Raw genomic sequence first — 143,814 nt, 5'->3', positions numbered from 1 at the left:
TCAAATTATCCAATATTAGAGAACAGTATGCTAAAACCTCTTTTCATAACGACTGTGATTAAATACCACTTTTTCTGCAACAGTTTCAGTGGCAGTAAGGACAGACCGTAATGTTATGATTGCCAGCCTCACCAAAAATAGCAGTTTTACTTCTATCTACTCATGATGCATAGGCTTGACAGTATCTGCTCAATTTATTGATAAAAGCTTTCACTGCTGTCACCAGTGCAGATGAGCAAACTGAATTATTCTTTTGCAATCAATTAAGTTTTAAATGGATTTTTATTGTGGAATACACGTGGAAAGCAAAGAGATAAGAAGCAGTAATAGTGTAACCACTATTCCCGCCTGTGGCTGGGCAAATTACAGTAACCAGTTGTACTTAGGTAGTGGGTGCAGTTATGTATTGCTATGAAATGGACTACTCAGTGTAAAAGTTACTGAAAAAGGCAGTAGATTCTTCATGGTGTCATTTTAATTACAACTTTTTTACCTTTATTTTAACTCATGCTTATTTTGTGTACCATCAAAACAGAATATTTAGAATAGGGCTTTTTGAGAGCTTCCCCTTCCTGAGAATGTGTTCTGGTGTGGGACATCTTTTAGTTTACAGATGTGATCATTTTAATCTAAAAATATCACCATCATTATACTATCAGACTTCTGACTTGGTAATAGAGAGATAATTTACATGAACATAAATGTAAACAAAGCACACTGGCATATCTGCTATCAATTTGTCAGTATACGTCACACTCAGTATACTCCACTCTACCACATTTAAAAATTAATTTATGAATCAAGGACAAGATACTTTCAAGGCTTAGCCTTTATTTCTACCTAATTTTTGTTAACAAAGTAGGCCTAAAGCATGTTGCCTTCATTCCTTCTTACATGCATCTTGGACAACATGAGGCCATAACTCTTCCAAATTGATATTTGATTTTCTATGTAACAGTGATACTGAAGCCACGCTCTGCTGTTGAAAAATAAATAAGTAAATACTCCAAGGAGCATGCAAACAGCTCTTTCTCATTAACTAGGTTTTAGGAAACCACTCTGCTTGTGGGTTTTAGTTTAGCACACAATCACATGAAGAATGAATATACTCTGAATTCAGAATGCTGCCTTCTCTGGGTGGCAGCAAAGGCATAACATATGATACAAGGCTTTTTAGGTTTTACTTTATAAGAGGAACTAACTATAAAATTAGCATAGACAGTTTTGTCAATACATCCATATACTTTTTTTGTGCTGTCCACAAAGTTTCATATGTAGTTGGTTTTTTTAATGGCTTAAAAGGAAATTGAACAAAAATAGAAAAAAATTACAGACTGAGCCTAACCACACTGTATCGTCCGTGAACTTTTATTGTGGTTGTGACACAAGTAAGAGCAGTCACTTATTTATCTAATGGACAAAAAGTTATTATCAAAATTATGTGATCATGATCCTGGTCATGAAGAACGTAGCAAATTTATGCTGCCTCTAATAATTCAGAATTGATTATTTTTTACTAATAATTTTTTCATTTATTTCAGAGATGACTGCATTCAGACCATATCTACACTTCAAAGCAACTGCTGCTGTTGGCATTGAGAGAAATCAATGAATAAAATAACTGGCTTTTAATTAGCTCTTCTTCAGAGGGTCTGCAGTTAACTGAATTTAACAATTCAGCACAGAATTTCAGTATAATTTGCTGTGCTTTTGTCATAGGGTACTTCAGAGAATCCTGAGTTTTCTTTTTACTTTTTTTTGAGTAGTAGAAACCATTTAACATTATCAGACTGCTATAGGAATCCGTATTTATTGCCTAAATGCCAAGCACAAGACTTTTAATAGAAATCTGTATTTTATGCATTCACACCAAATACAGAGGCTTCTGAAACATAAATGGAGGATTATTCTAAAATGTGACAGTTCTTAAACTATGTGAAGATTTAGTTAAGGTTCCTACTGTTCACAATCAAAGGCCTCAGCTGCAGATCATAAAGGAAGGTTTCATACACTGTATGTTTCTACAGGTGACCATTCATACAAATATTCACAGTTAACATATTCAAATACTTTTTCTTTGTTATTATAGATTCAAGAGAACACTTAAATCAATTCCTGCATTCCTGATACAATGCAGATTTTTATCTGTTGGGAAACAAAAAAGTACCATATTTGTCACTGAAAAAAATGCAGTGAGATACTGACATAACACAGACATAGATTTCCTTTCTTCCTGTCTCCATGTGACTGATAATTTCAACAATTACTGTGGAAAGGAATTTCACCCAAAAGCTACAGATCAGTTGAACACACTAAGTGATAGCCTGATGGAAACCACAACCACAAGTAGTTTTACGGCACCCAGGCAATGAAAAGAGAGGGCACAAACTCTAGGAGTTGATAATGAGTCTTTAGAAGGCTGCATTTGCATAGACATACCTTAAGTTTCTTTATCTTTGTAGACGATAAGACACTAGATACATACACATGTTGCTCCATTACATTTTTACCATTATTTGCCTGAATTTTCCACAACATGCTAATCACTTTACAGTACTCTTTCTTCTCAGTAATTTCACTGGATGGATCACATATGGAGCCAGTCAGCTGTAAAACATTCAAAGTAGTCCATAGCAGAGAAGGATGCCCAGCGCTCTCCAGGCTTCGGTTTCATAGGCCAAGAGCATAAGAACCATTTTTAGTCTTAGCATCCAACTTCTTCTAAGTACTCCATTCATAAAATTACCTCCCCATTTGAGGCACTAGCCTTATTTCTTAAGGTAGCAATACCTTTCTTCACAAGATAGTAATAGATTCCTAGTAGGTTATTTGTTCTAAAAACATACGATAAAAGTTGTAAGCATTTAAGGTTTCCTAGTTTTTTAGCAATCCCCTCCCTCACTGAATAAGACAGGTTGCTTGGCAGAAGTGGGGGGGTGGGGGGTGGGAGGTATTTAGTTTGTCCTAACTTTACCTGACCAAGAAAGCTGCAGGCAATTTTGAAGTGGAATAACAGTATTACTTCAAAATATTTTGCACAGAAAACCTACCAGTTGCTGCTAGTAAAGTCAAAGGCTTTTCAGGCTTCAGCAATAAAGCACTGAAAAGCACAAAAATCAACAGATGCTAGTGGTTAATGATAAAAAAGGATTGTAAAAACAGGCAAACTTTTAGACACTAGTGACCTGGGTTTTTTTTACTGGTATATATTACATATTTTATACATGCATATATACACAGTGACACACAAAGTCAGAACCACAACTGATGTTTTCATCTTGTCTGAACTTTGGAAGTTAGGATTTTATCAGTAAAAACCCCTGTAAATCAGTTTAGCCCAAAGAAGCATTTTGATTGCCTAATTTAGCTTTGTAAAGAAGTAAATCTTATAAGTTGGTCTCTGTAAGCCTCACAGCTGGAACATTCTAACACTACTTTGCAGTTTCCAGTGATCAAAGTAAGTTACTCTATATCTAAAACTAAGAATTTCATAATGGAAATAATGCAACACCAGGGGGTGCAGTTATCATGAAATAATTACACTCCTGGGAGATTACAGACAAGGCTGTACCCCAGGGGTGTGATTATCCCATGATAACCACATCCACTGAAATTGCCTTATTGCAAAAATAATCTCTATTCACTGGTGAGATATTATTCAATAGGCGCTTTTTTAATGGTAAGATTATTTTTTTTTTTTGTATGAATTACCAGCTAGATTAGTAAAATGGTCCCAGAAGCAAAATAACTAAGCCACCATGCCTAAATTAAGGTACCAATTGTAATTATTTTTGTTTGCTGGAGCGCTGTAGTGTATGTCACATCTTGAAAGACAGCAGTCTTTCAGGTCTGTGCCACAAACATGCTTTCGCCCTGCAGCAGTTCCACTAGAGTAAACTGAAGTCCATGACTGGTCTTTGCATACAAGATATTCAACACTGAATCCAAAACAGCAATTCCCAATCAGTTTATGTGCAAAGAGGAAGATTACAATGCAGTCTTCACGTAAGATTCAAAGACAAGCGTCCTTCTGCTGAAATAAGAGAATCACAGTTTATAGTTTTTATGGGAAAGAAAAAGCCTATATTGGTGGTTATTTTATGATGTGAAAGAAAATGTACATAGGTGATCAATAACTCTTCTTTTTCCTCACAGAGAAACAGAGCAGGAACTTTAGATAATGCAACTATCAGACAAAGGAGTTTCATTTTCATTCATTTGAACTCAAACATTTCTTCTGAGGCTGAAAAAATAGTCTGAGTCCAAATAAGACATTTTGTTTTACTCCCTCTCTGAAGCAGGAAGAAATCAGAACAAAACACACACTGAACTTGTATCAAGTGCTCTTGAATTCGGTTCCTGCATTACTTAAATTTTTTTTCATTCAAATAAGGAGTCTACATTCTACTGAAACTTATCAGTTTGGGCATTAAAAAAAAAAAACAAAACACCACAAAACATTACCCCTTGGGCTTTTATTAAATTGAAGTCACCATTCAGCTAAGACCTTTGAAGGCCCATTTTTTTGGAGGAAGAAAGGGAAGGATGGGGAAAGGCTGCTTTTGCTGGTTTTAACTCAATAACTTGGTTATGCTAATAAATCAATTTTTTTACCCGCATTTTCTGTCAAAAGGTTTTGCTTTTGACCAAGGAGAAAGATGAAAATGTCCCTCCAATTAGGTAAGTGCCAATCCTTTATACGTGCATAAAGATTTGTTAGCAATACTGTGGTTATCACTGTTTGTACTGGTTTTGGCTGGGATAGAGTTAATTTTCTTCATAGTAGCTGCTATGGAGCTATGTTTTGGGTTTGTGACCAAAACAGTGTTGATAATGCTGGAAAGTTTTTGTTACTGCTGAGCAGTGCTTACACAGACCCAAGGCCTTTTCTGCTTCTCACCCCACCACACCAGCAAGGAGGCTGGGGGTGCACAAGAAGTTGGGAGGGGACCCAGATGGGACAGCTGACCCCAGCTGACCGAAGGGATATGCCAGACCACATGACATCATGCTCACCAATAAAAGCCAGGGGAAGAAGGAGGAAGCGGGGATGTCCAGAGTTATGGTGTTTGTCTTCCCAAGTAACTGTTAGACATGATGGAGCCCTGCTTTCCTGGAGATGGCTGAACACCTGCCTGCTGCTGGGAAGTCGTTAATGAATTCCTGATTTTGCTTTGCTTGTGCATGGAGCTTTTGCTTTACCTACTAAACTATCTTTATCTCAACCTATGAGTTTTCTCACCTTTACCCTTCCAATTCTCTCCCCCATCCCACCAGGGTGGAGTGAGCGAGCACTGTGTGGGGCTGAGCTGCCTACCTGGACTAAACCACCCTGTCTCCTTTCCAGGTTAATTAACCCTGTTCAGTAGCGTTCCTGAGAGCAGCTACCCTTCCACACTAGATATTTCTAAAGACTTCAAAGTTATTACATGATGGAATTCAGTCATGAGTCTAATTAGTATGTAATAAACTTCTGTGGTTCCTGAACTTGTATGTATGAGATGTTTCAGTCCTTCTTTACAACAGAGCATCTGAAGTTTCTCCCATTATTGTTCTCTGGTTAGAAACACGTTTGGGTAAATGCATGAAGACAGCAGTGAACAAAAAGTCACCTATTTTCCTGTGTGTTAAGTGTGCTTCTCTAAAGCAAAAGAACAACAACGTTCATAAGAACAAGGCCTGTTAAAAGTCTCCTACAGGGAACCCAGAGCATTTCTTAAAAGCTCCTTCTGCAGAAATTAGTAATGCCAATGTCCTTAGAATATCAGATTCAGAACCATGAGGCCAAGGGTTCCCAAGCACCGATTGCTTAGAGATTCATTACCAGCCAGGACACTTTGCAGTATATGGATTAGCATCTTCCAATGCTGTGCCGATGCATGGTATGCTCTAACAAGGGAGAGTATTTTCAAAGTTTGAAGGATCCTAACTAAATTTAGGTAGTGTAACTACCATGCACTGCCTAGAAAAAAAAAAAAAAAAAGATTGAGTTCAGTTTGCAAGAAAAGGATGTGAGATCATCTTTTATTAGGATGAAAAGACTATAAATCAGAGGAAATAAAGTGCTATCAAGTAAATCACTTCAAAGTAATAGACCTCTTTTCAAAGACTTTACAAAAAAACTCCAAAGATTTGCTCTTTAAAAAAAAAGTTTCAATGACTTATAGCCTAAATTTGGTCCTTCTAATGCAATTAATTTCATAAACTAATTGGAGTCCTGCTATATTGACTACTGTACTAAAATTTTATTCTGGTTTCACCTTTATTTATTATATCTGTATTTCCCAGATGTACCCTTTCATTTATGAGACAATTTTTATACTTCAATTTCCTGACACGCAAACTAGGAATAAGCTTTCAAAAGCTGACTTTCTACATATGGAATTACCTCTTGACCTTTAAAAGTATTATTTGCTCTAATAATTTAGCTCAACATTTTTCAACTCTTTCTTGAGAGCTGGTTGCAAACATTTTTTACACATTTAGCTATTAAAAAGCCCAGTCAAATAAATCAAATACACATTCCAGACTTGCTGTGTACTATAAGCAATCACTCCCTATCCTTGAAATCCCTATTTATTGTTCGCTTCAGAGGTGCATGTTTTCTTCTACATTCTAGAAACAAACAGACAGCTTCTGAAAATTGTTCTTTGGAGTTCAGACCTTAGAAGCCAAGTGGTTTTGTACTTTTTTTTTTTTCTTTGCCACTGACAATCACAATAAATTAAAACTCTGGACTATTTACATGTTTTTTTACTAGTTTTCTAAGCATGAGGAGACACTTATTTGTGACACATGCCAGGGGGGTGTAAGGGTGGGTGAAAAGCAATTCAAGTGCTTTTGTTTGTTTTGGTTTTTTGTTTGTTTTTTTTTTTTAAACCTAATCATCAGTTCATGAAACACAGAAAGGTTTCATAAAAAGATGGTATCATAAAAAGTCTCTGTCCCTTACAAAGAAGTATTTTCTGCAGTTCTACGCAATCTAAATAAGAACAGTCTGGCAACAGACATTTTTGCAGTACCATAAAATAATCAGAAAATAATTAGGAATTTAGTCTAGAGACATAAAACCAGCTTAGGAGTGCATGCAATTACTGATAAAGAGAAGCCGGAAGAAGCAGCAACTGAGGAGATTTGTTGTACAGAGGAACAGAAGAAGGTTCTTAGAGGTGGATACCGATTCAGCACTAGGGCTAGGAACAATCCATTAAGTAGAAGTAATGATAGGAAACAAACAGCAAAAAATAGAAATGGTCAAGACAAGATTATATTCTTGGGGGGTGTTGATCAGAACATGATAGAATTTGTCTTTTTAATGTGGCAGTGTCTTCTCAGGAAATGTAAAAACACTGGTTTACCCTCAGTGTAGGTTAATTTTACAGCGCTAACTGCAGATCTACAGCACTGTTAACAACTGGGTAGAACTCTCAGCAATGCAAAGATAATGACTTACTCCCAGCCCAGACAACACAGGACTGGTGTCAGGGTTTATTAAAAGAAAAAAAAAAATTTTTTTTAATGTGTGACATAAGGTTTAACACATGACATGGATGAATTATGAGTCTTAAGAGAATTAGTGAATTCAATAACTTGTGTTCCCACTTAACTGTAGTGCTTCATTTACATATGTGGAATTTCCAGAAGTCAAAGGAGCGTAATTTAGCTTGTTATTAGATCAGGTAAAGTTTTAGAAAAGTTGATTAAAAGATTGTATTCCTGAGGTTAGAAAAAGCAGACAACCTTTTATCTGATGATCTGATTAATTGTATTAACACTTCCTATAAGCCTTGTATCTGCTATTAAATCAAGAACTTAAAATTGTTTTAAACTTTACCTACAGTGTTTTTACACAGTTTCCCTGAAAGAAAGAGAAAGTAGCAGTACCATTACAGCTGACTATTCAAATCCAAGAACAGTGTCTTACAAATTATATATACAAACCCTGATCTGTCGCCCACCCCTACTCCCTGAAATCCTTCCTCAGCCTATTAAAAAGTCTATGCTCAGCATAGCGCACTGTCTTCCAAGTTCCAGAGTCGAAAATGAGAGGGCATTGGTGGAGTCTGAGAATATCCAAGTAGTTTTACAGCACTTTCCTTCATGCAAAATTCATCATATGTGCTAAATTCCACTCTTTAGGCTTAGAAAGACAGTTTGGAAACATCCACAGCAGTCAAATGTTGCCTATACCTAGATAGTTCAGTTAGGTTTGAAGCAAGCAGTTAGTTTTATATTGACACTGCAAAGTGTCTGTATTACACTGTTATGAATAATGAGTCCATTTTCAAGTTTGTGCAAGCACGTACAACTATTTTCCACTTTCCCAGCCAAACACTCCTAAAGTTTACCACATCATTTGAACTGGGCAGTGAGGGGGAAGTAATTTCTGCAGCACAAAAGCATATCTGACATGCAAGAGCTGCTCAGCATAATTCTATTACCCACCAAATCCTCCAAGCACAGTTTCTTCTAAGGTAAGAATGAGGGAAGAAAATAATTTAATGTTATAACCTACCAAATAGAAAGGCTGAGAATGTCAACTACAGGATGGCTAATACAATGGTATAATCACCAGACAGTGCCTAAAAGCAGAGGAGTGTAAGAGGCACTATTTCCTTTAACTTAAGGCTTCCAAGCCTCATCTCAAAGAAATGACATATCTAGGTGATCTAATTCTGAAAAGTAAGATTGTTGGTAGGCTAAATATGTAATAAAACTAAGAGCTGCTACGTAAAATAGATAACCTTAGGAAAGACAGAAGAAAACCAGATGTTATCAAGTGTGCAATTGTAATGGTATCCCTGCAAAACTGAATACACAACACGGCACATGATCTTAAAGCGCAGTACAGCAAGGCTAAAGACTCACCCATGTTACCAGGTGTTTCTTTAACGTGCCACAATTTTAAGAATCTTAGAAGTGTTACAAACTTGGGTCAACTTACAAAGTAATGTAGGCAAAAAAATTATTCAATTTGAATATTTGTATCCACTTCTTTAAACCTCATCTAACACCAAATGCTGACTTCAAGTAACAGGAAAGCTAATAGAGGGAAAAAACAATTGTAGTTCAGAAAACAACAAGAAGCCAGCTGAAAGGAAACCAGGCATTTGGAAATCTAGGTTTCAATTACTTGTCCACTTACAGAAGCACAATTATGTATATAAAAAAACCCCAAACCTCTCCTTTTTTCCAAATGATTAACAAAGATATACTGATATATTCCAGCTTTTCCAAGCAGTTTGCCTGAATCTGAACTGGGACAGTCTTTGACAATCCATTACGTTAATTTTTTTTTTGGTGACACAAATGTCATTCTGATGTAAACAACCTCATTGCAGCTTCGCAATTTTTGCCACAGATAGAATCAAAGCAACAGTCATTGAGTAATCTTTTTAAAATGTGTTACTAATTAGAAAATTAGGTCCCTGTCACTTGAAACAATTAACTTGAAGTTGCGGATCCTACATTTGGAATTGTGTTGGTTTTGGCTGGGGTAGAGTTAATTTTCTTCATAGAAGCTAGTATGGGGCTATGTTTTGGATTTGTGCTGGAAACAGTGTTGATAACACAGGGATGTTTTTGTTACTGCTAAGCAGCATTTACACAGAGTCAAGGCCTTTTCTGCTTCTCACCCCACCCCACCAGCGAGGAGGCTGGGGGGGCACAAGAAGTTGGGAGGGTACGCAGCCAGGACAGCTGACCCCAGCTGACCGAAGGGATATGCCAGACCATATGACATCATGCTCAGCATAGAAAGCTGGGGAAAGAAGAAGGGGTGGGGTGAGGGTGGGCATTTGGAGTTATGGTGTTTGTCTTCCCAAGTAACTGTTAGACATGATGGAGCCCTGCTTTCCTGGAGATGGCTGAACACCTGCCTGCCGATGGGAAGTCGTTAATGAATTCCTTGCTTTGCTTTGCTTGCATGCACAGCTTTTGCTTTGCCTGTTAAACTGTCTTTACCTCAACCCACGATTTTTCTCACTTTTACTCTTCTGATTCTCTCCCCCATCCCACTGTGAGGGGAGTGAGCGAGTGGCTGTGTGGTGCTTAGTTGCTGGCTGGGGTTAAACCACGACAGGAATAAAGAAGCATTTTCCCCATTTCATCAACTCTTTGAAATATGATAAACTTAAACCTTCTAAAGTTAACATGATGAGTTCCCCCAAAATTTCTAACCAGCACCTTTAAAAGACATTCACTGCCTACCTGAACCATCACTGGAGACTGAACTCGCGTTAATTCCAGAAAGGCCAAATAAGGGACATTCTCGATCAGTGTTTACATGACCCCACTTGTGGCATTTAATACATCTCACATTCCGCACCTAAAAGGGAAAAAAAAAAAAAAAGACGTAATTTAGTTAACAATACAGCTTAACATTTACAGAAATATCTATGTTACTAGGCGTAAGAGAAGCTTTTAAACTCACTGAGAAACAGATGATAAAATTAAGAGAGTCCATGTGAATGTTCTGCAGTTATATAGTATTTGAAATATACCCAAGACATCCACAGAGTGAAATTTATGTAACTTGCCTGGATACCAAATGGCTGATCTCTGATATTCATATCATCCTTAGCATACCTGTTACACAAACACAAAAGAAAGCAAATACTCAATTCACTATTTTTTTAAAGCCATCACATATAAAACTACCTTTTATTGTTAAGTGCACATCCGTTTCAGAGATATACTTCTGGTAAATGTTAGTTTTAACATATTTTCAAATATGGATGTAAAATTCAAACAAAAACTAAGTTGATCAAGGAAAATAGTTCCAGGTTTACAGGTTCTACTAATTAACTGCCAGGACATGACAGGATTACACAAGTGACCTGCTCAAATATAAGAGTATAAAAAAAAAAAAAAAAAGATACGAATGGTATAAAAGGTAAATAAAAAGAAAAAAAGTTTTTATTCAGATAGAACACAGACATCTTACTTTTCTCGAGGGGCAACTTTTTGCCATTCGAATTTGTATTCAGTCTCTCCTTCTTGCTATAAAACAGAAAACATGGTAAGTTTGAAAATTTTTTTTAATACATTTTAAGTAAATAGGAAGAAAACATAAAGAAATAATGCAATGAAATACCTCTTTAGCTTCCTCTTTGAATTTTCAGAAATCATGGAAAGAAAAGACACGATACATTAATTACGCATGTAAAATGCAGCTAGTGTTTAAGCTGGAGACAAAACATTTTATGGTTTATACTAATACAATACTGCAAATACTCAAAAAGTAACTTTAATTAAATAGAGTGCACTTATAAATAATTGGCCTCTACTATATGGTTACAAACCCTGTAAAACCAGAATCATCTTTTAAAACTATATTGATTTGTTATACAAGTACAAAAAACTTTAAACTCTTCTCGCAAAAGTAGCAACAATACTTAATTTTAAAATCTTCAAAAAAAGGATTTTTAAGCAAAAAATCACTACTTTAAAATTGCATTTCCTCTATTAAGGGATTACTTTAAGAGCTTTTAAAGGTAAATAACTGCAAAATTTGCTCTACAAGAATGAGCCCACCCAAGCATTTCCAAGGGTTTTCATGCAAATGGGAAAGATGCATTTGAAGGGGAATGTGTTTTCTTTTAAAGGGAATACATTTTCTTAGTTCTGCACTTATATTCAGATTTTGCTAAAATTAAGTGACTGATATGAGTATCCACCAGGTACTTAGTAACTTCTGTTTATGAATCTACTAAATACAGTCACAGTCAGACCCACCAGAGTCAGGTCAGCCAGCAGTTTTGACCACAGAATCTCAGTATTTGTTATTTATTTAACTTCCACTAATTAACTTCTTGCTTTGGTATCTCCTACGTTTGATGTGCATCAAGCTGAATTATGGGCAGAACTTTTAAGCAAAGGTGACCCTGCTATTTCTAAAAAGGAGAGTAGGCCAAAATACAGGTTTGTGTTGTCTGAGTCATTGCCTTGGTAAGGTCTAGTCCCCCCCATCCAATGGCTTTATAATTGGCTAAAGAAACACCTCTGGTCAAGGACAGAATTTCTGCTGTTGCCAGGAAAGATATTATACCTGTTTTTAACCCTTCATGTTGAACTGTTGCTTAAAAAAACCCCCAACCATTCTCAGTCTGAAAGAAATTAAAGTATTGTGAGATCAAAATTATTACATACTATGTATGCCTGCATATTGCTACAGGAAGAACTAAAAATCATACCTTCTAGCATTACCTCACTATAAGCACAATATTTTAAAATAAAAGACATTGTGCTTTTTTCTTCAGAAGGTTTTTAGCATTGCAGTACTGTCTGCTCACGATCAGGAAACCGCAGTACCTTTCTTTGCTCCAGGTGGGGCCTCATACATGAAATTAAGACCATTCTTCACACGCTCATCACCCATAAGCAATCTAAATAAAAAGGACAGAGTTTGGGGTGACAAAACAACCACATTGGTATTACTTAATAATGATACTAAAAAAGAAATGTGCGGCAGGAAATTGTTATAACAACTGGCAATTTTTCATTTGTTAATTTGAGTAACAAAAGCTGAACATCAAAAAACCAGAGAGAGTAGTCAATACTTTTGCATGCTCTGTTGTGTACCAAAAATCACACATTTCAATCACAACTGAAATGTAACTCTGTGTCTACAGAATTATTAAAGCCAGATTTCTGTGTGACCCAAATGTATCGTTATACAAGGTTACCTGCTGTTCTGTGCAATGCAACGTATTTTGAAATTAATTAGAAGACACACACAAGCCACTTTTAAAGAAGTTCTTGTGACCTCTGCTTAATCAAACACTAATTTATGAGTCGACATCCTCTCCTACTACTATGGCCAGTGGGAGACAGCATTTCAAATAATTCACAATGATATGTCATTCACTGCCGTGAAAACAAGAGACAGTAGGAAGAAGTGTGTGATTTTATGCCAGTTCTCACCTATTATCATAGGATTCCTGTTCTTTCAGATACTGTTGCATTAATTCTTCTTGTTTCTTCTTATCATATGATATTTTCTGTTCTGCCATCCATACCTAGTTAAAACAAGTAAGTTTCTGCTTTAAACAAGTACAAAAACTACTGCAAAACGTATTCATGTATCAATACTTAACTGGCTTACTCTAATGAAAATACTTAACAGGAGAAAATTCCCATCCCAATCACATAAAATATATTATTTTCATCCAGCATTTCAACAAACGAACCTCACACAAGCAGTAACTTTGATAAGCTACAACTCCAACAGCATTTAAGAACTGAAGAGATATGAGAAAGTTTAGTAATTCAAAGGGAAAAGTAGGCTCAGAAAACACCCTGGGTGTCCCACTGCCTTCCCCATAGTGACGCCTCCTCACCTAAGTCTCACCAGACCCCAAACCCCAGGTTCTCTTGGGAGCTCCTGGAACGGTACAGTTCTGGGGAAGAGACCTGGAACCAGGTCAAGGCAGGTGTGAAATACTGGGAAAGCACGAGCACATCGTGACAGGTGGGAGTTTTCTTGGACGGTGTACGGTGCCTATTTATCCAGAGAACCAGGTGTTGAAAAGCTGGAGCCAGGAAAAGGCGATAGTTATACGCACCTGTGAGCCAGTAAACCCGAAGCTTCAAGTATTTCCCAACTTTTTTCCCTGCCTCTTCCCTCCCCCAACCCGGTCCCACCACAGGAAGGCCGACATGCCCCACCCGTGCCGTTGCGGTGCCGGGACCCCGTCATCCCCACCTCCCACTCCCCGGGAGGCCGCCCGGCCCCGTCCCAGCCTCCCGGCCTCCCCCGGTGCGCAGCGGACGCGGCCGGCCGGCCGGCTGAGGGGCCGCGGCGCCTCACCTCAGACCAGCCGCCCGGCAGGGGCCACAACGACTCCCGCCGCCGGCCCGGCCCCCCTCACCTTTTTGATGTTGGACTTGGAGGCGGGGTGAAAATCCTTCTTGCACATGAAGTTGGCGAACGACTTCCCCATGGCGGCGGCGGCGGCGGCGAGGGAGCCAGCGGCCCCCGCGCTCACACGGGCCCTCGGCCGGCCGCCTCCGCCGGGCCTTCCGGGTCGGCGGGCGGGCCTTCCTGCGGGCCGCGGCAGCGCCGCCGCTCCGCCCCGCCCCGCCCCGCCGCCGCCACAGCCGCCGCCGGGCCCGGGGAGCGTCCGCCGCCCGCCGGCGCCGCCAGCATGTTCCCCCGGCCGCCGCCACGCTCCTGCGACACCTTCGTGGCCCTGCCGCCCGCCGCGGCGGGGGGTCGCGTCGTCTTCGGGAAGAACTCGGACCGGCCGGCGGACGAGGTGCAGGAGGTCGTCTACTGCCCGGCCGCCGCGCACCCGCCCGGCGCCGCGCTGGAGGTGAGGCCGCGGGGCACGACGAGTCCGGAGGGAGACGGCAAAAAAAACCACCAAAAAACCCAACCTTTCATCCCCCTTTCTGTGTATTTTTAGCCCGTGGCCGATTAATCAGGGGGAGACGCTCGCCGAAGCGATGGCGCGAAAGGTAATTTGTTGTGTGCTCTGACTTCTTGCAGTGCACCTACATCAAGATTGATCAAGTGGAAAAGACCCACGCCGTGGTCCTGAGCCGTCCCTCCTGGCTCTGGGGGGCAGAGATGGGGGCCAACGAACACGGCGTGTGCATCGGGAACGAAGCGGTGTGGGGCAGAGAGGAGATCTGCGACGATGAAGCTCTCCTCGGCATGGACCTCGTAAGGTTTGCACAGGCTGTTTTGGTAAATGGTACTGAATTCGGAACTTGGTTTTGAAACATTTATTTTGAGTTATGTGCGGAAAGAGGTGCTTTCACTTTCAGAAGACACGTCGGTCTCTTCTGCTGTTCTAGCTGTGGTTAAAAATAAGTATTCCTTGGCACAGGCATTAGGTCTCTGCCAGGAGCTGGGAGCCCGTGAAAGGTGTCAGGTGCTAGAACAGAATCTGTCAAGGAAATCATCAAACGTTTTTCTCTCCACAAAGTTTATACTAAACTGAACCAAGACTCTTAACAAGAGCACAGCTGGACTTCAGGAACTAGCAGTCAGGCCTTCTTCTAGGGCCTGTACTGATTTCCTATTTCCCCCATCTTTCACGGACGTATTTTTAAGTTTGAGTCTTAGCCACGCATCTCCATGTAAATAATGACAGCTTCCTGTGCCTGCCTTGCTGGGTGCTAGTGTAGCCCTTGCTAACCTACAGCAGTCAGTCAATTCTTCTTGGTACTGTTTCCCCCAGTCCGATACCCACACGGGACCTGCAGGCGGTTCCTAGAAGCCCCCTCCCTGCCTTTCTGTATTTCCATTGGGTTGTTTTTGCCCATGCCAAGGACGTAGAGGACGCACTTCAAACAAGCCCTTTAAGTGACTTGCTCCTTTCTCTTACCAGATCATACAAGCATCAGGTACATAGAGAAACAGCATTCCAAGTCAGTTTGAATACTTGGGCTGAACAGCTGTATGTAAAGTTTGTAGTTCCAACGATATCATCTTCCTTTTGTTTTAGGCTTGGACTGGAGAGAGCGGACACAGCTGAAAAGGCTCTTGCTGTCATAGTTGATTTGCTAGAAAAATACGGACAGGGAGGAAACTGTATGGAGAGCCACATGGTATTTACATACCATAACAGTTTTCTGATAGCCGACAGAAAGGAAGCATGGGTGCTGGAGACATCAGGAAAATACTGGGCAGCAGAAAAAGTAGAAGGTATGGATGATGCTCTTTGTTTTAAACATTTCAAACGCAGTGACAATTAGCAGTTTTCCACTTTTCATTTACCATTTCATTAAGGCATCAAACTAGCCTCCAGCTATGTACACGTGCTTGTGAACAACAGGAATTGCTTCCTCAGGCATCAGTGTGGAGTGGCTAGCAGTTTCAGAGGAGCTGAGTCACAGGGGGACCTTTTCAGAGTCAGAGATGACCACTTCTGCACTTGGAAAAGAGAGGACAGCAAGAAGGTCAGCATGAGAATGACAGCAGTACATATGGTCTTAAGGATGGTGGCAGTTGATGACAACTTCATTTGGTGACAGGGTAACACTGACGGGATTGGTGCATTGGGGCCTGAAGTGGCTGATCCTTCCAGTGGACTTAGAGGGACAAGCTATGTCTTTGGAGGTCTAAGAGGAAGAATGTAAAGATGGGAATAATCAGGACAAAACCTGAAATATGATGTTGGCAATAGAAGTAAATGAGTCAGAACTGAGTGGCAGTGGAATTTCAATCAGAAGGATACATATAGCCAGGGAGAGAGGGCCAAAAATAAACCACAGAACTCTCAGATCTTGTAGGAAACTCTTCAGTGCATAATTTGCTTTAGTAAGCTAATTGTAAACAAAAGACCAAGAGAAAGCATTTGATGTATTAAAATGGTTCCTTCCTCACCTTATACACAGGAGGTGTACGGAATATTTCCAACCAGCTCTCTATCACAACCAAGATTGACAGAGAACACCCAGAATTGAAGGAATATGCTAAAAGCAAGGGCTGGTGGGACGGGGAAAAGGAATTTGATTTTGCTGCCACATATTCTTATGTAAATACTGCCAGAATGACGACATCCAGAGGCCGATATTGTGAAGGCTATAAACTTCTGAACAAACACAAAGGTATAATTTATTTTTTTTTTTTTAAGATATGCAAAGCATTTAGTGAGCTACGTTAATTTAAATCATATATTATCAGACATCTGATGCGGGCAATCATTCACATGATTTGGTGAACCAGAACTTACTAGAATAACTTTTTGCCTAAAGGAGAAATGCTGAACTTGAAGTCTTCTATTCATTTTTGCCAATTTGTTGATGAGGAAAAATTAAAACGGGGTCACACACAGTAACAACACTGAGAGGTCACATTATGACCATACTGCTAAATACTCTGTAAGACCTCCTCTGAAACATTTTGATAGGCTATATATTATTACTGTACCTCTAAGAAAAAAAAAGAGGCTAAAACAGACTCCTAGTGGTTTGCAGCCACAAACAGAACCTTATGAGCAACTTCAGTCTGGTACCATTCATATAGGCCTGAGACAACAGCACAGCATTCAGATATCTTGCATTTATTTTTTGAGATTGGTTTTTAAATCTTTGTAGTTTCACTACAACTGCTACTCTAACATTGTGTAGTCTAATAAAACACACTGAGAGCAGAACAAAATAATTTTCTGTACTCTAAGCAGGTACTCCTAATCACTAACTTGTTGACTTATTTTTCAGACCTCTACAGAAATAAGCTATTACTTCTCTTCTAACTGCATCCACCTGGCAGGTTTTTGCTGCATCTGTATTCACTTGCTCATTTGAAGTAATTAATCTCAACCAAAATTACTTTGCACCCCTGTGTTTTTTTTATTTATTTGGCTGAGCTCTGCCAGACCAGGTTTAGCATTTAATGTGTCAGAATGAATTACCTTTTGCTATCCTGCTCTAGTGATCATTGTAAACCCTGCATTCATGTTGGGAATTGCAGGTTCTGAATACTGAAAGCATTTTCATAATACCTGTATTTACTTGTATTATAATAATGCTGAGATTCTATCAGTTTTCATCCTAAATCCTCATTTTCAGGCATTTACCTGAGCCATTTTAAAAATCACACTAGGTGTTCAGGTTATCAGCCTCATATGGTTTCAGTTTGTTTAGATTTATTTTAAATAATGCCCTAACTAAAAGCTGTTTGGTTTACAGCATCAGTAAAATCACTGGTTTCTTAATCTACCCTTCCCAGCTTTTTCACTCAGTGACATTACAGTTTTTTTCCAGGCTGCCTACCATGTGAAGACCATTTTTAGATATACATTATTTGTATTCCAGAAATTAGGGAATGTATTTCAGGAATACAAAATAATAAAAAAGTCTAGTGGAAAATACGCAATACCTTCTTTCTAGCTAGACAAGTTGCCAACTTGCAGTTGACAAACTGACCGTTGCTTCTTTAATTTTTTTGATACGCGTAGCTTGCTGATTTCTTGAATTCTCTGACATTCCCAGGCAACTGTGGGAATACTTAAGAGTGTTTCCTTGCTGAAATGTAGTGCTGTGTGCCTGTCTACAGGCAATTATTTGAATCGTGTATAAAAAAAAAATAACATTGGAGACATCTGACTTAGCAGCAGAGTAATTATTTTAAGAGAAAACAGCAAGGCAGTTTACAAAAAGGATCTTTATGCAGCTAGAACTTCATTGAGAGAAACACTAGAAGATTAAATGGTAGATGATACCTTCAAGTAAAAAAAAAAAAAAGTGAATGAACTCATGTTTTTCTTCCATAAGCATACGCTCAACTGGTATACTAAATCTGAAAACTACTGCAAGTGCTGCCTGTTAGAATATTGGATTGATTGGTGATACCATGCCAGTATTTAAACTTCAGTGTATGGCTACACATGAACAGCTATATAATTTGAACACTAGATGCAGAGACATATGTGGAAAGGGTTTGTTTCACCTAATTGAGAAGAAAGAATTATTTTCATAGAGACATTTGGCACTATACCTCACACAGGTAGTCGATTAAGACTTCTTTACAAATGGATGTACTGTTGTAGTTTCTGTTGATTCTGAGTATAGAAGATGTTGTTACTCCAGTGCGTCCTTTCAATTGTCAACTTGAAGCCTAAGCGCTTTGGAAGATCAGATGATTAAAAAAACCAAAAGTGACAGTCTTGCTGTTTAATTTTCAAAGTTACACACAAAATCCATGTACAGTTATTATTATTTTTGTATTTCCAAAGCAACATAGTGGTATTAACTGTGTACAAATACCAATACTATTATAGTGATTTATCTTAATTTCCACACAGTACTCAGAAAGTTCAACCTTTAATCCAAGCTACTAATTTTCATCTGAAAAGTTACTGTGCGAATGACCTTGTGCTAGCCATATGTATTCTACCTTTCTGGGAAACATCATGTGTTGTTATCCTCCCCCTCTTCTAAGTCATAAATGTTATAGTTCATTATCACCTACTCTTTGAAATAAATACTTTGGGGAAAACAATAATATTAAGTGTGTTACATATTAAGGTATGCTGTTAGGATGATTTTTTTTTTTCTGCCAACACAGACAAACTAAAATTGGCATTGCCTATTAAAGGGAAAAGCCAGTTGTAGAGAACATGCCATTTAGTTGGTATTATAAGTAGTACTGTGTGTAAATAATTGTATTGTATCTTAAATAGGTTCTATCACTTCTGAAATAATGATGCAAATTCTTCGTGACAAAGAGAGTGGCATTAATATGGAAGGTGGATTTATGACAACTGGAAGCATGGTGTCCGTATTGCCTCAGCAGCCTAATCTGCCATGTATTCACTACTTTACTGGAACTCCAGATCCTGCGAGGTGATGTAGCAGCAAGTAATTAGGATAAAGGGTTGCAAGTATCTAAATGAAAAAGTGTTGCAATTTGTCTAATTATATTCCTTTCTGCTTTTCTTTTTTCCCCTGAAAAAGCACGATCAGAAAGTAGGAGGAACATAATGTATATTATGTACATTTTAATGCTATCTACCAACCTACTTAGTGAAACACTGCTATGACAATGACTTAAACATCAGTTAGGAGATTTTTTTGGTTTTTAAGACTTCTTTCTTAAATGAAGGAATTAGAAGAATGGGAAGAAAATACAGCAATCTGCTGACTCAACAATTTTAACAAAACTGTATCAGTAAAGGATCTCTGTTCTATTTTCTCTTTCTAGGTCTGTATTCAAGCCTTTCATTTTTGTGCCCAATATTACTCAGTTATTAAAAACTAGCTCCCCTACATTTGGTCATGATGATCCAGTTAAGAAGCAACCACGTTTTCAGAATAAGCCAGATCGAAGACATGAGCTCTATAAAAAACATGAAAGTGCTGCTGTAGTTATGGAAACTATCGAGGTACGTTGATTAAATTAGATTTCAATGCAAGCAGGTGGTTTATATAAGCTCCTTGCTCACATTTTGTTAATGCGATACCATTTAATGCCCTTTGATGGATTGCAAAGAACATTGTAGTGCACCAGAAGCTCATTGTCTTGGCATCTGGCAGGCATATGTTTCAAACACTAAAAAATGCAACTAGCACTTTGCTGTACTCCCAGGCCTAGCCCCAGACAAGTATCTGTGCCACTCATATTGCAAAGCAGCAGGCCACACATACTCCTGCACGAGTCAGATCATGGGGAAATGCTTGAGCAGCCACAGGCAAATATACAACTCCTGATAAGAGTACTTAAAACTCTTTAGGACCCTGGTCTCAGATAGTAAGGAGGGCATGCCTTTTATCATGGCTTGGTACAGACAGGAAAGGAAACAAGGTCACAAAGATAGCTGGACACAAAGGTGAAGCAGGGAGGTAATTGCTTACTTTTAACAGTAGTGTCTCTCCTGTTTACAGATACATGTTCTAAAAAATAAGACATATGCCCACTGAAGTTTTGGTAGCATAAATACCTAAAACAGCTTTGTTTATTTTCAGTCCATCAGACAAGGATGCAGGGAGATGAAGTGAGTGCTAGATATTGGGAAAGATACCTAAGAAAACCTGTCACGGTGCTAACTTCTACCAACACAAATTGTACCCTAGAAACTATTAAAAGGTTAAAGTACAGACAGTAGAACAGAACTTTGTTAGGGTGAACACTGCATACTCTGTATACTTTTTAGTGAAATACAGACATTTCTTTTTGCAGGGCCAAGGTAAAGAAATGCTGAAAGAGATACAAGAGTTGGAGAAACAGAAGATAAGTGAAATGGAATCAATCCTGCAAAACGCATGTTTTGACATTAACCAACTGGTTAACCTTTTTTCACAGTGTGTAGAAGAAGAACTTAAAATATATAGCTAAAACTACCATTTGAATGTGGTAAAATTCAGTTTTATGATTAACTTTTCTAATGAAGTGGCTATATAGATTACATCTTATTTTCAATATACTGGTTAGTATGAACGCAGATTCATATTTAGGCCAAACAGCTTTCGGTTGTATGAAGCAATGCTGAAAAGGCTCTTAAAAGCTAGGCAGTGGCTTCGTCCGTATGTGGCATAAAGCTGTTAGCAGAGATAGATTTCGTCAACAAACAGATGCAATTAGAATGTAATTGCTGGACTAAAAACAACCCCATCTCTGGATGAAGAACACTAACTCAGATTTGGAGAACTCAGTTCTAGTGTACACACATGTAGCTTTTATAGTCAAGATAATCATAGCAGAATTTCACATTCCAAGAATTGAAATGGCCGTGCTGAAGGACTTAGGTTCTACATTTCAGAAAGTATTACTTGCACTTGAATAAAAAGGAAAGTGATATGCAAGTCAAGTAGGATTGATATTCAGCTGTTTGAGAAAACCATTCTAAGGTACATTTCATATATGAACCTTCTACTCCTTCAATGTAAAATGAGGCTAAGAGTTCAAGGTATATTAAAACTAAATCAGTTACAATTTTATCATGATTTGTTGTTAAGTCTGATTACGTGGAATTCAACAATGCAAGCATCCTGCAAGTTACCACACAATTTTCACTTCCCTGTCTATTCTCCCCACCCTGATACCAAAAAATAAACTAACTTATTTACATGCAATATGATTACTGTCAAATTAATTCTGCAATACACTTTATAACATCATGTGGGAGTTTTTTAATGTTTCTTGAATTGTTACTTTTTTAAAATCGGGCAACTAGAAAGGAAGAGGTTGGGGTACACAAGTATATACATATACTCAGCTGGACACTTGAAAGGACATTTACGTTTTCTTTTCACTTCATATAAAGCCTTTTAACCACGACTTGTCTTGCCAAAATTACTAGACTATGGAGTTAATTTAATCAAGCTTTTTGCCCTGTCAGGAGCTCTTCCTCCCTGATCCTCTTCAAAAGTAATGATCAATATGTGACGCTACTTTTATTATCTGTGGCAAGGGACAAACTGAGCAAACAGAAGGAAGATTCTGGCTTTACTACATGATCAAGCAGGATAAAAAGTATGACTGGAAGAAAAAAAACCAAACAAACAAAACCAGCACTTCTGTAAACCTTCAGAAGAGAACATCTAACATGAAATGGAGCATTAGAGCTGCAGTAGCAGTATGTGACATGACACAGCATCCCCACAGAAAGACACAGCAGACAACAGAAAGACCATTCTTTGATGATTTTTCTATAGTCTAGAGTCATCTCAAATGCTAAAGATGGGGCTACACACATGCAGTTTTCTCATTTTGTAAACTGTTCTATCAATCACCCCACTGGTAAAAAAAGTAAGTATAGACAAACAAAAGCAGAATGAGTAAGAAAATTGAGAGCTTTGCAGAATTTTTTCTTCCTGATCCTACAATGAAAGCAGAAGTTAACTTGGCATACAGATCCACAGCAATAAACTAATGGGTCAGAAAAGGTTCTTGAGCTTTCTAGTTCTAGTGATCCTGTATGTACCAAGTGGCAGTAGCAAGTAAGATTGAGTAGCAGGTAAGACTGAAAGTAAGCTCAAGTTGACTGTGAACCTTTTGTGCCTGTGTTGCCACAAAATTTCGTAGAAGTTCAATAGTACAGTGGATGTTTGTGAACTGGGAGGTATATTTAATAAATTTTTTCTGTATTTACCCATTTTCCTCATGGATGTCTATATCTGACAACTGTGTGTATCTTTGTCCTATTTTTGATCATGAGCTGTTCCACACTAGCTCTTTGATAACTTCAAAGCATCAATAAATGCCAGGTAAAACTGCTGGAAACCAAAGTATTAGTCAAGTTTACAGGTAGCATAGCAAAACAAGAGAAACAATTTTATGCTACAATGCAATTATAGGGAAGTTCCACAGGAATGAAAGTAGTGAAGGTGGTAGAGCAGGCCTTTAAGTGAACTTCTTGCCCACTTAATCATGGTGTGGCAATTAACCTTGTTAAGCGTCTCGGTCTGGTTGTAATATTGGCAGATACAGTCCAATCATTCCTCTAGCTTCTGTGCTGTTTTTTATTTACTGGTCTACAGGATACAAAGTAAAACAATGTGATGTGTGGAGATAGATCAAGTGATGTCCAAACACACAGGATATTTTCGTACCTTTTTTTTCCTGGGATTTTATCCTCCTAGTATACACGCAGCGTAAAAACAGAAAATGAAGATGAGATCAGGAGGAATAAGTAACCCTCCCTCCCACAACCCTACATTAAAAAAAAAAAAAAATCAGAATGTCCTCTAGAGGGCAATCTTTGCATGTATTTCATCTAGGAATACCTCTTACAGCTTATTTTAAAAGGTCTAGAGATTTATGAAGGATCATTATTAAAAAAAAAACAAAACAACTGTACTAAAATTGCTACCTAGAAAACGTAAAGTTTTATATCCACTCCTGTCCATTATCACAATTATTTTGAGATTAGTGCTAGAAAAAAGATCCAGTGTTCCACTGGAGTCTCAACTTACTTGTTCAGAGGATGTTTTCACAGAAGTATAACTTCCAAGTTAACTGAGACTTATCCCAAAATAATCCACCTTCAAAATAGAAGAACTTATTGCATCACTGACCATGTCTTTAAAGCAAAGCTATTTCTAACCACCAAAAATTCTCACATCAGTAGATCAACTATTGACAGACATCAAATTGTCAACTATTTTAAAACTTGCCGGTACTCCCTGGTAGAAGCAAGTATTTATCAGATAAAAGAATTACTCAGCTTTCTAAAGCTATTAAAAATCTATTCTTAGCTTCCAGAAGTACCCAGTGATTTAGATTATCATATCCCGTATTTCATTCCGGGTTTCTTTAGTCTATTTATTAACCATCATAAACTTTCATCGGACTAATGGGTATGATATCAGCAATCAGAATGTTGTAACAGTTAATCTAACAGAATTTGGTTTCGGTTGTTAATTAAAGGCGTTCTCTTCATTAGATTTGTAACACGGAGCCTTCTCTAAGCATAAATTTTGAGCAATTTCTTACTTAAACCAGATGTGTTGTATTCAAATCTAGGGAATAGCAGAGCCATTATAAAAACGGGAGGCAAGGGCAGGGCTTGATGATGAAAATGAGAAAGACAAGAGTGCAAGAACAATGACCTCGCATAGGACCATAAAACTGACCCTAAGATCAACTTCTTGAACATTTGAAGAAATTTTTTTTTTTAAATTGTATTTGCTAAGTAGATGATAATGTGAAACGTTCCTAAAGATCTGTTTAGGCTGTTAGACGAAAACTGGTATCTTTATGTGAACCCCCATTAACAAGTCCTCTGCCTACTTAAAAAGCATCAAGGGTGGATTTAAGAAATACCCAATTTGAAACCCAAGAGCCACTTTAACAAATCTCTCAGAAAAACACATTTGTCATAAATCTTGACATGCACACATAACCTTCTGACACATCACATCAAAGCTCAGAACTCTGAAATCAAGTACCAGATTTATTGACAAGTTACAGTATTTAGAAGCCAGACATACTCATGGCTTCTGCTCTTAAGTCACATATATCTAATTATTCCAAAACATTTGATGTAGCCGTCTTCAGCAGTTGTAATGGAAATATGCTATTATTTTCCTTTGTGGCCACAGCCTGATACAAATGTCAATTATTTTGTTGCTGGAAAACATTAAAATATGTCAGTTTGTATAGCATACATATGCAGTAGGATGCAGTTACGTTTCTGTGAACACTGCAGAAGTGCAATAAGACTGACAGTAAAAGGAAGTATTTTTCCAATATAAGTCTTGCATGGAGTTATAGCTACCACAAAACAACTGTTTCTTGAACAATAATTTATGCTGCTAAAATCACTTTTCATTCTTCATACAATGTAGATGCATAAGTAGCTATAATAAAAATCTGTGTACTAAAAAAAAAAAAAAGGGAAAGACTTTTTAAAAGAAGGATGAGGAGAGTTATTCATATGCTTGAGCAAATAAATTTTTTTTTTTTAATACCTAGGTTCCTTTCCCCCACTATATAAAATTTTTATATAGACATATAAATGCTGTTCTTGCAGTTTTAAAAGGGCAGCATAATGGCTATCAGATACTACAGTTTGTCTTTAACCTTTTCAAAATACTGCAGAAGACATACAGATTCTCAGATTCTGCCTTCAGTGCACAGGAATCTGAATGACACTAGAGTAACTATTTAAACATTGTAGGAGGATACCTGAGGCTTATTAGAAACCTGTGTTAGGCAACCAATACTAAAATTTTAGTATCTTTAGCTACCCTAAACCCTAACTTGGATGTTCAGTTAGGATTCTTTATACAATAGATTTAAAAGTCATTGTATTTCATTTAAAAGGTTTTATGATTTGATAAAATTTTTCATCTTGACTTGCACAGGTATCCAAGGCTTCCATAACATCTTCATTTGAATCTGGTACTTCTGAATTAAACTGGAAAGGCTAATTTCAGAAGGTAAAAATCTACTCCTGCCAAAGCTGTTACTACCACCATAAGGCAAAACTTCAAAACCAATTGTTTATATGAAATTCCACTATATCATTTCCTAATTTGGGGGAACAGTGGGTATTTTTATGTTTTTAATATTTGGTAAATTTGTACAAAACCATTATTTATTTCACTCTATTTCCTCAGCTTTAATCCTCTGACATTGGAATCATCTTCACAACAATTCTACTTTTACAAATGGAGATTTTTTCTTTAAGGGAGAAACAAACCACTTGATCTGAGGAGTAAACAGCTAGAAAAAGTTCGTGGTGTTAGACAACAGTAGAGGAGTAAAAACTGGGGTATCATAGAAGAAATCCTACTTCTACGAGGTCGGGGAAAGCCTGATCGTAAACAGGAATCGATATTTAATCACACTAAAATATGGAAGACATACAGCAACGTGAAAAATACCTCTCAGTCATGTTTTTTTTCATTGTGGCACCAGTCACTAAAGCTGCAGGTATAATGCCTCTATAATACAACAGTGACACATATCATTTTACTATCTGTTTTGCTCAAAATGGAAAAAATGCTCTAAATCCAGAGCATCTCCTTTTGTTCTAGTTGCATTCTGTTTGGAACGCTCATTAAATATCACTTGCTACTATTTCCTTCAGAATAGACACACGTAGAATCACATCTCTTAAAAAGAGAGAACAACACTATTCTCTGAGAGCCCTGAGAAAGAAATACTTCCAATTTCAGTGGTGAAGGCAGAGGAGGAGGTCACACTCACCCCTAACTGCCTGTCCTCTGCCTACACACTAAAGTCAACGGCTCTCAACTGCAACTGATCTCTTAGGAATAAAGCGGTAATACAAATATTCATCCCGAAATTCAAATTCATTCGTAATATGCTGGACGACGCCTCCTTTCATCAGTCTGTCTCCATACATCACAGCTTCACCACGGTCAGAGGCAAGGCCAACTTGCATGAGCCAGTTCACCAGGTCACAGCCAAAGAAGATGCCAGTGGAGATCTTTGCACCACACCTGTATGTCAAAGGAATGATTCACCCACATGTTCTGTAAATCTGGTATCACCACTGCATGATGGGGAAAGGCAAGGAAAAATAGCAGGAAACAAGGAAAGACATCATGATAGTTAAGAGCATGTTAGAAAAGAATTTGCAAGTTTTTTATATTAGGGACATGCCAATGTTCACTACCTTTTCCTACAGATACTTCAATGAGAAGCAAAATGAAAGCACAAAGTTATTTTAGGCTTGTGTAAATAAACTTCAGTGAACATAAGCAGCACTTTGCCTAAAAACACATACAGTGTAATTCTATTTCTTGGATACTTACTTCCCATGTACTCATTAGCATGACCATTTCTGCAACAAAATATCTGATTTGAGTGCAGCATGAAGCAGCAACAGGGGCTCAATCTGCACTTTCATTCCATTTTATAGTTTCTCTACAGCTTTAAACAGACACTAACTGCTTACATACATTGGAAACAAAAACCATTTAACTTGCATATCTGGTTAAATATTTACCACACAGGCAGTACTATGAATAAACAAAACCTTTACAACAAGACTAAACTAATTTTCTTTTACATATTTACGAGGCAATGCCACTAAAATCTACCTAGTTGCAGTAAAAATACCATTCGGAAATTTACCTGCAGCAATGAATGTTTCTGGTTATCTAAAATCTGCTCTATGGAACCCAAGCGCAGGGTTTCTGAAGATGATTAACAGCTACACAAGACAGCAAACCCCAAACTTCTTTCTCTAGTTTTTTTAAGTTAAAAGCAGCAGTAACACAGAGCAAGTGTTAACATCTATTAGCAGAGAAGCAAAAATTAAAATAAATAAAAAATACATGATTATGAGGTCTCAGTTACAGTATGTTTAAAATAAAGAAGATAGGATCAAGTTAGATGAATATTTAAAATGAGAAGATAAATGCTTTAACTCACAAGGAGAAATAAGACATGAAACCAGTTCCGCATAAACATAATATTAAAACAATGAAGCAACAAATGTCAGATTTTGATGTATTCTCAGGTGGATATATGATTAATAAAACCCACAAAATCCAACCAAATGAACAGCCCAAAGCCCAAGAAACCACATAGCAGTAGAGGCACAGGAAACACAGCTGTAAAGCCTGTCCTATTTCAAAATATTTTCTGATACATCTTTCCTGCCTGGCATGAAAGAAGCAAGTCCTTGAACTGACATAGTTCATTTCTCCTAAATGGATAACTTTATTACTTTATTTCTTATGGAACATTACTGACTTCTGAGGAGACTGAATGAAATGATGACGCTGTCAAAAACAGTTCTGGAACATGGTTTCGGATTACCTGACCACTAAAAGACCACCCCATCCCACCAACCTAGTCCTACTTAAAAGCTCACTTGACAAGAAAAGTAGAAGTGTCCTATTAGAACAATTCTTCATGTCTCCATTTCATACAGTAAACATTTAAATAAAGGCAGAATCTTTTTCTTGTTCCTGCTGCTTCTGTCCACATTTTTCTTCTCATCCACCTGAATCCATAATCCTTGATTTGGGTATGATAATTTGCCTCTGAAAGCTTTGCTGATCTCATAATTTGAGGTTTAGGCTTCATGAGAGGAATGAGCAAAAGAAATTGTATGAACTCAAAAGGTGTAAGGGCCCCCAAAAACGCTATAATCTCACATATTGAGTGGCCTCTGAGTACACACTGACATTAGTTTCAACAGTTTCACCTCCTGTAAAAGCTATTAGTAAACATTCCATCACATAAGTACTGACACCTTCTTAATCTCAAAACAAAACAAATGAAGGGTCTCAAGTTTGACAAAACTCATAGACATATGCACTCTATTACAGGCACTATCATCTCCATTTCTTGAGAAAGATCTTCTTTCCTGAACAGCTAAATAGAAAAACTGGGGCAACGCCTTAACGATATGAAACTTTTTTATAATTTATATAAAACCTAGATGGGATAATGTAATAACCTGCACTTTGATGTTTCAGTGTGAGACTAGAAACATTTCTCTGTTACTGTTAAATTCTTAATCCTCACCTTGAGGTTTGAACAAATATGCCACAACAGGAATCGCCCACAGACAGATAAAACCGCATTTCATTATTTCCAAAAGGTGAGTTATAACCTTTGTAACAGGTTATATGCCCAGGGAGGAACCTTACCTTCTCCCTCTGACAATACTTTTGACACAGTGATCTCTATGATAATGAACAAACTGTTGACAGGTCATCCTGATTTCCTCAGGTACAGAGGGATCTGTATGCCCTGCTGCTTCTCTTCCTCCCCAGAAAAATTCAAGTCTTTTTAAAAAAAAAAAAAAAAAAAAAAGAAAGAAAATAAATTAAAACCAGCAAATCAACCAGAGGCATTTTTAAGGAAACTGCAAATAATAGAACGGAACTCATAGGAAGCTTGTCACAACTCTTTTACTGGTTTTGTGCCCAATACTTTATCTACAATCTTCCTAATATACTTGTATGGCCTTTGAACACTGAGAGGTTTTATTCTAGGCACAGGCAGAAGGAAAGACAGAGAGTAGTTGGGAGCCAGCTTTAGCTGCTGGAATCACACTGCAGCCAGCTAACTCTAAGTTAAAGATGGCTTTGTACAACTTACACGTCCACAGTGAAAGTGTCCATCCACACAACAAACTTGCATGAGGTTATGAATACAGGACTTTAACACAGTAATGATATAATCTGGTTCAGCATTCACATCTAAGTTTTAATTATCAGCTGAAATTATTTCTGAAGATCCCTCACCTCACTGATCCAACCACATACTTCACCATCATTTGCCAAAGATTTTGTCATAAGGGAGCCTGTGGGATTTTTGTCTTTGGGAGTCATTAGGACAGCAGTAAAAACTCATGCACAGTGAACTGCAGTTAGCTTTCCACAACTGGGAGATAAAAGAAATTTGGAAGACCAAACAAATAGAAAATAGAATACAATGGCACTGAACAGCCAATACCTTTTAAAAATTATTATCATTAATAATTAAGTTTGTAGGTGTAAGTGTACAGATTCTATTTACCTTCGCTTGAATGGTAGAATGATTAAATGCTTATCTAAGCCAAAAATACCAAAGCAAATGAAACCCTGGAGGAAAAAATATAGAAAAAGCAACGTTAAGCAAAAACTTTTGTTTCTAAAGAACAGAAATAAAATGTTAAAAACTTATTGTCACAACACATGTGAAAAGTATCCCTCATCTCTAGATACCATTCAAAATACATTTTGTTTCTGCTTTGATTTTTAATTTGGGCCTTAGAAAGACAGATTAATACATAACAGTCCATGAAACAAACTCTTCAAGAAACAGTTCAGTAAACCTAATGCTGTGACATGCCACCTGACACTTAAGGATAAACGGCTAAGCTTACATAGCCAGTTATTTAAATCTGTCTTTGAAGAACTGACTTACTGTAATTTGAATGCTAGACTTCTCTCTAGTTAATTCATTTCTCTGTGTCACTTTTGTATCAAAACTATCATTACTTGATACGGCAGTGCATCTTGTAGGTGCACCCATCCATGGATCTGTAAAACATTAGTACGTGTATTAACACTACCTTGCTTTCACGTTCATAGATAACAAAGCTACCTTGTGCCAGTTTGCACTGAAATAGGCCATGTGCAGCTGGAACAATTAAACATCTAACTGTCAGCTATCAGCCAATGGTGCTGTAACTGAAACTGAAGAGATAATAACTTAAAGCCTTAATAGCAAAAGTATCCACGTAGCCACCTTGCACCTATTTAGTTATACTGGTGTAACTCCACAGAAGCGACACCGATAAAGCTTTCTGGTACAAATAAGGCTAAAATCCTACTTTGTTTCCATAGGCATTTGGCATTCAATTGTCCTTTGTACCTTTGAAAGTGTTCATGCACATAAAAGACGTGCATTATGATAAGAAAGCTATCAAAGCAAAAGAAAAAGCTTGAGGAAAAAAAGGCAAAACAACATAAGGAGCTGGTGATTTCAGCATTGTTTGAGGACTTCAGCTTACAGTGCTTGTAACAGCATCTGCTGCAACACCCACTAACAAAGTAATTTTCAGAACAAACATTGATAAGTACCTGACCAAAATTAAAAACAGCACAGAAGAACTGCAATTCCACATATAGCCTTCCAGGCTCTTGGTTGAACAGCCACCACAAACAACTGGAAAGATTCTGTTAAGAAAAAAACCAACAAAACCCACAAGACTAATTTGATTTTTAAAAATCAAAAACACTTTCTTACTCTTCACATGCTAATAGATTCTTGCACAATTTTCACTGTCTTTGTTTAACAAATGATTCAGATAAAGACAAATCAGAGGGAATAAATACCTTAAACCATCATTGTAGTTAGGCTTAATAGCTGGGAGGAGGGAGGGGGAAGGGCTTGTTCCTTTTTAAACAAAACAATGCAAAACATAGCAGTGCAGAGGTCCTGTTCCTTTACATGTTTACACAAGGAACTTGCCTTAAGCATACTTGGGTATTCAACCTAATACAGACAATATTAGCCCTTACAAGTTTGCACTATTTGTCTTCAGGCCTGTTTAGCTGAGACCAGTGCTTTCTACATATTTTCTGCATAGTTAAGATTGTATTAAGCTGAAGCACATACCACTCCAGCTATTTTAGATGCCTGACAAGGAAAAAACCTCCAAAGTTAACCCCTTTGGGTATAAAGGCTAATTCTTTAATGTAACTGGTCTCATATCTATGTAATCATTCAGATACAATTAAAATAGAGGCTAACGTTTGGGATACCTCTTAAATACAGAAGATGTTCCATGCTAATATGTTTTTTTACATATGATACAGGAAATTTGAGAGAGGGAAAACTTCCATTCTGTAATCTAACAGAACCTGAAAAGCAACAGTAGTACTCATTACACTACATAGTTGTGCCACACTGTCCTTTGCAGTATTACATATTTGTGCCATAGTATTTTCCATTTCAAATAAAAATACTTGCACCCTAATTGTCATCCACAAGAAGTTCAGCTTTGAGAATTACATTCAAACAGAAAAAGTTGTTTCTCATCTTTGTTAAAAATTCAAATTATATCCCTAATACACAAGCAGCCACCTTCACAACTAGGATCTAGTCAGTAATGATGCTTGGCAACACCAGCTTAGCTACATTGCCTCCAAACCCCCACTAAAAGCAACAAAATTGCATTTTCCCATTTCAAGTAAAGTCTTACATCATTCGTCATTACTAAAGCACCTCAGAAATCCAAGTTCCAAATAAAAGCACGATCAGATGGAACAATTTTTGTACAGTCTCCTTCAGAATTTACTTTATATTTTTAATTGATTATTGTCTAGGGAAGAAGACTAGCTCTTGAGAAAAATGGGAAGAGGGGCAGTAGTGATTAATTAATTACCAAATGATATAATACCATTTTTTCCCTCTTTAGGGTTCTCCAGTGTGGCTTGCTCACTAACACCATCAGTCTTAACTTCCCTTTAATTTATGATGTGGCACAGAAAAATTAATTTTATGATATCCCTCTTCCAGTAAGGGACCAAATTAAAGCCTCTAATTTATTTAATGAATTGTTACATGAGTAATTGGAAGATTTTTACTGGACTGTCTACATAGCTTTCCTAAGAATCATTCCACCTCAGTGAGTTAAACAACACGGGGAGAAAAAATATTTACAGCAAACAGGCCAACAATAAGAAGTAAGCACAGCAGCACATGTCTGGCCAGCTGTTTGTCTCCAGTCTGTAGAAGCTGTTCTTCCTGAGCCAATACGCAGGTTCGAGCACTGCAATGACTCACACACTGATCAGCTGAAAAACAAACCAGAATTTTTCATTAGGCTTCTAACTTACGAACTCCATGAGCAAACTTGCTGAGTTAAATTACCTTGTAAGTATCTGTACTGAAGTCACACACACAAAATTTAATATTAGCTTTGACAATAACCTGTTCAGACATCAATTCTCAAATGAAACAGTAGTTTACATGTGCTCCTAAAATGAAGGAACTTTTTGCAACAGAACTCTTCTTTCAAAGGTTTAATGCAAACTTAGAAATAATGAAAAAAAAGCCAGTTCTCAGAATAGTTTTTAAACTTAGAATTAGTTTCTGGAATAAGTATTTCAAATATACCGTCAGCTCTAATGTTCTTACTCTGTATCTCAGCGTTGTTGAGCTCTATTTATTTCAGTTTTGTGATTGTATTTTGAACATAGTATATCAGAACACTGTCATAATTCTATCAATCAAAAGAGCCAAACACACAGAGAATGGATGCTTGTCTTCCAGCTACAGAGTTCTAAGGAATTCCGAGTACCTTCCTCTAGATGGCACTGAAAATCTTCCTGGCAAGGACATACCTAAGAATTTGCACCAGATACCTGTCATAGCAGTTCAGTGGGACAGTAGAAGGATTAGTTTTTATTGCAGCCAAAGTTACACAAGTGTATCCATTACAATTTGCTTTTACCCATTTATAGTTTTGACGTGTTCACTCAGTAGGTCGAAAAAATTTCCACTCAATTGTGAAGTATTTTCTACCTTATCTTTTAGGATAAGAAAATTAAACTGGCCTTCCTCTATCATTGGAAGACATTTTTATGATGCTTGTCTGAATTACTTAATAGATAAAATATTTGGCAGTAAGTGGAAAGCTGCATTTTGTGAGAGGAGACATAACTAAGTATGTTTCAGTGTGAAATATTTAGATTTGTTGAAAGTTATGTTGCATCCAAACAAAGCATAAGGCTATGAACTTCTTTGCTAAGGATGCAAAAAGCCAAGAAAATAAGAAAAAGAGAAAGGCTGCGCTGCAGCTAGCTTTGATTATTGAAAGTGATGTATGATGAGAATGGGCTGAGCATGCAGTTTTCCATCAGGTGCTGAACAGTCACTTTGATCCGATCCATGTTTTCCTATTTCAGTGACTCCTAAGGCCCCCTTAGTCAATTTTTTCTATCTCTCTCCCCTAGACATGAATAGTACAGCAGCATGGACACTTGATCTAATCTGCAGTAAGTCCTTGCTCCTCTAGATCTCATTCAGGTTTCTCATGCAAAACCTGTGCATGATTACAACAAAGCCTTCAAAGGCCTTTTTAGAAGACACAAGATGTGAATATGAGAATGTAAAAAAGCGTGTTTAAGTTGAAAACTTGAGGCAAAGTAGGATTATGTACTTCTCAGCATCCAAAGAAGGCAATGATGGAGAGGTAAAGTCTGAATGCTCAGAAGGGTGTGTTAAAGTAGCTTAGTGGTAAAAAAAACCCAAACCAAAACAACTGTCCATCTTGAGCACTGAAAGATTACTAATAACTATCAGGCAGAAGAAAACAAACACCTAACATATTGCCTAATGCTTGAATTTAATATAAGTTATCCAGGTAGAGTTGAGAGAACAACAGCCCAAACAGTTTCTTTGTGAGAACAACACACATAAATGTTGTGGAAGAGTTTGTAGTATTAAAACAAGGAGACACTACTGCTTTACCTGTCTCAATTGCAGGAACCTTGCTATCAACAACATTTGTCACTGCTTTGCTCTCTCTAGCACAGGACAAGTCACCATTTGTTGTTTGACAAGAACAGCAACCTATTAAGAGTATACAGTAACAGGATAGTTAGCTTCCTTCACTACCATAATTTATTTTCCAAGTATAACAATATATTCTATACAGCTTTAACTACTATGCTCAAAAATAACCCAAAAGGAGAAAGCAGATTTAATTTTTCCAATCTGCTGAGAGGGTGAATGGGTTACACTACTAATATATAGAAATATTTAACACAGCACTACCACCATGGAAGCAACACAAGTACTTTTAGCTAGAGGGAAAACATATGGTAAGTGATCAAAAAGGCTACATACAAACAAGGAGGATTAGAAACACATTGAGTAGCAATGCTCTGGCATATAATTCATTCTTAGAGAGACAATTTAGTGGGTAAACAATCTAAGACACCTAGTGGACTGCATTTATCACATCCTTATCAAGATACCACTACTTACATAAAAAACATACATATGCTTTTTTTCCTGTCTACTTCCCCCACCCTTACAGTGACAATCATCAAACTTTCCTTAGAAACATAAACCTAAATCCTAAGGCAGTTATATCTAGATTTTCTTCTGTCCTAGTGTAACACCTGAAGGTGTAAACAACTGTCCTTCTCAGGTCAGAATTAAATTTGGAACATTATTTTATTGCATCCGAGCCATTTATTCTTTTACAAATCTACTTTCTCTACCTCTTTCTGCAGATGGCTGTGCAGAAGATCCTGGAGAAGGCTGTGCAGAAGATCCTGGAGAAGGCTGAGGCACAGTGGCTGAAACTCGATTCCCCTCACTCCCTTCCACTTCAACCTCCTCCACTTGGCTACGTGGTGAGTATGGGTTCAATACCTCATAGTTCGACTCTTGCCTATTTCTGTTCATGCACATAAGTGAGATACCTGCCATCAGTATACTGATGAACAGGATCACTGCTGTGGTAATTATCTGTTAAAAGAGCAAGGAAAATACACTTAAATACAAAATAAAGGAAAATAGTTGCATATATCTGCCTTTCTAACTTCTGTAGTTTCCTAAATAACTAACATGCATCTGAATAAGACAGTTTTCTATATTTACTGCTCTTGCATCTTGTAGCACTGAAATAGCAATCAGTACATGAGACTTAACTAATTTTCCTTGCCTGAGTAACTCAGGGGGGTTTTGTTTGGGTTTTTTTTGGTTTTTTGGTTTTGGTTTTTTTTGAAGCGGGGACCCCTATTTCCCACACAATCCAAAACCATCCCCTCATCATCATCATCTTTCCCCTCAGGATCATTAGTGCTCCAGTTTAAGTTCTGTTCTGGTACCTTTTAATTCCAAAGAGGAATGCGTTCTTGTCACCCTCTGGCACAGCTCTAATTTCCATGCTTTCACCAATGGGGAGCATGCTATTAATTAACCTTTCCTTCTAATCATCTGCCATTGATACCCAGAGTCCACTCTGAGGCTATTCAATACTTGTGAAAGCACCACATGAATAATCCTGAGAGACTCATAGCCTCTTTATCCATAAGAAAGATGGAGGAAAACATGACAAATACCGATGCCAGTGTATTTTACATCCTCTGATAAGAGGAACTATTTATTGGTAAAAATGGTAGTTCATGCTCAGGGACTTTCAACCCATGATTGTGCAGAGAAGTCTCCCGCAGTGCAAGCAGTTACTGCTACACAGTTAATGTAGATTCTATCTATTACAGACTGAAAGCCATTAATTAGCTATTGGATAGTAATAGTTTTAGATAATTATCAAGTGAGCAGACAAATTAGTCACCAGGAAAAGGGCTCTGCAATTCATTACCACTCCTAATCCTTTTCTTTGGGAAGCCTACTCCCTCTTTTTCTTAGTCATAGTTGCCTAAACGTGAAGGTCCTTGTTCAAGCAAGTTTTCCTAATGGTTCATTACAGAAATACATTTTTGTGTCAATCTATAAGCATTCTATAATGATACTGTTGTTATGGTAACCTGTGCTTTGACTGAAAGCTACTTAAATAAGCAAACAGAAAACACAATTTCTCAGTAATGTATTGGAAGTGGCAGAAGTCTGAACACTTTCATACCTGATATTTTCCATAGAAAAAGGCAGAGTCAATACTAGTGTTGTTACGTTCACCAACAATTAGTAAGATTCCCACCAGAAGTGTTGGGACTCTGAAAGAGCAAAATAGGAAGAAAGTAACCTATTTAGCACGCTCCCACTAATTCTACAGGGAAACATCTGAATTAACTTACCCCCATCCAGCTATGATAATAAACCCAATGGGAATCTTTACTGTTTCTCTCTTCCTCAACAGAAACAAAGAGAAAGACAGAAAACCTACAAAAAAACAAAAACAAAAGAAATGCCTTGTTTATTATTAAAAAGGGAACTGGTAAATACAGACTCTAGAAACCCTATGATGCAACCTGCTCAATAACCAAGACATTCTTCTCCGACTTTCAAATAGTCCAAAATTGGTTTTCTAGATGTATTCTAAGAAAGTAAAATACAAACACCTATTATATTAAAAAAATCATATTAATAATGAAACATTGAAGGAATTCCAGGACATTTTATATTAAACATCCACTTATAAATGTTTAGAAAGGTTCACAAACGTATAAAAGATGTCAAGAGAATATTTAAGACACAAGTAACTACTTTCTTAAGGTATCAACAGTAGTTGTTCTAGACTGACACTCTTAATTAACCAACAAAGAACATTGTATTCTGTTACATCATTTCTTGAAACACTGACTAGCGCTTTATAAAAAGTCAATGATAAATTTAACAAAAAAGTTTTACATATTTTTACATATATAATTATACATGGGACTATCTTCTGGAACTGCCTATTCTATTCACAACTCAGAAGCTCAGCAACATTACCCATGCTGAAGCAAAGCTAGTATTTATGTTAGGCTATACTAATCATGAGCTACCTATTTCAGCTAAACATAAATACAACTTACTCCACCACAACACCACAGGAATTAAACCCTTAGACTTCTGGACTCAAGAACAGTATAAAAAGTCTCCTGAATACCCAAAGTCTCCTTTTTAATCATACAGTAAGGTTCTCCAAGCTTCTTGATGCATCTTTCAATTCTGCCTATTTCAAGTAATGCCTTCATTAATCATCTACACCTGCAGAACCCACACATTGTTTTTAGAAACTACAACTGCCAGGGGAAAAAAAAAAAAAGTTAAAGCTACTTTGGTATTTCCCTTCATTCTCTATTTCCTACTTTTTTGAGGCACAAAGTTTTAAAATCTACTTAATGCTGAATAATCAATTTTTAAACTCTGCAGTAATTAAAAATCGCCAATAAGATTTTGACTAGCTGAAGGGCAACCCACCACATTCACTCTATTTGTAATTGCTTCTGTCTCAAGAGCAGGTTCTTGTCTTTTGCTACAAGCTAGCAAGGCTGCTGTATCTAGACCTGCTCTAGGTATAACCTTCCAATAGCAGAAGCAGTGTCTGACGCTGAGCCCTGTGTTGCTAGTGCTGCAGCCTGGCACAGCTTACAGGTATGCATATTTGTAGAACTACATACAAGTGAAGGAACAATTACTCTGAATAATATAATAAAATTATTTCAGTACATTAATCTTTTATTACACTACCTAGGTTCTGCCTAGAAAAATCATACCTGTCCACAGGTAGGTACCATAAAGTGAGCTGTAGAGGAATATAAATACTAGGATCTGCATGGTGATGTCTTTCTCTTTAACAATGAAATTCCATACCACCATTCCAATGCAAGCAATAAACTGGAAAGAAAGGTAAGATGACATCATTTAAACTGGGAAAGCAGGATGACAAGAAAAACTGAACACAGTGTAATATAGCTACAATAAGCTTCAAAACTCCATCCCCAGATGCACTGGAGTGTGATTTTATGAATTAGATAGTTCCCATAGCAGCAAAGCAGTGCAGCAGTAAATTCGGTATTACAGTTATATCACTGACTATAGTACCCTATTTTCAGGAGGGGGGTTTTTTGACAGCAATTATATGGCTCAGATAAACTGAGAGTAAGGCAAGTCAGAAAAAAATATATAATCTTTATATATATATCTTATAATAAGAAAAATGTAATGCTTTTGTTAAGTATAAACCATTTATCTGAAAGAATTTGGGCATGAAGCTGAGGTCAACAGATGTTTGTTCAGCCAAAAATTATACAATTCTTTACAGTTTTAGTACTGAAGGAATCTGAAAAGATAGGCTGAAATATTATGGAAATAGTAACACAATAGTTGAAAATTTTTTTAAGATGAAAGCTAACTTTGCTGTTACAGACAAGAAGCACCTGCAACTCTCATACATGACTTTTTTCAAACGTGACTCCATGATCAGACCTCAGAGAGTTTACTATAATTTTTTTTTTAAACTACAGAACACTTCAGAAAGCACTACCACACAGATATATTACAAGCACAGACTGCTCTCACTGAATTTAACAGCAGTTGTGCAGTTGACTTTAAGGGAAGAAGGAACATGTACTTTGTATTTTTCTCTCAGTTTAAATAACAATTAAAATTAATCCAGAGCTATTTGGCTTTGCCCTTCCCTAACCACCAGCCATGCATTCCCACACCCCTTCTTTGCATCAGCACTGGCACCCATCTGATCCCTCAGCAAGCCACTTCAGGGAGCTAAACCAGCATGGGGATTAGTTTTCTATTTAGCTTCTTGAATCATGTCACCATAGAGTCGAACACATGCTGCTGCTGATCCTGGCATTGCTCACTTTCAGACTGGCATAAATTGATACAGAATTGCACTCAACAGTATTAGGCAGTAACTAAAAATATATTTCAGAAGCCACTCTCCATTCTGATTGCTTATAGTTCTGTTTGAGAACCATACTACCAGCATCAACTATCATTTTCTTCAAGGGTGTATTTTAAGGCACAGAAATTGTTTAGACGAGTCATAGATTAGATTCCCCTGCCCTCCATAGAGGGCTACAAAGATATCACTATAGAAACCAAACTTGTAAAAATGTTAAAAGTAAGACTTTAAAAAAACCAAAACTCACAAAACAGAATTCTTCTTACTACTGACCTGAGCAACAAGTAGATTTGTTGTAATCATATGAGGAAGTTGTTTGTATTTCTTACTCAGAAGAACAACAATAAGAGACCAGATCTGTAACATACAAGAAAAAATTTAATTTAAGAGTAAAACAAAACCCAGATGAACAAGATGAGTATTCTGGCAGACTATGGTGAAACTAAATATACAGCAAATCTTCTTGAAAAGTTTCTTAGCAACATGACTACTGTAGTCAGCTCCACACCATCTGATGCCAGTCCTTATGCCTCAGCAACTATGGCCAGAAAAAGCAATCCATCTTTGTGTTCTCATGATGGTGAAATATTTCCAGGAAGCACCAAGAGCTTGCCTCTAGTGTACAGAAGCCTGGTTGTTCCTCAGGACATAAATGACCACAGAGTAGCCTGGCAATTTAGAATTTAAAATTCCTCCCCCTACCCTGAATCTCCTAAAATGGTCTGTGACAGCAAGAGGCAGCATTCACTTGTGGCTTCCCTTGAGGCACAGTTTCAAGACAAGAGGACTTCAGTGAGACAACAACTTAAGAAAATTCCAACTCCCCCCAACATGGATATTTTTATTGTAAAAAAGCAAACAAAATAAACACACTATCTGTAGTGCCTATAAAGCCGAAACACAATTTATATTGGACTTCTGGATTATCAACCCACTTTTCAAGAACAGAATTTCTAGGAAAGGAATTTGGTAAAGCTAAATTAAAACTTCCAAGCGAAACATTTTAATTAATAATTATTAATACTTCATTAAATAAATATTCACTGGCACTTCTGGAACTGAAGTTTGTACGCAGCCTCCATTACTGTGATATCCAAGCACCTCACATGGCTTGATGTAATTATTCCCTGTGGTGTAAGCTAGTACTGTTATTCCCCCACACCCTGTTATTTAAAAAAAAAAAACAAAAACAAAAAAAACCACCCCAAACTAAAAGGACAAACTTTTAAGCCCTGCACTAGTGCTCTAATTCACTTACCCACCTTTCTCTACAGTGCAGCTTTCCAGCTGACCCACTGCTAAATCAAGAAGATTTTTAACTCCTTCCTCATCCTTCTGCAACAGGATACGACAAGGAAACATGAGTCTCATCTTACCATGACTCAATTTGCTGCTTATGTACTAAAACTACCCTGACATGACAGTGTGCTTTTGTATTTCAATTCATCAACACCTACCAGAGAAATGAGGCTGACAATACTTATGTCAAAGCTAACATTTTGCAGTGCAGATGCCAGTGGGTTGGGATCCATAGATGGAATGGTCAACAGCCATGCAGAAACATACATAATAGGTGCAGACACAAAAGTGCTTATCACCATGCCTGAGGTAATCTGCAAAGAGTGAAACAGAAACAAAATCAGAGTTAATCAGATCTCAAGCCAAATAATCTGTTTCCAGAAATACAACCACTGGCAGAATTGTACCTTTGAAATAAACATACATAGACCTTTAACAAATCACCGAGTTGTTTCTATAACAAATTATTTAGAATTTGAGCCAGAAAGTATCCATTTTATACATACAGTGAAACTGAAAATTTTAACAAGCTTCTAAAACAGTAGGAATAGAGAGTTCCCTGCTGCAAATTCTTGCAGAGCTTTTTCATGGGTGTCAAATATACTAATGACTACAGTCTAGGGGTGGATTTACAATGTCACAATTTACTTTTGGATGCAAATATTCACACCGTAAATAATTAAGAAAACATGTAGTTATGCAAATACTAATATGCACTAATTCATGAGCAGCCATATATATTTACATTTAAGTGATTCCTATTTTGGCTTCCCATTGTCTTTCTGCTTTCTAGAATTTGCACAGTGATGGCAGTGTGAATTGATACTCATACTACAGATCTCTGTTTTAAAGAAATTTCCTGAGTTTTTTTGGGCTCAAGATTTTATCTTGTAAGGTTTACTTTTAGTGTCCTCTTTTTTTTTTCCCCTTTTCTTAAAAAAAAATAAACTAAACAAACCAAAAATAGGTAACATTAAAAACAATGGAATTCAACAGGAATGTTTTAATGTCACTTCAAGAGGAAGAAAGGAAACAGTTACAAAATTTGTATTTTAAGTTGAAAAGATAATTGATATCCTCTACTATAAAAAAAAAGTAAAACGCATTTCTATCGCAAGATTTAACTGAAAGGCAACACAACAGAATCAGTTAAAGCATACGTTCTTCCATAAATTTTCAGCATTAATCTAACACTGTTCTTACTGAAGTCAGTAACATCACTTAAGTATTTTCCTACAGATAAGGTCTTTTGAAAAACAAACAAACAAACAAACAACAAACCCACAACAAAGATACAAGTTCTTTAAATATAAAGTTATCCAAGTTCTTCCTACTAGAGTCACAAATAAGAAAAGTATGAGGACTTATTTATGAACATGTACAATCAAGACACTTGAGACATCAGGAAATAATACTTTGCTTAATTAATAATCTGAAATATAATCTACCTTTGAGATCTAGGGAGTACAAGTAAATCTAAGGAGTCTACACTACAGAAAAGCCTACTCATTTATTTAAGTATTTCATCAATAAAATTAAGCTCAAAGTTAGTATATGTTTGGGAAAAGCTAAATACATACAATTCCTACTTCCATATTAAATTGACTTGCAAATATTGCGACACCAGGTGCTGCTGGAAAAACTCCGTAAAGAAATGCATAGTTTGATAAACTGGTGTGGTTGACTATGCTGTCACTCTTGTCCAAGAGTTCTACCATTTCTCTACAGAGAAATGGCATCATAAGTCTGAAAAGAGAAGGAAAAAAGTAATTATAAAAATATTACTCAAGCTATAGCAATAGACTCTTCTTTACTCAGAAAATGAACCAAAAGGAAAATTGAGGTTTGTTTGAATCCTGTTTATGAAAAGCAAAATACTGACATCACTCTGAATGACTGCCTTTACTGTTAACGTGACATTTACCAGCTGATTAAAAATTTTGTCACCAATTAAACCAAAAAAGCCCACAGACAGAAAAAATGGTAAACGTGACAACAAACTCTGGGATATAAGCACATTCTCTGATTATACAGACACATTCTTTGTATAAACCTCAGATTCAGAGAGGTAAAATATAAAAAAAAAATCCCTCATTTTTCAACTGTTAAAGTAATAGTAGCTATAAGCAGTCAGCAGCTTTGAAATTTAGACCACCTTTCTGCAAGCTGTCTGAAATACAACAAGGGCTCAAGCTTAAGTATCCCATTCTGAAAGTTTTGGCCAGCAAAAAAAACCCTGCATCAATGCTATTTTGTTCGCCTTTAGCGATAACGCAGATCTCGCATAGACTCACTATGTAAGCCTTACACAGGCTAATTACATAAACTCACCAGCAGAGCAAAGTGGTAACATTAAAAACTGTTTTTTCCTCATGTTCTAACAAAATTTGTCATTGAGCTGGTTTACAAACTAGGTCCTTACGTTTGCTAGTTAGTTGTACTGATACTCAAATGCACTTTCAAATTTTACAGCATAAACTTAACCACCAAACAATCGTGCTATTATGTTAATTGCAGGTCTGTAGCAAATAAAAATATTTTGTTCACCGGTAGCTGAGATATATTCAAGGGAAGATAATGATGGCATAATTTCTAAATACAAATTGTCACTTATTCATGCTTAAAAGTCAGTTTAAGGGTGTAAAGCGATCATTTTTAAGCTCTTCCAATATAGCAGTTTCAAAGATTTATAGACAAAGCAAGGAAAACCAAGTAATTTAGAGATGTATTGTGTAATCCAAAGAAAAGACAAATACTAATAAAATAATAGTTAAACTCACATTTGTCTAACTATTTAACTGGTAAATTTTAAATTAAGCTAGTAATTCCCCAAACACCCAATTTGTGACAGATAACCTGCAGGCAGTCCACAAAGCCACAGCACCCCTAATTTTTTTTCTCTGCAGAGCCTGCTAACAGGTCTGGGGTCTGCTAAATTTCCTTTAGAAGTTAAGAGTTGTGTGCTACCAAAGAGTTTGGTAAGCACTCACCCAGAATACTGGAAGTGAAACATACTATCACTATAGTGATTTTGGGAAAAAAGCCACCTGACCAGTATATTCAGAGCTTAAAACATCTAGAGAACAAAATTATAGAAGTACATAAATCAAACTTACAGTTTAGCTGTGATGAGAAGGATCAGTGCAACAAACATACCCTTTGTCAGTTTTTTTGTTTGTCCCACCATAGTTAGTCCAAGGTAAAAAAGTGCGGAGCCAGAAAATGAACTGCCCAGTCCGTCAAGAAAGTTTTCAAGGTATTCAGGAATTTTCTGGCCAAGAATAAAGTTTGAGGCAATTCCTATGAAGACCATGAATACAATTGGGTTCTGCAAAACTCGAAGGAGTGCTAGGCCCACTATTTTGATTTTGCTGTGTGACACAGTGCGGTTATCCCTCCACTTCTGGATTTCACAGAAGATAAACCCCAAAGGGTTTAGCATCATAAGAGATATTGGAGCCACTAGGTAAATGTACTGGAGATACTCTGGGTAAGTGGTTTGATATAAAGCTTCAACTAGAAGACAGGAAATGAAAAGTGATGAGTGATAACATTTCAGTACAAAAATACATTAATATTGAAATTAAATTTTGCTGTCTGAAAACTAGAGAAAAATTATTTAATAATCCTTCAGAAGTAACTGCATTTACAATCAATATAAGATGATGTAGTAAGAGAAGAGAAGTATGCCAAATCACCATTAGGCCACAGTCATCTAATGAACACATTAAAGACCAAAGACTAACTATCCAAAACTATTTAATGATTCTACAAATATTCAACATTTCCAGAAAAAAAGAAAGAAAACAATATAGCAATCCCATGCACCCTTTGAGTCATCCCAAATGCTGAAAAAAAATTGGGTTTAATCTGAATTGCTTTTCCTCCCCAGAAACATGAGAGCTGTGGAGAATTAAATGCACCTTTGCAGGACATAAGTTTCTTCTCATCTTAGGGGAGTTTCACATCTCTGGAATTTAACCAGTTTTCAGTGGGTAAGTCAGGTGTGATCTTTCTACATTGATTCAATACAACACAGCAAAGCAACAACCAAATAAAAAATACACTATCATATAATTATTAGTTCATTCTGTGGGACTAGTCAGGACAAGAGTTACCGCTGTAGTTCTGGTCCCTCAAGGAACTTTAAATCACAAGCATTTGTTTTCATTGCTACTACATACTTTCGAGTCAAGGTAGAATTGCTTCTTATTTCAAGTTTGTACTAACAGCACTTCAAAAATCATGAAAAGACTCTGGAAAGATATACAAGATTCCATTCTAGGGTGAATTAAAAAAACCCAATGTTTTTAAAGCAGGATGTTATCTTTAACCTGCCTTATAATGTTATTATTTCAAGTAATTTTCAGAAATACGCAAAGTAATGCTTTCCATTTTAGTTTTTCCTACCCTAGTTAGAGAGAAACACATTTTTTTCCCCAGGCAGAAGTATCTTAATATGCAGGTGCCTTCTACTTGTACTACAAAGAATATTAAGAAAAGGAAGCACTATTGCATAAATACACCTACTAGACCTTTCTATGGGATAACTTAGCACTCAAAGTACTAAATAAAGTTTAAGATCACTAAACAGCCAACTGTTGCAAGTATTTCCATTTCTCCGTATACTAAACCTGTTCTGTTTCTGAAAAAGTTTTCCCTTGTGACTACGTTTTTCAAAATCCAAAAGATTTTTACCTTCATATTATTCAAGCATCTGGAATGACAGGATCTACTAAGTGCTAAATCAGCACTTACTGTAAACAATCTCCTCCTTAGACTGAATAAACTGACATTCTCAATTAGTTGATTTCCAATATATAAGAAAAGGCACTAAAGTTGCTTTTCCTCTTACAGGCCATGATTAAAGAACATATACAAGAGCTACCTGTCCTAAAATCCTGAATAAACTGCTGAACAGAACTACCAACCTGTGCTTAGTTACCACATTTAACAAGCCAGTTTTAAGCACTAAATATATTCTGATAAATAAAACCACTTTAAACAGCTGGACACTTTTTAAGTAAACTTTTTTCTAAAACCTCAAACCTTAGAGTGATGTTTTTATCCTCCTTTATACAGAATGCCCATTTCAATCAAATGCAGTTCAACATGAGTCACATGTAAATAATGCCCGAGTGAAAAATGTAATAAATCATTATTTTTTGGCAAAGTGAAACTGTATACTTAATACAATATATTGAGGTCTATAAGTACTTTAACTGATTTATGAAGTCATAATGCATTTTCCTGAGTAGCAAAAAGTGGAACCAATGTAGATTACTGAGTCAGTGGGTGGAAAAAAAAATATAAGAAAACACTCTTAAGGAATCATTAAGATAGTGAAAATAATCCACAACTATCTCTGATGAAAATTTTTCTTTTTATTTAAATCAAGGTGCCTGCTTGCTGATCATAACAAAAAATTGAAATCAAAGATACTTTAATACTTTAAAAAAAAAATTAATTCTCCACATCCCAGCTGCTCAAAATTACATATAAATCACACACTAGTTCATGCTTAATACAATTAGCACCACTAAAGTCATGGTAACTGAGCCATCATCCCCACAACACTTCTGCTATACCTGTGCTTTAACAATACAGCACAGGAGTAGATGAAGCTGTTCTGTCAGAGTTGTATCATCTCACCCAGTAATAAAAACCAAACAGACAAAGCTTTCATCATAGTAATTCTATCTGTGTCGGGGGTGTGCTAGTAAACCTCTGTAACAGTTGTTTTTCACCCCAACACTAGTTTGTAGTGTAGAAGTATCACAACAGTGCTTAGAGAAAAACAGAGTGGTGATCTTTGAAAATTTAACCTGCATTTTAATTTTCCTATGTGCAAATCTTTGTTAAACAGCAAAAAATAGCACAGCGGTTATTAAAAAAATTACATGGGATGAAAGCTCAGGACATTATTTATTTAAGAGTTCAAACTGCCTTTTCAAATAATGTTATTATAATACACAGATTTGTCAATACTGATTTTTTTTCCCTTATAAATTTCAACTGAAGCAGCCTTTAAAAATTTATTTCCTTTAAAAGATCAGGTTTTGCTCAAAACACTACCTATCATCATACATAAAAGGAATAAGCAAGACATTCTTTGTTGCCCAGTCCTGCAAACACTTCAGAGAAGCCACTAACAGTAAAAAGTTTGCACTCGTGACAGTGTGAACCAAACACTGGTGAAAATTTGGGGGTGGGAGAAGGGAAAGGACAGGATAGGAAATAAACAGCTCTAAGAAATAAACAACCCTTAAGCATCTACAGTCTTGCATTAAGTATTCCAGTAAAGTTCTTAATGAACTAAATGTTGTGAATTTGGCCAGATTGTACATAGAAAAAATATGAATCACATCTCATAAATAATGAAATACTTGAAGAAAATACATGTAATCTGACAAGAAAGTAATTCAATGCAGAAAGAATGTTTTAATTAGAAGGATACAATGGAAATATGTTCAGACAACCTCAAAATAGAAAAAAGAGAAACCCTAATTGGCATTTTAATTCAGTACCAAGAAACAGAGACGTAATCCTCACAACCCTATTTGTGATATACTTCTGATTTATCTCAAGAGGAATAAATCTCAGGAGATGCAACTGAGGGAAACAGGGTATTTTCATCCAAGGAAGAATTTTTCTATATTTTATGCATATCCAGCAAATTTGAAGAGACTAAGAAAGATTCAAGATTGTCCTGAGCATACTGCCCTGGAATAGGGAGAAAGAAACTGCCAACTCCTCAAGTAATCTAAAATACAGAGCTACCTGATGTTACGTATAATCTGGAATTGCATGTTTAAGCTTCTCTTTTGTAACTGTATTTTCAATTCTGTAATCAAGTAACTTGCTTTTTCCTTTGCTAGAACAAACTTTCTTTCTTTTTTTGTTCTTAACCTTGTCTAGATGATGAGTGATCTCGAGTGAATTTGAGAGGCACAGAGTACTTTCTCTTCAGGGAGCAGCAAACAAATAAAACAGTCCAGGCATCCTCTCCAAATGCCTTCCACTCAAGGTGTATTTTGAAGATCCCAATACCTGCAGTGTGCTTTCCCACATCAGCCACACAGGTCAGCCTGGGAAGAGGTAGCACTGGAAGCTACACTGACACAAAACAGCCTCCCAAGGCAGGTAAAAAGCACTGCAATTCAGACAGTAGCAGGTGGGAGAAGCCTGCTACAACTCCAGATCGTCCTAAGTATCACAGTATGCATGGCTAAAAGCATATTAACATACCATTAAGAAAACCTATAAAAAGGAAAAAGAAAAAAAAATCTTGCTTATCAAAAGGGAAGCAAATAATAGTCTTGCAGATTGGGATAAAATAATTTAATAACTGATGTTGCTTGGAATTCAGAATATAGGCTTACAAGAACAAGACTACACATCTGTACAAGTTATACTCTTGAATGCCTCTCTGTGTTTTGTTTGTTTGTTTTTTAGCTCCACTGGACTGGTGGTTAGTTATGCACCCCAAGAATGATACCACAGCCACATAAAATTCCAATTTGATACACACAAATGCAAGTTACCACAAATCACACAGCAATCTTGCTTTTAAAAGACTGACTTCTTCCAAGACTATATCCTAAAGCATGTCTACTGGCCACAGTAGAATAAAGATTAAGGGATAAAACATAATTGGCTACATAAATAGTGTTAAGCAGCACAAAAATTAGAGGTTTCTTCTGAACAGATTTAAAGTCTGTCACACACACTCCACAACCAGTAGGCACCAACATTATGGCTGGATGTTTTCTTTCAGCTAAACTAAGAGGTAATGCCAAATCAGTAAAAAACCCACTACAGCTATTTCAGAGGCCAGAGGTACAGGCTCATACTTTGCAAAGCAAGGAATTTTGGTCTTGAGGGAAACTCTGGCAATTTCCCATACAGAAAATTGCCTGCAGTAAGTGTAAGGTAATTTATACCAATTTTGAAATTTTATTTTAAATACTTTTTATTTTTAATCTGATTTACTTTAACATGACAAGATCATATAGACAATGGTAGTTGAATTGTTTTAAATCCTGTCTCATTCACACCAGCTGGCAGTTTTCTTCCCTTACTAAAACGCACATGGTCTGAGGTCAAGAAATGTGACTTGAGAAATGGCTTCGATAACTCATAACTTCAGTTCAGAAGTCAATTTCAAACTATGGAAAAATAAAAGCAAACATGTCTAGAACACTGAAAAATAATTTTAAAGAAGAAAGCATACTTACCTATTGGATATCCCAGTGCAAAGTCATTGCTTTGTGTAGCAAAAATAGGGAACAAACCTGCTTTGCTAAATCGATTCTCTGGACTGGCTACCAACAATGTTAAAACGCAGACTAAGAAAAACACGGCAGCTTTGGCAACTAAAATACTGTACAGGAAGGACCAATTCACATTAGAAAAGTTAAGTACCACCATGTTTTTGAACAGTAGGGCTGGGAGTGCAAAACGGGACACAAAATTTCCCAGTCCTTTGGCCTGAGTTGATGTAATAATGTTGGCTCTTCCAGCTACGTAGCCACAAAGAATTATTCCAAAGCATTCTAACAGGGCTGGGAAAAGCCTGCTTATTGACATAGAAGGAGTACCGCCAGTGGTATTGAATCCAACTTGTCCAGGCAAAGGAACAGACATATTAGCTGAAGATGAGAGGTTCTTTGCATTGAAGTCTGAATAGCTATCCATTTTCTTTGATCACCTCTTCCAAAAAAAGAGCATGAGATGATCTCATCTGTAAAAGAAATAAAAGTATTTGTTTATTAACTTCCAGAGCTGTGTTTGTGAATATTTATGGTATTAGGCTTGCTAGCAGAAGAGTTTACACTTACAAGTGCATTACAAATAAAGAGAGACAAATAATAAGTAACTAAAGAGAAACAACTCTGAGAAAGAAGAATGCTGAAAAATCATTCCATACACACATAATCTTCACACAACTCCACGCAATTCAAAAAGACAATTGACAGAGGCCAAAAATCCCCAAAGAAATTTGAGGGTAACGCTAAAATATTAAAACTAAATGTAGATTGGGCATTCAAAATGCAAAAAATCCATTGGAAGGAAAGGAGATATAACAAGGATGGTTTTGTTATTATTCTAGGATCTAAACATCATTTAGAATAAATTACAAACTTTCAGCACTTTCCAGTCCTTTCAGAAAACAGCAACTGCTAAATTCTCAGTGTATATTCCTCACTTTCCCAGACTACCATTACAAGCCTAGTTAACTCTCCAACAGAAAAGCACAAGACTCTTTACATACTCATTAGCAGCTTGTAACTTTCCTTACCTTCTCAGCTCCCTGTCAATTCCCAACTACAATGATCACATACTCTGCTTTCAACAATCAAATTTTAGTTTTCTTTTCTAACACCTTTTGTTTGCCCCAGGATATCTTATCTCAGGTCCTCCCTAAACCATGTCATACTTGGTTCTTTTTCCTTCACAATAAAAACACACTTCGAACTCCAAATATCAAAATCCCATCCTTGACCTCTCTTTAACTAACTGCTGTTCACCTCTGCTTTATGCATAGTTGGGAGTCATCCTTCACCTCCATCTTTATATCCTATTTAATCCAGGTTCTGCCCCTGAAACAATTCTTACCAAACTCCTGAGAGGCCAAAATCTTCTTAAACTCTCAGAATTGGTGTTCCATCTTCATCCTTTGTGACCATCATACACCTTTATCATAATCATCCTCCTCTTGAAATTTTGCCTTTCCCATATCTTTTGTAATTACAGTGCCTCCTAATTGTCCTCTCATCTCTACTTGTTCCTATAACATTTACATGGGAGGATCCCTCTAAATTTCTGTGGGTGCTGATAGGGCTCCTTCCTTGTTCCTCTTTTGTCTCCCTACGTCCTCTGCCTGTGTATTTTCATAAGCACTTACTTGACTACAAGAAGATGACTCATAGATCTCTCTAACCAGACCTATTTTCTTCTGTTAAAACTATCATTTCAGTCTATCTCCAAGATCTCTTTTGTGAATATCCTGCTGTCAAGTCCAATGAGCCTGAAACTGTCCTCCTACTCTCCCCAAAAGATGCTCCCTCAGTTACTCTGTGCCGTGTTTCTATTTTGCTAGAGGCGAGTGACAAAGGTTACAAAATCCTCTCATTTGGAGGAAATGCAAACCTGCTAAACTTGTATTCATCTATAACTCTGTTGCAAGGAAAATCTTTGCAGTCTATCAGTATCAGTTCTTTTTTTTGTACATCCTTCCACAGACGACCCTGCACATTAAAACCCACTTGGTTTCATTTTCTTTTACAGTATAAGCTTATGCCCTCTTAATCTTTTACAGAATAACAAGAGCCCTTACAAGAACATGAGCGCCAAGCAAGGAAGATAAATTTGAACAAAAATTGTAGCTTCTCCACTCTGGCACAAAAACATTTGGCAAGGCCCTCTCTACCTTCAGGAAAGATTTAGAGATCGAATCATCATATCCCTCTTCAAGTTTGTACCTTGCTTTGTGCAACTTTGACCTCTCCCAACATTTCAGTATCATGTGCTAATGATAGACTTTCCAGTTGCAAGGAATCCACATATGACACAGTGGCCAATAATCTAGTTAATCACACTACTGCTTACCCATATTCCTACATACAATTCTTTAGGACCATAACAGTGAAATTTAAGTATGCGTTAAATTAAGTACTTATGTACAACAGATACGTCTTGTGACTCCTGATATTCACTTGTTACCAGCGATCCCCCTTGAAAGGGCTGACTATAACACAGCAGGTTCTATATGCAAGTAGACATGTAAAGTCTGCAAATCAGATGAAGAGAAAGGACAAATACACAGGTATTCATCAGTCAATAGCAAGGTCTTGCCAGAAACAGACATGGCTTTGGTGATACAGCTCTGAAACATGTGTAGTCCATCAGCTAACTCTATGTATAAAATTTTGACATGACTAAATCCTAAAGTACTCTGGAAAGGAAGTCAATATAACTTACCCCACTCTGTAGAGATAGAAAATAAGGGAAAAGTGAACTGATTTGCTCTAAGCCATTTAACATATCAGTGGCAAACCTGAGATTCCCAATTCCCAAACCAGTCCTTTGGAGAGCATAATGGCTAGATCTGTGCAAATTAACAACTGGTTTAAGAGTCTTCCCAGTCTCTTTGTATCCTACCTGCAGGGAATAGAGAACTCATAACAGCCAGGTAAATAAGCAAATATATCAAGTCAGAGCAAAGGTGAGATCTTGTATGCTCTATTTCAGACCCTGGCATCCAGCATACACGTATTCATTCACATGTAGCACAAACTCTTTGACTGATGACTTTTATTTACACCTGAGCCTTTTAGTAAGCACTCCTACAGTGCTGTTGTAATTTATCTGGGCTGAGCAGCTGCATCATCCAAATCTGCCCAGTAGCCTTGGCTACCTCTTCTCCTAAGGAAAATGAGTCTCACTCCAAATAGGGCTTATTTTAAAGGTTGTATTTTTCTGATGTTATAGATGATACATTCACCTATATGTATTTGGACCAGGAGCTCAAAGCATTACCTACTACAGAAAGATAGAAAAACTTTCAATAAATGAAGCAGACAACAAACCATTTCTTCTACTAGCAAAACTTAAGGAAGCTGTTGGGATTTGCAAAATGTCTAAAAGAGGATCAGAGACAGATTTCCAACACTGAATTCTTGAAAGAAGCCAGCCACAGTCTACATTAGCTGCAAGGTGAAAAGCACGTTTTTGGCACAGCCCCACCTCAAATTCTTCAAGCTTGCAGCACTGCATAGAGGTAAAGCTCCTGGCAATGCAACATGTTCAACCTACTCCCTGCTCTGTTGAGGTATTTTCTTCAGCAGTAAGATAACTGTGATGCTTTTTTTAACCAAATGCAACATTCGGTCTGTAGCAGAAGTATATTCTGGCTGTATCTATCCCTAAATTCTACTATTCCTTCTCATCCCCTGTGCCTTCCTACTCAAGGCTGTATCTTTTAACACTGTGTCAAAACCAGTGACAACATTTATTTTCTGATATTCTTACTCACAAAAGCCACAGTCTACATACAGTTATACAGTGGGGAGTTATATAGTCTTTTACCACTATAACATCTCCTTCCTCTCTTTCTCTCCTGAAAAGTGGTTTGAGCTGTCCAGGCTTTTTGCTTGCACAGACTAAGCCTTCACAGGCGAGACTATCAATATAGCTACACAAGCCCATACTTTTAAACCAAAATTGTGCCTAAATTAATTAAACACCTCTCTTGCCTCTGTATTAAAATTACTATTTCTCCTCATAAAATCACTACAAGTGCCCTTGTCCCCATGTTATAATTCAGGACTTAAGTAAATATGCAGAAGACTGACTCTCTAGTTGTATCAGTCAGCAGCTAAATCCCATATCTTCCTCACTACATCAAAACTGACATGGATATACACCCACACATCCTAAAACCGTCTTTACAAAAGTGCCACAAATATTCCTGCAGCCTTCCTTCAGGCTATCTTGACCTTGAAATTCACTACAAGGGACCCTGTAAAGTCAGTCAGGCCCAATTTTTGGTGAACAACATGAGTTTCAAAGACAGAAACTGCATCACAGTAAAAGCTGCTACTGGCACTCCTCCAAGGGCTTTGAACGTGAATCATCTCTTCAACTCCAGAGATGCGCACATCCCAAAACATTCACATTTAACACAGATTTTTTTATTGCAGAGCAGTGGGCATTTTCCAGAAATGCAAGTTTTTGCACAGCGTGCTGCTTAACGCAGTGAATACATCTCTCATCCCCTTTTGCTCTATAGGATACATGCATCTACATAACTGTTGTGAGATTATGTAATGACTAATCGCAGATTTAACATACAGCCTTATCACACCTGGGCCTTAACTCAAGCTAGCATCTCACATGAGCGAAAATGTCTTCAATTCATAGTTCTTAATGAAATCAAAGATATTGATCTGATGCAAAACCAGAACCTTATATATTCTACCAGAAACTCATCTGTTCTTATAGTAGATGTAACAAATTGACTAGTCAAATGACACTAAAATAAGGAAATATAACACAGTTCCAAAGGAAAGCACTTAGCTTTGACTCCATAGGACATATGATCTGTGGTTATCCCTTCAGGGATTGAGGATTGAGATTTCAATCTTTGAAAACTCAGCTACAGCTGCATTGTTGGGAACTGCAGGCCAGTAAAGACAAAGCTTTTAGGAATAACACTGCCCCATCTGCTGTCAACTGTGTCAAGCATACCTGCTTGCAGCCACATGGTCAGCTTGCATTTGTAAGGAAGGACAGTACAGCCAGCACGAGAGGAAGCCTGGTATGAAGACCAACAATAGACAGAGAGCAAGGAACAAGTGCAATTTACAATTCCCTTGAAACAAACTGGAGCACTGATATTTGCCCACTTCTCTCATAGGTTGTCAATATTTGTAAAGTGTTAAAATTCACCAGACCAGAAACTCAATTCTCCAGCAGCTGTGAGTTAAGCAATGTTAGGTTCCTCTCTGAGTACTGAAATAGAGTAGTAGTCCCCTTTTCCAGCAGGAAAATCCCTTTCATCTTCTTTTTTAATGAAAGTTAAAGATGGTATGAGAGAATAGAAGAGATACCTCAAGGCACATCATCTCTCTGGTCTCTCGCTCTCAAGCTTTCAGCTGGTAATCACTCTCAGGATAATTCTGGTGACACTGGCAAGGCTGTGCATGTTGTTCATAAATAATATCCCACAACGTGACCTCATTTCCTACTTTAATGCAATGTAGAAACATCCCAAGGATGACACATTATTTTATTCAGGAGGCTGAAAGTGGAATCAGGGCAGGAAGGGTTACCATTTGCAGCAGCTCTAGCACCTCATTCTCAGTTCAGGTAAGAATGTACCATATGCATTTTCATGTAAAAGTTTGTACAGTAAGTCAAAGAGGAAGCAACTTTAGAGAGTTACAATGATAAAATTAAGTGGGAAGAAGTGATTACTGTGGTTCCTATTCTTGCAAGTTAACCGCAATTTTTACTTTTCTCTTTACTGGGCTAAGAAAGCAGATAGAGGACAATATTGTAACAGCAATTAACCAAAGAAGTGGGCCACCCCTACCTTGAAATCCAGACAGTGTTGCAAGAAATACCAGACCTTAAGTGTCTCTGAGCAGTTGTCTCTCAAGATCACACTTCCTTTTTCAGTTTTTTTTCTACGCTGTCATTACAAGAAAGCACCTGGACAGCAGACAAGCGGGGGAAGCCGCGTGTACAGCAAGCCCGGCGAAGCCGAGGCCTGCCCTGAGCACGCGACTGGCAGAGCTCACAACGGCAACGCTTACAGCTACATCAAAATTTGCCAGTGTGGGTGTTCAGACAAGACCACATGAAGCAACAGTTGCCAACAGCACAAAATGTAGAGCCAGAAAAACAAATGGAAAACATACTTCCCCTTAATTTTCAATTAGGCTCATCTTAGGGCTTGTAAACAGATAGCTAGCTTCTGATGCAAACAGCAAAACATTCTTCAAAAGAGATTCTATTTTATTGCTAGCACCCCTTAAAAAGCACCTCACTTACCCCACTTGCCAAATAGGGATGAAACATCCTTTGACTTATGGTGAGAAAGCCACAACAAAACAAAAACCTCTCACCTGCCCCTTTCTTGCCCATCACTGCTCTCTCCCTTCCACAGTCACCCCAGCTACCAGCGAGCACACAGCATTTTCACTCAGAAACACCCGAGAGAGAGAAAAAAATAACAGCACTGCCCTGTGTGACAGCTACCTCGCTAGAAAATAAAGCCAGAAGTCGGGGGAAGGAGCGGGCAGCTTACCTACTTAGCTTTTGGTAGGCGCCTCCGCACAAGGGTACGTATAGAGGATTTGTACTCTGCCAAGGTGAGAACCTCTCCAAGGCCGAGGCCGCCGGTACCGAGGCCCGAGAGGGGAGGGGAGGGCCGGCCCGGCCCGGCCCGCCCCAACCAGCCCGGCACTCGCAGCCGGCTCGGCACCCGGCGGGGCCGGCCCCGGGGGCCTCCGCCCCGGGGGGGGCGCCGCTGCCGCGCACCGCCCCTCGCCCAGTGCGCCGGAGGCCAGGCCCGGGCCGGCGCCCAGCCGCGCCGTGCAGGGCCCGCGGGCGGGCTGCGGGCGGCCGGGGGCGCGGGGCTGCGCGGCGGACGCCGGCAGGTGGGAGGGATCAGCCGCAAGATGGCGGCGGCGGCGAGCGGCCGAGCCCCTCAGCCGGCGGGAGAAGCCCTCCGCGGCGGCGGCGGCGGGCGGGAAGGAGGGAGGGCGGCCCGGGCGCGGCGTGTCCCCGCCGCGTCCTTTACCCCGAGGGCTTCTCCCGCTCTCGGGAGCCGCCTTCCCTGGCGGGAGCGGAACAAGCTCCCGCCGCCTCCGGCTTCTCCCCGGGGCAGACCGAGCTCCTTGCCGCCACCTGCCCTCAGCCGGGCCCAGGCCCCGGTCCGGCGGCGAGGCGCTGCCTCCCCGCGGGGGTGAGGAGGCTCGGGGCAGAGCCTCCACTCACACGCGGGGCAACCACGGGCCCCGGCTTCAGCAGAGGCCAGCGCGGGGCTCACCGGCGCTTATCTGCCCGAGCCAGGGCTGCCGCCCTCCGCTCGCCGTGGGCCGATAGTGGGGCTGGCTCCCAGCCTTCCCCCCGCGGCGAGGGCAGCCCCGATCCCGCAAGTTCCTGCACTAATTCCAACTTTTTTAGCAGTTTAGAGCGCTCAGAAGCAAAACCTGAAACGGAATGCCATGTTTTCCGCATGGCATCAGTTCCTCAAGGCTGGTCGGACAGTCAGCGGTTTCCCCAGTAAAAACTAAACACTGGTGATAGGCAAAGGTTTTCTTGCTGAAAAAGAGGATGAAGTTTCCCGTGGCTTCCCATTTTGAATGCAATTGAGGAGACAGCAGTTGGGGCCGCCCATTTTCTAGGAACTAAGCCCAATACTGCTGCCACATATAGAGCAAGTGTGAAATTCTGTCTATTGTATTTCTTCCATAGTTTATTTGACCCGGATCAGCTTCTCTTACTTGTTAAGTGTGGCAGACACATGGCAATAGGTGTCCTAACGGGAGTAAGTGAGCCTTCCTGGCAGACGTGATGCCATCCAGAATCTGTGTGCTCAGTGGTTTCCCCCTCCAAACTGGGAACTTCAAGCAAAAAAAGAACCGCTCCTCTTCCCCTTTCATGTAACCTCCAAAGGAGACCAAAACAGAGGGGAAGGGAGATCTATCTCAACCAAAAAAGTTGTATCCGATGGACAATTTATGAAGTGCTATCTCAGATATCATCTAATAAACACATGGTCAGTTCAGTTTACAAGGTCTACTATGAAAATGCTTACAGGAACCTTACCAGAAACGAATTGGATAGTAAGAGCAGTGATGTCAGTAGTAACAACAAAAGTAGCAGTTAAGGGAATTAAGTGAGAGGCCAGGAAAGGGTTAAGAAAAATCCCATAAAGAACACAGACAAGGATAGAAACCTGTGCGGATGAAAAAAAATCACTGTTGAAAACTTTTAGAAGGTACTGTATTGCTGATATTGTATGTCTGCATTCATTCTAATTTAAAGGTACTGTTGCTTAATGAGTTAATTTTTGTGTTGCTGCATTAAAAATGTACACACTTAATACAGACCCCAACTGACATTTAGCAGCAATGCTGATGCAGAAGTCAGTGCCTGCCTCCCCTCTGCCTCTCATCCCCATCCTGTCCCTACACTGGGCCAACACAGCCCAGCCGAAAGACCACTGAGGGGGTTGTACCAAAGCCGTGCCAGCAAATGTACATTTACTGCTGCTGGAAGGTGGTACAGCCTGTTGGGTAACACTCACCTACTGTAGCATTAGGGTGAGACTTTTTGATGCAAACAGTAATAAAGAAGACTCTTCTGTTAATTTATTCAGTGTTAAAGTTTCTCTGTTTGGCACCTGACAAAGGCCACCTTGAAACTGATTTGCATTAGGTTTCAGAAGTACAGTATAATGGGATCTTTCAGATTTTTGGCTCTCTGCCTTGCACTCTTCCCTATAGAAATGACATGCCTTGGAGTGACATGCTCTGGGGAGTAGCAAGGGAGGCAAACCAGGCCGTACTAAGAAATCTTGGTAAGAATTTATGCCTTCCCTTCTCTTGAACTTCTTTCTTCCTCTTAAAAAGATCACTAGTGATTCAGCATTTAATAAAGTATTTAAAACATGATCATCCTTCAGTGCATTATTTTACAAGAGCATAAATTTGGCTGGATAAGCCACTCATTGATTGCTATTGATATCCACCAACCAACAGCATGATTTTCCAGGGGATGAGCAGTTACAGGAGAGAGGGCTGTATTCCCATCTCAGCTCTAGCATGTACACACTCCTAAATCAGGAAAGCGCACTTGACTTGAGTCTTGTGTTTTCTTTTGGGGAACACCAAGGAATGGAAATACTCAAAACTATGAAATTGTAGTACCAAAGGCACATGGTGAGACAAAAATTAGAAAAATACAGTAAAATTCTATTTAGAATTTAGATAAATTATTTAAAGAAAGTGGTGTGAATTATAGCTGCTGTCTAAGAAAAAATAAGGGCAAATTATATGCACGGAAATAAATAATTAGGACTTAATACAGCACATTTCCTCCTGAAGATTTTAATTCTTTTTAAACATATTATAAGCAGCCTAGCAACTATCTGTTATTCACACGCAGCCATTTGTGAGATGAACAGAGATGAAAATAGAGTTTGACCCCATACCTTGTTAAGAAACATAAAAACTTTATTAACCAGACTGTACCACCAGAACAGCACCATGAGTAACTAAAACACTGGATTACAGGACAGGTTCTCCACTTGGTTGGGAACTGTTAGGAACACAGTTTGTTAGTATCTTTTGACCTGGATAATTAGTAATGATAACTTAATGTTGGAGTCAAGAACTCTTTCTAATGCAGTACTGAATACACAGGATATTCCTGCATCTTCCCAAAGACCGTACCAAGTCCTGCTTCCCAGAACAGCAAAGGACAGTTACCTTCTCACTGTTCGACACCTCCTCCCTGCTCCCCCAGTACTTAATCAAAGCTCTGTAGACTTTTTCTTTGAGCCACATGTTCTTCTCTGGCCTTGAATGTACCTTTGTTTTGGGTGGAGCCTCTCTGTTTTCCAGCACCCTGGGCTTATAACAGAGTTTACTTTCCTTTTCCTTTTAAGATCTTCGTAAACTAAGGGTGACAGTCATGGACACCAGATCTCATGGAGTTTCACCCAACCCATAGAAATATCAAAAAGCTGCCCTGCATTAATTAAAAAAACCCCAACATTCAGACTAGCAATGACCATAGCTATAATAGTGTGACTAATGTACAGGAGAGGCAAGTTTTTCTGTCTATAAACTACTGAGAGGACAGATTTATACAGTCCATCAGCTCTTGGTCACAGCTATCCTCCACCACTGGCAGCTCAACTTTGGCAGTTTAACTGTAGATCACAGAAAACACCATTACTGGTATTGCAAAGCCAAACTTTCCAATAGCTACTAAATAAACATAAAACTGAAAGTTGTCCCCAAAATCGTAATTTGATCCTCTTGAGCATTCCCATACCACCCATTACATAATCATGAACTGCTTTCCCCCTTGATTTTTTGTTCTGTTTTCACTCAGATTGGATGTTTCCATCCATTTATGCACCATCGAAGTAGTCAACTGAGTATATGGGACAGTATATGGGTTCCTGCTTTTTTATCTGGACAACAGCTCAGCCGGTGAAAAGCAGCTGGAGCAACCATTACAGGAGTCATCCTGCTGACCTGTGGCTTTCATCATACTCATTTACGTATGACAATTACACGTACACAGGCTGGCCCCACACAGGAGCTGCAAGACGCTCAACTCTCTCAGGCTTCAGATAATTTAGCTTTTAAGATCTAGCAGTGACCACGTGCAAACATATTTTTCAAAGGCATACAACTGAGCCAATTTGGACAGGTTTTCAGAGGATCACAAATGTATCTTTGTGCTTGATGTGAAGGCTATTATGCTGGTAAGCTGCAAGCACTTATTGCAAAGCCTGAAATGCTGGAGTATTCTGAAGAAAATCCCTCAAGAATTTACTGTAAGCAAGTACATTTCTCCAGTTTGTTTCTGAAAATACTAAAAGTAACAGTGTTTTTTTCTAGAAGAGTCAAAGAGCTAGCATGGAAGTTGTAGCCAAATCGTTAGGGTGTGGTGATAACTGAAAGTCAACACTGCCTTATAATAGGAAGTGTCAAGTGAGCTTCAAAGCAGCACTATTGATTGAAAATGTAGCACCAACATCTAAATAATCTCCCAGTAGGGTATTACAAAAAAGTGACTTTTCTAAGAATAGACAGAAAAAATACAGAGAGGATGAGCAGACAGCAAGAATGTTGGCAAATGCATCAGGATGTAATCTGTCTGGAAATCTACAGGTATAATCTCAGTGCGATTTCCAGACAGCTGTGCACCTAATTTTCAACAGCATGGAAAAATCTAAATATCTTACCAACACAGTAATTACAACAATGGGTGGAGAGACTAGCACTTCTTAGGTAATCTCATTATATTCAATTACGGGAAAAATACTTACTCAATGCTCCTTGGTTATTGACAACGAGCCAAATTTTATGTGAAAATTTGAGTTATGCCTACAGACAACACAGCACTGTAACTCTAGTACTGGAAGAAGTACTGTTCTCATACTGCTCGTTGCTTAACAAGTAAATGGCTGATATAATGCACAAGGCAGGGACCTGTGCTCAACCTCAATTTTCTTAGCTGACTCCATTTGAAAAATGCATGTCTAACTTTGGTTACCTAAAAATGTAGTTCAGAATCTGGCAAGTTTGTTGGTTTCTAATGTCTGCTCTCTTGCAGTTGTGCGTGGGATATTCAGGAAGAACATGAAGTGCTTATCTGTATCTAGATGTGTCTGATCACTTACACTGACTCACGTGGTTACTGGAAAATAAACTATAGCTTACAATATACCTATGTTTGATGAGGCAGTTAAGCAACAAGGGAAGCCTGAGGAAAATGAATCTGTAGACAGGCAATAGGCCCGTGGATTTCTTCTCTGGAGGGGAGTGTCAAGGGGAAAGCACTTAACAGTCCCATGAAATAATTTCCCAAACTTCTGAGGCTTAAATACCATGAAAAATCCAACATCTGTGTCCCAGCGAGCAATCTAACCCAGAGGCTGGGAGAATGCCTAGCCAGATGCTATTCTCCATAAGCTTGAAGCTTGTTAATGCAGAAATGATGAGGGATGCACTGGATGTTTACATTCACTTCGATTACCTTGGAGCACTTCTGTAAAACATCTTCCTTCTCAAGAAAGTTATTTATCTACAATTTCACAGTAGTACCCCTCATTATCTGTGTTGGTTATGAGAACTTAATTGGAATTTTTAGTATAGTATCTTTTGTAAGACAATGTCTATGTTCAAGCTGGTTTGGCAAAGTCCAGGTTTACTGTACTGCACTCACTCACTTCCACTTTGTTCTGTGGCTGAGATGAGGGCATGTGCTACTAGTATGTCACAGAGCTGTAGGTACAATTATAGTCTTCAAAATACTGTATCTGCCAAAAGAAAATACATGAAGCTAATACAGTCAGCTTGCAGAAAGTCAAACTAAAACTTCAGCAATAATGATGTATGTTCAGGTCTGTTGAAATGGACTGTTCTCGTAAGAAAGCACAGTAAACGTTATGCATGGTGACATTCACCTCTAAACCAAAAAGTATAGAAAAAAGTTTCAAACTAGATTGCACTGAAATCATTAAGGTTCAGAATAGCCCCATATGTTTTCAATACTATGAGATTTTTTCTGAAATTGCTTTCAGCAGAGACAAAACAATGTTGCAGAGACCTCCTAAATGCATAAATTCCATTATTGGTACTAGGGTATCGATCTCTTACTTGGCTCAGCAAGAAGGTAAGTTTGCTGAAGTCAAATACAAATACTCAAAGATGAGTTAACAAGGTAACCAGTCTGACTAGGGCGAGGGGGGGAACGTATACAAAAGTCAAACAAAGAAATCACTATTTTAAAATAATGGTTTCAAATGTTTTATCTGGAAAATGATTATCAAGTCTTGTCCATTTGCCTCATATTAAGGTTAGAGCTGTATCTACTATACATAGGCATTTAAAATATTTTTTTACATTTTCACATACCCACATGACTAACAGTATGTGGTAAAATTATTAAGAACAGGGCATGACGGTTACAGCTCTTTCTTGAGCCAAGAACACCCATTCATTCATTTTGACATAAGCAGCTTGTTACTTACATGTTCTTAGTACTGTTAGTGCTCAGTCACTGTAAGACTACTCAAAGTCAGCCCAATTCCTCTAAAAAAAGAAGGAAGAGCTATCCATATTGCATACAAGTTAGTAAATACTGCCTTGCTCAGGAAAACCATCTTAAAGCAAGCTGCACTGATTAAATAAGCAGTTTCTGATGTGTGATCTGCTGCACCTGTTGCTTATTCAGCAAGCAACTGATTAGTAAAGAAACCCAAACAAAAAAACCCAAAACACCAAAAACCAAAAAGAAACAAACAAACCACAAAAACAGTTTTGGCATCACAAATTAAAAGCTTTGGAAATAGTTTCAGAATATGACCCAAATCTCTGTAAACTCTCTCCGCTTATTAAGTTTCCATTTGTGATCACATCATATCCCACCATTTTTCAAGCCACTATTTATCACTTACATGAACAGAGTTTAAACTGTTAACAGTTAAATTTGTTATCCAACAAATGTATTGATTGCAGTGTATTGTCTCCTTTGGCAGAAATCCAGTAGTTGTTTGTTCATTTATTTCTTCTTCATTTCACGACTGCTATAGCATTCAATCCTTTCTGTTACTTTGTCTCAGGAGTGAATTAATATACCCTCTTCTTCCCGAGTTGTTCTGCATAAAGCTACTGTACCTATACTTTTTTCATACTTCTCCCTCTGTAACCTACAGGTTCTTCCTTGACATTTTCTCTTCCTCATATCTTTTCCTGATTATGTTCAGCAATTCGGCATTTCATTTAAATTCATGGCCAATCCTTTAATCTCATATGGATTGCCAGACTGATTGTGTTTTCTATTTCTTTGACTCACAATATAAAGGAATTTCTTTCTTCTGTTATATATTTGAGTAAATATTGGTTTTTAAGACTGCAATATTGTTAGAGTGGCTTTCTTACAGCTATCTGTTACTTCCACTCGACATTTTCAATAAAAAAGGTATTTTGTGTCAATTCTTACCTTCTTCTCCAGCTGTAGTTAAACTTCGTTAAAGACTTTATTTGTTTAGGTCTAATGGCACGCTGCTTTTGGTTGAACTGAAACAGAGTAGAGTCAGACGTGTTATTCTGTTGCATCATTTTTATGCCAATACTGGAACTTTACTTGCCTAAGAGTTGTGTAACCGCACGGAGGATCAGGCCGTATACGTCCGCAGCGCACGCGCTGCTGTACCAACAGCAAAACGGCGTGTGGCGTTCCTAAAACGATGAACTATACGTCGCCGTACGCTCATAACCAAAACCATACAATCAAAATTGTCCATAGTTGAATACTAGGGCCACAGCTTATGAACTGCTTCCCATACAAGCAATGAAACAGGAGGGAAACATTTGTAATTGCCGTAATTCCCGAGTTTTGACGTTGGCGCTAAAGATGCTCTCGCGGCCGGGCAGCGCAGAATTAAGCAAAGCAGCCAAAAGTGCCACCTAGTGCCCTCCTGATGCAACATGCCACCCTCGCTGTCCCGGCTGGGAAGCAGCCGCTAGACAACGAAACCCAGGCAGCTCCCGAAGGAGTCGGGGATTCCGAGTGGGAAGAGGAAGAAGAGGCGATCGATCCGTCGGCGGAGCTTGCCGTCACCCCGCCGAGGCAGGGAGCGAGCGAGCGAGCGAAGGTGGTTTTGAAACGAGCTTCTGCCTCTGAGTCAGCGCTCGCAGCCCTGCGCCCACCCCCGCTGCTCGGCAGGGCAGGGACCCACCGCCCCGGCTGCAGCGAAGCCCTCATTTCGCCCATTCGCTTCAGCGAAGCCCTCATTTCGCCCATTCGCTTCAGCGAAGCCCTCATTTCGCCCATTCGCTTCAGCAGGGCTTGGCGAACTAGGCCATTTGGCCTCATAATTGTCAGCTGCTGTGGAAGCTAGAGCCCTTCATAAAAATAAGGAATTTTCTATATGAAAAGGGGTGGGGGGAGATAACAGCTGGTTTAAAAAAATAATAAAACAAGGCAGCTCTAGAAATAAGTGTTTAAAATAAAATTCCCTGGTAATGATTGCAGGGAAGGTCCTTGCTGTTAATTGACTGTCTAACATGCTCTTCCATAATGTATCAAGCCTCTGCTTGCCTCAAATGCAAAGTTTGGATAACTTAGAGGACACAAAGCTTCTCTTGCATCAGAGGCAGAGTATTTCTTAGCACAAAGAGAAATTCTTAGGCTGGAGGTGCATCATACCCATTCCCACCTGCTTACCTGCTTAGTTAGAAACAAACACAGATGTGCAAGGTTTCTCATTTTTCTGGTGCAAGCTTGTACTTGGACTTACATTAGAAATGTTTGCAGCTAAAAGGTGGATTTACACACACCCCACCCCCCCACCCCCCCCCCCGCTATACAAGTGGCTGGTACCTGTATGAGAAGGAGGAATGAAGGTCCTGGCATAGAGGACATGTGGCAATTCTCTTAAAGCACACAGAAGGATTTTTGTTTTTAAAGCAGCAATAATCTGGAGCAAACACACCAACCCCACAGTTGACAGGCGTTTGGATGAAGGTGCAGTAGCAGTCACAGTTGAGGAGAATAAACTATATATTTAGAGGAAATGAACGGGATATCTGTATGTTTTCAAACAAAGGTTCCTGGGTTTCACAAGTAACCCAAGCTCCCAGCCAAATAGCAGAAGTGAAAGTTTCTGTTTTAAATAGGGAGGGAAAAAAACCTCAACAGAAGGATTTGAGCAGTCTGCAGCAAGGGCTGGCGTTCAGGCAGCACAGAGAGCACTAAGGGGCTCTGCAGCCTCTGACAAGCAGCGCAATGGACATTATTTACGAGGTATGCTAGTTCCAGTATCAATATACATATGACAGAGGCTGGGTTTCAAGCCCAGACTTCCACCCGTAGCCTTCACCTTGTCCCTTCACAAGCGCTCTGAGTACTTCAGCTGCCTTTTAGTTTCATGGCTTGGGAGTGCTCGGCCTCCAGCCGCACAGGCTCTGCTGCTCAGCGGGGCACGCGAGGGCTTGCCGGTAACTCTGAATATACTCAAATTTCTGCTAGAATGGAGGACAGGAAAGACTCATTTTCACATGCTTTCTTTAAGTCAGGTAGGATGTGAGATAAAGAACTACCTCAACACCCATCTTTGCGTGAACACAAAAGCATTTTCAGAACTGAATTGGTAATGTGCCTTGGTAAGGCTTGTGTTCGCACAAGCCTGGAGCCAAACGATTGTGCACACAAGTGAATGTAAAATGTACCCAAGGCGGTCCCCCTTGGGAAGAGAATGGTTTTGAAAAGGGAGTTGCACAGTGATAAAGCCATGTCCCAGCTGCAGGGAGGGATCAGTGGTTCCTGTTTTGGCAAGAGGAAGGATGAACAGCAACCAACAGCCCCTCCGTCCTCAGCCCCTCTGCCTGCCTTTACCTTAGAGGTGCTTAAGCAGAGAGTTCTGCTGTATTCTAGCAAAAAATGCAATAGCAAGAATAGTCCCATATTCAAAATGAGAAAGGTATTTATGCAGGCTAAACCCTCGCGTTCTTGAAGAGATAACTTTTTTATTGAGGAAGGAAAAAAAATATGGTAAAAACAGAGAGGAAAAATTATGAAAATGAAGAAGTGCCCTATTGTAGTGGAGGAGAAAGTTTGACAATATCATATGGACAGCATTCATGATAGATTTCTATTTTATATTTTGAATGTAGCTTCTGCAGAAGCTGTATCTTAAGCCATAAATACGTGCTTTAAGATTGAAGTAGTGATTACCTGAACTGACATTTTTGTTCAGTAGACAGGTTGATGTTGGACACAGGTAGCATTAGCAGCAGCCATCCAAGTTATTCTCTGTGTTTTAATCAAAGTATTTCTGTCTAAGTAATCCTTTCCTCAGGATTATTTCTGTACCTGGACTGCTGTTGAAATTTTTGGATAGGTTAAGATCCTGATTGCCAATGCAGGCTCATAACTGTTTTCAAATGATTGTGTCCTAATTCTATTGAAAGGAACATCCTTGGGTATCAAAACTTTAACATATAAATACCTGTTTCCATTATCTATGAAAGAACAGAATAAACCAGTAGCTTTTTTTTTTTTTTTAAATGTAACGATTGAAAAATCCACTACAGAAGGAATCCGTTATGCAGTCTTTCCCAGAGATTTTTGACCACTGAAAGTTTAACCCAACAGAGATACTGTCTTCTCCATTAAGCTGCCACCTTACAGCCTTTGAGGGCTGTAAGATAGACAACAAGCAGTTTTGCCTCCTTTTGGGAAGTGATAGCAGGGCTACTTACCATGGGTCTGCTATACAAGAGTGCACTTACATTCCTAGGATGCAAATGACTGGTCTAACGAAGCTTGTATTGGGAGATTTCCTCTGCACAAGAAAGGCAATGGCAGGGAGTTGTCAGATGAGTATCTTCCAAGACTTATGGCAGCATTAATTAATTCTTAGAGGAATGCTTTCAGGAGTTACAGAAAAGACAAGTTACTATTGATGAAGCCAAGTACATCATCCTACAATGTGAAACACTCATTCTGCTCAGAGGTGTCTTTATAAGACCTGTACATTAGTCAGTGGATGTAATCCATGTGTTCAGAGGCTTTTACTAGCTCATGTTAGAAACAGAAATTTGTATTGCTTTTTATTCCCAGCGCTGCTGCAATATCTACAGTGTGGAGACGAAGTGCCATTCTGTTTACTTTTACGCTTCACCAAAGTTTTTGATTAGCAGTCTGTATTTGTGTAAACACACGTAGACCAAGCAGCACAGTTACCCCAAAGGCATAACAACCAGCAGGGTACAGAAAAGGTTACTGAGGCCCTCGTGTGCTCTGCACAATTCTTGTTGTGCTATAACTGAAAGGGGGAGTGGAGCTCAGGCGCAGCTCTGTTTGTAGATAGTAGTTAATGTGTATGGGGAGAAACATTTTTGCTTATGAAAAAAAATTATTTGATTTTAAAGTTGGCATGCCCCTGTATGCATCAGACCCTCACCGCTTGGAAGAGTAAGTATGAACTTTTTAGGAGGATTACAGAGTCTCCTATTCAACAAGTGAAAAGGATGAGCTCTTTTGAAAGTGTAAACCACACACTTTCATTATGTATAAAATAAAAAGTATAGGACCTCTAAGAGTGTAACAGAAAATGAAACTTGGAATCAAGCTTACGTCATGTTACATATTTGGGTAATTCTCAGAGAACCATAAGACAGCAGAAACAGCTGTTAAGAATTGCTCCTTATACTTGCTGTCAGCCAGAGAAAAACAAATCCCGAAGGCTCTTGATCTATTTTGTTAGTTACCCTAAATAATACATTAATTGTTGTACAGAGATGTATGGGCCAGTATTTAGCTCCCAAATCGATAATTGGCTAGGACCAATTTACTATTTTCAGTGCGAAATGGAGTCAGACTAGGTGAGAGGGCAGAAGGGAGCAGCCTGTGTGTCCGAGGCAGGAAGGTCATTGGAAATTGTTGAACAATGATCAAAGGAGTTTGGTATTTTTGTGTGTGCTGCGTGCAACACGTGAGCCTTCCTGCAACTGCAGGGAGCACTCAGAACTGTTTTACAGTGTTGTCTGTGGGTTTATTTTAAAGCAACAACATTTTCTGAGTTAAATGGAGGAAGGACTATGTTGTGGTTATGACTAGGTCACAGCATGCTCAGTTCAATTTCCTCTTCCTGAAGTCAAGCAAGTAATTTAATTTCTTGAAAACCAGAAAGAATCATGTTTCCTTTGGCAAAACATGAGATAGACAGTCCTACTAGCTGATCATTAGTTTCATACCTCCACGTTCTCGTTCAAGGCTACTGCCACTAAGATCTGCAAAGGTCTCTCAGCCTGCTGAGCCAGCTCCTTCACAGCGCACAAACTCCCAGCTGCCGCCCTCCGTCATGGCTCTTCTATTTACGTAGCCCGGGCACCTGGACCGCTGGGCTTGTAGGCTACATCTGAGCCATGAGTGTCCTGTGGCCTTTTAAGAAAGCCGAGGTCTCTGTTCCAGTCGGTCTGTAAAATGAAAGTATCAACAAGCAGTCCCCACAGACGTCAAGGGATCCACCATCTGTGTAAGAGGAAACCTGCTGCTTAAGTCTTTGCAAGTTGGATGAGTTACAGCATAGAGCTTTTTAGCTCGGGGTTTTAAATGACCTTTCTAATTTCTGAGGAGAAGGTGGAAGTGCAGCCTGAACTTCAGCCTCCTTTGGACTTCCATCAAAGGTCCTTTCTGTGATGAACCCAGTCCAAATTACCTGAAAAGGTTAACATCTGAGATCAAGAACAGGGCTCCAAAGTCAAAAGGAAGGTTTCATTTGTTTGATATTCTCTGGCAGCCTTCTGCCTAGTGAGTGGAGATAAGAGGAACAAAAATCTGTGCTTACCTAGAGTGATTTTCCATGTCACCTCCCCGTGGCAAGTGCCTAGCTTGCCTTGCCAAGAGCCAATGCTCATAGCTCACACAACAGCCATCTACAAGCACGGCGACGCTGACCGTAGGTTTTCAATCATTCTTTATCCTAAACTAAACTCATTATTTCTCCTTATCTGCAGGTGTCTAATCTTCACTGTACGGAGGCCCAAAGTCCTCTGAGCATTACTGCTGCGCTGCTGCGCAACGGCAGGCAGGAGGGGAGAACAACCTGCCCCAGCTCCCGCCAGACTCACTGTCAATGCTCCTGCCAAGGCCGACATGTGTTTCTGTCAAGGAAGCAACTGTGGTTGCTCTCAACGTAACAGTCTGCACCACCAATTAAATAAAAGTAAAATTTATTTGGCATAGGACAGAAAAATAAAGAGAACAAAACCACATACAAAATAAATGTTGAGCAAAAAAATATTCACAGAACTAGATTAATATTTTATAAAAAGCTCAAACTTTAAGCATCTGATAAAAACATGTTACATTCTGCTCAGCCTATGTTTTAAGTTATGTTTCCCTCTCTTTCATAGTCTTGTGTGGCTTTGGAAGCCCAAATTTAGAGGTCTTCCTTTGCATGCATTACTTTACACTAAAGAACCTTTATCACAGACAAACTGTATTTCCAAATGGCAACATACTGAAGGGTTACTCCCTTTTTTAAGACATGCGGTTTCCATTTTTTTCTTTTAGTCTGCCTACCTACCTGCCACGTACTCACTCACTGAGAACATGATACATGTGCCCTGCTTCTGCTGAGTAACTCCAACACTCCCCTTTTTTGCCAATGCTCCATGTTTACATTTTAACTGAATGGTCCAGACACTTCCACCTTATAGGCTGCAAGATCCCTGTTTTCTCCCAATGTACATGAAGAACCATTCCACAAACTAGCTACACTTAATGTGTTACCAGATATCTTAGGTAAGAGATTCTCCATATTTTCTGGTGAATACCATTTGAAAGATTAAAGTTCATACAATATATATTATACAGAGTCAATGTACCGCCATAACAGGTTATTTGCACCTGACTGTGAGACAACGATGTTCACACTATTGTGATGTGGTATTACATACATGCACATTTTATATTGTAATTTGTACTCTAGTATTGATAGCAACATTCAGCCACTTGGTTTTTATTTCCTTGAGCAATCTTCTCCTTTCCAGCATCCTGTGGCTGAGGGGCCCTATCTAGGTCTCTTGACATTTGACACTCTGCTGGAAATAATCCCAGTTTGATCATTCAACTCTATTCTTTGCTTCCAAGGCAAAAAGTACCCTTTCTGTTTCCATACTTCTGCACAGAAAACTGTTGTGTTACAATATATGTGAAGCACGACAGCAGTTTAGTTCCCTCATCCTCTGCTCCAGCAAAGACCTACTTCTAGAAGTGGCATGTAAACAGTTGTTGTTGCAAGGAGAAACTACTGTCCAGTTTTTTAAGTGACAATTTAAGGAACTTCTTTAATAGTTCAGTCTTGCAGAAAAAAACCAAAGTCGTTCTTATGATTCTTTTAGTGTTGGGAAATGCTGGCTTCTAAACAAGAACTTTGCGACCTTATTGAAGTAGTTCATTTACAGAAATACATGCTTCCTGAATCACAGGCTGAGTTTCCTTTAACAACTCTGAACATTAATCACTGTGACCTCTACTCCCAATGGCTGGTGCAGAAAGTCATAACAGACATAACATGTGCTTTTCTTCCAAAAATATTGAGCAGAAATTATTGTCACATGGTACAAAAGTTATTCCCACTTTATTTACTGACTTGAATTAAACAAAAATGAACATCTGTGGCCATTGTCACACAATGCGAGTCTTAGTGATGACATAAAAAGGTAGTTTGAGGTCTGAAGGTTTACAATACAATGCCATTGAAACAAACCCAGTAAATCTTCTGTGCAAGCAGTGAATCAAACTTAGTCCTCTAATAACCTCTGCAACCACACTGGACTCAGCCGGGCTGTATGGACAGCAGCGTGAGACACTGGTTTTGGGAAAGGGTTAAATTTCAAGAGCGATACCAACAACTGATTGTGAGGCTAACCAGTGCCTGCTTACACCTCACCTAAAGACTGATCCAATAGTCTCTCCATACACTGAGCTCAATCTGAAGTTAGCAGACTGAGCACATTGCAACAGCATGACTTGGCTCGAACGCTGTATAATGCTACTGTCGGCACTATTTACATTCGGACTTGGAAGAGCAACACCTATTCATTTTTCTAGTGAGACAGAAAAGTTGACTAAAAAAGTCATAAGGCACCATTGATTCAATCTGTTTTGTATTCTTCTTTTTAACACTACATAGTGAAATAAATACTTTAATACTGATCTTATTGTAAATAGCTACTGATATATGAAGCAATATATTGAATGATAAAATGCTGCATTGTTCTGGAATATATCTAGGGACTTTTATAGGAAAAGATATAAATAGTAAGTTGTTGTTAGGTGAAAAAAATACCTCTTTCTGCATTGTTAAGCTATTTTACATATATGCCAAACATCCATTCTGGGTTTCTATAGTACAAAGAAGTGCTAAAACCCAAGCAGCTCAGGTTCCTTGGCTTGTTGACTGAGGGCCTTTTACACAGCACATTTTAAAGTGAGACTGAAGCTGGTTTGCCAAGTCTTTGGTAGTGGTCCAGAATTTCTAGTCATAAAACCTTGCTCAAAACATCAAATATAGGGTATTTTGAATGATGCAGGGAGTTGGCAGAACAATGTGCAGCATTTTCATTGACTTACTCAAAGTAAAACAGTCATGCTGGAAGCAGGTAAGTTACAAAAAAGGTATAGTTTCTGGAAGTTTGGGGTTTTTTTTTGGCTGCATAGTTATTTGGATATTAATAAGGATTTGGCAGGTCAAGGTACTGAAAATATTGTATTCTTAAATTCAAAATGTTGTTCCTTAGAAAGTTATTAAGTGCTTCAGTTTAAAAACATGAATACAATAATTTATCCTTTAAGTTACTATCCTAAAAATCTTATTTGGACTCCTATTCACATAATAATATCCCAAAGAGGGGCACTTTAAGTGACATCCATAAAATACATATACAAATTCAGTATTGCGCTAGGTCTGATCCCAAGGTGCACCTGTCACATGGAGGTCCCACTAACATCTGTTTAAGAAACCCTTACAGCCACGATCCTGCAATTAGATGTAGATACATCCCTGCGCCTGCGCATTTAATTGCAGGTTCAAGACCATAAATAGTAACTTAATATAGGTCATTAGATATAAAAATGTAAAAAACAGGTACGTAATCAAATGCTATCACAGCTAACAAGATTTTGTAAACAAACACTGAAAAGGCCAAATTAAATCTGATCTGGCCAAATCCAACTCTGTCTCATCCCCTTCACTGTGGCTGTCCAGGCTGTCGGGCAGAAAGGGGATCTGCCCCTCCCCACTGACTGACAGAGCAAAAAGCCCTACGCACAAACGCTTCAGTGGGGTCCAGACTCTCTTCGGCTAAATTCCATAGATTTTCAAGGACTGACTTCATTCTAGCCGCAGAGCGTACTTAGGATCATGTCTCCCATGCTAGAGAAACATTTTCTTAACTTACATGACTAGTTTTTGTTTTGGTTTGGTTTATGGTGGGGGTTTTTTTTGAGCATGGCTGCTGACACAGGCTTGATACAGGGATCCCAAGGAGTACGTTGAAGAAACAGAAACTGTTGAAGAGACAGGAGAAATTTTTCAGAGCTAACCTTCAGACGCCCAATTAACAAAGAGCTATCATTCAGCAATATTTCAAATCCAGAATTATAATCTTCCTCTAATTTCCAAAGGCATTTTATATCCATTTAGATCCATTTGTAAAATGCACTCATACAATGAACTCCTTTCTCATATACAAAATTCAAAAGCCATTAAACATATTAACCAATCGTCACAATGTTAGAATAGTTTACTCTCTCTTCTATTAATGTAAGCCTTGCAGCTCTCTGCAGAGATTCCTTTCAACAAAGTTTGAAAGGACAGGCTTCATGGCAAACTCAGAAGGGCAAATCTTCCCATTTCTCTTGAACCAGTGCAGACAGCAAATTTTGGAGCTGATGCTCCCACTTGAACGCACAAACCCCAGACCTCCCTCACTACATCAAAGGGCCTTCACTTATGCACATTTTTTACCTCAGCTGCTCTACCGTAACGCAGGTCAAATACGGTCTCTCTGAGACTTGTGACCTAAGCCCCGCGAAGATTTTTAAGTCAAAACCCATGATTTAATTGTACCAAAGAAACAACTGGAAAGCAGTCTGTGGAGCACAGGTGTTAGCGATGCTTTACGGAAGGAGCCTGCAACTACAATAATTGCTGCATTTCACCAAGACTACTTTCTGAGGACTCTTCGCATGTAGTCTCAGGTAGACGGCATTACAATAATCCAGGACACAGATGACTGTGGGTTGGTCCACATCAGAGTAGGAAAGAATTAGGTGACTAAAAGCGTAACACTATTAAAAAACAAGGAAAGAGGGATAAAAAGAAGGTATTTTTATGCTGCTGAATTCTTCACTTGTGCTTTTCTTTGAAAGACTCTCTGCAGATAAAAGGAAGGCCAGACACAATCCATCCTCGGGGTGGGATGTGCTATCTATTGTTTAAAATAGGATTTGCTTGGCTAAGCTGAAGTGAAAAGGTTTAGGATGAACTCTTGGTCACCATGTAGTAGGTCTGTGGCTTGCAGAAGCAGATGGGCCAAGTTAGGCATGCAAAGAAGGATCCAGGGGACTCTTGGCTACACGGTTTTCTCCAGCAACTGTTTTTTAAACAGAAAATAGATTGTACTTTATCATTCAAATAATACAGCCACTGTACCCAAAGTGAATGAAACAGCTTTGTTCCAGCTCTCATTAAATTCAAAGCCACACCTCCCATGGAGCTCTCAAGAGGACAGGGCTGGACACAGTAAGCATGATGCACGTATGTTATGCATGGTCCACAAAATGCCTTTCATGACAGCCTGCAGTATAAGCAAATAAAATTTATAGCTTTGAGCAACTATAGTTCATAAGCTGTATCTATTACTTCTGTAATAGAGACTGAAGTTTGTTCCAGCTGACAAGCCAAAAGTGGAAACAAAGCAAAACAGACAACTTTCCAATGATGTGGACAGGAGAGCTGACTCGAAGGAAACTGGAAAACAGACATCGCCCAAGGATGGGCCAGAACCCATTTCACCTTGGTATAGGCGGAAGCGGTGGGGCACCTCTTTCTTTTCGGCCAGAGCCACCTAAAAGAGAAAGAAAGTTTTTTGTGTCACTTCTCCTGGTTTCTTTGAAAGTGGGAGTTTACATCTAAGCCATTAATTCAGTAACTGGTGTAGACCTACTCATTTTTTTGCCTAGCCATTTTACTAAAAAAAATCTTTGTAGAGTTTCTGGTTAGTTTATTAAACAACATCAGAACTTCAAACAGTGTAAAAAAAAGATTTTAACTAATGCTATTCCCAAATGTCTGGAAAGCATATGCATTTTAGTCCTTTGTCCCCTTTTCAAAACACATTGATGGCTCTTGTTAGCCTTACTATTTTATGTGAACACATACCTTCTCAGCGCTACTTTGTCCTGGTTTCAGCCGGGATGGAGTTAACTGTCTTCCTAGTAGCTGGTACAGTGCTATGTTTTGAGTTCAGTATGTGAAGAATGTTGATAACACTGATGTTTTCAGTTGTTGCTCAGTAGTGTTTAGACTATGGTCGGGGATTTTTCAGCTTCTCATGCCCAGCCAGGGCACCTGACCCAAACTGGCCAACGGTGTATTCCATACCATGTGACATCCCATCTAGTTTAGGAACTGGGAAGGGGGGGGCAGTGATTTTGGCCGCTCGGGGACTGGCTGGGTGTCGGTCGGCGGGTGGTGAGCAATTGCCCTGTGCATCATTTGTACATTTCAATCCTTTTATTACTTACTGTTGTCATTTTATTAGTGTTATCATTATCATTATTAGTTTCTTCTTTTCTGTTCTATTAAACCGTTCTTATCTCAACCCAGGAGTTTTACTTCTTTTCCTGATTTTCTCCCCCATCCCACTGGATGGGGGGGGAGTGAGTGAGCGGCTGCGTGGTGCTTAGTTGCTGGCTGGGGTTAAACCACGACATACTTGCAACACATGCAAATTTCAATGAAAGTGGCAAGCTCTAAATGCAGTAACATTTCAAAGCTCTTCACATTTTTCCCAATATGAGGATTTTCATTGCAAACTCATGAAAGGAAACATAAAAAATGCATATATTACTTTGCCTTTCTTCATGGAGTAATACGAATGGGATGAAAGCTAACAGGGCAAAGTGAAAGATCAGAGACTAACAGGAATTTCTGCTCCAAACCAAAACCTCATCATTTGGAAACAGGAGAGAGAGAGAAACATCTGAGTGTACAGATGATTACAGTATAACTATGAGCCACCGATGTCACTGGTTGTGAAAGAGGTAAATTGATCCTTGGGTGTATCAGGCCGAATACCACTAATGAAGATAGGAAACATTTATACTGCTGTAGAAGACACGGTTGAGGCCTGAACTGGAACAGCATGTAACACTGATTGGAAAAGACAAAATCAAACTGAGGTGTATCCAGAAGCAACCCTGATGATCAGAGAACATAGCTTGGAAGAAGAGCATAGTACATCCAGATTTAATCAGCCCAGCAAAACGAAAGTTGAGAGGAGGGTACAACTGTTGTCTTAAAAAATATTAGGGGTTTAACACACCAAGGAGGAAGGGTAACTGAACTCAAGGATGTTAGCACAAGAATGAGTTGTGCATGAATTTAGATGGGAAATGAGGAGGAAGTCCTAGCAGATTTTGTGGTTCTGGCTGCCTGTAGCAGAAGGGTTGACTATATAATGGCAGAGGTGGTCTCTTACAATACATGTTCTAACTTAAAACCCAAATGATTACTCCCTCAAATACAAGTTTAAGAGGGCTTGTGCCTGCAAACCTGCATTCAGTTTTTCCTGTGTGGTGGAGAAGGGTGACCAGGCTGTTAGTCTGAGAAGTTTTGAAACCTCAGCACCCAGTCTTTTCCCCATCCACATTGTTTCTAGGATGATACGCTGAAATTCCAACAGCAGAGGTGGAACAAACTTACCTCTACTTTCATTTCTTGCTAGTTTACTGGGATAACTCCTGTTCACAGGTACATATGGCTCTGGAGGTGGCAAATCAGATATCGGATGAAAAGAAAATCTGCTTTCCCATTCATCTGAAAAAAATCCCATGCAATTTACTTGTTAGTTTTGTGATACAGCTTCAGGAAAGTAAATTGACATTAACATCATGTTTAATACATGTTTTATATTGCAAAATGCTTACATAGCTGAGTATTGAACCAGCATCCTATTGGGAAGTCAGGGAAGAAGATGCTTTAGGTTAGTTTGAGAATGAAAATCCTTATTAACTTTAGCTGATCACTTAGCCAATTTAACGAAAAATCACAGATCAGGAAAACGGCCATAATTCCACAGAAGTAAGTGCTATGTTCCTTTCCATGTACAATAGAACTGCTTTTTTAACATACACATGCATATACATATATATGTGTTACCGGAAATGCATAGTGTCTCCTACTTCAGAACAGTATTTTGTTCCTGGATATAGAATTTTCTGATATTCATACTTCACTGATACACAGAGCTCAAAAGCATCATTAAAAGCACACTGACCTATAGGCAGTGTTTTTTCTTTCTTAATTTTTATATGGGAAAAAGAAAATTTGGGGCCATTATGATAAAATGTACGATGACAGAGAAACCCATATGTAACTAGTGTCAAAAATGGAAAAATACATCAGTTGAAACTATATCTCTTGAGAGTACAGGGGCCCTGTTGATGTACCTACTGAGTCTATAGGATTGCAAAGAATAAAGCAAGCTGATCCGTTTCTTTATTGAAATAATAAGAAATGTTTACGCAGCTCTGTTCTGCACTGGAATTGGAGGCCCAAGGAAGAAAGTGTGGACTATCTTAAACTTTGTCATTTCTTCACTTGGTTGCTTAAGGACTTTGCAACCATAACTTTCTTGCAATATTCTTATATTTTATTGCATAATGTAATGAACAGCTGAGTAACTTTTGCCCAGCAGTTGTACATGTGGTTATTCACTGGGATCCAGTTTTTCTATGTTTACTCCCAATGGTTGCAATTAGGAACCCGTGTGTAAAGGTGCAGGTTCTGAACCCTGCAAATGACTTGTGTAGGAAAAAATGCGTCTGTGACCCACCTGCCTTATCTGATGTGTAAAGATACTTCAAAAGCATGAATTACAGTTTTATTTTCTGCTTGTTTTTTCTAACCTTATAAATGTCAGAAATACCAATTTTGGCCTCCCATAATTAGCTGAAAGATTTATCTGTCCTTTGCAAATAATTAAAAACAATTAAAAAGAAAAGCACGATGAATCTTTAAAACACAGCAATCTTACACCTCACCTTTTCAATAAAGACTAGCAAAAAGAGAGATACTTGACATTTTCAGCAGTGTCCTGACAATCTCTTCCCTCATCTGTTTTTCAGCTTTAAGCTTTTGAGTGATCATCTAACTTGTTCTGACTTCCAAAGAGTCTTAGTGTAGCTATGGTTTGAATTCGTACTAGAGTCAGAACGATCCCTTCAGGCCTTTTTTCTGTATTGTAGCAAAGCAAAGCATGGTAAATACCTTTCTTTTTTTCAGGCTATTTTTCAAAGGGTTATTCTGCAGACTGTATGGACGACTTTGCAGTTCTGCTCTACGTATGGCATATTTACTCTGTTCTTACTTGGCAGGGTTAGTTGAGACCCAAATGACACCTCTGTTGGTCAGAAATCAAAGGTCTGCACTAGAAATAAAGCCTCTATCCCAAACCTTTTTTGACGTATTAAGGCCAAAAGCCACTACACGGTCTCTGTCAAAGGCAAACAACTAAGAGGATGGCTTACCATCACCTGGATCCTGGAAGCCGTTTCTGACAGCTGATGAAGGTGGTGGTGGTGGCGGCGGTGCTGCCGAGCCCGGCCGGTCAGGGGGAAGCGGTGGCCGTGGTCCACCTCTCTGGTTGTCCAGCCCTGCCCGGGAGGGCAGCTGGGGAGCAGCGGGCAAAGCCCGCGAAGTGCTTCCATTCCTGCTTATGGGAGGAGGTGGAGGGAGCGGACCTGGAGCAAGACGAGAGGCAAGCATACAAACACCGTTTGCACCAGGGGTTATTCTGCTGGTGGTAAGCCGCTGCCTGTGTCCCACAGCCTCCTGCTAACAAACTGGAGAGGGTGGGCTGGCTTGGGACCCTCAGCCCGAGGGGGAATTGCCCTCAGCACCCACTCTTCTGCTCTCCAGGGCTCTCTAGGGAGTTGGTGCTGATTTGAAGAGTAGAGATCGGGGGAGCAGCGTATATCTAAGCATAAATACACCTCAGGGCCCATATTCCTACTTCCCTCAGCTACAGAGGCCTCTGTGGAGTGCTGGTCCCTGAAGCCATTTTTAAACGACTCTAAGTTATGTCGGCCACAACGAGCAGAAGTTACAGCTGGAATTCAGGGTACTGTGGAGGTCCAGACCGTAGCCCACTTCCTTTCCATGTACCATTGCAAGGCAAGAGGACACGTGGCAGAAGAGCTCTGCTACCCTCAGAGGCTCTTTGTCCATCGGAGTGGTCCCCTCTGGGTGTCACAGCCAGGGTCTGTGGTGGTGCACAGGGGAATTCAGCCCAGAACTAGCAGCGTTAAGCTGCATGGCATCAGCTCGCTCATTTATAAACATGCGCTGCATGCCAGGTTTTTCAGTAGCTGCTCCCGCTAAACTGGAAACAGACCTCACACGTAGACTGGCATTCCTAGTGTCCGTGTATCTGAGTAACTGGCGCGGTGACATGACAGGTCAAATATGAAGGCACAGCCCATGTAACACCGGACCAGGGTTGCCCTGAGGGCAGGGGAAGGGCGCTTCTCTGAGAGGAGCCAGTCAATAAAGGCAAGCAAGCTGCTGCTGCCAAGGAGAGAGGTACCCATGGTTAGGACATGAGGAGATGAAGCAGAGGGTGGGGAGGGCTATGCCTGTTCAAAGGTCTCACTACCTCTGTTTGGCACAGTTGGGCAACTGACAATTATGTTCATTTTTATGAAATGCTTCCTTGTCCTGATGAAATCTAGCTACAGACATGCACTTAGAAAAAGGGAGCAGCAGATATTGTGTCTCCAGCAACAAGCACTGAAACATGCTTCAAGAAAAATGCTGTGCTTTGTGGGTGTCCTCCCCCCCCCCCTTTTTTTTTCCTTCTTTTTTTTTATAAATTACTAAAGTTTGCCTTCAGGGAATGGTTTCTAAGAATGAGAAGCATTTAGCAACTTTCAGAATAGTTTTGCTTGCTCTCTCTCTAAACCTACCTAAACCGCATCATCTGTATTGAACCGCTGCAGAACAGGAGTATTTACATTTATAATTTATTGCTACCATTCCTTCTACTTATTAAGCCTGCAGAAAGGTAGTGCAGATTTGCTCAAGCCATCTGCCTCAGAAAAGAGCCAACCAGGAAAGCACTGGTGGAAGCAGAGGCCATCACGGAAGAAGCTCTTGGAAGTGTCTCAATAACTGCAGACGCTCTCTGCAGCTTTGATCCACACTCCCAGTCAAATGTGACAAGATTTCTCTGATTTATTTACTGCAGGCTGCGCTGGCATTGTGCCATCCTTTGGGCTGGCAACCAGCTTCACAAAGCACTGTTCCGGGGCCAGTATTTTCTGTGGCTGCACAGCTGCTGCAGGTGCTGTGCTATGGGGGATCCAGGCTGGTTCAAGGAGCTGGAAAGCAACACGGATGCCTGTCACCTGTGGGAGCTCCCATGACACTCATCTCTATAGTCTAGGACTGGGCGGGTTTGAGATGAATCCAGATTTTTGTTCCAAAGGATGAAATGAAAGGCAACTCTATGGAGCTTCCCAGCGTCGCCTTCTGTGCAACACTTCTCCCTTCCTGATGTTATAGGGCCTGGCTGTTTGCGCCTAAACTCTCTCCCCTCCAAAGGGAAAACCTTCAGGTATTAGGAGAGCTAAGTTATGATGTGCAATTCTTAAAAGTTATGAACAACAGTTGTCACAGAGGACAAAGTATATTATGAAATAACTCAAAGGAGACAATTCTATTTTCAGCCTTATTTGAAATCTGCATATGGTAAGTAACAACAGTTAGTCACGCTGTAACAACTGCCATTATATTTAACAACTGTTGGCTAGGTCTTTTATTAAAATAATTGTATTTGGCTGTAAGCGTTCGTGTCTCCCAACACGTAGAAGGTGGGGCTCTGCAAACCTCCATTCATCAGAACGCCACCATTAACTCACGCCAGTTGACGCAGGAAGGCAAACGCTGTCACCTATCAGAAGCTAGATAAAACAGCTTTTTTGCGCCGAAGAACAGAATGGGGGACACACACCCCCACCCCCCCACCCCGTTTGCAGCCCTTTTTAATTACAGTAATTACGAGGAAAGCCGCCGAGACCTGCGAAGGCAGACGTGAGCAGGCTGGCGACGCGCAGTGACTTTCCTTACGCCACCACCCTCCTCGCCGGCCGCAGAACCCCCCGTGCCCGACAGCACCGTCGGTCGCCCACGCAGAGCGGGGGCCGTGCGTGGCGGCGGCCGGCGGGGAGAGGCGCTGCCCCCGCCCCGGGCTCCTCCGGCGCCCCGCTCCGCTCCAAGCCCGACGCCGCGGCCGGAGCTCCCCGACGCCGCCTCCTTCTGGGTCTGTCAGGGCAAGAGATCGGCGGCTACGGAGCTCCGAGGGGCACGGCCAGCGCCACCCTCGGGCAAACCGCCGATTCCATTCCCCCCCTTCCCTAAAGCGCCGCCGCTTCGCCCCGCGGCGCCCAGCTGTTCAACCACCCCCGCCGAGCTCCGGTCCCTCGCCCGCCCCCCCCCACCCCGGCTCCCTACCTGAACGGCTGGGGGGGTCTCTGACGGGCGGCGGGGGCCTCTCGCTGGGCGGGGGGGGCAGGGGTCCGGAGCGGCCCCCCCCGCCGCCGCCGCCGGGGGCCGAGGAGGACCCCAGCGAGATGTTCCTCTGGGGCAGCCGCGGCATCTCGTCGCTGCCGCCGGGGACGGGCGGGACGGGGGGCGGCCCCGGCCGGCTGGGGGGCGGCGGGGGCGCCGGGGCGCCGAGGCCGGGCCGGGGGGCGGAGGGCACGGGCGGCTTGCTGTTCTGCGGCGGCGGCGGGGGCAGAGCCGCCTCCCGGGCGGCCGGCGGCCGGTGCCCGGCGGGGGGCGGCGGCGGCGGCGGCGGCTTGTCCTCCGCCGGCCGGCCCGGGGTGGGCGGCAGCGGCGGCCGGCCGGAGAAGGGGGCCGCCGCGCTGGGGCCGGGCTGCCGGAGGGGCCCGGCCGGCCCCGCGCTGCGGCCGCCCGGGAACGGCGGGGGCGAGGGCCCCAGGCTGGGCTGCCGGCTCACGCCCGGCACCGGCGGCGACCCCCTGTTGTGCAGGCTGGAGGCGACGGGCCGGGGGGTGCTGGGCACCGGCGGCGGCGCGGCCTCGGGCTTGGAGCCGACGTCGGGCCTCGGCGGCGGCATGCGGCTCCTCTGCGGCTCGGGAGCGGAGGTCCGCGGCCCCGAGGGCGGCCCCGGGAAGCGCGGCGGGCCGGTCGGCGGAGAGAAGGGCTTGGCGGCGGCGGAGCGGCCTCCGGGCGGCAGGGCGGGCGGGCGGCCTCCCCCGGCATCTGCGGACAGGGGAGAGGGCATCAGCACCGGTCGGGCAGCGGCTTCGCCCGACGGCGTCCTGGGGGGCTGCGAACACCGAGGGGCAGGGGCTCGGCCTCGGCCTCGGCAAGGGGCCCGCACGCCTTCGGGGCTGGGCGCCCGGGAACAGTTATACCAGCAGCTTTGGTAGCGTCGGGGAACCGCTCCGGAGCAGCAGGTTACCTCCCGATAACGCTTACGAGGGACGACTCCCGAGGGAGCACCGTGGCCGCAAGGAAACGCAAGGGATGCGGCTGCCACACAGCCAGCACTAAGGTGGGGAGGGAAGAAATGGGGCACCAAGAACAAGTGCTTGATGCCATCAACCCGCAAGCAAAGGAATCTTGGCTTTTAAATGATACTTTACAACAGTCTGGCAAAAGGCTCTTTTCAGCCCTTACTAGTAGCTGTTATCTAAGGATGTACTTGTGCTCGTCAGGAAGAAGGCAGCCAGCCTTGCAGTTGAAGAAGTACTGTTCTGTGATGCCAGGAACTTTTGTATTAATACAAGTTCCCAAAATAAGATTGTGACGCAATAGAAAATAATACCAGCTCCGAGAGACTGTTTTGTACGTGTGCTGAAAAATTACGTTAGTCTATAAAATACATGAGATTCATAACACCCTGCAACCCCCATTGCCCAGTCCCCCTTCAACAAGTGTGAAATCCTATGTCCTTAACCTTACAAAACTCACTGGCCCCAGATCGCCTTTGTTTCAAGGGGCACGAGGCTTTGGGCAGCTGTTTTGAAGAAGAATGCAGTGCATGCCCCCAGACAAGCCTCCAGCTGCAGCCTGCGTACCAGCCAGCTGGGATGCCTCATGTGCTCCCGAAGTGGTAAATCATGCTGTTGTGGAGCTGACGCAGATGTACCTTCCATTTGGAAAGTAGATCTTTTTTCCGGGTGCACAAAGGAGAATTAACCTGGAATCCTCTTAAGCTCCCCTCTGTCCTGCACACCCACAGCTAAGGCAGGACCTAGTCTGCCTGACTGTACTTTGCAGGTAGCAATTCAACTTTGCTGAGATCTTTAGTTTTCATCAATAACTAGTAGGATGGGTGGAAAGAGGAGTCTCACTTCTCCCTTGTAAAACCTAGTATTAAAACAAGATTCAAGCTGAAAATTACATTTCCTAAGAGCCTATTATATTTGAAGACTTCTTCAATCCCAGCAGGTAATTTATTGCAGTGCTATGAAGGTTTTAAGCATTGTCATTTCCTTTTTCACACTGGAACTGCAAGGTGTTTCTTACCGGCATCTCGACTCGCAGCAGATCTGAGCTTTGGCATTCCTGCTTGAAAAAGGCCTCCAAGGCCAGGTGGTCCTCCACCACCGAAGCTGCCACCACCGGCACCACCAAAACCCCCGCCGCCGCTGCCACTGCCGCCTCCTCCAAAGCCACCACCGCCACCTCCACCAGGTCCTTTGGGTTCTGTTGGGAAAAAAATCCCCCACATTAGGCAGAGAACCGAGACTGAGCCTGCGAAGTCATCTCTTTCATTAGAGCAACACTTGTAGCTGGGGAAAAATGGACGAGCTTTCAAAATACACAAGTCCTTGTTCAGGTTGGATCATTACAGCTACCATCACCACCACTATTGCACCATGGAAGAGGTGGTGCAATAAACATAGCCACTGTATTTTATTAAGCCATCACTTTTCTTTAGCCTGCTCTGGACTAGAAAGCTGAGAAACAGTCACTATGGAGAATTTGGAACTGAGCATGGATGGGACCTCTGAAAATATCATGTCTTTGTTAGCATCTTTGTAGCTGCTTCCCATTTCTTCATACCTTTGCTGTCTTATCCTTCCCCTCCACTTCTCCATAAGCAAACCGAGAGGGCAATCTCAGGAAGTGAGGAAGGAAGGAAGGACAAAGACAGAGGTCTCCTTCCTCCTGGAGGTGTCTCTGGTGATCACTTCTGGGAAGGCACAGAACTCTGTCACTATTGATGATGTTGCAACATATCTACTTATTTAAAGCCTAGTGTGGAAAAAGATTTCATTTCTGATTACTTTCCTGTAGGTCCAGAAATGCAGTGACAGGATCATTAGCTGCTAATTTTTCCAATAGACAGGAATAATTTTATCAGCCCTCCCTTCCTCTCCCATTTCTCTCTAACGTAAATATTTCTGCTGTGACAACACTGAGATGCTGGAAGTAAAATGAAAGTGTTTTCACAGCTACAAATACAGGGAAGAGCCCTGTTCATAGCATCACTGCAAAACGAGCAGGCCCACAGGCTGGCATATCTGTGGACATCAGCTCTCAGATGATGGGCTACATGGCTGAGGATCAATTACTTAATTTCTTGGCATCTTGACTTCTACAACTTCGGGTGGGTAAAAATTTTACTGACTTCAAAGTAATTGAAACCTGTGGATGCATCAGATTGCACTTCTAATAATCCCACCCAGAAAAAAGGAGGAAGAATGTGTTCATGGGGGAATGTTTCACATCATCCTTCTCTTTTCTTAAGCATGTTAGCTCAGTTCAGTTCTGACTCACATAGGGTGTGAACCTCTGGAGAAATCCTGCTACTATGGTTTAGTCTTTCATCATGATTTGTTAATTCATGTAAACAATAGGCTGCATCATTTTAATCTTACTTTTACCCCTCCTTTAATCCCCTTAATGCTTTTCTCCAGCTCATTACAATACCTAGAACATGTAACTTTGCTTTCAGAGATAATACTCAAGTGTTTAAAGTATCTGGCTGACTGCAGGACTGTATGTGGTTTTTTAATTATTCTTTATTGGTCACACTCCTTTGGGCATTTCCTTCTTTCCTCATCATCTTCCTATCACAGTCCAGCCTTTAATTGCATGGCCAGACCTCGACTGAGTTGTGTCACATTTGCTAATCAGTCTGTAGAAGTGTCTTCTCTCCCTAGGCCATAAAGGCTGTTCCTCTGACGCAGCAGGCCCTTGCTCCTCGCTCTTCTCCTGTATCTATTCTGTCTTCCCAGTGCTTTTGCTACATGGGCTTTTCCAGCCTCCTCTCAACACTTGCTGAGATGTACAGTGCACAGCTGGATGGAGACCTTGTCTCCATTCAAGTAAGTGGAGCAGCTGCCTTGTGCCAGAGCACCGCCAGGCAGGCTGAGCAACAAGGCTCGGCCAAAAAGCTCACACCCCTGAGTCACTCCAGAAGTGGCAAAACTGCGTGCAGCCATGACACACAAGTGGGGCTGTGGCTCCTGGTTCTGGTTTTGCTTTAAGTGGTACTGGGGCCATTAACAAGCCAATGGTGTCGTGCCAGGGGTGCCTTTATACTGTTTATGCGAAAGCAGAGTCTGAAATTCCACTTTATTCTCTGTGCTGTCCTCAGTCCTGACAGGGTCTTGTTTGCCTGATCTGCTGCAGCTCCTCAGCAGAGCTCCTAGTTGGGTTTGCATAGTTTTCTGATTTAAGCAAATAGAAAATAAACTGCTTTATTAAAGTCAGCAAACAAATTAACACTCGCATTTCATAAGTAATACTTGATTTCTCAGCTGACTTAATCCATGATGAACAGAATTTATTTTTATGCATGCCAGCTGCTGGCATTTTATTTTACTTACTTGTCTCATGGCAGTTCATCTGATGATATACAAAATAATTTTCTACATTCAGGTATGTAGAACCATTCACGCATACAGAAACTCCAACATGCAGAATCATACTTACTGTCTAGAATCGGAGCACTTCTGTCATTAGTAACAGTCTTCTTTAGCTTTTTTCCTTTGGTAATATCAGATAGTAGAGCATTTCGCCCTGCTTGTTCTGACCTGCTTAGGGATGGCTTTTCAGTATTTGCCTGCAAAATAAAATTAAAAATGAGGAGGAAAAATAAACCTCAACTTCTAGCTACAAAGCTCTGCTCAAATATGGTAGTTACTTGAGACCTCAATTTCTGTTCTAACAGCACTGGAGTGGGTAGCACACCACGTCTGGTTTTGTGAATGATGTTATAGGTAGCCGGCCTTGGTACTGACTTGAGGCCCCAAACACTGCTGCTATTCTAACCCACACTACTCACTGGAAACAGAACAGTTTTATCCAAATTCACATTTTTTTTAAACTCAAGATTTAGAGTCTCTGATCTTTTAAAGCCAAGGCACATCTGTAGCAAATTGCCATTTTGGAGACTGAACAAGAACAGACTACACACATAATTTGATTACACAAAAAGGTGGACATTCTTGAAAGTTGTAGTGAAAGCTCCTAATATACAAATTCTGGATAAATCAGAAGAAAGATGGATCTTTATCTACTATTTTAGTTTTGATAGAAATACTTTAAAATGGCAATCACCACTTCAACAATATAGACCTCTTCAAATAGACCCAATAAAACCTTTAGATGCATAAGGTTTTTCTCAATGGTCCTCCTTTTCAGTTTGTTTTGGTGATGCAGTTTTTCAAGGAAGAACCAAAAAAAACCCCCAAACATACACATATATGTGTGCGTGCGCGCGCACACACACACACACATATATGGTAATTTCTTCTAGGAAATGGTGGTTCCTGAAAAGCTTTCTAACTTAGCAGATCAGTGTTATGGAAATTTCCTGAAAGGTGGTGAGAGGTGCCACGGAGGGACCAAGCACAAAGTCCGTGTCTTGCTTGTGGTGGAAAATGAGGGAAAGACTCTTCAGCAGCACAGCCCGACCTATCTGTGCAACCAGCTAGGGTTTTGCTATGAAAATATCTGAGTACTTTACAATGGCATTTCAAGAAGCCTTTTTCTTTCTTGTGAGGTGAGGATCTTTCAGTGAGGTGACTGGCTGTCGGAGGGCAAACACAGCACAAACTCTATTTCGTCTTAGGCTGACTTAGGTCCAATGTAGTCTCACCCACCATGCTGTGCCAGCAGTGGATCCTGTGCTCATACCACTGGCTGGCCAAGGCAGCTATGCTGGCTATGAACTATCCTTACCAAATTTAAACAATAGGATTGATTTTTTCCAGCTCGGGTCATGTAAGTACTAGAGTAGAACAAGGGAGAAGGTGGGAGTACATGGCTGGAGAAAGGCAAAGGGAGAGCAAGACTTCAATTCTCCGGACTTAGACAAGCTGTTGCGGAGCTGTGCCTCGCCACCCAGGATCCTTACACCAGATCAAACCACCAGTGTGGGAGGAAGAGGAGGAGGGAGAGTCAATGTGGCTAGTGACATCCATATGGGCACTGGAAGGGAGTGGAAGTGATAGTCCCTCTTGTAGGATCAATTATCAACCGTAAACAAAATGTCAGAGAGCTTTCCCCAAATATCATGCATACCCTTGTCCACACCTCAGTGCCTCTGGACGTCCCACTCAATATGACAAGCAGCAACAGAGGACAGTGTATATGGTACATTTACCTCCTGTAAAACTTACCAAGGCCAGAGTTGGGGGGGGGGGGGGAGCTGGAGGGGGAGGCACAGGCATGATGGAAGGCTGAGCTCTGTCTGGTCTTGCTAAGAAACCTGTATAGCAAAACACAGAAACACACAAGGCCCAGAGATTAATACATCTTAATAAATAAATTTCTACTCCGCTAAAAAACATCCTTGCAGCTAGCAGGTTTATCTGCTACGTTTTCTAAGTCTAAATAGTCTGTAAAAAGCCCTTCATGTTTCATTGTATGGAAACCAGCTGCATCCTTAAACAGGGGCTCCCTACATGATCCCCATTGCCATACAAACTCACAGAGATACATATCCAGTTTTGCACAACGTACGCAACCCATGCATTGCTATGGCAATGCACAAAAAAGCAGTCTTGTTCCTGTGGAAGTACTTGAGGATAATCCCATAGCTATACCATCAACCCTTACTTCAAGAAGGCATCATCTCTTTAAGATCATACTCAGAAAGAGATGCTGACCTTTTAAAGCCCTTAAATTGCTTGAAGATAGACACACATGCACACACACACAGAGTTATGGGTAGGGTAGAACAGCAGAACTCTAGGAAAGACTCATGTTTCTTCCTTTCTCCCCGCTCGCTCTGAAGACTCCAAGCTCCATCATCACCTCTGAATGCACCTTCCTCCTCCTCAGGAGCAGCTCACACAGCCTTGCTCTGTGCACTTTCCCAGAGGAGGAAGAGCAAGCAGGCAGCCCAGCCTCTCGTCCACACGCTGCTGCAGAGGGAAAAGCCTGGCTGCCAAAGCTCGGGCTTCCCTGCTGGAGACCAGGCTCCTGTTTTTCCCCACCCCAAGCAGAACTTCCAACCTAGGGCAATCCTAGGAGAGTCACACCTGAGATGTAGAACTTCATTACAACAAAAATATTAAACGATAAAAAAGAAAGGACAAGCATCGAGGAATTTTTTTCAAGTCACAAGGGCTTTTTGTGGCATTTTGGCACACTGCTCGCTAGAACTGTGCCTATCGGAGGCTCCAGGGGTTTTCTAATGGGGCTGTGGCATTTCAGGATGTGCTTTGCTCTTGCCCATTCGCCTGAGCCAGCTTTAGTAACAGTGATTTGCCACCATTTATATAATGTTTGCACAAGACAGGCAAACACAACGGGAATAGGAATAAGGGTTATTCTCCAGACAACCCTAGGCTGATGGCCAAGTTCCCCAGGGCAGTTATTTACAAGAATACACAGCTCTTACTTTCTGAAGTCACTTAATTGTTTTTGATAAAACCAAGGAGAAGCGTAATAGCACGGTATCTGCCAAATCAACTTCATGCTAGGCACACTACCCTTTACAGTTTAAGTAAGCATTGGGAAAATGTTCTGAATGGAACAAAGTGACATTTGCAGTGAGGGTTTGAGGTGAGTCACCACCTACAAAGCCTGTAATGGCTCTGAGATGATCCATGATATGTGTGTGAGGAAAAAAATGCTTAGAAGTACAGATTTATCTCATCAGATGCTCATGCTTCAAAAGAATTAGAATACAGCTATAAACCCCTCCCCCCAAAAAACCAAACCAACCAACAAACCTGCTGAGCTACCTTTCTCAGAAGAAAGCTTTTCTGAAATAAGACTTTGATGGATTTTGTCTAAAGTCTTTAGGGACGAAAGGTCTTGGAAAGGAGTTGGACACATCGCCCCTCGCTCTGCCTGACTATCTAGAAAAAAACATGGAGTTCAAAGTGGCATGAGGCACTAGCACTGTCTCTGGTGTTTGCAGGTTTTCTTCTCCTGTACTGCAGAAACTGTTTCTCTTTCCAGTTACTGTGAAAGAGCAAGCAGAGCAGAGGGGAAGCTGGCAGATGGACAGACTGACTGACAAAAAGGAAACTGTGCGAAGCCAAGCCTGTGCAGTGCTGCGCAAACACATGCGTTCGCACAGTCCTGCAAATGGACCAGTGTGCTCTCATCCGTCCTCTGGTGCGTTACTGCGCATCTGAAGGCGTCTCCCGAGAAGCACCAGCTTCACATTCAGAGGATCTGCTTGAATTCAGTTATATTCCTGTCTTCTGTATTTCTAGCTCTCAGTCGTTACATAAAACTCTGCACAAAGCCCTATCATTTCCCGATCTGTTTATCCTAAATGCAATATTTGAAATCTGAAGCCTATTAAAAGCACCAAGACTAATGCTGCTTTGTTCTTCAGCTTCCTGTTTAAAAAAATAGTCAACAGGAAAATTATTTCTTACAGCAGACCACAACCATCCGGTTTCTTAACACAGTCTTTTCACAGCTGCAGTTGTCTCTAGCATAACTGTGCCATTAGGCTATTTCACCAAGCTTTTAACTCCTTCAACTGATTAAAAAGAGAAATAGAAATTCTGCTCTCTGCACTGCTTTGATAAGAGGCCAAAGCAGTCTGGATAATGCACCGTGAGTCTCCTCGACATTCCATGTGCCATGGGAAAGTTTCTGGAGCAGGCAGAATAAAATTTGGTTTGATATCAGACTTTTAAATGAATTCCTTAAGGCAGCTCAGACCTGAATGCAGCAAGTGAGCCAGCTGGTCTGTGAAGCGCTTTCTCTAAAAAGCAGTATTTTTACAAATGCCATAACTTGTCTACCTCCCTGTCAGTTAAGCGATTGCTTTCTGCATGCTTGTGGTGGTCTGGTCTACTTTTTTTTCCTTTTAACTGGGCTGGTTTAGATCAGCTTCTTAAGGAATTGGTGGGGACAGAGGGGAAGCAAGGTATCACTCAAAGCCTGAGTTCTCTAAGAGGAAGCCACCACCCATGAACACATCCAGCCCCTCCAAAATCCTCCCTGCACACATTATTTGCAAGGAGGTAAGGGGGAGAAAGGCTCTGGGTGCCCCCTCTTTCACTATCCCATATTCCAGAGGGATGACAACCTCTGATTTACCTGCAGTCACCAGTGGCACACTAGCTAGTACCTCTTCTGGTACTGAAGGGCTTTCTCAACAGGACCGGAGTGGAGATTAAGTACACAGCTGCACACTGTGAACTTAGCATTTAGCTACTGCTGAACAAGCCCTGTAACCCCCAGGGCAGTTAGCAGGGGGGTCTGGAAAATGGCATTTTGAAAGCACAGGACAAGCTTCTGTAATAGGCCAAACTCAGGCAGAACTGGCTTGAAGTTTAATGCAAGCATCCCACAGAGTTGTTTACTCATGATGTTCTAGAGCACACACTTCCTTTAGGAGCCATCAGAAAAAAGATCATATGGCATGACTCAGAGACCTGTGTGCCTGCACACAAAAGTATAATGCATACACTTACAGAGCCAGTAAAACACCCTAGTTTGTCAAATTTTAGCTTAAAACTTAAGTTATGATACTACTTCACTCTTTCTTTTGCCACACTCTGACTCTGCTTCTGCTGCTGAGAGAGAATTTCAGAAACTCAAGCTGAAACTTTGCAGAAAGAAACAGCACCTCTGTCTTTGAAACTCTAACTCCCTCTTGTTGCTCGGTTGTTAGATTTTGTACAATCTATTTCTTTGACTATTTGTAAGCAAAAAAAAAAAAAAAGGTGCTCTCTGGATTTTAAAATTTGATCACTATAAGCCTGTAGGAAGAATAATAATGTACTTGAAGAGATGCAGCGACCTGGGGGCTTGCCCACACAGCACAGGGCAGTGCTGGGGCTGACCCTTGGGATGAGCAGCACCTCTGGGGCTGCAGAACGAAAGCAGCTGAGTCAGCACAATGCTGACCTTGAATTCCGCAGCTGCTTTGTTCATCATTAATTCGCAGGATCACTGTTTTGCACAGAGCATAGAGATGTTCTAAGATGTTAAGCGTAACTCTACAATTAGAGGAAAGCTTTGGTTACTGTCCTACACTTCAGCAATCGACTCAGTTCATTATTTGCTTTTGGTCAGTGGGAAAGAGCCGGATTGAAGAAATAGACGTTATGTTCAATTGCTAACAGCCGACACTATAAAATACCTAAAATAGTGACTGATCCACCCAGTAATAAATTTTACCTACCAAATCTGTTAACAACCAAGTTGCTGATAACACTCGGTGCTGCAGGGTGTTGAAAAGGAACCAATTTGAAAAGACCAAGGCTGAAGGCATATCGGTACTTTGAAAGCCAGGACACATGCCCTTGCATATTTTCTAGGCAGTAGTGTAAATCATAACAGCTTTTGAGAAGCTATATGGAAATGTTATATCTAGATGAGTATTGGTGGTGCAACAGAAAGGACTATGGTAACTAACCCACACACGTACACTGCAGCGCCGGCCCTGGAGCCCCAAGCGAACACAAAGGTCTGTATTGTCAGCAAGAGAGAAGGATTTCCACAGCTGGCAGCAGCGTCGGCAGCTGCTCTCCCACGGCGAGGCAGGCGCCAGCAGCACCACGCACGCTGCCGTTTCCTCCGGAGGTCCAGCCCTGATCCGACCGGGGCTGCCATGGCTGTGAGCAGGCACCCCGCCGCAGCCCTCACGCCTGCGCTGCGCCGCCTCCGCCGCGACCCCGGTGCCAGGGCAGCCGGCCGGCAGGCCACGGGCAACCTCCTCGAGAGGGGTGTGCACGCAGCCGGCATCTGCTGTCTTTTAAGAAAGTCACGCCAGCCGTTAGCCAACGAGATGCCCCGGAGCTGCCCGCCTAATCCCAGGTGAATCACACGATCCGAGCTGCGTAAGGAAGCTCTGATCTTTGCAAGCCACCAGGCACACCCGGCAGTCGCTATCAGAAAAGGTATTAAAACACTACGATACGCAACGCATCGTGGTAAAAACGAATTTCATTTAAAAACCAAAACAGGGGAGAGAGAAAGTATACGTTGCACTCTGCAAAGAGCCCCTTGCTCCGTGAAGTAATCCATGAAGAGCAATAAGCAAAGGTGGCACTAAACTGAATTCCGTCAAACACAAATTCTGGGCATTTCAGATTTAATTTGGTACTTCAGAAATCACTTCAGGAGCATTACAAATGCTAGAAAGAAATGTGACATTTAACGCGGGGTGGACAGTGCGAACAACTGGACTGCAAGTGCACTGTTTGCATCTAGTCAGCCATTTTGAGCTGCTTCGAGGTGCCCCTCTTAAACACATTGAGTCAGAGGCAGACGGCTCGCTGCGGTTAATCATTTCCTGCATGATTAATTTCCAAGCAAAAAAAGAGGAAGGAACAAACAACTGTAGAAATAAAATAGAACTGATAGAACTTCCGGGGAAAAAAACCCAAAGTTGCCCATTAAAATGCTGATTGGCCCTCTATGCAAAAGGACCTAACTTCCAAATCAGTATTGATTTGGTTCTTTCAAAATGCATTACTTCCTGCTAATGAAAGGAGGGAAATTTTTTTAAAATCTGAATTTGAGGAAACTGGGCTAGGTTACCAAGTACTTCGGTAAGGTAGCTCTCAAAACGAAAAGGACAACTAACTGTAAACACATTACAAAGTAGTTGGAAAATCATTTAAAATCAGCTTCATACAGACCACAATATTTTTTCATTTCTGTTTTTTAACAGAGGCCAGAACTATTAAACTGTTTTGATAAAAAGTGTTACCAAGATGTCATGAAATTTGTTCAAGTCCCCCTGCTCCCACTTTCCTCAGTGGACCCGAGTCATCAGTAAGTCTACACGTCCCATGTTCCACCACCGTATCCTCCAAAGGCCATAGGGGCTCTCTGCTTTCAGAGAGCTGCTGCAGGAGCGCAGCAAGGTGTGAGCGAGAGCTTTAGAGGATGCTGAAGACACTCCTCCCGTGCAACACCATGCCAGTAAATCCCATCTAAAAAAATCAGGTATTTTTCTTCTTCTCTTTTTATAAAAGTTTCTAAATATGTAGAGACCTATAAATAAATATACAGATAGATGGTTTTAAGGCCCTAAAGAATTCAACAAGGGCACCAAACCAAACCCAGTACAGCATGAAGCTACCTGAATATACTGAAGAGGAATTCCCCTACAGGGTGAAGAAAGAATATGTAGGAGACTTTCTGGCCTCAGTCACTCACACACAGAGCAGTGAAAAGCCTGACAGCTGCAAAAGTAACTTGATACAAGTTTTAATTGAGACACGGGGTGTGTGGGGGTGTGTGTGTGAGACACGTGTGTGTGTGTGTCACGGGGTGTGTGTGTGTGTGTGTGTTTGAAGCCAAGGAGCTCTGGAGGAAGAAAGTGACACCTAAAATGTTACTCTCAGTATTTTTGGGTCCTTTAACATCAGTGACTGGTCTTTTAAGGATGGTTTCTGGCTGAAACGACACTTCTTTTGGTGCAGGGATTACAAGACTTTGTGGCCTGAGAAAGGACATTACAAGGGTGTGAGAATGCAAATTGTCCTGTCCTGTCTGGAGGAAGCCATGGTAGCGAAAGGAGGCACTAACGTTTCACCCTTAAAACCACTTGCAGAGATCTGGACAGCCAAAAGACAGACCAACAGAGGAGAAGTTACTTGGATGCATGACACACAGGGAAATTCTGGGGAGCTGCTGCTGCCAGACAGAGGAAGCCAGCTTTATTTGGGACTTTTCACATTTCAGAGAAACTCTCCACAGTACCTGAAATGAGTGGTATGACTTTCCACCCAGACTGAAAAATGCCATCCCCTACGCAAAATGCCAGTGCAGAGAAAGCAGCCAGTACCAGCGATGGCAGAGAGCTCTTGCCCGGACCCCAAGTCAGACCTTCCTTTCTCTTTCCACAAATGGCCCTCGGGGGGGTGATGGATGGTAGGCTTCATTCATGGGCACATGTGTAAAGTGGATGAGGTCTGTGTGGCCCCAAAATAGGACTTAGCCCAACCTGAATGACACGCAGGAGCTGACAAGAACAGGAAGATCTGCCACGGGGAACTGCGTCTTTACAAACTCGGCAGTGACCAACCTGGGGGGATGCAGCGCCATTCTGCTACGGTCAGGGGCCAAAAAGGAGAGAAGAGGAAAGCAAGAGCCTGGAGGTCTCTGGCAGGAGTGCACTGGGCATTCCTGGGGAAGAAACACATGTCAGGCCAGTATCACAATGAGCATTTTTTCAGCCCTACTTAGGCTGCAGAGAGATGATATATTTTTTGTTTTGTTTTGTTTTAGACATACCCTTTTCAATAAAGCGCAGAGTTCTAATCTTTTACCACTTAAAACAGTGCAACTGAGCTATGTGAGAGATGCAGGTGCTAGGGGGGTAGTGAGGAAAAGTAAGATAAATAACCACAACAACAAACAAAGCACAAGACTAGTTAGAAGAAAAAAAACGAGGATGTCATGAGGTGCTTTCACATCTTTGTACGTGTTACCCCAGACACCCGCGCCCTGCCAACCCTATGGCATCTCCATCTTCCTCCACCCTTCATGCTCACCTCCCTCATCCCCGAGCACCCAGCCAAGTGCAGTGACCTTGCAGGTAGCACTGGCTGCAGCTCACACTGGGCAATTCCCCAGAGCCTTAAAACCCCCTAAACACTTTCGATCTACCTCTTACCATCACAGGAAAACTGTAACAAAGCAGGTTACTGGGGAGTGTCAGTGACAAGTGAACTATCAGACCACTGAGCCAGCACACAACTGTGGGGTCCATGACAAGTTGCATCCAGCAACCCTCATCTGTCAAAGGCAAGCAGGAGTTATATGGCGAAAATCCAGCGGCACTGCATCCATGGAAAATTACAGCTAAGAAATAGGCTGCTGTGGTGTCAGAATGTTGTTTTAATCCAAGTATTTTAAAAAGCTTTTTTCTTTTCAGTAACATATTTTTCAAGATATGCAGAGGATCATAGGCAATAGGTAGCTTTGGAGGACTGCCCCCAGTCACCAATATAGTCACTTTTTGAAAGAAGCAGCAAAGCTTTTGGTCAGTTTAAGTGTTTGGATGTTGACTCGAGAAAAGCTGATAATGTGAGAGCAAATACACTATAGCAGAAAGTATGTCTCTGACTCACTGAAAACAGAAATTACTTCCATCCAACCCATGCTCCTATAATTTCTTTCAGCCAGTGCTTCCAGAGATGTACAGAAATAGTCCTGTTCGCTCAGACTCTGAGAACTGGCTCAGGCCACTCGCCAGAGCGACCCTGCCCTGAGGAGCGGGACCTCAGCCATGCAAATGGCGCGTGGAGCAAAGCCCCTGCACCAGGCACCACAGGAGGGAGCCTCGTCGGTGTTTTAAAACAAGTACCTATGTGTCATTCCTCAGTAGGAGGTCTGGGGCCAAATGCAGCAGAGAAATCTGGAGTTACTGGGCTGTATCCCAGCCCACGGGACAGGAGGACACAACTTGAGACATCGCAACCTCCTACGGCTCCCTCCCTACTCCTGCCTCCCTGCCAAAAAACGAAAAGCCCTTCCCCCAGCCCCTCCACAAAGAAAAGCCCTACAGCAAACAGCTTCACCCTCTCTCCCAGGCAGAAGTGATGGTTAAGGACCGAGCTGTTTGTGCCTGAGCTCTTACTTCCACCGTCCAGAGCACAGCTGCCTGCAATATTCAATCATGTACCACCCAAGACAGCCTTTAGTCAACCCGAGCGTTTGAAACAACGCACAAGGCTGTGTTATCCTAGGCACGCTGCCCAACGCGGCCAACGAGGGATTCACCCGGGCCGGAGGCGACCTCAGCGTGCAGCCCTGAAGAAAGGGACCCTTGTAATGGTGCTCTGGAGAGGCTGTAGGGACAACCTCTCCACATAGGGACAACATACGCGGGGCAACAAGGACCTGATGGCTCTCTTCGTTTTATTCCCTCGCCTGTTCCTCCTTGTGAACGTTTTGTCTTCAGAAACTACTGTTCCTAATACATAGACCAAGATCTTCTCTCCGATGGGGCTGCTTTTTCCAGTGTCTCATTACTGCTGAGGTGATCACTCAGTGTCATGTGGCTTGTTCAGCAGCATGCGCTTTGCTGCACGGCGTTCTCCCCAAAACTTTAGCCATCTTAAGCTCTAGGAGCTGTTAGTAGGGTGACCAGGCTAGTTCAGAAATTAAGGATTTCTGAGTATTGCCTCTAGCTCACTGGGTCCTGAATCAGAAAAAAAGCATTGCAATAAGTTGGAGAAAGTCCCGAAGAGCAGGACCCTTTCCACCAGCTTATCCTCACAATGCGGCACCGCTCAGCTCTCCGACCGGACAGGGTCATTTGTGGCTTGAGGGTGGCAGGCAGCCTGCGCAGAGAGGCAGGCGGAGGGCAGGAAGGGATGTCTCCCACACCCCACACCTGGTGACCCAGGGGCGGAAAGGCACGGGCTGGGCCATGGAGCCCCAGCTTGTTACCATGGGAAAATAACTTCAGTTCACGTCAGTGTCCCCGCCTTTTGCCTTTCCACCTATTGCTCCATTGGTGTTTTTTTTGAGGCTGCTATGGGTCTGACCACTTGTTTCCTTTCTATAGCATGAAAGCAATTCTGCCATTTGAATCAAATTGACAGAATTTTGGAAAATATTTTTTTTTCCCCTCTCTCCACTGTTTTCTAGCACGACAGGCCAAAAAGTATCAGGAATTAGTCTGAATGGTTTTTTTTGGACACTTGAGCTGTTGCAACTTTCAGCCAGCATGGAAAGAAGTCATAGGAACCAAATTTGGTGAGCGAGCCCTGGGATTTTGCTGGTGGTCTTCTGCTCACCTCAGCTGCCCACTGGCGTGCCATGGGTCCCGTTCACAGCAGCTGTTATAAGGAGAGGGACTTCTCTCTGCAAATCCTGAGGGTGGGATGAAAAGAGCCTGTTTGGAGCCACAGGTTACATCACGGGAGCTCAAGGACATCCCACGCCACATCCTTTCTGTGCCCAGGGCACTAAATTAATAACGTTGTGACCTGCGTAATGCCATTGCTGAAGCTGCGTTCATTCACCTTTCTCTTCTGACCAACAGGATGACATGAAGCTGTAGTCGAAAGCATTTTACTATAATGAAGGCATACAGAAAAGGATCAAGGCACTGACACACTGTCAGATTATTCTACTTCTCAGTAGGCGTAGGTTTAGAATTCAGTTGGCTTCAGCATTCAAATAGGCTTTTTTAACATAAAGTGTTTTCTTCATCACCATCAGCTAAGTCTTACTAAACCTGCAGTGAACTGTGACTGGTCTACTAAAGCCAGCATCTATAAAATAATATTAAAATAGCAACTACCTCTGAAGGGGAAATCTGAGGCATATAAGGTCCAGACATGTGGAATTCATTTAAAACACCATTTTCCAATCCTTCTCTCTTGTAAATATTGCAATATTCCTATAAGAATGTTGAAAAACTACAGTGCACAGAGATTAGTTCAGATTTCACATCAAAAGCCCAAACAAAATGTTAAGCGGCCTGGGCAGTCAGCAGGGAAAGAGCAACTACACAAGCACGAGTGCATTAGTTTTTACAGCCCAGGTGTCGACATGAATTAGAGAGTAACATGAATACCTGTCATTAGAGCCACAATCAAAGACTGATCTGCCCCGAGTGTAGGAAAAACAAAACAAAACCCAGCCCCAGATCTTCATAATGTAAGGCAGCCTGCTCCGCCAAAGACAGTTCAGAAAAACGAATACCACCTCAGAGCCAGGTTACTGTCAATAAAAGCCTCGGTTCAGTGCGGTAAGCCCCATAAATCAGTTTTGTGAGAAAGAGGCAATGAAGTCTGGTAGAGATTTTAATTAAAAAGAAAAAAAAATTATTTTCCATTCCAAAAGTTAATTTTGGATGATTTGAGGCTGCAAAGTGCCGAGACTCCAAACCTCCACTAAAAGGGGTGGAGGTGGAGAGTCTGATTTTACTCTCAGAGCTCGTGGAAAGGCTCAGGCCAGTTTTCAGAGGGGGCTGGATGAGACCCATTGTACCTTATGACTTTGCTGAAAGTGTTTGAATTATTTGGGATGATCAGACTTGAAGATTAAGAAGACTGCATCCTGCAAAGTCCCTTGACGTTCTCTGCTGTGCAGGGATTTACACTATAGCTCGGGGTTAGTCATTAAACCAAATCATTCGTGAGGCACTGAATCATATTTGCACATAAGTAATGAATTTGAGGAGTGTCACAGACAGCAATCAAAGTTGGTGTTGGCTCCCACAACACTATCTTTTGGATGCAGAAGGCTGGTGGAGCAAGGACCACAGCCACAGTCTGCACAGAGATGCCATCCCTTGTATTCAGCACTGCGGGCATCTTGCTTCATGAACGTGGGGAGAGCAACTGGCAAGATATACTGTCATCTGTCTCAAAGTACCGTGACCTACTGAAAAACTCCCTGTAACTTTCCCTCTGTGCCCCGCTCACAGACCACAAACTGAATAGAAACTCACATCAGACCTTACAAACTGACTCGATACTAAATGAGGACTCATTCTGCATATGACTTGTATCCTCTGTGTTCGCAAACTGTCTCTAACCTCCAATGCAAAAAGCTATATAATAACATTTGATCTGCCATTTAAATGCTTATTTCAGTAACATGATCAGGGAAAGTTAAGTTCTTTGTTGACTCTGCTGGGCTGTTACAAAACAATCACTTTTTTTATAATTCACATTCCCAAAGGAATTAAGGCAAGTTTGCAAATAAAGCAATGGAAAATTTTCACCTTACTGAGGTATAAATGAATATACACAAAATATACCATTACTTTGCATACTACAGAGTTTTTAGTATTTACTATGATCGGTATTTTGTCATAGATCCTCCTCTGAGAATAGCTACAGAATGGAACTCTTTTTTACATGATTTATATAATAAGTAGCTTACAGTAATTAAAAATGAGTACCAATTTCAAAGCCCAAAACCCCTGACATTTGTGAAGCTGGGCAACGTACGCTGGGTATCTGCACATGCAGGGAGTTGGACGACAAAGTGTCCATTTGCACAAGCAATCAAAGCAACTCACAGCATCCGTTCTTGCTCACTTGGAAGAGGGCCTCTGCCCTCTGAGGTTTGGCCTGCTGTGTAGTTCATACTGCGTCTCAGAAAGCTTTCAGATGGGCTGCTATGGTTTCAGTAATTATTTTTAAAGGTTCTTGGTAATATAAAAACAAATCTGTGGAAGGGATTTTAAAATCAGGATGGAAGTAATAAAGGGGAGGGAAAAGAGGAGGCAAAAAGTAATCTGAAACAGAGGGTCTGCTTCAGCAAACAACTCCTCCCCTCCCCAAACTCGAGGACTTCAATCACCCCTTCTTCATGTTGGAGCCAACCTTAGGTCACCCCAGACTGCTCGGATACCGTGGCCAAAAGGTGATCATCTTTTCAAAAGGGTCTACAAAACTGTAGAAACTGCATCCAAAGAAAAAAAAACAACAAAAAAGCAAAATAAAACCCAAGGTGAATTAAGGATAAGAGATTCATCTTAATCTTAAATATCCTACCATACATATTTTGGTTTGAAATGGATTCATTGAGAAACAACAAAGAAAAGCAACATTGTTACTGAAAACACATTATTTCACATGCAAATTTACATGATCACCTAGTATCCTGGCAGTACTGGCAAACGATGTCTTGTTCTAATCCATATTAAAAACCAAGTCCAAGATGTTATGTTCCTGCACCACCAGATTATTTGCCTGGTTGGAATCCAGGAAGAAACTTCTGCAACTTACTTCAGAGAAATAGACAGAGGAAGCAATACATTACTGCTATTAAAAATTGTTCAATAAGACAACTAAAAAACTATCTTTAGATGGCTTGTACAAAACTAACAGACCAGATAACTATTAAGTAAAGTAGATTGAAGGTTGCCATCATCTCTATATTGTTTGGTTCTTTGTATCATGTATAAAATCTACTAAATCAGACCATCTTTTTCTCTATTTTAAAAAACACAGATTTTATAACATACCCATATTAATCATGTTGAACCACCACCTTTATTACTACAGCAAGAAAAGCTTAATTTTAAAAGCCTAATTTTTTAATAAAAGTGAAATAATGTATCAGCTGTCCTTAGCTGATAGCAACTGCTCTAGTCTCACTCCAGACCTACGAAGTCTTCTACCAGAGGAAGATATGGTCCAAAAGTAGTAATGCGATCTGTATGATAAATGATGAGGGCTGCCAGTTGAAGCTCTAGGGCTAAAGCAGACTACCAGCAGGGAGGATAAAGACTTGTCTTTTCCTCCCGCGATACTGAACCACGGAATCCACCACATGCCTTATTCTGAGCTGACCAGCACTTCCCCGCCTCCAAGACCCGTTACTGGATGAAACGAACTGCTACCTTATGGAAATACGTATAGCAACTCTGCAGAGGATTTCCTGCTCTAGACTCGCTGCTTAGGAAGAGCAGCTCCAGAGCAAATTAGTGGTTCGGTTACTGCCCTGCAGAAGGTCGCCTCCAAGCCAGGGACCAGCCGGAGGGATGGGTGGAGGAGCAAAGGCAGGAGGGGGCTTGGAGACACCCTCTCTCTCTGCCAGCCTGGAGATGAGCTCCAGATCATCCTCCTGACCTGAAGCCACGTGAGGGAGGTGGAACCGGTGGGCTGGGTTTAGAGACATCCCCAGGCAAGAAGCCTGATGCCCTGGTGGCTGCTATCTCAGACTCCCATTCACAGCTGAAGTGGTGGAAGGACAGACCTGAAACTCTGCCTCCTCTATTTGGATTTAGTTTGGCTCTTTACGAAGCAGTAAAAATCTAACGCACAGTGCACTGAATACCTCTCCAGGTGTAATAGGAGAGACCTTAGCTTTCAGCATCTGAGTTTACATGTGTGCAAGTCACTCGCGATGCTCATGCGCTGTTCCTATCACTGACAATTTCCATTTGGTCCAATCTGGAAAACATCCTGAGTAATACAAGGATGAATTTTTCTGTTAAGTGTTTCCAACGCTGCCTTTTGGCAAGAAAAAATGTCAAAAGTCACTTGGAAAAGAAAGGTACAGCTCAGAGATGTTTCAATTATTTCATAAGTAAGCTGCCAAAATGCAAAGAGTAAAATCCAGGCCATACTAATATTCTTCATATTTATACCATTATAAGCCAACCGGAGAACAGAGTATTGACCAGCCGCAATTACATTCTATTTCATTTACTGGAGTAGAGCTACAACAAAAATTCAACTCAAAATAGCTTTATAAAGCCATTTTTACAGAAATCTTGGAGTTTCATCTATTTTTGCAGCAGGGCTTGATATTTGTGAAATACAGATATTTATAAAATATAGGTGAGAGAACATTGAAACAGAGGGTTCAGATTTTACACCTGGCACTTTAGCTGAAGACTGAGCATTGATATTGGGACTATGAAATTTGCACATATGCATCTGAGTACACAGTACACATCTGCAGCAGATGATGTCAATTTAAACACCTACAGTAAGGGCACACAGTTAAGCTGTCCATACCTAATCTAAGGTTTTCATTGTACAGTTGAAAGTCCTATAAGTAAAGATAGATTCTGAAGATTTCATTTATGAAATACTCTTCTCTACTTGTTTTGGCAATTATCTAATAGATGGCAAGGTACAAGTGCTGTTTCGCATTAGTTCTTTGAAACTCAAAGCAATTCTAATGTTCTATGAAAGACTAACTCAGTCTAGGAATTTAGATTCCCTGTTCCACCTGGAAAGGCATCAAAATTCGTGTATGCTGGTATACTACAGGATTTAATAATGGGTGGGGTTTTGGGGGAAAAAAAAAAATAGAAGTGGGAAACTAATTTTATGTCCTGTCAAAGTTTGAGACATGAAGAGATGTCTGTCTTAATCAGGAATTAAAAAAACCCAAACAACCGGTTTTGATCTTAGAAGCGCAAATTTAAGCAGAGCCTACATTTGCTTTAGGTATTTCAAATTTCTTTTAAAAGATAATTATAGAATTTTCTGATTTCTGAAATCTAAATTTTGTGTCAAATTCACCTTTGATCTCCGGGAAAAAAATACGTTTTGATAAACTGAGGACTTTAATTAGAAAAGCTTTTCAATAAAAATGTCCTGAAAAACTATAACTGCGATCATTAACTTTGATATCCAAACAGAAATTTTCCAACTTAGGTATCTAAATCCTGTTGCTAGAGGCTTACGTTTTCATAGCTTTGCTAGTGTATTGACATGGCGCTGCTGACCCAGCACAGGTCTCTCTTACTGACTCCTGACTGCCTTGATCACCCCCTGCTCCCGGGAAGGACACGGGGTGAGTCGGTGCTACTAGAGCTAAGACTGGGAGGACACAGATGCAGTCAAGCAAGGGGGCCCAAAGCCCTGTAAAAGGGGACTAGTTTAAAGTATGGCACAAATCAAACCAAAAGCAACCAAGGACAACAAAGTGAAAACGCCCTTCTGCTTTCCTCCACGTCTCTGATTACAGAAGTCTTTGCTCCAATTTATTTCTCTTTGGAAACAACTTTTTACAGCTGCACATGGCAAGTACATAGCGAGCGAAGAAGAGAAGCTGGAAAGAATGATTATTAATGGATTCTGCCAAAAATATAGGCAGGGCCAAGTCTTTCGCGGCTTAGCACAAAAACTAATCCAATCTTCGCCTGCGCAGAGGCAGCATGTCCTGCGTTGCCTTCCTGAGAAGGAAAACAGTGCAGCCACACTGCCTACTGCAGCAACCCGGGCTGGACCCCAAGGAAACGTGCAGCACCCCCCACCTTCTACTTGTGAATCTGGTCAAGTCCACACACATTAAGAGAGAGCATTTGCCCAAGTCATTGTTGGTTAAACCCAAGCGATTCCATTCAGCTATCTGCATTTTATTTTAAATATTTATATCTCCGACCATTTTCCATGATCTTGGACAACCAAGTGTTTCCATGCAGCAAGTGTAGTCAAAGGCAATGTGTCATGTGGGTGCCTGCCCTGGAGGGCACAGGGGGCTCAGGGGACCGTAGTGACATCACACATGAGGTCATATCTAGCTGACTGCCTAGGTCAGACCCGGGTGGATGTGCTAGGCAGGTGAATATGCTAAGAGGGACAAATCCACATCTTGCCTGAACTCAGTGGTAGCTGCAAGCCATTGCCTGGGGAGAGACAAGGTGCTCCGGGGCGGGCAGCGGCTCCTGGTTCCTGCCAGGTTTTTGGAAGCGGTTCCCAGCCAGCACCGCACCTTCATGTTAGCTGGTAGCTCTGAGACAGCCTGCTCCACAGGCCGTGCAGGAGCTCATTGTGAGCCCAGGGAGCAGCTGGTTTTGGAGGTTATTTGCCTCCATGCAAGACAGCAGGTCTAGTTGAGCTGCTGCTGGTATTCCAAATGCAGCTTTTTGCAAAAAAAGTAGTAGTTGGGTACTGTTGAATTAAAAAAAAAGAAAAAGTATGTATGGCATACCACTGCCACGAAAAAAAATACCCACAAAACCAGAAGCATCCACACACCATCATTCAACACTTGTATTTCCTCTTTAGAACCTTCATCAGCAAGTCCTCTTACTCCACAGGACTGCTCAAATTTGTCCTTGCTAATACCAATCTACCAAAAGCTCAGAGGAGAAAACAAATTGGTCGCTGCAGGCGGGAGTGCTCAGTGCAGGTGCCCTGAAACAGCAGGTTTTGGAGAGTGGCAGCCAATCTCCCCTTTAATTTCTTTGTAATAAGAGTGGTTGTCACAGTTGTTAAACCCTAGCTAAAGTTAGCATCACATCTGCTGAATCCTGTAAATACGGCTGAAACCCTGATCAAACTGGCTGAACGGTTTGGCGAGCTTGCATGGGCAAAACCAAATTGGGTTTATTTTAAGTAAGTTTGAAGACTAAGTTTAGCATATGGCAGACTGAAATATGGCTCCTAACATCTCTGCTTTCAAAACCAGAATTGGTAATTAAACGGAGAGCTAAGAACCACTTCAAATCTGAGGCCACAAGCTTCTAGATAAAAAGAAAACTTCTTCCGAACTCAGAAAGCTGTTGTATCTGGATCAAACCCACAGCTGAAAGGAAGCTTTGTGTTGGTTTTATCAGGTCATAAGACATTATTACTCTCAAGAAGTCTACTTTCTCTCTTAAACTGCAGTCCTGATGACGGGCAGTCCCCAAACAAGTGCTATTGCAAGGATCACCGTTTTCTTCTGTACCTGCCAAGGCTCTTATAAGCGGGATGGCTCGCAGAGGGCTGGGTTGTACGTGGTGCTGGTCCAGGCACCACCACGGAGAGAAAAAGCTCCACTTCTGCGTAGAAGTGGTACAGCAGCACCAGGGCTGCAGTGTGAACAAAGCCTGAACTCTGCAGCTAGACGCTGCTTCAGGCGAGCCCTGATCCATCAGAACTTGCTATTAGGAAACACTGTTCAATGCAGACCAAACTGGTTTTGCACAGCCAGTGGGAATTTGCAGTTTGCCATTAGTACCAGCATTTTCAGATCCGTGATAAAAATGAGCTGTTTTCTGCCTTCCCGCAACTCTTCGCCTGAGAAAGCAGCACAGCCTGACTTTTCAGGTCTTCCTCTTACACCGGGAGCTGACCTGGTAGTTATGTTGCCAGCTGCTAGTGACAACAACCAATACTTTCCCACAGTGCACAGTATAAAGCACTCGTTTTACCCATTGACTCCTAAATTAGAAGAGCAAAATTTCCTCAGGAAACTCAGAAACAGCATGTCACCTTCCTTCCCTGAAAAGCGCAGTATGGGATACACTGTACCATACATATGGAAGTGTTTATTGCCTGTAAAATAACTACTCAGCTTTCATCAATAACCAGAAAAATTTAGTCACTGTCAACAAGGAGACTGAAGTACAGAACAACAGACAGCAGGGCTGGAAGAGGGCATCTATCCTTCCCCTGAGTCACTATCAATTATATCATTCCTGGCAGGTATTTATCTCTTCTCTCCCTAAAAATCTCCAGTGATGGAAATTCTGCAGTATCCCTCAGTCATCTACTTCATTAGCCTTACAGCTAATGAAGCTTTCCCCAGTACCTAATCTAAACCTTATTTGCTCTTTCTCATTCTATGTATAACTGATGTGCAGAATAATTTATTCCTTTCCTCTTCATGGCTATTTGAAAACTGTTTACATGCCTGTTTGATCTTCTCTTCTTTAGGCTAAGCAATTGTATTTTCTCCAGTCTTCCTTCATGGGCTGTATTTCTTCTGCCTCTCATCATTATTGCTGTTCCCAGGATGTTCCATAATCCCATATCGTATTTGAAATCGGTGAGAGTGACACAATTCACCATCTTTGTCTCAGTATTGCATTGTATGTTCTTTTGAGCATCCAATTTACTAATGCCAATTTAAAAATACTCATATTTTCCCTATATGCATGTCTCCCTCCTTCAAACAGGCCATCCTTTCTAACCCGCAGCGTCCAAACAGGTGTGTTTGACTACTGATCACACAGCAGTGCCATCTTTTTTGGTCCTCTAATGTGGAATAACTCTCCAAATATTAGGTTTGCACCAGTCCTCATCCTGGCAGCAGTTCATCAGGCTTATGAATTGTAGAGCCACAAATGAAGCGAGACACTTGTCTGCTCCTAAGGCTAACTCTTCCCTCTCACATGTCCCAAGTCCGGCACGCAGATTTCTCCAGACTGTGGTTTCCAAAGCAAGCACACTGCTGAAACTACACCAAAGCATCAACCCACATGAACCAGCAATAGACCCTATCAAGAAGAAGCCCAGAATTGCTTATGTCTACAGAGAACCAAAATCCCAAGCACCTCTGGCACCCTCCCGGCATCATACCTGGCCCACTACTCACAAAGAAGCCACAGTCAGGGCTTACAACACAGTGCATTTGAGACATGAAATAATATTTGATCTGTTGGACTGCACCAGCTCTAGGTCAGCACATTGCAGCCTATCTGAAGCACATGCGTTCTGCTTGAGACTCTGCTGCAATGAAAAGAAAATTAAAAAGTAAACTCGCTGTTATTTCTTTCTTTCTGATTCACTATGTGTCTCAGTGGACCTTGTAATACTGTTTCTGTTCATTAGCACCAAACTCTGAACATTGCAGCCTTCACCATGCAGTTTTCAAGTGCAACATCATTTGCTTTGAGTCAGGACAACTATGAATTCGCAGTGCCTGGTCAAATCCTATCTTAGGTCTCCTGACTTACTTGTGAAGTCTTAAATCCCTCTACTGTTAGCCCTGTCCTACTGGAATGAAAAAAACCAAAATACTGCATGTGTTAAAAGCTTGTGGATTTGGCAGAAATGTAACCTAAGGCACCTAAATCTGACATTAGGAAAGGTGTGCCACATCAGATCATGTCAGTAAACTGGCATTGCCATTAATCCTGCCCTGGAGAAGAATAACTCCTATATTGTCACACTGCAAATCAAGACATGAGATGGCTCTATGCCTTCGAACTGTTACAGGCCAGGGATGACACACACCAGAGACGCATTTCCCTGTGCTGCTGCTCACACAGTGACTCTTCCCCACTCCCATCCCTCTCCCAGTGCAAACCCCGTGGGCTCTGTACCTTGTCACCAGCAGGAGAGATGCTTGTACAGAAAAGGAGGCCTGGCAAGTTCAGTCCAGAATACACTTGCTGAAGTTAATTAGATTGCAATAACATTTCCCAGGTTGCACATTCCTGCAAGGAAGGAAAAAAAAAAAGAACTATTAATTGCAAAACTGAAACGTTGTGGACCACAGAGCCTGGGTATGTATCTATTATGCATTTCCTTGCGTAAGTAGAAATTCTGCGTGAGAAACTGGCAGCGTGTAAAAAGACTGCCTCCCTCTAAAGAGGAATCAGAACAGGAAAACACACTGACTGTGCTCTCCATATCAGTCCCTGACGCAAAAGGGCCCAATTTGTTCTCAAACAAATTTAAGATAATTCCCCCAACTTCAGCATAGCATAGTAAAAGCCAATATAAATGGTGAAATGAAAGCAGAAAAACCTAAAAACCTGTGTGGATGGATGTGGCAGTAAGACTGAACAGAGTTATCCACTGCTACAGTTGCTCCTCCCAAAAGAGCCATGCTTCACCGACCAGCTTTGTAGTAAGGAGGTTTCTATAGTTTAGGCTACAGAAAAATGCATGCAAAAGCTGAAACAAATCAACTAAACAAAAGTAAAACCAACCTCCTTCAACCTCTAGATGGTTTTAACAGCTAATTACAGAAATGATTTGCAGAACTTGCATTCAAGTGGGGGGGGGGGAGGAAGGGGAAGGGAATGGCCAGCAAGACATGACAGAGATGTGCTGCAAATAATGTCCCAGCAAAAGATACCCTTGTCCACTTGATGTATTTAATATTAAAACAACAAAATGTCTTTAACAATCCAGTCAATTTGAAATAACATATAAGAACAGTAACCATTCAGCATTTTAAGGATTTACTTCTATTTAGAGATCAAAGTCTCGGGATTCCAATCCCTCCCTGGTATGAAACCTTTGCATATACTATGTGGTGAAATGAAACCCACAAGGGGATCCTCCTATAAACTCTCTGAAGCTGGCCCCATGCACTTCAGGTTTGCATTAGTTGGTGTTGCACATCTTAACTCCTATTTTTTCCCTTGCAGAGAGTAGGACAACCCTGTGCTATGAATCCAAGTGCACAGTGGACACAAAGTCAACAGAGCAATGCAGCTGAGTAGGTTTTGGGGAGCAAACTGGCCAGCGATTAAAGTGGCATTCTGAGTGGTTTATTCTGTTTGTTTGCAGAATTAAGGATATTTAAAAGTTGCTTTCATCTAACTTTGAAGCGCTCTCAAACTTAGAAACTTTTATACAAAGACTGCCCAAGGGAAAGAAACCAAAATAAATAATTTAAAAAAAAAAATACAGAAAAATTAATTTTTCTTCCATAGATGCTATGAATATGTGCAAACACATACACACAGTCTCCCTTCCTTCTAAAGTTCAGTAAAAGAGGAGGGTTTTTTCCTGAGCACAGAATTTGTCCCCATCTGGTTCCATTTTTTACTATTTTCTTTTTTTGGTTTCCTTCTCTTTCATTCCAATCCATATTTATTTCCTTTTGTTTAGTCTGTACTCTTTATTCCCTTTCCTCTTTTTGCAGATTTCCTTTTTAGTTTGTTAGGGAAAGAAACATTCTTTCCCTGGTTTTCATAACGCAAGCTGGTCGAATGGGCCCGTTCAGAAATTCCCGCCCTCCTACACCCTCTCCCGCTCTTTCCCTCCTCTTTCAGTCCTGGTTGCCTGTGCTCACTCCTGGTAGCAGAGTAAAAGCGTTTAGGCTTTATTTATTTAGGAAAGTGTGTCGGTTTATTTTTTAATTCAATTTCAAATACCTGGCACAAACCACTGCATGGAGGCTCAAATATATTATTTACGAGCCATTATATTTAGCTTAAAACAACTCCTGATCTATTTGAGATGAGCTGCTATAAGGCAGGATTAGGCTGAATTGAAAATGTCTGCAGCGGGATTTTACTAAATTGCTTTTAAATCACGTTCTTAGTTAAACAGTTTCACAGTGCTCTGGTGAAGGCTATAAACCCTAATAAAGCAGAAAGGCTGATTTTGGGCAGGACTTTGGCTCTCTTTGCAAAACTTGCCGGTTTTACAGAAGCAGAGGAGCCCAGCTAAGGCCAGAGACTTCTGCATGTAAAACTGCAAAGCTCAAAACACGAGAGCAAGCTCTGCAAGGCTGCAGAGTGTGAGAGCCACAGAGCTGTTAACTGCTCAGAAACAGGGCCCTGCTATTCCCAAATTGCTGAGACCCTCGGCACCCTGCAGCAGAGCCAGACCCGGCATCCCCCTCCCGGGCAGCAGGAGGTGAGGACTTCCCCACTGGTGCAGGCTGGTCCTGCCTGAGCCGCTGCGGTCATTTTATGTAGATGTTTTTACGCTGAGATCAGGATGAAGGCACCAGGTGGTATGAAGAGGGTAAAAAGCAGTGCAACTCAGTCTGTTTTTCTACAGAATCAGAGAAATATTTTTTAAGAAGATTTGAGAAGTATGGACAGTTTTAGGAATATTTGCCTGACACTCAAACCTCTGATTTTAATGTCTGGCACGCCATCGGTGCAGCACCCCCAGCAGCTGCATTTTGTGCTAGATCACTGCCATTACCACTGTCCAAGCCCCTCCGCCTCACGAGCTGTGACCTTGCCTAGCGAGCAAGGGAGTCTCCGCACAGAGCAAGCACCTTTGCCTTCAGCCGCCACTACCTGAGCAGGCTGCAGAGCGTCACCTCCTCTTCCCCCCACGCTCTCCCAGCACCACGTGCGCCCCACGCTGGGATTTAGTTTTAGTTCAGATTCTGTGCAGAACTACTACTATATTCTACATTTTATCATTATTTTCTTTGTAACTTTCACTCCAACTTTGCATTCAATATTTTTAATTAATCACAATTGCCTAGTAATATTTAAAAGTAATGAATGTATTTTTGCACAGGAATACAAAATGCACGTCCCATTAAACAGCCTCCCCCTGAGAGCTCCCAAGTTTTTCAGCACCAAAACAGTGCCATTTCATTCCTGATACGGTACGTTCCCAAGCCAAAACCCTCCAGCACAGAAAAGCTGGGATGGAATTCCTCAACAGAAATCACCAGGAATGAGAGAAAACTGTAACAAGAGACTACACCAGTAAAATCAAACAGAACAGCAATATACTTGGTACAGCCAAAACAAACAAAGTAAAGTTCTCACTATAGTCAATAGCTTTAACCTGTGCTTGGAAAACCACTTTCTGGTATTTATTAACACTGAACACTTCTATTAAAAATCCAGACCTTTTGCTCATTATATGAAAGTCTTAACAAGATGGAGAAGATTTCATTTACACTTCTAACGCGACTCAGGTCCACACTGCTGTTGTACAGCAAGGCAGGCTCCAAGCTTCTCACAAACCAAGCCAGCTCACAGATGAGCCTCCTATTTTTGCCCCATATGGTCCTACTCTGAAAGCCCACGTTGCTCACTACCTGCTAACACAAGTGCCATATGGACCACTTCTTTTCCACCCCCACCAGAAATCTGTGAAAATAGGTATGCAGAACCCCTGTAGGACAGCTACAGAGACTTTTTAAGAGAACTAACCTGCAGTATTTTAATCCGTTGGAGGTCACCCAGCTCTGAACTTCCCCAGCAGCTTCAGTCTCGTTTCCTGTAGAGTGGCATGTGACACCAACACTTCCTCACCGCACCTTGCTAGACTCGCTTCGCTTACTTTTAAAAACCAGATGAAGAAACTAGCTGTCCCTTACAGCATGTTTAAGAGCTTTCTGCTCTCATGTTGAACCACTGACATTTCTGCATAGCCAAAGAACCCTCCTCTATTGCCTTCTGAGTCACTCCATGATTCAATGGACCTTTTTGTACTATTTCTTTGTATTAATACCAAATGCTGAATGTGATTCTGTTACAGTATGCTCAGTGCTCCCCCCTCTTCTTTTAAAGGGGAAACAAATGCAATAGTGGAGAACGTAATTACGCTGCAGGCGTGGGAATTTCAGTACAAGGATATTTGTTTATCACATTTTCAGAGTGGTAATGAATTGATGTATTTGAATAGATGCAGTTATCAGCAATTTTCAGAAATATTTTTCATATGAATGTGGCAAACAGCTTTCACAGGAGTTTGAGTCCTGTGAAAAATAGTTTACGACTTCAGAAGAGTAGAGGTTCTCTTCTCAGTTGTAGCAGTGTGCATCCACGTATCATCATCTAGGGATGGGACAAACAGGCCCGAACGTAATGTCACAAAAGGAAGGACAGTAAAGTCCTGGATTAGAAGAGTATGTTTACAGGATTAGTCAATAGGTGGTGCTTTAGCAGAATTTTTTTTTAAAGACACGTGAATTTTGGAAAGGCAATCTAATCTTCAATGGTACCAACACCAGAAATGCTGACACAGCCTGGAGGTAGCCTGAAGACTACCATGCCAGGGGAGAGGCAGAATGGTCTTACCAAGGTCAGCAAGGAGATACTGCTCTGCTGGAAGATGCTCCTTGTGCAGCACGTTAAACACCCTTCAATTAGGCTAAGGGAGGGGGTGGAGATCAATTAAATGTCCCTTTATTTAGTGAGAGCTGAAATAACAGCCAATGCCTGGGCACTGATGGGCCTGGCGAGGCCTGGGTGAAGGCGGATGGGTCACACAGCCAGAGGGGTTCCCCTCCAGACTGACTGCAGACATCTGGGCTGGGGCACTGATTGGATTTAGCTGCACCTAAGCGTGGGCGTGAAGAACCCGAAGGCAGGAAGAGTGAACAAACAGACAGTGGTGCTGCACATTTGGGATGCAAAGCTTTCAGCAGCAACGCTCATTTATGGCTGTCCTCCCACTGCCATTCATTTCTCCCACGGCTGTCTCAGGTGTGTTGGCACAGTGGTTCCACAGCCTGTGCCATGGACCGTATCAAGGAACTGATCTAGTATTCAAAAGTTGATTAGGTTTTTTTCTTTTTCTCTCTCTCAGGCAGCAGGAGACAGCTGCTAGCATGAAGCTGGCTCTGTTGTTACCCAGGCTGTAGCGCAAAACCACAGTTTACGGTGAGAGGCCCAGAGCAAACCAATGGGAGCTTCTTGTTTGCCCATTGGTTGATGCATTCTATGTAATTTGTACGTAAATTAAGAGGTTTCCACTAAAAATGTCATCTTTTAAATTAAGCTGTGCCAGATGAAGACATCAGTGCTGTGAGCAGCCTCCCGGTGACCACCAGCCAGGGATTACCTCCCCATCTGCTGCCTCAGGGCTTCACACCACTGCTCATCAGTTTACTGCTATCAAATGAGCCAAATTAGCTCCAATAATTTTTATCGGTGGCTTAAAGTAATCTGACTGATCCCGCTGGAAATCGAGTGGCAATGGTTTTGAGGATGCCTCCTACCCACAGAGATGTGGAAGTAGTGACCTTTGGCAAAGAGGCAGCGACAAACAACAGGATTTCACAGAGCAGCAGCTGAGTATTGAACAAATCACACCCATCTAATAAGAGATGTAAGCATTTTATGTGTAAACATACAGAGGATACCCACACAAAAGGAAATACACGCGCGACTGAAAAAAAGACTAGTCCACAAAATGGACGCTTTTGCATCAGACTCTTTTTGGGTGCACACACGCCCACTTGTGCACGCACGCCTGAGCTCCTGCGGTTGTAGCAGGAGTTCATGTGCAAACACATGTCCGCAGATGCACCTGCTCTGCCCCCATTTAAAGTTTTGGGCCAAATGGCCAAGGTATTATTTACACTGGAAGACACTTGAGAGCACCGCGAGATGCACGCGGCTTAAGCGTTTTCCCCTCGGTAAGCGTGCAGAGACACGATACGCCGGACACCAAGCTTCAGAGGCACCGAGGGGAAGTTGAAGAGTTCAGGAAGCGGCCATGTTTGCTCTCAGCACACTGCCTCTTTGTCCTCCCCCAGCTGCTCGCCCAGCGGCTTTCGGGCAGCCCCAATCCCTCACAAGAGATGGGTTATTTCTCTCCATTTTAAGAAGGGGCTACGTTTACAAAGCCACTTTTAATGTGTCAACCGCCGTGCGAGGATCTAGCCGCGTATATTGGGCCGTGCCGGAGCGGTGCTGGGAGTCGCTGGTGGGGGAAATGCGCTTTATATCCGCGCCCCCCCCCCCCCCCCCCCCCCCGATACCCGGGGTTGTTCAAGACGGGAGGAATTTGTTCGCCCAGCAGGTAACTCGCAGCAGTCTCCCAGATGCTTTTAAGCTATGCCCAAGGAAAACGGCCTCCCAGGGTGTTGCTTCAGCCAAGTTCAGAGTGCAGCGGCACCTTGGCATGCCCGCCAGCGGGGCGACGGAGGAGGCACTGCGGGGACAGCAAAGGCAGCTGCGTGACGCCGGGGGGACCTGCCGTGTCCACAGAGCTCTCACGCAGCGAGGTTTGCTGAGCCACCACGGACGCCAGAGGATGTCAGCTCTGACCACGGAGCATTAAGACATGAAGGGAAACAGCTGAAGCCTGATAAATTCTGTCCTCTGTAAACAAACCACTTCTTTCTCCATCCTTGTCACAGATGAGGAGTCTGTTGACTGGCACCTTCCAGAGGACCAAAGCCTCAACAGGATTTTTGGCAGTAATCTTACGTGATAAGCCAACTGCTTGTAACTAATGCTGTATCTCACCTCGTATATACAGAAGACAAAACCATCTCTTTGTCTTCTTCTGAGGGGAAAGCATACCTGAAGCTCTTCCTTATGTATACCTGGGTACGTAATGAAGGCATGTGCTAGTAACCCTGCAGATGGCACAAGTTGTTTTTAAGACTGTCAGTTGACTTCCCCTCGCTTGCCACGAGATCAAACAGCATTTGATTTATGGATAAAGGACCACCCCGGCAGCAATAACAAGTTGCACAGTGGCCTGACAGATAAGCTACACAGGGATGTTAATAGACACAGCTGCAAAGCTATTTACACAATAATTTGCTGTCTTGTGCTATGGGGATAAAAAGACAATCATGGGCTCTGAGGTTTTTTGGTTTAGATTAGAAACGTGCCCTACCCTACATCCACACCTTTGAGTATACTGGACGTGGTAATCCAGGCTAATGGAGCGTGCTGAATCCCAGCATTCAAAACCCACTCATAAGACCTGCCTTATAAAAATGGGCCGTATTTATTCATTATATGGAAACTCACCCCCTTCACCAATATGGCTAAGAGTATACACACACACAGAGAATAGTGGGTATGGTGGGGACTGTTTTCTATCTGGTACCTGTCACCAGCAAATATGAGCAATTAAGATCTCAGTGATTGGGCAAAACAATCTGTACTCCTGACCTCGAGCAGGAACAACACATGCGAGTGCAAGAGTAAGCCATCGTGTGGAGCTGCTAATACGCAACTACAACCTCTCCCCCCAACCCCCAAATCTGTTTGTCAAATCACCAGAGCCAGGCACTAATACAGAGGTGTTCAAACTTCAAAGCAGGAGCACAGTCGGCAAGAGTTTGTTGAAAGAATTACAACCAGGCATGGAAACTGGGACTTCTCAGTAGCATATAATCCCTGCTGTTTCCATTTCCTCTTGCTCATTATCGGCACAGACGGGGGCTGAAGATTAGTAAACAGTGGGTGTTTGGGGTGAATTAGAGCATGTGTGATGTAGAGCTAGGTATCCTGGTGGCATCCGTGTGACTTCGTAGAGAGATGTAAATATTTAATGTTGCCCACTATGTTTCTTCAGAATGATGAAATATTAACACGTTCCTTGGAGGTGGGAGAATCATACCAGATAAAACAGAGAATCTATCTTGTCCTACATCTAGGATGTGAACAATATCTGATGGTCAAAAATCTTCTGGCAAATTCCCCCTCTGTAGTCACATGTGTGTTGAAGATGAAGAGTTTTCAAACTGCTCCAGTCCTATCTGAAACCAGGAAAAAAAACCCCAAACCAACAAACTCTGGGACAAAACCCTTTACACAGCTACGTGTGTATGAGACATTACATTTTCAGCTATCACCCTTGTTTTTAGCCACAGGTTACCCTTTCAGAGGACAGCCACCTAAATAAAAGCCATTACTAAGAAAATGTAATATGCCTAGAAACGCCTACGTATTTCTTGAGTGAAAACTGCTGAACTGACAAACCTTGCTCTCAGAAAGTTACTTGTCCTCCCTGCCCCAATAATATAGACATTAACAAACTCCTGAAGAAAAGTTCTGCACTGCATGTGTATTCTGATATATATCATAAGATATATTTCTAAAAGGAGAACTCTATCTTTGTGGAAGTCTTTTCACATCATTATAGATATTTCTAATAACCTTAATATGTTCTCAGGAAGGAAAAAGGAAGTTTTATTAAAAGGAACGGTGCTGGTCTTTTCTTACAATACTTAATTTCACATAAAACCTGGTTTCTTAGTTTGTAGCTTTTTTATACAACAACTTGAGACACAGTTTCTCTTTGACCTGATCAAAGAATATGGGATTACTCAATAGGTCCACGAACATAAGAAACAGTGTATGCTATCTTTCCAAAGAGTTTTTCAACACTTTTTGCCCAGTAAAAACTGCCTAGCTGTTTTTCTAGACCAGTGTTTGTTATACTTTGCCAACGGCACGTCTAGTCTTCAAGTACTTTTTTCAATACATGAGCATTGCTATGATGGCGATATTAAAAGATATTTATTATTGAGCAATTTGTCTTTAGCTATTAGCATGAGTCTTAAGGTTTCAGGCATGAATAAGTTGATGAAGAATTTTTATATACTTAGTTATTTCACCAGAAAACACCAACTGTTTTTAAAAGATCACACTTAAATCTGAATAATACTTTATATTCAAACTTCCCATCAGCACTCGTGTACATTTATATACAAAGCTAAACAAATCTACACCTTAGAAATCATGACCTACCACAACATCCACACATTTTAAAGCCACAAAAACAACATTCATTGGTAAGAGCAATTTCTTCATCTGACACAGGCCATATAGTTTCAAGCTGTTACTTCTGCTTAGTTTATTTCCCCTTTAAATTCTGAATTTTCATACTGGAAGGACCGAAAACTTGTGATTAGGTAGAAAATAGAAAGGGAGCTAGCTACAAGCAGGATAATACAGGAGTACATATTGGCATGATTTCACTGGAGGCAAAAGAGCTGTGCACCATTTTATAGTAGGGACATCCTATCCAAAGCTCATGTCCTTTTATTTTCCCTTTAAAAAAAAAAGTGAGTCCTAATCAGTGGGAACTTTAGTCCATTTCTTGCATTCTTCCCATGGGTGGTATATTCCACATCAGGAATATCTGAATGCCAAATATAGCCACAGATTGGAGTCTGTGCATGCTTGCTGGGTGATTATAAAATAGAAGCAGATTCTCTGCTGTATAATGGATAAAATCTTTTATTCCTTGCTTCGGTACAACTGCCAGCAATCCCATACTGCTTGGAACTATGCCTGAGTAAGGTGAGCAAGATCAGATCATGTGTTTTTCTTTCATTAATATTTATTGAAAACAACATTCTCCCAAGAATAAACAGCAGAAAGGGAGGCTCGGTATATGAATATGTATACCCACTGTATGCCACATTGTCATTTAATTAGCTATGCAATTACTATGAATTAGGACAGCAGTAGTTAAAAAAGTAACAGGGAATTGCAGGGTCCATGAAAAGCACCCAGATAAACAGCCTGGGAGACTAAAAGTCTCAGTTTCCTTAGGCAGTGAAAAATTCAGCCCTGTTGGGAGATCCTACATCTCACTTACACGTAAGGGGTAGCTACATGGGACACATCCAAGCGAGACTGCTCACACCACTATACCCAGTATTGGCCCTGGTCTGAAAGGATCACTTGTTAACCATCAGGGAACAGTTTCAATCCTTGTTCACAATCTGACTATTTCATGATGGCTTTCAGCGTGGAAGTCATTCAATGCCATTTTGAGCAGGAACTTTTGTCTTGCAGAGCTGGGATTACCAACTCGTTGCACTTAGACTATGCTAAACCTGATAGAAAGCAATGTTTAATCACAGCTCACCTGGCTTAGAGATAAACTGCTGATCTAGAAATAAAATGCCCTGTATTGCTAATCATCAAAACCTGGTTTCATCAACTGCTGCAACTGAATCAGTTATCAGGAGACTGCACTCACAGGACATAAAGCAACACCTCTACCTCAAAAGGGTATGCGGACACGCTGTTGCCCCACAGCTAAACAAATGAAAGAAACTGGGCTTCTGGTGCCTTGGCTATGCAAGTTCCCATGACATGCTTGGGAACTGGCAATCAGGATAAGCCCCCAAACGTGCAGGCTGAGATTGAGAGCAGAGGCAGTAGTATGATATTCTGGCTTGGAACAGCTTGGTACCACCAGGTCTCCCTCATTAGCAAAAGTTCCACACAAGAATATAACTGAACTTGTAATCACCTGTCTATATCCCACTCTGCATGTGTTTTATTTCTTCCTTCCTCTCCCAATAGCAAAAAGCCAGGTACTCAGTAGAGAACAGAATAATTCAATTTATAGCTGTATATATGGCTTATGGCTCTGAGGGTATTACCTATGCACAACAGAAAACCCTGGCTTTGTGTATCTTGAAGCACGGCTGTCTGAAAAGTTGCTGCTAACAGAGCAGAAATACCTTACAGTCCAATTTCTAGACTATTCAGCAAAGCTGGCTGGCTCCCCTGCGAGGCTGCGCCGTGGCAGTGACCTAGGAGAACAGCACAGAGGAAAGCAGCAGGGGCCTCCTAAAACCCTCCTGCTTGGCCTGAAAAATTACAGCTGCTCCAGAGTAAGGGGGAGACTACAGCATGGGCCCCTTGGGGGAGGTGAGATTAGTCATGAGCATTTCGGTAGAGCCCAATGCTTCCAGTTGGTCTGTGGGCCACGTCCCAGCAGAGCCAGCACATCCCGGCATGGTCCCTCATGGAGGATGAATTGTGAGCCAATGCTCCCCAGCTCTCATCGGCAATGCCTCGAAGCATCCCCACATGCTGCAGGAGTCTAAAGGTGTTCTTCACCCGCCTCCCTGTCGCTACACGCAGCCAGCGGGGGCTCGGCTACACCAGCTGTGATACAGGCTGTTTATACCTACTTGAGGTTTCATGATGTTAATAGTTTGGATTTAAGTGAACTTTGTGGCATATTTAACTTTGGGCATTTTTGCTGCTAAATGGGACAAGGGCTGTTCTCTCAACTTCTAATGCCAAAGCCACCACCTTAACATCGCTCTTGGGAATTCCGGCTTTGAAGACCTTTGGTTGTCCAGGAGGCTATTTCCATAATTATATCCTTAAAAACTATTTAGAAAATCCCTTATTTTATACTTGCTGTTATACCAGACAAGATTTCTTAGTGACAGGGTCAAAGATCCTGCACTGATGTATGTTACAGAAAACAACAGCGATACCGGGGGTCATGTGCTCCACTGAGAAATGAAGAAACCAGGACCTGAAGATGCCAGAGTTAAATACAGAGAAGTGACACTGCGATTTGTGAGCATTTCACTGGAGAGAACTGAGGTTTATTGCATCAAACATGCCTGCAGATACCTTGGGTTTCTTCCTCCCTGGTACAGTCACATCACAGGGACCCTCCAAAACTTTAAAAGAAATATGTCAAAGGCACTGGAGCTCTAGAGCAAAAGAAAGAGTGATCCTACCTTCTGGATGGTAATTTTAAAAAATAACCAGCAGTGTCCACCAGAGAACGGAGGGAGCACCTCCAGAAGCCTAATGGAAAACAGGCCCAGAGAAAAAGCCCCAGGAAATGCTGTCCTGACCTTCCCTGGAACAATCCTGCTCCACTGGTCTCCTCTCAGCACCGATCCCCCACAGCAACCTTACACCAAGGGCAGGACTGGACCCAGAGTTGCACCTACCAGCCCTTTTGCTAGTCCAGAGTGATTGTGTGTGTGTGTGTGTGTGTGTCTGTTCTTACTTCCTAGGGCATAAAGTCATGCCTAGCTAAGAAATGGCAGTGGGAAAATTCCTTATGTCTATATAAAGGGAAGAAGGTGAAAATACACTTTTTTTTGGTTGGTTGGTTTTTTTACTTTCCCTTCTTGCAGGGTTTTTCAATTTTATTTTCACTTGCTTCTGTCCATACCTCACAGCAGATGGCCTGGAGCAAAGGCCTTGGAAGCTGTAAATGCTGTGGTATTATATACCATGTGGTATCATTACCATGGTTTCTTTAATGCCTCATCAGTCTTGCTGATTAGTGAGTGGACAGTGAACCAACATATTTGTGAGAAGAATAAAAGCCTTCTGTCTAAGCAAAAAAGAGCAGTCATATACCACTCTTACTGTAAACAACTATAAACTCCATTATTCCTCCTAAGAGGAAACTTTCTTGGGGAACTTTTAAAGTAACAAAAAAACCAGAAGACAACAATGACAGTTCTTCCCCTTGGAAGCACAAAATCCCTCAGTGTTCTCATTTAAGTACCGCATATGATGACATCCAACTGGGTTTTACCCTGCAACTCACTCGCATTATCAGGGATGTTCTGCTAAACAACTGGCGCATTTTAAATGAATAAAGAGGGAACTTGTCCAGTCATCTCAAGCTGTTTGTCAGTTATGGAACACTTCATTTTCTAGTTCCCTATAGCAGTGCAAGTTAATTTGTCTTTCTCTTGACTCCAGTCAGCATGCACACTTTTTTAAGGATGCACAAATGAAAAAAAGAAAGAGCTACAATAAAACTTGGAGACACTGATCCTGCAGGGAGCTGCTAGGAAGAGGATAACCAATAAATGAGGAAATAAATATTGCTCTGGTTCCACTTAAGGGGACAAGTAAGTTCTCCTGGTTTCGGCTAGGACAGAGTTAATTCTCTCTCTAGTAGCTAGTATAGTGTTGTGTTTTGGATTTGGTATGAGAATAATGTTGATAACACACTGATGTTTTCAGTTGTTGCTAAGTAATGTTTAGACTAAGTCAAGGATTTTTCAGCTTCTTGTGCCCGGTCAGCAAGAAGGCTGGAAGGGCACAAGAAGCTGGGTGGGGGACACAGCCAGGACAGCTGAGCCAAACTAGCCAAAGGAATATTCCATACCATATGACATCATGCCCAATATATAAACTGGGGGGAGTTGGCCTTGGGGGGGTGGGGGAAGATCACTGCTCAGGAACCGACTGTGCATTGGTCAGCAAGTGGTAAGCAATTGCATTGTACATCACTTGTTTTGTATATTCTGATTATTTTATTATTATCATTATTTTCTTTCTTTCTGTCCTATTGGACTGTCTTTATCTCAACCCACAATTTTGACTTTTTTTTCCCCCAACTCTCTCCCCCATCCCACTGGGTGGGGGGAGTGAGCAAGTGGCTGCGTGGTACTTTATTGCCAGCTGGGGTTAAACCACAACAAAGTATAAGTATGCAGCAACTCTTCAGAGTAAGATGCTTCACTTTGAAAAGTATCATCTTATTTGAAATTAAAACTAAACAAGACAAGAACACAAGTTGTTCATTTACACCCAAGGGACACTAGTCACTTCAATTAAGAATAATCTATTTAAAGTTGAAACAAGTTTTCTGTCTCTCCCTAAACAACCTATCCAGATCAAATGCTGAACTTGTATTTGAAAATACAGTAGGAAGGTCAAAGGGAGAATTATTTCCTTGTGGTTTGTTGCTCCCTAGTATTAAAACAAAGTTTTGGGGCTGTCTGCTGCCATTTGAGAGTTTCAGGTTCCAAGATGTCACCAGAACTATTGACTGGAAAAGTTGTACGTTTAAGGAATATCTCTCTCTCAAAATAGTATTAGTCTGGGGTGATTTGAAAACACAATTTGCAGACAGGAATAATGATATACTGGTTGGTGTTGCCTCTGTGGCCTCAGACGAACAGCATTCTCTCTAAAACTGAAATAGTCATACTTGCCTACCTTCCTTACCACCTCATTGCTATAATTTGTTTTTTTCATTTCTCCCATTGGAATAGAAAATGTTTTCTACTGGGCATTGATCAAATGTATTCCCTATCTTAGAGGTCTTAAAAACAAAGACAAGATGTATAACCATATGAAAAACAAGAAGCAGCATCTGACCAAATAGAGATGCATATAAAGAGATCAATGTATTGAGTCATGCAAACTCACTTTTATGCATGAGCACATGGTTTGCTTGCTTACAACATAGGCAACACACAGCACCCTTTATGGTTTACATTTAATAGTTCCTTTAAAAATTGTTTTCAGTAGTTTCAGATGTGAATGTAAGAGTGAAAATTATCTATTTTGCATTTCATGCAAGAAAAAATACTTTTGGAAATATGTTAGGCAAAGTTGGTCAGACTGTGTTGGGTAAATCAGGACATGAGGAGAGCAGTGACTGATGTGATGGCCATGGGAGGACTGATGAGTTGTGGTAAATTGAAGAGAGGACCGTAAAGCCTAGTACTGCATGCTGATGCTGTCCATGTTGGCCAAACTGTAAGTAATCCCAAGTAATCCAAAAGAGTGTCAAAGCAGTATCCTTGAATTACTAGCTGAGGAACATTTCCTCATGTAGGTGGTGAGAGGGAAAATAAGCAATCCTCTCCACCCCCCTGCCAATATTTTTCATCATCCATGTCTTCCTACTAAAAATCTACTTAGTTGATGCTAGTTACAAAACCAGTTACCATCCTGTTTAGGCTACTCGTAAAAGGAATGTTCCTGATTCACGGCACCCTCTTACAGCTCTGGAGTGCTACCTCAGCAGCTGGAGCTTGCAAGCTGCCTCCAAGCACCTACATCTTTCCTCAGGGACCAGGGTAATTTGAGGGTGGCTATAAGGTCCCACCATTTTCAGAGCCTGCCGGTGAGGTGAACTAATGAGGCACCATCTGTTGTTCCCAGCAGAAATAGCAGAGACACCACATATAGGGCAACAGTTCTCAAACTTAACTGTTCACATCACTGCTTTAAAAAAGAAAAAAAGGAAAGAGAAAAGAGTTGGGGAAAAAAACCCAGAAGCTCAGGCAAACTCTTCTTTCACTTGTTAAAGAAGGGGCCAGGGCACAGCTCTGAGCCACTGGGTGCACAGACTGGTTTGGAGGGACCCTGTATCTGCTAGAACTCATTTTACCTTCTTTATTCCCAAGAACAAGTATTTTAAGGATCGTATTTTGCACATTTGATAACACCACGCTCGCCCTTTCACGGTCTCTCTCACCTATGAAGATCTTTAAACCAGCAAAAGAGAAGACAACACAAAAAAAAAATAATCTGAAAACAAGACCAGAGTCTGGATCAGAAAATTCATTACATAGTCTATGATTTAATACTCAGAACTACAGGAGATTAAGTTTTATATACCTTCAAGGTTCAGTGGGAAGAAAATCATGCTGCTAACCAAATCCTGCGGTGTGCTGAGCCAGTGTTATAAACCTGGGGGCAGAGTCTGGACCTGCCAGCCTTGGGCTGTCCGTGCCAGAACGCTCTTGTGCACTGCAGGTATTTCCCCTGCCAAGAAATCCCAACTTCTCAGTTCTACACGTGTCCCATTGTAAAGATGCCTTTTCTAATGCTTAAGACAGTTTGTTGTATTCAGCAGTATCACTGAGCATGACTAATTTGGGATACATTCACAAACACTCACACTTGTCTTGCTTCCACTGCAGCCAGGCATAGCACCCATACCTATCTTCCAAGCAAAGCTGCCCAGACAATTCAGCTTTATGTAGCTGGCAGGCTCAGCTGTTTCAGGGCATTACTGTGACACACAGCTCTCCTCACAGAGCAAAAATGCACATGTGTAATTGGACAACAGGTTGTGGCAACAATAGTATAACACATTATCCTATCTGATTTCTGTGACTTAAAGGATTTCCCAACTTTGATGCCTGCTGTTGCCCTCTTAGTATTTAGATACCCATGTCAAGCGAGTTACAAAACTGATCTGTTATTGTGGTGAATAAGTGATGGACAGATCTGCTGAATGACGCGAGGCTCCACTGACTTTTAGTTATGCTTATGTAACTCCATAGTTTCACAGCTGCTAATAATTAGCAGATGACCTGCATAAGTGCTAGAAAAGGAAAAAAAAATGGGAAAGGAGAATCCTGCTTCATCACTTCAAAAACAAGCTACCAAGACAAGAGTAATGATTTTTTTTTAATCTGCCATGATTTTCTTTTTCTCCTCTCAACAGAATTCAAACAAACACAGCATAACTTATAACTGAGTATCTGAATGGTGCCTTGTTCACAGCATTTGGATTTGAAACACAGATGCAGTTAACTCAAAGCTTAACTCCTTCAATGATACTCTAAAATGCTGATCTGTGTTCTCAGCTTTCAGATTTTAAAATGTTTTCAAGTGATTTTTATTTTTTTTTAAACAAAGAGAGATTCAAACTGGGATTCAGTGTACAGTTTCCTCTGCTCTTTTCCTCTCTTAAAAATAAGAGATTAATTGTTATGCAGCAAACTGGGAATAACATCACTTTCTAAAAATTTCCTTTGCAGCTCTTGTCTTTATTTCACCAAATTCTTTTCCAGATCTGATGTTCTCAGTGTTTCCTGAAAAAGTCAATGCAATAAACTGTTCTTTAGTACTACCCCTCCATGAATATGACAGCTAAAGCAAAAAAAAAAAAAAAAAAAAAAGAAAATTATCTTTTAGAGGGTAAAAGTAGTCTTTGTTGCCAAGTGATCTGAAAGTAGTTGAGTAGGGAAACGAGATGGGTTTATGTTTAAAAACAACGTCTTTTAGCTACTAAGGCACTAGTCTGCCAGTCAGGAGATTTATGATCCTCTCCCGGCACTATTACTGACCTGCTGCTATGAGACTGTGGGCAAAGTCATTTCCCCACACTATGCTTCTCAATGCATTCCAATTTTTGAAGTCTTTATTCAGACTTCTCAAGGACATTTTTGGATTTTTAGAGACCACTTTTATTCCCAGATGTTCTGGGGACAGACAAAAGCAGCCATGCTTATCCAGTAATGCAGAAACATAGCATACAGCCAGCTGGAAGGAACAACTGGATCTCATCTAGTTCAGAGCAGGGCTAACCTGGCTTAAAGCAGATTGCTTGGGCCTTGTCCAGTCCAGTTTTTAGACTGTCTCCAAGGACAGAGACTCCACCATCTCTCTGGACAAACAGTTTCAGTGGTTAGCCACCCTCACCACTGAGGACCTTACTGGCAATTTTTATAGGAAGCAGTACAATGAGCCGAGGAATGCAATTTCTTCTTAGGGCTCACTTCTGGTCCTGTTAAGTCAGGCTCCAGGAAAATTCAGAGAGAAGCCTGCTCCACGCTGCCTGCTCTTCATAGCAAGAAGATATCAGCAGTCAAGCACAGTATTCATCAAAACTATTGAAGAGTGGGAGGAAGAGGGAATCACCCCACTTCCTGAAGTTATCACAAGAGGAACATGCACAAGCTATTTTGGGCTCACCGAAGCTGCTAAGAGCATTTATTTTAACCTCTGTATTACTTCCCATTAAAGAATGTCCTGTAGTTTCTTCAGCAGGAGATACGTACTCAAGTTTAGCTCAGACAAGAAGGAGAGCCCTCTCATGAAAACACGCACAGGAGGACAGGCAGGCCCTTCACACGGACTTAGTCCCAGGAAGGAAATGGCAGGAGCTACACACATACACACGCTGAAGAGATTAAAGGTAAGGGGTGCCACAAACAGCTCAAATCTTGGGAACTTTTGCTTCTGCAACATTAGCAGTTTAAGGAGTTACAAAATTATACTTTTTAACTCCAAAGCGTGCTTATGTGTAATCAGAACCAAAGGTAGAAGAACACCAACGAGGTTACAGCAGAGTTAAGTGTTACAAAACAGGCTCTTGAACTACTCCTTGTGCTTCCCATTTATCTCCTTCCAGGAATAAGGAAAAAAAACTTTCTATTCTGAACTCCTTTGATCTCTCAGATTTAGATGAAACTGCTCCCTCGCCACTTGCTTCTCCAGCCTCAGAGACACTCTTCACTGATCTCTGTGAACAGAGTTGGATGAGGCCCAAGGACAGCTGCTCTTTCAGACTTGCGTGCCTGCGAGGCTGAAGAGTGGCTGCAGTATCTTTCAGAGCTCTGATGTTCAGGGTTATTTCCACCGAAAAAATAATCTTTTTACAATTTAGGTTTCACTTACAACTCAGCAGCAGCGGCACAGTGCTTGCGGAGAAGCACAACAGAGTACTAATATAGTAAACAGTTGATTGATTTCCTTTCCCTTCCTCCTCTTCAGATATCTAGACATATGCACACATGTAGCTGGTGCTACATGAGAGCACTACACTGCTATCATACTGGTCACCACAAGTGGCCAAAATATTTTAAACAAAACCTTCTACTACAGCACAATTCTAGACATCTTCATTAAATTAAGTTTTAAATAATCCCTTTTCTGGGCTATTTGCCAACTAACAGTTCAGCATTTATTATTCAATAACAGACAGAATTTCACGTACATCTTTGAAGTAAGGAGCTGAACAAGAAGTAGGTGTTAACTGCACACCCAATGGCACACAAAAGAGACAGCTGCCTTGAAGATTTATGGCCACTTCCAGTATCCACACCCTTGGTACTACTGAGATCTGTTCTACCAACCCAAAACTTAACCACCTCCCCATACAAAGAATGCTCTCCCCACCCCTACTCAAATAGGGCTAGCACCATGGATTTGGAAGCAAGATACGCAACAGTCCCTTTTTATAACAGATCCAACAGAACAAGTGTTAGAGTGCACCACATGAAGAAAAGGAGGAAGCATCCACATTAGAGCCAAGAATAAGAGAAGTCAGCAGAAAAAACACAAAAGCATTTAATTAGATTTGAATTTTGATAACACTTCATTGTTGTTAAGAAGCTACAATTAAGACATGTTTACCTGGGCAAAAGCCACAAACTTTAAAGAAATCCTCCCCTCTTCATTGCATCACTATTTCTCAAGGTTTCCATACATAAGTCCATTATCCGGGTGGAGATTCAATGTAGTTAAAAGCACAGAACATTTCTAAAGGCTGCTGCATAAAGACATTTCACTAAATTGTATATATACACCAAGAACAATATACATGCCTCCAAAGGAAACCTTTGAATTCCTGTCCTTGTGTCATATTTGTCAGACAACACCAACATACACTCTTTTCTCCCTCCAGAAAAGCCTGGTGTTTATACAAGCAAAGCAGAAAACTAATAGCTGTTAGGACTTTATGCACTCTAGATAATGGAGAGCAATACTGCAGCGTGTTCCCTTCACAAAGGGGTTAGCATTGCTCATGCTCCTCAGTGGCCTCTCCACTGAGGACGGTCTGGAGGTCATCAGATGTAAGGGTCATACCTGTTGTCACAGGTGGAAAATTGCTCCTTCTATAGTTAATACCTTTTTCTAGATGCAGACTTTCAATCCTGACTCTAGTGCACAAGTAGAACCCTAATGCAATTTTGTAATAACTCTGGATTTCTCTCTTTTGAGAGAGAGGTCTAATAGTCTTGCAGCAATGCAGCCCCCAAAGACAGTACCTTGCTACCTGTTGCCATTCAGAGAGTAAACTAATGCTGTAGAAAGTTCAAAGTGTAATTTCAGTAGATACACTAAGGCAGCAGCAGAAGTTAGGACACAGCTAGAGAGCTTCAACTGTTTTAATTCGCATTTGCTGGGGTGAGTGATCTCAAAGCAGGAGGCAGGGGAGAGGCAGGACAGGGCTGATCAGGGACTTTTGTACAGGCAGAGGGAGCAGCTGCTGCTCCTCCTCCCCCCTCTCCTTTTCCAGCGATTTTTAACCCAGATTGCTGAACCTTTCAGCAATTCAGTTTACAGCACAACCCCACAGATAACTGGGAGAGGCTGAATGAGCTGCAGCACAGGGGGAGGAACAGGTGAGCAGCAATTAAAAAAAATGAGAGGGGTGGGAGGGACAGGAGCAAAGGCAGAAATCCCTAAGCTGCCAAGGGCAACGTGTAGAGAAACCACTGCCTCCAGGGCACAGCCCCTGCCCCAAAGAGCTCGCACTCCAGTCAAGGCCAACCGCAGGAACTGGCGTGCCTCTCGCTTCACATTCCTCGGAAACTTGCCTTAACCAACTATGGAAATCATAATTTCATGTACAACATGGAGAACTACACATTTGACAGGCAGATGCTAAGGGCAACGTCCTGCTCAGCTTGAAGTCAGAGGATGCTGAAGAGCCTATAAGAGTAAGGCAGACACACATAATACTTGAGGAATGAAAAGCAGTGCTTTCTGGAGGAACAATAACAGGCACTCAAGAGATATGATCTTGTACTTTTAGGATATTTGCCCTTGCCTTGCTAAACAGATCTTTAAATGACAGTTGTGCACATATGTAAAGCTTTTCCTCTCCATTTGTAGCTTTCCTCTGTCCCCCCCTATTCCCTCTCATACTCTCTTCCTGAATCTCCCTTTCTGCCTCTGTCCTCCCTGCACGTGCTCCCACTGCACGGAGGACAGAAGTGCTCTGGAACAGCTGTATTTCCTCCTCGCATGCTCCTTCCCCTCGCCCGCTCCAGCAGAGGGGAAAGTACACGCCAGCTCAGCCTGCCTCGTGCTTCACAGCACTTGGAAAGATGCACTGCCAGAGCGGGTCCCCCACAGCAGCACTGCCATCCCCCCGCCTTTACTGAAGGGCAAGGCTCCCAAGCAAGGCACGCTGTGGGGAACATGCAGAAGCCAAACACTCCGAGAGGACCTCTTCTTTTTCACACGGCCTCTTGGGCGTCTGCTCCCAAATGGGGCTTGGAGGAGCTAACGCACAGAAGAAACAGAGGGAAAGTAGGAAGAGAGCGAAAAAGGGTGTGAACAAGTAGCAAAACACACTGCCCATCCTCCGGAGGTCAAGACAACTGAGAACAGCTGGTTATTACAGCCCCGTCTGAAGAAGCACAAGAATAAAAGAGCGATTTAAAAGCACCTCACAGTGGGTTCCTGAACAAGCACACCTTAGCGCCAGAGACAGGTATTTGTGTCACTTTTGTTTTAAGTAAGAGGCCTGAGCAGGGCACGTGGCAGCAGCTGAAGAACACCTACTCTCAGAGAAGGGATGTAGTCCTGCACGGCAGTAGGTGTTTATTAAAAGATGAAGCACAGCCATTAGAGCAGCAGAGGCAAAAAAAGGGGAAGACAAGCTAAAACTTTAAGGCTGTTTACTTGAGGTTCCCAAACCCAGCTCCTTCAGAAAGCCCCCAAGAGCCAGCTGAGAGAGCAGACGACCTGCTTCGGTTGCCTTCACCGCAAAGCCTAACTACGAGGCTCACCTCGACACTTGCTGCCGACGAAAGCACTTGAGGGAGGAAGGCTGCAACACAGACACCTGCACGAACGAGTGCCCGCGGCGGCACCCTGCTTGGGCACCCCACGCGTGGCCCCGGTGGGGCTCTCCCCACCCTGCCACACCAGCCGGGATCTCACGGCCTTGGCTGTGCCGCAGCAGGGATGGACACGGGTGCCACCAGCCACCTCCCTGGGGGTCCGGGCAGAGGCACGGTCCGAGCTGCCAGGAGGGGCCGGGGGCTGCGTCCGGAGGCCGACGCCACCCTCCGTCCCGGGCACGCGCCCAACCCCGGGGAAAGCGGGAAAGCGAGGGGGAAGCAGGGGGGGATCCCAGCCCCGCGAGGACGGCTTCGGAAGGCAGGAGGAGCGCGTCCCGGCCCGAGACAGAGCAGTCTGGAAGAAAAGAGAGAAAGAGGAAACAGGCGCGAAGCGAGACTCGGCTCCCGGGGCAGGGGCAGCCGCGGACGCTGCCCCGCCGGCCGCCCCGACCCTTGTACCCGCAGGGCGCTCGCCCCGCGGGGCCGGGGGGCCCCGAGCCACCGCCCCCCCCCCGCCCCAGCGCGGCCGCCTCCGCCGCGGGGGCCCTGCCCTGCCCGCCCCGCACGGACGGACCCCCCCTCCACCCCGCCGGGACGCGGGCAGCGAAGCCCCGGCCGCCGCCAGCCCCCTTACCGCGCTCCGGGCGGGCTACGCGGCGGGAGGGGACGGCAGCTCCCGCCGGCGCTCCAGCCGCTGCGGCGGCCGGGACATGTTGGGCCGGGCGGCTATTTATAGCGGCAGGAAGCGGCGCGGCGCGGCTCTGGGGCGCCGCTCCCCCGCCGCCGCGCAGGCCCCGGCCCCGCAGAGCGGGGGGCGGGCTGGCGCTGTCAGCCGGCCCGGGGGGCGGGAGGGGCCGGGGGGTGTCCGCCCCGTCTGCCCCCGCCTCCCGGGGTCGCGGCCCCCGGCTAGCGGGCCCGGCCCGGCCCGGCCCGGCCGGCGGAGCGAGGCTTTCCCGTGGGCTGGTCCTTCCCGGGCGGTGCGGGGGTGCTGGCGAAGGCCGTGTCCGTCCCCCCCCGCCCGCACCTGCGGTCCTGCTGTCCCAGGTGTTCAATGGAAGTTAAAACCAGTGGGAGTGAACGAGATGATAACCACGTTACAGGGAACGGCTTTCAGGTCCCCAAGGGCTAACGACCCCGACCGTGAGCACTGGCAGCCTTTCCAGGGATTCGTCCCGTTCAGACCCGCCCCGGCCCCCCGGCCGTACCCATTCCCCGCACGGGCAGCTCTGCTTTCCGCAACCTCTCGGCCTGCGTTGCGCCCGCTGCCAGGCGGTGCGGGAGGGCAGAGGTGCGCTGCGCCCGCCCCGCTCCCGCTCAGCGCTGACCCGGCCTTCGGGAAAGCCGCGGCCCCCAAAGGCGGTGGAGCAGGGTCTCCTCTCCCCCCAGCTGCCAATGCTCCGTTTGACTGCAGAGCTCTCAACACGCTCCATTTTCCCCACCTGCCTCCGACGGCCTTGATAGCAGCCAGCAGGGGAGGGGTAGTGGAGCTTGGGGAATGGCAAGGCAGCAGGCAGAGACACACACGGTGGCGTAGAAATGTGATTAAACAGTGGGAAAGAGGCACTTGCTTTTTCCCTTTTAAGGTTTGCAGTATGCAGAGGTGCGGGAAGGTCAATTACCCCTCTCTACGTGATGCCCCAAACGGCATTTGTGCTTCTTACCTCAATTAACTCATGCAGAGATTGCTTTGCCAGACAAGCAATAGATTCTGCTTCCTTTTCCCTCTCAGCTTGACTAAGTTTTTGCTAGAAACAAAACTTCTGTTAATGTTTTTAGGTCCAGCGCTGAGGTCTTGAATGGAAAAAGTGCCCAAATTCTATGTAACAGAGTAGCTTGGGCAGATAGGAGCAAGGTTTGAAGGACGAGAGCTGTGTCCTGGGTGCCTATGTGAGCCAACACATTGATCCCACGTGCTTTTGTCTCTGCAGGATTTCACATTTTAGAGGTATTTGGACGTTTTGTGTTTACTTCATGCATGAACATGCTCCAGCCAAACAGCTGCATAACACCATTGTCTAAAATATATGAATGTTAGGGACAAGAGTCCTGAAGATCTTAAACATGTTCTTGATTCCCTTGTAGCAACATATCTCAGCAAGGTCAAAGACTGAGTAACCTGTGTGCTGAGCTAACCTGCTACAATTTACTTTCATGTTTTGACCAGGAGATGGCCAGTTGCCCAAAGACAGCATTATGGTGAGACATGCTGCCCTGAGAGCAATGGCATTACTGATTTGCCTTCAGTGTAAGGTTTCAAACCTTGCCAGGCTTTTATGTAGGTAATTTCTCTGTTTCTGTGTCATTGCATGCTTGGAGCATTATAAGATGGACACAAAAACAGGTTCAATTTTTTCTCTCTACCCTCTTCTGACAACCTGCCCCCCAACCTAGATTAGCTTGCAAGCAAAAATTATGGAGCTCACAAATGGAAAAACTGCAGGTACTCTTGTGTTTACTGCCTTTACAGACCTAAAGCTCCCTAAAGAGGGTCACAAATCCACATGAGGCTCCTAAGCACGGCATACTGCATTTGGGTCATTGGTTAGCTGAAAAGTCACGTAGAGGCAAACAGCTTCCTCTTGTCTACGTACTGGGGAAATACCATGTGATGTGTTTATTCCAGGCTCCATGTGGGATAAATAGCAAACACGGATACTGATCTGCTCAGCTGTTAGTTGTTGGGAAGATGTGCTGCGATGGGAGATCTGTGCTGGGATGATGGGAAACGGTGACAACCCTTGCTAGGAAAGTGTTCTCCCTTTATGGGGAATCCACCAAGTGACCTACCATCACTGTCCTGCAGTAGCCTACAAACTCCTTTGGACTCTTGCCTGCTGGTCAGTCTGGCCTGTCACACCGTGACAAGTGAAATTGTCCTGTCCTTGTTGTAGATGACCCACCCGCAGCCAACGGAACTCAGCAGGGCTCTCACAATGAGCATGGAAATGGCTGCTTGCAGGTTGGCTATTTTTCATAGCTCTGCCAGTCTTTCTTTTATACTTTTTCAGGGAATGAAGTACGATTGTTTCAGAGAATCTTTTGCAAAGCAGTGCATGATTGCCCTGTCTGTAGTTGGGATTTGATTTCCAGAAAGGGAGGAAGTACTCCAGAGCTTTGTTAGAAGCCAGTGTCTGTGCAACATTCATCTGAGAGAAGCCTGGGAGACTTCATACCAATTTCACAAGAGAAAGAGGGAGGGAGGGAATTTACACCCAGGAGCACACCTAGGGGCCTGGAGGCTGTGCTAGACTTTATCTAGCACTAGTAAACCCATGAAAATGTGATGTCTTGTGACTGAATCCAAGCACAGCAACCTTCTAAAAGTGTCCAAAGTCCAAAGCATTTCTGATGTGCTAAATTATCCGTGACTTTAAAGGCGACAGCTCACGTGCCACCATACCAGAAAGCAAACTTTTCAGGGAGGCAATGTGCTTCCTTTCTCCAATAGCAGCACAGTGTTTATGCACTTCGCGGGTCCTGTGCTACACATACTCTTTCACCCTGCTGTCCCTACCCGCTGTGGTTTGCTTCAGCTGTGGAAACAGGAACTGCTGAGTCAGCACGCTGATGAAACTCATGCTGCTTTCACACATCTCTGGGGAGATGGCCACAGCAAGGAGGTTGCCAGCAACTTGTATCCTGGAGAAAAAAATGATTACTTAAATTGTCTCACAATTGCCTGAAATAATAATCCAAATTCTTAAAACCTCTCAAACTGAAGGGGACTTCAGGACCCAAGCGCTAGTTGCAGGTGAACGATCGCACCTGGCATATGCAAGCTCGTGACCAAGCATTTAAAGTTCAGTGAATGTCATTTTTCTGCTCACTCTGTTGATCAGCTCAACTACATTTTACAAAGCCGAGATCCAGCTGGCTGAATAGACAGAATAAGGCCATCAAGTTTAGCTCATCTGCCTGGTGACAATGGAAAGCAGCAGCCTGTTCTGATTACAGACTCACACAGAGGTGAAATTGCTCCCTTGGAGCTGGTACAAAGTAATGGACTTCAAAAATTCAAATAACCCCCTCAGAAAGGTTAGGTCTCCTGAATAACACAAGTGCCAAAGGGGAAAGAGATCTGGGGGCGACTGCATCCCTGAGAGCAAAATATCCATGGCACAGTGGAAAGGAGCTGAAGGTCAGCTAAAGGGATGGGAAGGGGAATGTTAAATGCCAAATTGTTTAAAAAATGGAAAGAGATTCAGTCTGAAGAAGATGGAGATGTTCCAGAGAGCTATTCTATTAAGGACATAAATAGGGTGTTATCAACAAGCTCAGAGTGAACAAGAGCAGCTTTAATAGCAAGTAGATGGCAGTTAAAAGAGGGACAAGTTAACTGCTTGGGGTACTATCACCATGAAAGCGACACCTTCTCACCCAGAGGCCCCTGGTCTGCCTTCATTTAAATGAGGTCTGCTTACTTCGGCACCACAGTGTTTGCATTTCATTATTTTTTACACTTATTAGAGAAATTTAACAATGAGTGTGTGAGGCCTGTTTCTTCTTTTGCTTATCATGAGAATTGTTAGTCAAAGCTCAGAGCCGAAATTTGCCTGTTGAAAGCAACGAGGCAGCAGAGAGGCACGCGCGGGTCTCAACGAGTATTATCCAGGACCATCTCCCTGGGGCTGCTGGTGCTACCCACGCAGGAGAGAGGAGAGTTTAGTGTTAAGATTGCAGGGAGAGACTACAGTACTGTAAATGAGAAATCATTAGACAATATGTACCTACGCATTGACAACAAATTATCTTTGACAGTGACTGAGATAGTACATTTACAACCTCCAAAGCTACTATTTTAGCAGGCATACAGATGTGCTGACATGTTAAAAGGGCAGTAGCAGATGAGAAGAAATGGTCTCTTTCAGTAGATGGATACTGGTAACAGGTGATGTTAGTGGTATGCAAGAAAAATATATCACAAAGGTGAGCTAGGAACAGAGAATAAAGATGGCTGGGACAGCCTGAGTATTCAAAGCAAAGCAAAAAAAGATGCAGATGAACTCTCTCCTGAAGTGTGCTTATTGATGGTTGGAGGACCATCTGTTTGGAGAGTTGAAGTACAATGCCCAGATTCTGCAACCTAAGAAGGGAAGCTGTTAGCATTTATTTTTGCCTGGTATCACATCTTTTGACATGCAAGTAGTTCATCAAGACTCAGAGCAATGGGAAGGCAGAAGATCTGCTGTACCCATAAGACAGATCAAACTATCACAAATAAAAAATTTCAAATAAATAATTTCAAAACTTTTTCTGAGGAAGTGGAAAGAAAACACTGCAAGACTGTAGCTAGCTATGTACAAGGAGAGCTAGAGAAGCAAGCAGACATGCACACACCTCCCAGCACACAGGTGGAATTTGGAGGCCACGACCCAGATCTGCCTCAAGGAAGTTGGGCGAGCTGAACAAAGGTACTGCGGATGCTCACCATGAATTTTGTTACCTGATGTTTATTTTTAATGCTAAGATTCAACCACATGCTGCTCAAAGAGGATTGTTCTGTCAATTTTAGTGCCAATCACCATCTCCCAAATTAAGTCCCAGGCACCATTATGCTGCAGCTTCTCTCTTGGAGAGCCGGGGAACTGTGTGACTCCCTCTGAAGACCGAGAGCTGAGAACTCACACTGTAGATAAACAGATCTGTAGCAAACACTCCATCTGTCAGCAGAGGTTTTGCCCAGCATACATCTTCAGCAATCGTTTACAGGGTTAACGATCATCCAGGGAGGCAAAGATTACCATCATCTAAACAGTAAGAGCTGAGCAGAGTGTTACAAGTGATTGATTGCCCCATACAAACTGTTTGCTTTGCTTAGGACTGCAGCTCACCAAAAACATTGTCCAGCAAACACTACGCAATGATGGAAGTATTGCACAAGTGCCTGATTTTCCCTATAGAGCGTTTCAAATGCCTGTCTGCAGACATGACACATTCCTGTAGAACATTATGGTAATACAAATAATTTTATTAAATTCACAGCAAATTATTTACAGCTGTTAGCAAAGTAGTCCTATTGGTTTGGACAACCAGCTGGGAAAGATGAGTAACTTGTGTCAGTTGCCCCACCTCTCCTTATTTATTTTTGAGGAAAATAGGGAGCACTGCTAGTATTTCCATGCTGTATTATTGAAACACACAGAGGCTTGTTGCTTATGTTGAGTATTTACTAAAACTCAAAGTTCTTTGGCCAAAAGCAGCACTACTTTCTTTTAGCCACTAGAGTGAGCTGCTGCTCAACATTTGAATAAAGTTTGGGTAATTATTTGTGTTGCTCAGAAGAGGAGGTGTCCTGTCATTTTGTTACACATAAGTAAAACTGAGACCCACGCTTTGCTAGGAATGATCTTTGTGATGCTGCATCTGACTTTAATGCTCATGATCTATTTGAGCAGGGCAGGAGACAGTGAGAATTGTGTTTAAGATGTCATTCTAAGCACCCCCAAATTTGAAGCTGCCCCCCCACATTAGTCATCACTCAAAATGGAGAGTGGAAACCAACTTTCCTGGAGCAGAGTAGGCTGAGTACAGACATCAACCTATGGATACCATCCTTTCCCCTCTGGCCTTAACTTTTCCCTTAGGATGCAATTGCAGAACATCTCTGTTGACAACAGAAAATCCTGAGCATTAATACATAATGAATGTGGGGCTTCTTATAATGAATATCAACAGGTGAAAATAAGAGGGCAGTGACTGCAACATAGCCACTGGGATGGCTGATGATCAGGGAGCAGGGCTCAGTGATAAAACAAAGCAAAAAGTCCTCCTCTACATAGTCCTTTACCATGCGACTTGATGGCAAAAAATACCAGTGGGACCCAACTGGCTGAGGCTGGATCCTTCCCACAGTAAGAAACAGTCCCTCCTCTTTGCTGTATCAAGAGTTTCTACAGGTAGAGTCACGTATGACAGTCAGTCATTTCAGATTTGTGCATGAAAATCAAGTGCTTAAGCATGGAGTTTGAGATATTTCTGCTAGTTACATCTAGTGTTATAAGAGGAGTCATTTGTGACTCTGCCAATACAAAAACCACAGAGCAGATATTAAAACCAGCTTGAACGCTAAAGTTGGATAGAGATTTACAGCTCAGCCAAAGCTTATTAACACTGCTATTGATTTCACTGGAATTGTATCTGTGGGTTACGAAGTCAGACAGACTTATTAATACATTAACATTTTTAATAAATGGTAAAATGGATCAAAAGCTGGCTGACAGCCATTCAGTCTACCAGTAATGCAAGTGTTTCTTTCTGGCAATGAAATGCCACTGAGCAGCAGCTCAGAAGTGCTAAGTTTGGAGCCTTACGTTTTACTATCCCTGCTTTTTCCCAGCAGGGACCAATTCCTGTCTGTGAAGCTTTCAGAGACTGGCCAGGTTTTGATGGTTAAGATGTTTTCAGATGCTGACCAGGGTAGCAAATAGTTTCCAGCTGATGTTCATCCTTGCTGATTTAATTCAATGAGGCGACCAGCAAATACAGCTAATGTTCCTATAATACAAACTAGCATAAATATGCCAAGGAGAAGATGATCAACCACCATTGCAACGAACTTCCATTCTTCTGCAGCCTGGGAAAGAAACAAAGGAGATGGTAAAACCTCTGCAGAGCCATGTTTGTTATGGGTGTTCTTGTAACTTACCCCTTGAACAAGGGAAAGGGTCTGCCTTAAGTTCCACTATTATTATGCAAAAAATACTCATTTTCTTCTCAAAAACAGGTCAGTGGTTGAGAAAGCCTAAGCTACCTAGAAATGCAAGTTCCCAGACTAAACTGTTAAGAATCCCAGGCAATTTGGTGAACAATTTCTTTAAAAAGAAGTGTTGAAAAGCTTAATTTTTAGTCAAACAGTTGCTTTTGAAAGAGAGTTTAAAATGTTGAAAGCAAAACACCTTGTTTGATCTAACTGGCTTTTGTTTTTCTATTGCTTTTTCATTCTCTTGGGATACCTAAGCAATTGTCGTTAATTTAGCTCTAGTCTCTGCTTTCCATGCCTAGCATACACTCTAAGGTCTGGGAAAACCTTCTCTGTAGATCCCTTAGTCTTTTTTCCAGTTGTGGGATACTGTGACCACTTACTCTGCGACCACCTTTTCACTGGGTGCTTTTGTGGGAACCCAGCACCGTAAGATCGAGCAGAGCGTGAGATGCTAAATGCAGCAGGGCACAGGATTTTCACCCTGTAACTCTGCCTTACGGAGCGATACGTACTGGCCTAAGACACTGTCTACTTCTGCCTTAGTTGCCCCACAAGTAGAAGAGGGTGTTGTAAATTATCTAGAGGACACTGATAATCGATACTCTTTTCAGGTGCTTCATAAGCGCCTAAGTGAATGCAACAAAGCAGCAGCCTTCAGAAGTCACAACCTTCAGTTTATTTGGGGAACTTGACTTCTGAAATCCCCTGGAAGTGATATCAGCGGTGCCCAGATGACACAAGCATCTGGGCTCCACTTCTGAAGCGAGCACTTGCCAGTAACCCGAAGACCCTCCTTGTAAGCCTAGGAGGAAGCGAAGCCCAGAGGCACTGAAGCCACGCCAGCCCTGCTGAAGGTAACACTTTATCTGCAGAGAGGCACAGGAGTCATGTGGAACATGAGACTACAGCCAGAGCCTTTCCACATGCTCCAGGAATTCGGTCACAGGGACAAACACTGTGGTGCAAATCCTGCCCATGGGAAGGAGGCGCCTCCTTTCCAAGAGCATGGCCAAGTAACTGTCCCACAGAACTCTCTCCCCATCTTCAGGCTAGCCTGCAGCTCAACAGGAAAGGTCTAGGATCACTTAGAAAGTGAAGTCCCAGGACTGAATTACCCATGCAAAAGCTGTGCGAGCTGTGATAACTGAAATAAAAGAGGGGCTTAATTGTGTTGAATCTGTTAGAAGGAGGCAGAGCTAGGTTTTCCTGCGGAACACTGCCATATGTGACTCTACACGCATTTATCCTTCCTTTGGCTTGCAATGTGGAAAAAGTCAGTCATCAGAGTAGCTCATGACATACTTCACTTGCAGGGACTAGTTGTAGCATACAGGAATAAAACAAAACCTTGTCAAAATAAGAATTATCATTTGTAAGTTACATATAACACTTCTCAGATAAAACTACTAGCCTTTTGGAGTTTGGCTTGCTTCCTGGCTTTTCAAAAGCAACAGGAGCTTGCTTACTGCAGGGGGAAGATGCCCGAGTGGGAGACAGGAGGAATGTGTTTTGGAACTTGCTTACAGTTCTTGAAACTGCTTTGCTACTCACAGACACCTCATCTCTGTGGCTTCACATACCACGTTTAGAAAACCTTAGCACTGACACTTTTTTTTCAAATTTTCTTTTTTGGGGGGCTGTCCTGGTTTCAGCTGGGATAGAATTAACTGTCTTCCTAGTAGCTGGTACAGTGCTATGTTTTGAGTTCAGTATGTGAAGAATGCTGATAACACTGATGTTTTCAGTTGTTGCTCAGTAGTGTTTAGACTATAGTCAAGGATTTTTTCAGCTTCTCATGCCCAGCCGGGGCACCTGACCCAAACTGGCCAACGGTGTATTCCATGCCATGGGACGTCCCATCTAGTTTAGGAACTGGGAAGGGGGGGGCAGGGAATCGCCGCTCGGGGACTGGCTGGGTGTTGGTCGGCGGGTGGTGAGCAATTGCCCTGTGCATCATTTGTACATTTCAATCCTTTTATTACTACTGTTGTTGTTATATTAGTGTTATCATTATCATTATTAGTTTCTTCTTTTCTGTTCTATTAAACCGTTCTTATCTCAACCCAGGAGTTTTACTTCTTTTCCTGATTTTCTCCCCCATCCCACTGGATGGGGGGGGAGTGAGTGAGCGGCTGCGTGGTGTTTAGTTGCTGGCTGGGGTTAAACCACGACAGGGGCCAAGATGCAATTGTCATCTGCAACAATTATTTGTTGCTCCTCGTTGACTGCATCAGGGGGAGAAGACTGTCGCCTGCTAAAGCCAGACCAGGGCTTGGAGTGGTTTTTTTTAAGGTGGGGATATTTTGCCAAAAAAATAAGATGTAGCAATTTGAAAGCAAGAAATGAATCATGAACAAAAAATGCCTTACGTTACTGGCTTCTTGGTCCGATTTCATCGTTTCCGCAATGTATTTGATTCCCTCTATAGCATTTTTCACATCTGGATTTTTGGTAAGCGGGGAGTAGAAGTTGACAGGCACAGAACCTGGCTTCCCAGAAATTTCAGAAATATCAATATCTTCTGCAAAAATATTTTTGTCTTGTTTATCCCTGGATGGTCGTTTCATTGTAGAGAAAAACATGATGTTTGGGATTGTGTCAATAAAGATCTGAAAACAAAGAGGAAGACAATGACAGTTGCTGGTTTGCGGGGCTGCGTTGCAGACGCAGCTGCGTACTGAACAAAGGCAAACCTCTCTGGTCACAGATCCCTTCCCGTGGTGGATCGGCTACAGATTCCCTCTCAGAGCATGTCACAGCCCGTGCCTCAGTCACACTGGGGCTTTTGTCAGCCTTATGTCCTGGGGCAGATTAGGGCATCCGCAGGCCTGTCACACGTTCTCTGGAAACCATTTTGCCCTGCCATATAGCCAACTTCTACACATGAAGGGGGCTGCGACATCCCGGAGCAGACCCTCAGGTGGTGTGAACTGACAGAGCTCCATCAATCTCATCTAATTTAGAACATATTGCTTAAAAATCTGGCTTGAAAAGTGGACTACAAAAGATCTCTTTTGGCTACTTATGTTTGACTTTGCTATTACAAATGTTTGTTATACGTGCATATAAGATTTACAATAATTTCCTTCGGAGTAACAAAGCTTGCTGCCAGAGCGATTTTAAGCACATGCAGTGTTTGCCTGTTGAAATCTCCCTTCTGCAGGGATTGTTTGTGCTGCAGAATGAATCTGATGTAAGCTGTAGCCTTAAAAGTATAATTAGAAATACACAGAACAATCTCCTATTCATGTCATGGTTTAATATGCACCCAGGCAGGCTTAAAAAAATGCAAGAATAACTGAATGGGTCCTCTTTGGTACTGTCTCCCTGACAAAGAACTTGGAATGATAGATATCCAATTTTTTCTGCATCTTGTGGTTACTGTTTAGACTACTGTGCAAGGATCTCCTTGCTTCCAAGAACTGCAGAGCAACTGTATTTACTGGAAAAGCATGGAGATGATCATAACTTTTGCTAAATTGTCTTTCGCAAAATGGGATGCGGAACGCAGGTATCTCCAATGGCCTTTGTGCTCTGTCTGCACTCACATGGACTGGTGCATTTGGCCACTGGCAGGCAGCAGAGCTTTACCTTCAGGAGAATCAGACTGGGAAATGTAATTTGAGTCCAGCTGGACATTTTCTTTTCCCTGTACTTTCAGCTGCCTGTGTTTTGCCTCATCTGTTCCCTGCAAGACTCTACCCCAGTGGACAATTTTGTTACTTAAAGGAGCACTTTAGCAGTCTTGCTGACTTTATGCACAGCTAAGTAGTTAACACTGGCTCTTGTGCCTAGAGAGATTTAATGTGATGCATTTACTTCCCCAATTCTTGTTGACTTTTATTAGAAAACCTGCCAATAAAATATGGAGTGCTCAGTGGAAACCAGGAAACATGGAAAGCCATAGAGCTCACCTTCCTGACCCAGTGCGGCATGGTGTGAGTGCTTGGGGAGCGGTGGTGGGTGTTGATGACGATGACCGTGATGATGATTGAAGCGATGACAAACACCATTGTAAACAACATGTATTTGCCTATCAGAGGCACTGCACTGGAGGTGGAGGGAATCAGCTCCACAATGACCAGAAGGAACACAGTCAAAGACAGCAGGACAGAGATGCTGAGAGTCATTTTCTCACCTGCCATGCAAAAAAACCCAAAACACAAACAAAAAAAAACCCCGCAACAAAAAACACCATTGCTGCTCCTATCATTCAGTACAGACTATTCACAGAAGTACATGTGTGTGCACCTGGAGCGCAATCATCTCTCCCAGCACCCAAAGCAGTAACTAGGCGGGCCAAACCTGAGAGCCTAAGAGCATCAGCTCCAGCATTAAAGTGGGAATCACCACCTATGACTGGGCTGAGGTATGGGTGATGCATACAGAAAGCTTACTTGCCAGGAGCACTTCATGGGCTGCGCATTTTGAACGATGAAGTGTATGCACCTGATTAATGCTTGCTCCACAGCCTCCTGGGGGTTCGCTTGCCTGCCTTACTCTCTGGCAGGCTCATGCTGGGCTGAGTAGGCAGACAAAAATCACATCTGACACCAGAGGTCAGCTGCTCTTTGAGGTCTTCCAGTATGTAGGATGTCAAAACCAAACCACAAAACATGATTCACACATCTTTTTTCTGTCAAGTTCAACTTTATAGAAAGTTTTCCACTAAAAAAAAATACCTCAAGTATTTCATAGAAGGGGCTTAATGAAATTAAGCAGTATGAAAAGCTGACACAAGGTAAAATGAATGAAGCAGAGGAAATGGTTGCAGGGAGCAAGAGCTGCTCAGCAGGGACAAAGGAGGCCAGAAGAGTCCAGCATTACTCTTTGTGTCACACGAGGTAATTTCTGTGAATGGATAACAAGCTCTTTGCTCTAATACCACACCAAAGGGCCCCACTCACCCCTTGTGTGTTCACTTACTGCATGACGTACTAACACGCTAACTACCTACCTATGGCAAAACATAAAAACCAACTAGCTAGATCTTTGTTTTGCAGAAGTTAACTGGCTAGTTAAGCAGTGACTTCTGTGGGAAATCAGCTCAATTTATTTATATGAATAGTTTCAGCTTTCAGCGCTTACGCTTTATTTGCAGAATGTTTGGAGCCATTATTCTGATCAGAAATGTCCAGTTTTAGTAAGTGCTGCCCTTCACGTTGGCTGGTGATTTCAAATACTCAGAATATCTCAGAAACTTGTTAGAAGAACAATTTCTATGGCAATAGTATGAATAAATTCACGTACCTGAATCTGTGGGTAGGTAAAAAACTAACCCGGTTAAAAAGGAAAAGAGCAGGCAGGGAATGATGACATTCACGATGAAGTAGAGAGGCAGACGCTGCATGAGGAAGTGGTAGGTGATATCCAGGTAGGGAGTGTCAGGGCAGCAAGCGTAGTAAACCCAGTGCTTCCAGCCACGGTAGTCCTTCATTACCCATTCCCCGCTCTCCATGAAGTTACTCAGATCTGGACGATCACTCTCCTGACAGCAAAAACCCCCAAGTTCTTAATATTAGATGTTCTGAACAAAATCAAAACTTGGTAGTGGCTCAGGAACAGGATTGCCAATAACTCAGACACTTCATGCGTTTTTGTGAGCAAACCACTTTGTGTATGTTATTTTGCCTTAGAGTATCATCCTCTACACAGCATTCAACTAAATATTTTACAGAAACAGTCAAGGATAGTCAACTAAGAGGAAGACTGATTAAATATTTACAGGTAGGAGACGTACCTGAGGGGACAGGGAAAGAGTCCTTGGAAATGGAAAGTCATAAGCAGAGAAAAAACACCCCCCCAAAAAAAAGTAAGCAAAAAAACCCAAAAGCAGAACAGGCAGCACCATAAGAAGTGGCGTGAAGCTGTCAGAGGATGGACAGGTAGGAGACTTAGTTAGGGCACGGGAATTATGTGTATGCAGGATTTTAGAAGCCAAAGCAGGAAATTTTGTGCTAGATCTATAAATAGGGCTTTTATATTTTACAGGTAGTGCCTGGTTGTTTTTTCAGTCAAAACAAGGTTTTATTCTATTCTAAATCTGAGAATTCCCTAAAAACATATCCACGTCTTTACTGCTTTTCCCAATTACAAACTCCTTGCTTACCGGGTTAATAACAACCATTGTACCGTCGTATGTCCAAGTTCCCAACTTCATACTGCAGTTCTGCTGGTCAAATGGGAAGTGCGTGACTATAATTTCACAGTAACTTTTAAAAATAGCTGGTGGCGTCCAGGTGATCAGGCCTGTGTGCTCCAGAAGGACTTTGGTGTATTTAACGATGGCAAAATCACCATCTGCGCTGCAAAAGGAACAAGGACATTAACAGCAATATGGGCAGCATAATTAACATAGTCACAAAAGGATTTCTCTGGCTGCGGATTGACTGGTCCCCCCAGTGCCATTGTGCCCACTCCTGGAGAAGCTTGCTCTGACGTGTGCTGCCCATGGGCCCAGATGCCGTGGGACAGCAGCCCTGCCATAGTGGTGCCAGGGGACAGAGCTACCCCTCCCTCCCCAGGCAGCTGGCACCCCTTACTTGTTGTAAAGAACAAGGTCTGGCCGCCAGATATCGTCTGAGGGGATGCGGATTTTTTTCACGCCGCCATAGTCATCTGGATTCCACTTGAGGTTGACGTCTGTCCATTGCTAAAGAGGGAGGATTTCAGCCACTGAGACCCTCTTCCAGCACTTCTGGGGGTAGTTTTGGTACTTCCTAGAAACATGCACCTCCCTGGCTTTGGGACATGCAGGTAAGCACAAACACACTAGTGGGACCCCCAGCTAATTTTTTACATTAACTTAAATTTTGGTTTAAGAAGCTCATAAAAAAAAAAAAAAAAAAAAGCTAAATATATCAGAAGTGTACTTTTTGAAATACAACACAAAATGCTTTCCTTAAAGCTCTTAGTGTCTAGCACATTCTGTTCTTGAGACCCCAGTAAGAAGAAATGCTCTGCTAACTGACCCACCTGTCCAAGTTGCCCCTAAAAGTATAACAGAGTAGTTAATTCCTGGCTGTGCCTCACGCATTTATTTGAATTGGATGAAATGGTTAGCAATATTTAGAGTTACCTGTTTCAGGCGTACGTTGGTTGTCACAATCTGATTTACTTCATCCTTAAAAAAAAGAAAGAAAAGAAGGCAGTAGCAGCAAACATCAGGATTAAAAGAGAAAAATTGTTTCCTTAGGAAAACGACACCGGTCAGCACTATCACGTAAGCCAGTGGTTCAACATGTACCATGCGTTTATACCATACCACGCTAATAAGCTGAATGAGCTGCAGCCCGACGGTGACGACAACGGCGTCCCGATGGTCCTCCACTGGGCGCACCACCTTGTTGTAGTCCCTGAACAAGTCCTCGACGAGGCGAGTCTCGTGTTCATAGCACAGGGCCAGGCCAGCTGCAGAACAGCAGGGGTTGCATCAGTGAGATGGGACAGGGAACAGGCTACAGCACCATCAGTCTGAGGTGGGCATGAAGGAAGTAGTGTCAACAGCAAGCCACTGGCGATGGGTTAACTCCAAGACCTCTGTGTGACTTCTCATTTCAGGTGTGCATTATGTGCATTGCAAATACTGTCAGCAGGGGTAACTACCTATCTGATCTGGAGGTCAGTTTAGGAGTAAGGCAACAACAGCCTCCAACCAGGAGATGAGTGAAAACAAATAGCCATCCATGACTGTGGACATCAGACTGAGCATTAGGAATCTCCTCCAGGGTCTCCCAACCCACAACTGTGCTTACATGCAATACTTGTGGACAGTTAAGCACACAGAATACCCATAATCAGGGATTCCTGATGTTGTCTTCTCCACCTTCAATTCCACGGACTTGCCTGTAAGAGTAACATTAAAGGACAGGGCCAAGCACAACAGTCATTGAGGTGAAGGCCTCATCCAGTCTCCTTGCACCTGAAGTCTAAGCAGAGTGGGAGCTCCTCTCCACGACAGCAGTCGCTCACGTTGTGTTCATGGTGAGATAGAAGGAAACCATTCACAGTGCGGTCTCATATCTCCCTCTCCTCAGGGAAGGTCTCAACCTGTCCTTGGAGAGATCTGCCCACAGAGTGCTCAGCATGACTCGGCAGTGCTACATGAAAGAGCCCTAGTAAGAAGGGCATCATGAGTGAAAATAGGTAACAGCTTTGTTTTAGCGCAGCTTTAGCGTGGCATTGTACTCCCAAGGGGTGAGGGCTCAGATTCCCACCTCACAGAAAAACAGACGGACACCATTTCCAGGCCGCCTGTTGCAGAACAAGCGGCCGCATCACATACCCAGACTGTAGCTGCTTCACTGTTACAGGGCAGTAAAGGAAATGGAAATGGGGGCTTGGGGATGTTTTTGTATGTACCCCCTTTTAAAGGTAGTGAGAAGGAACAGAACAGCTGAGCCTCGCCGCAAGCATTTTTGGCAGATCCCATCCTTGCCTTCCCCTCTCAGTTTGAATCCTGGGCCATTGCTGTCAACAAGAATTTTGCTGACTCCAACCTAAGCCAGGACTTCCCCTTGTTTCCTAACTGACTTTTCATCAGCTCCTTTTATACAGTTGAGCTGAGATTCCAAGGATTCTGTCTCGGCCTTGTCCTGCCATGAGATGATATTAAAATACTTGGATGCCATTGAGAAAAGCTGTCAGTCGCAGCCAAGCACTGCTTGCATGCCCTGCCAGGAGGCTGGGCTGGGGTGGGCAGGAGTCGTCTTTCAATTTTTAGATATGATGCTGTGATCATAACTTAAGTCAATATCTTTGCTATGCTTTATTAATCCAATTAAAATCCTTCCCATTGCTACCTTCTGGTGTGGCTTGGTAGGAATTTAGTATGCTGCTTGAATTTGGTGAAAAGTTTTTAGGATCACAAAATACGTATTCTTTTAAGGGACAGTTTAAAAGGAATTATCCTGGTACAACACGTGCAGCTGCAAATCAATTCTGCTTCCTTGTCAGCAGTCCCGCAACTTAATGAAGGTTCTTGTGATGAATTTTTACATTTCAAGCCACGTTTAGTAGATCCTTTCATACATTTTGAAATACATGTAGCACTAGAGTGAATAGGAACATGGCAAAAGATGCCAGAGAGAAAAATAGTTAAGCACAAAAACTTCTCACTTCAAAATATCTGGTGTCTGAAATTACAAATATCTGAGCTGTTACGAACACACTCCAAAGCTCTCATTGAACAGATCTGGTGTGTTCATAAAACCTTATCAGCAGGACAGGCTGCTCCCAGAACACACATTCGCTCATACCAATGTATATGCAAAGCCTTAGTCCCGCACAGTCAGGAAGGAGCTGACCCCCATTCAAGGCAATGGCTGGAACATGTTTACCTGCGGAGATGAGGAGGAGTACACGATGCACCTTCATCATCCCGGCTCCCTCTTGCTGCAGTCATACGGACGGAGGCACACACGAGGCGCCTTTAAGGTCTCTTCAGAGGAGGGCTGTGCTGCCTCCTGCCAGGGTGCTGGCGAAATATAACCACCGAGGTATTGATTTACAGCACCTGTTTTTAGGAATGACAGCTGAGGGCCACTGCACTGCTGGGTTGGAAATGGGAGCACAATGTGTTTCACCAGTCAAGTATCTTCTGCAGTTTACAGAAGGTCATTTTTTTCCAAGTGGCAATGTGATCTGTGACTTAATAAACAAATATATAAATAAAGATAAGAAAGAATTATCTGTAGAGTAACTGAACATCTTGGTGAGATCTCGGAAACTTCCCGAGCTGGAGAACCAAAGCTGTGCTTCACCCTTTGTGACCGGAGCAACTTGCCAGATTTGGGATTTTGTTTCTCCAAGGGAAAACAGATTGCAGTCATTTATTTCTGGTGCACCCTCACCAGAGTACAGACTGCACACTGGGATGAGGCTGCCCCCTT

The 143,814-nt window shown here is 41.9% G+C and overlaps 5 protein-coding genes across 10 annotated transcripts in view; 1 reads left to right on the top strand and 4 right to left on the bottom strand.

The window, feature by feature from the left end:
- Positions 1–14,032, bottom strand: part of CIRSR (corepressor of RBPJ and splicing regulator) — a 24,553-nt gene extending 10,521 nt beyond the window's left edge. The window contains exons 1-8 of one of the 2 annotated variants that reach the window (XM_075028422.1): positions 13,872–14,006; positions 13,341–13,532; positions 12,925–13,019; positions 12,313–12,386; positions 11,096–11,109; positions 10,946–11,001; positions 10,539–10,587; positions 10,210–10,327 (exon numbers count right to left, since the gene is read on the bottom strand). In XM_075028422.1, the coding sequence (XP_074884523.1) occupies positions 10,210–10,327; positions 10,539–10,587; positions 10,946–11,001; positions 11,096–11,109; positions 12,313–12,386; positions 12,925–13,013 (400 nt within the window). In that variant the 5' untranslated portion in view covers positions 13,014–13,019; positions 13,341–13,532; positions 13,872–14,006. Of the gene's footprint in view, positions 1–10,209; positions 10,328–10,538; positions 10,588–10,945; positions 11,002–11,095; positions 11,110–12,312; positions 12,387–12,924; positions 13,020–13,340; positions 13,533–13,871 lie in introns of both variants that reach the window. The other variant, XM_075028421.1, reaches the window with a different exon arrangement.
- A 38-nt stretch (positions 14,033–14,070) lies between these two features.
- Positions 14,071–21,525, top strand: SCRN3 (secernin 3). Its single transcript, XM_075028423.1, has 7 exons — positions 14,071–14,315; positions 14,492–14,673; positions 15,456–15,655; positions 16,348–16,560; positions 19,137–19,299; positions 19,658–19,838; positions 20,633–21,525. The coding sequence occupies exons 1-7, from the start codon at positions 14,148–14,150 to the stop codon at positions 20,786–20,788; spliced, it is 1,263 nt and encodes a 420-aa protein (XP_074884524.1). The 5' UTR covers positions 14,071–14,147; the 3' UTR covers positions 20,789–21,525.
- A 2,809-nt stretch (positions 21,526–24,334) lies between these two features.
- GPR155 (G protein-coupled receptor 155) lies at positions 24,335–55,104 on the bottom strand. 4 transcript variants are annotated; one of them, XM_075028416.1, is made up of 16 exons: positions 54,814–55,100; positions 48,236–48,741; positions 43,115–43,514; positions 41,579–41,744; positions 40,157–40,312; positions 38,973–39,056; positions 37,552–37,672; positions 36,148–36,232; positions 35,976–36,066; positions 34,609–34,858; positions 33,851–33,952; positions 32,039–32,172; positions 30,454–30,549; positions 29,405–29,469; positions 28,531–28,668; positions 24,335–26,364 (listed from the first exon to the last, which is right to left on the bottom strand). In XM_075028416.1, the coding sequence occupies exons 2-16, from the start codon at positions 48,693–48,695 to the stop codon at positions 26,142–26,144; spliced, it is 2,571 nt and encodes an 856-aa protein (XP_074884517.1). In that variant the 5' UTR covers positions 48,696–48,741; positions 54,814–55,100; the 3' UTR covers positions 24,335–26,141. The 4 variants fall into 4 exon arrangements, with proteins under 4 accessions (XP_074884517.1, XP_074884518.1, XP_074884519.1 ...); XM_075028417.1 differs by having other exon boundaries at positions 54,818–55,100; XM_075028418.1 differs by having other exon boundaries at positions 26,153–26,417; positions 54,814–55,102.
- Positions 55,105–67,981: 12,877 nt separating this feature from the next.
- Positions 67,982–127,092, bottom strand: WIPF1 (WAS/WASL interacting protein family member 1). 2 transcript variants are annotated; one of them, XM_075028415.1, is made up of 10 exons: positions 126,857–127,092; positions 105,008–105,121; positions 92,564–92,664; positions 85,725–85,813; positions 84,034–84,163; positions 81,616–81,795; positions 79,570–80,343; positions 76,587–76,799; positions 74,761–74,874; positions 67,982–72,901 (listed from the first exon to the last, which is right to left on the bottom strand). In XM_075028415.1, exons 4-10 carry the CDS (start codon positions 85,773–85,775, stop codon positions 72,846–72,848), a joined length of 1,518 nt encoding a protein of 505 aa, XP_074884516.1. In that variant the 5' UTR covers positions 85,776–85,813; positions 92,564–92,664; positions 105,008–105,121; positions 126,857–127,092; the 3' UTR covers positions 67,982–72,845. The 2 variants fall into 2 exon arrangements, with proteins under 2 accessions (XP_074884516.1, XP_074884515.1); XM_075028414.1 differs by lacking the exon at positions 92,564–92,664 and having other exon boundaries at positions 126,857–127,091.
- A 4,408-nt stretch (positions 127,093–131,500) lies between these two features.
- On the bottom strand, positions 131,501–143,407 carry CHRNA1 (cholinergic receptor nicotinic alpha 1 subunit). The gene is made up of 9 exons (XM_075028413.1): positions 143,263–143,407; positions 141,189–141,334; positions 141,003–141,047; positions 140,467–140,576; positions 140,034–140,229; positions 139,175–139,412; positions 137,839–138,062; positions 136,294–136,533; positions 131,501–133,795 (listed from the first exon to the last, which is right to left on the bottom strand). The coding sequence occupies exons 1-9, from the start codon at positions 143,300–143,302 to the stop codon at positions 133,664–133,666; spliced, it is 1,371 nt and encodes a 456-aa protein (XP_074884514.1). The 5' UTR covers positions 143,303–143,407; the 3' UTR covers positions 131,501–133,663.
- Between the last annotated feature and the right edge of the window lie 407 nt (positions 143,408–143,814).

Source organism: Buteo buteo, chromosome 5 (genome assembly GCF_964188355.1).
Source record: "Buteo buteo chromosome 5, bButBut1.hap1.1, whole genome shotgun sequence".
Taxonomy (NCBI): Eukaryota; Metazoa; Chordata; class Aves; order Accipitriformes; family Accipitridae; genus Buteo; species Buteo buteo.
The sequence above is the reverse complement of the archived record's forward strand: the minus strand, read 5'-3'. Positions and strand labels throughout refer to the sequence as shown.

Excerpts from the sequence above, each read along its gene's own strand:
- SCRN3 (XM_075028423.1), top strand. The coding sequence starts at position 14,148 with ATGTTCCCCCGGCCGCCGCCACGCTCCTGCGACACCTTCGTGGCCCTG. Across the intron at positions 15,656-16,347 it reads GGCAGCAGAAAAAGTAGAAG|GAGGTGTACGGAATATTTCC; the intron begins GTATGGATGATG and ends CCTTATACACAG. Across the intron at positions 19,839-20,632 it reads TAGTTATGGAAACTATCGAG|GGCCAAGGTAAAGAAATGCT; the intron begins GTACGTTGATTA and ends TTCTTTTTGCAG.
- CHRNA1 (XM_075028413.1), bottom strand. The coding sequence starts at position 143,302 with ATGATGAAGGTGCATCGTGTACTCCTCCTCATCTCCGCAG. Across the intron at positions 141,048-141,188 it reads TCATTCAGCTTATTAGCGTG|GATGAAGTAAATCAGATTGT; the intron begins GTATGGTATAAA and ends CTTTTTTTTAAG. Across the intron at positions 133,796-136,293 it reads CGGACCAAGAAGCCAGTAAC|GCTGCAGAAGAATGGAAGTT; the intron begins GTAAGGCATTTT and ends TTTCTTTCCCAG.
- WIPF1 (XM_075028415.1), bottom strand. The coding sequence starts at position 85,775 with ATGCCTGTGCCTCCCCCTCCAGCTCCCCCCCCCCCCCCAACTCTGGCC. Across the intron at positions 76,800-79,569 it reads AGACCCCCCCAGCCGTTCAG|GTCCGCTCCCTCCACCTCCT; the intron begins GTAGGGAGCCGG and ends GTCTTGCTCCAG. Across the intron at positions 74,875-76,586 it reads CTTCCAGGATCCAGGTGATG|ATGAATGGGAAAGCAGATTT; the intron begins GTAAGCCATCCT and ends GATTTTTTTCAG.
- GPR155 (XM_075028416.1), bottom strand. The coding sequence starts at position 48,695 with ATGGATAGCTATTCAGACTTCAATGCAAAGAACCTCTCATCTTCAGCT. Across the intron at positions 36,233-37,551 it reads TGGTACCTACCTGTGGACAG|GTTTTCTGTCTTTCTCTTTG; the intron begins GTATGATTTTTC and ends GTTTTTTTGTAG. Across the intron at positions 26,365-28,530 it reads AGTATTGTCAGAGGGAGAAG|GTGTGGTGCAAAGATCTCCA; the intron begins GTAAGGTTCCTC and ends TTTGACATACAG.